Consider the following 144,179-nt stretch of genomic DNA (forward strand, 5'->3'; position numbering starts at 1 on the left):
AAGGCAGTTAGGCCAGGCTCACACAGGCTTATTCCGATTGCGGAATCTGGGATCAGTGTCCGTGACAAAACATGGGCATTAAAAAGCATGTAAATTCACTTTTTCGCTCACAGATATGAGCGGATGTGCAGCGGATCCGCGGGAATGCAAAAGATTTAAATAAAAGAATCCGTACTTTGCATGTCCGATGGTGAGCCGTGAGGACCATATGCACAGTACAGCGAACCCGGAAGTGGAGGGATCCATGCGGACGCCACTGGCAGGAAAATGCAGGTAAGCATGGCTCACTGGCCGCAGGCAGTGCTAGATTCTGTCCTGGTTTCCCTGCGTGGAATCTGCACGTGCCATGGACACGAGGCCATAAAGTATTATTTCTTCTCACATTCTAGGGATTAATATTAGAGATGAGCGAACGCGTTCGTCCGAGCTTGATATTCGTGCGAATATTAGGGTGTTCGGGATGTTCGTTATTCGTGACGAACACCATGCGGTGTTCTGGTTACTTTCACTTCCTTCCCTGAGACGTTAGCGCGCTTTTCTGGCCAATTGAAAGACAGGGAAGGCATTACAACTTCCCCCTGCAACGTTTAAGCCCTATACCACCCCCCTGCTGTGAGTGGCTGGCGAGATCAGGTGTTCGCCTAATATAAAAGTCGGCCCCTCCCGCGGCTCGCCTCAGATGCGGTGTGAGTTAGATGAGGGACAGTGCTGTTTATACCGGAGCTGCTGTAGGGAAAGAATTGGTAGTTAGTGTAGGCTTCAAGACCCCCCAAAGGTCCTTATTAGGGCCACTGATAGCTGTGTGTTGGCTGCTGTTAGCAGTGGGATTTTTTTTTCTTTCTCAAAATCGCCTCTGCAGACCGTTGCACCTGGCATTAGGGACAGAAGTGCTGCATAGGCAGGGAGAGTGTTAGGAGTGAGTGTAGCCTTCAAGAACCTCAACGGTCCTTTCTAGGGCCATATTTATCCGTGTGCAGTACTGTCCAGGCTGCTGTTGGCTGTGCTGCATTTTTTTTGGGCTTCTCAAAATCGCCTCTGCAGAGCATTGCACCCTCCATTGATACTGCAGGGAAAGAATTGTATAGGCAGGGCCACAACACAGTTATTATTCATAGAATATACGCAGTGCTGCCTGTTGGTGGGAAAAAACTGAAAAGAAATCTATTTGTCCAGCCTGTGTCCGTCCTTACGCCTGTGGAGACGTGTGAGCTGCGTGAAAAACATTGCTAAATCATACGCAGCCAGCTACGCTTTACTGCTGGGTTCGCCATTTGCTTTCCTTAATTGGGGAAAAAAATACCTGCTCTCCAAGAGTTATAATAACTCTGCTACCCTCACGTTCTGTGACACATAAGCAGGGACACAGCGCAGTTATTAAACTTCGCAGGTTCATTGAATATACGCAGTGCTGCCTGTTGGTGGGAAAAAACTGAAAACAAATCTATTTGTCCAGCCTGTGTCCGTCCTTACGCCTGTGGAGACGTGTGAGCTGCGTGAAAAACATTGCTAAATCATACGCAGCCAGCTACGCTTTACTGCTGGGTTCGCCATTTGCTTTCCTTAATTGGGAAAAAAAATACCTGCTCTCCAAGAGTTATAATAACTCTGCTACCCTCACGTTCTGTGACACATAAGCAGGGACACAGCGCAGTTATTAAACTTCGCAGGTTCATTGAATATACGCAGTGCTGCCTGTTGGTGGGAAAAAACTGAAAAGAAATCTATTTGTCCAGCCTGTGTCCGTCCTTACGCCTGTGTAGACGTGTGAGCTGCGTGAAAAACATTGCTAAATCATACGCAGCCAGCTACGCTTTACTGCTGGGTTCGCCATTTGCTTTCCTTAATTGGGGAAAAAAATACCTGCTCTCCAAGAGTTATAATAACTCTGCTACCCTCACGTTCTGTGACACATAAGCAGGGACACAGCGCAGTTATTAAACTTCGCAGGTTCATTGAATATACGCAGTGCTGCCTGTTGGTGGGAAAAAACTGAAAACAAATCTATTTGTCCAGCCTCTGTCCGTCCTAACGCCTGTGTAGACGTGTGAGCTGCGTGAAAAACATTGCTAAATCATACGCAGCCAGCTACGCTTTACTGCTGGGTTCGCCATTTGCTTTCCTTAATTGGGAAAAAAAATACCTGCTCTCCAAGAGTTATAATAACTCTGCTACCCTCACGTTCTGTGACACATAAGCAGGGACACAGCGCAGTTATTAAACTTCGCAGGTTCATTGAATATACGCAGTGCTGCCTGTTGGTGGGAAAAAACTGAAAAGAAATCTATTTGTCCAGCCTGTGTCCGTCCTTACGCCTGTGTAGACGTGTGAGCTGCGTGAAAAACATTGCTAAATCATACGCAGCCAGCTACGCTTTACTGCTGGGTTCGCCATTTGCTTTCCTTAATTGGGGAAAAAAATACCTGCTCTCCAAGAGTTATAATAACTCTGCTACCCTCACGTTCTGTGACACATAAGCAGGGACACAGCGCAGTTATTAAACTTCGCAGGTTCATTGAATATACGCAGTGCTGCCTGTTGGTGGGAAAAAACTGAAAACAAATCTATTTGTCCAGCCTGTGTCCGTCCTTACGCCTGTGTAGACGTGTGAGCTGCGTGAAAAACATTGCTAAATCATACGCAGCCAGCTACGCTTTACTGCTGGGTTCGCCATTTGCTTTCCTTAATTGGGAAAAAAAATACCTGCTCTCCAAGAGTTATAATAACTCTGCTACCCTCACGTTCTGTGACACATAAGCAGGGACACAGCGCAGTTATTAAACTTCGCAGGTTCATTGAATATACGCAGTGCTGCCTGTTGGTGGGAAAAAACTGAAAAGAAATCTATTTGTCCAGCCTGTGTCCGTCCTTACGCCTGTGTAGACGTGTGAGCTGCGTGAAAAACATTGCTAAATCATACGCAGCCAGCTACGCTTTACTGCTGGGTTCGCCATTTGCTTTCCTTAATTGGGGAAAAAAATACCTGCTCTCCAAGAGTTATAATAACTCTGCTACCCTCACGTTCTGTGACACATAAGCAGGGACACAGCGCAGTTATTAAACTTCGCAGGTTCATTGAATATACGCAGTGCTGCCTGTTGGTGGGAAAAAACTGAAAACAAATCTATTTGTCCAGCCTGTGTCCGTCCTTACGCCTGTGGAGACGTGTGAGCTGCGTGAAAAACATTGCTAAATCATACGCAGCCAGCTACGCTTTACTGCTGGGTTCGCCATTTGCTTTCCTTAATTGGGAAAAAAAATACCTGCTCTCCAAGAGTTATAATAACTCTGCTACCCTCACGTTCTGTGACACATAAGCAGGGACACAGCGCAGTTATTAAACTTCGCAGGTTCATTGAATATACGCAGTGCTGCCTGTTGGTGGGAAAAAACTGAAAAGAAATCTATTTGTCCAGCCTGTGTCCGTCCTTACGCCTGTGTAGACGTGTGAGCTGCGTGAAAAACATTGCTAAATCATACGCAGCCAGCTACGCTTTACTGCTGGGTTCGCCATTTGCTTTCCTTAATTGGGGAAAAAAATACCTGCTCTCCAAGAGTTATAATAACTCTGCTACCCTCACGTTCTGTGACACATAAGCAGGGACACAGCGCAGTTATTAAACTTCGCAGGTTCATTGAATATACGCAGTGCTGCCTGTTGGTGGGAAAAAACTGAAAACAAATCTATTTGTCCAGCCTGTGTCCGTCCTTACGCCTGTGTAGACGTGTGAGCTGCGTGAAAAACATTGCTAAATCATACGCAGCCAGCTACGCTTTACTGCTGGGTTCGCCATTTGCTTTCCTTAATTGGGAAAAAAAATACCTGCTCTCCAAGAGTTATAATAACTCTGCTACCCTCACGTTCTGTGACACATAAGCAGGGACACAGCGCAGTTATTAAACTTCGCAGGTTCATTGAATATACGCAGTGCTGCCTGTTGGTGGGAAAAAACTGAAAAGAAATCTATTTGTCCAGCCTGTGTCCGTCCTTACGCCTGTGTAGACGTGTGAGCTGCGTGAAAAACATTGCTAAATCATACGCAGCCAGCTACGCTTTACTGCTGGGTTCGCCATTTGCTTTCCTTAATTGGGAAAAAAAAATACCTGCTCTCCAAGAGTTATAATAACTCTGCTACCCTCACGTTCTGTGACACATAAGCAGGGACACAGCACAGTTATTAAACTTAGATAATTCATTCACTAGAGGCAGTGGGGCCTTTCGTTTTCCAAAAAGGGCAAAAATTATATTTGGCCTGCAGTCTTGCGCCAATTTATTTCCTGCCTGGGAAATCTAATCACTGGTAATACAGCATGCTGAGGGGTAGGGGTAAGCCTAGAGGACGTGGACGTGGACGTGGCCGAGGACGCGGAGGGCCAAGTGAGGGTGTGGGCACAGGCCAAGCTCCTGATCCAGGTGTGTCGCAGCTGTCTGCTGCGCGATTAGGAGAGAGGCACGTTTCTGGCGTCCCCACATTCATCGCCCAATTAATGGGTCCACGCGGGAGACGGTTATTAGAAAATGAGCAGTGTGAGCAGGTCCTGTCCTGGATGGCAGAAAGTGCTTCGAGCAACCTATCGTCTACCCGCAGTTCTGCGCCGTCCACTGCTGCCAATCCGAATCCTCTGTCTGCTGCTCCTCCTTCCTCCCAGCCTCCTCAGTCCACTACAATGACACCTGCTCAGGAGCGGGAACACTCCCAGGAACTGTTCTCGGGCCCCTGCTTAGATTGGGCAGCAGCGGTTCCTCTCCCACCAGAGGAGTTTATCGTCACTGATGCCCAACCATTCGAAAGTTCCCGGGGTCCGGGGGAAGAGGCTGGGGACTTCCGCCAACTGTCTCAACAACTTTCTGTGGGTGAGGAGGACGATGACGATCAGACACAGTTGTCTTGCAGTGAGGTAGTAGTAAGGGCAGTAAGTCCCAGGGAGCAGCGCACAGAGGATTCGGAGGAAGAGCAGCAGGACGATGAGGTGACTGACCCCACCTGGTGTGCAACGCTTACTCAGGAGGACAGGTCTTCAGAGGGGGAGTCAAGGGCATCAGCAGGGCAGGTTGCAAGAGGCAGTGCGGTGGCCAGGGGTAGAGGCAGGGCCAGACCGAATAATCCACCAAGTGTTTCCCAAAGCGCCCCCTCGCGCCATGCCACCCTGCGTAGGCCGAGGTGCTCTAAGGTCTGGCAGTTTTTCACAGAGACGCCTGACGACCGACGAACAGTGGTGTGCAACCTTTGTCGCGCAAAGCTCAGCCGGGGAGCCAACACCAACAGCCTCACCACCACCACCATGCGCAGACATATGATGGCCAAGCACCCCGCAAGGTGGGACAAAGGCCGTTCACCGTCTCCGGTTTGCACCCCTGCCTCTCCCCCTGTGCCCCAACCTGCCACTGAGATGCAACCCCCCTCTCAGGACACAGGCACTACCGCCTCATGGCCTGCACCCACACCCTCATCTCCGCTGTCCTCGGCCCCATCCAGCAGTGTAGTTCAGCGCACCGTTCAGCCGTCGCTTGCGCAAGTGTTCGAGCGCAAGCGCAAGTACGCCGCCACGCACCCGCACGCTCAAACGTTAACCGTCCGCATCGCAAAATTCATCAGCCTTGAGATGCTGCCGTATAGGGTTGTGGAAACGGAGTCCTTCAAAAGTATCATGGAGGCGGCGGCCCCGCGCTACTCAGTTCCCAGTCGCCACTACTTTTCCCGATGTGCCGTCCCAGCCCTGCACGACCACGTCTCCCGCAACATTGTGCGCGCCCTCACCAACGCGGTTACTGCCACGGTCCACTTAACTACGGACACGTGGACAAGCACAGGCGGGCAGGGCCACTACATCTCCCTGACGGCACATTGGGTGAATTTAGTGGAGGCTGGGACAGAGTCAGAGCCTGGGACCGCTCACGTCCTACCCACCCCCAGAATTGCGGGCCCCAGCTCGGTGCTGGTATCTGCGGAGGTGTATGCTTCCTCCACTAAAGCACCCTCCTCCTCCTCCTCCTCCTCTGTCTCACAATCAAGATGTGTTAGCAGCAGCATGTCGCCAGCAGTCGGTGTCGCGCGGTGTGGCAGCACAGCGGTGGGCAAGCGTCAGCAGGCCGTGCTGAAACTACTCAGCTTAGGCGATAAGAGGCACACGGCCCACGAACTGCTGCAGGGTCTGACACAGCAGACCGACCGCTGGCTTGCGCCGCTGAGCCTCCAACCGGGCATGGTCGTGTGTGACAACGGCCGTAACCTGGTGGCGGCTCTGCAGCTTGGCAGCCTCACGCACGTGCCATGCCTGGCCCACGTCTTTAATTTGGTGGTTCAGCGGTTTCTGAAAAGCTACCCACGCTTGTCAGACCTGCTCGTAAAGGCGCGCCGGCTCTGCGCACATTTCCGCAAGTCCCACACGGACGCTGCCACCCTGCGCACCCTGCAACATCACTTTAAGCTGCCAGTGCACCGACTGCTGTGCGACGTGCCCACACGGTGGAACTCTACGCTCCACATGTTGGCCAGGCTCTATGAACAACGGAGAGCTATAGTCGAATACCAACTCCAACATGGGCGGCGCAGTGGGAGTCAGCCTCCTCAATTCCTTTCAGAAGAGTGGGCCTGGTTGGCAGACATCTGCCATGTCCTTGGTAATTTTGAGGAGTCTACCCAGGTGGTGAGCGGCGATGCTACAATCATTAGCGTCACCATTCCTCTGCTATGCATCTTGAGAAATTCCCTGCAAACCATAAAGGCAGCTGCTTTGCGCTCGGAAACGGGGGCGGGGGAAGACAGTATGCCGCTGGATAGTCAGGGCACCCTCCTGTCTATTTCTCAGCGCGTACAGGAGGAGGAGGAGGAGCATGAGGAGGAGGGGGAAGAGACAGCTTGGCCCGCTGCTGACGGTACACCGGCTGATTGCCTGTCATCCTTTCAGCGTGTATGGCCTGAGGAGGAGGAGGAGGAGGAGGATCCTGAAAGTGATCTTCCTAGTGAAGACAGCCATGTGTTGCGTACAGGTACCCTGGCACACATGGCTGACTTCATGTTAGGATGCCTTTCTCGTGACCCTCGCGTTGCACGCATTCTGGCCACTACGGATTACTGGGTGTACACACTGCTCGATCCACGGTATAAGGAGAACCTGCCCACTCTCATTCCCGAAGAGGAAAGGGGTTCGAGAGTGTTGCTATACCACAGGACCCTTGCGGACAAGCTGATGGTAAAATTCCCAGCCGACAGCGCTAGTGGCAGAAGGCGCAGTTCCGAGGGCCATGTTGCAGGGGATGTGCGTAGATCGAGCAGCATGTACATCCCAGGCAGTGCAACAGTCTTTAAGGGCCTGGCCAGCTTTATGGCTCCCCACCAAGACTGTGTCACCGCTCCCCAGTCACGGCTGAGTCGGCGGGAGCACTGCAAAAGGATGGTGAGGGAGTACGTAGCGGATCGCACGACCATCCTTGGTGACGCCTCTGCCCCCTACAACTACTGGGTGTCGAAGCTGGACACGTGGCCTGAACTAGCCCTGTATGCCCTTGAGGTGCTTGCTTGTCCTGCGGCTAGCGTGTTGTCGGAGAGGGTGTTTAGTGCGGCTGGGGGAATCATCACAGATAAGCGTAGCCGCTTGTCAACCGACAGTGCCGACAGGCTAACACTCATCAAGATGAACAAAGGCTGGATTTCGCCAGACTTCTGTTCTCCACCAGCGGACAGCAGCGATACGTAAGCAATACGTAGGCTGCACCCGCGGATGGAAGCTACGTTCTCTCTCACCATCCAAAACGGGGACATTTCTGCTTCATCAATCTGTGTCTAATATTCCTCCTCCTCCTCCTCCTGCTCCTCCTCCTGAAACCTCACGTAATCACGCTGAACGGGCAATTTTTCTTAGGGCCACAAGGCTCACTCAAATAATTTTTCTGAACAATTTTTATAAGTTTCAATGCGCTTAAAAGCATTGGAACTTTAACTTGAACCAATTTTTCGTTACACTGGGCTGCCTCCAGGCCTAGTTACCACTTAAGCCACATTAACCAAAGCGATTAATGGGTTTCACCTGCCCTCTTGGCTGGCCATGGCCAATTTTTGGGATGTACATTAGTACTGTTGATACAGCAATTTTTGTGGGCCCTCGCCTACAGTGTAATCAAATTAATTTTTAGCCCACCTGCATTACAGCTGACGTTACCTCAGCTGTGTTGGGCAATGCAATGGGATATTTTTGTGTACCGCCGGTGGGTTCCAGGGAGCCACCCATGCTGTAGGTGCACACTGAGTTTTTAATACTTCTGTACACTTCTAAAGAACCCGTCTGACTGGGGCATGCAGTGTGGGCCGAAGCCCACCTGTATTACGCACGACATTACTACCTCAGCTGTGTTGGGCAATGCAATGGGATATTTCTATGTACCGCCGGTGGCTTCCTGGCACCCACCCAGGCAGTGGGTCCACAGGGAGTTAAACCTACATGTGTCCACTTGTAAAGAACCCCAGTCTGACTGGGGCATGCAGTGTGGGCCGAAGCCCACCTGCATTACGCACGACATTACTACCTCAGCTGTGTTGGGCAATGCAATGGGATATTTTTGTGTACCGCCGGTGGGTTCCAGGGAGCCACCCATGCTGTAGGTGCACACTGAGTTTTTAATACTTCTGTACACTTCTAAAGAACCCGTCTGACTGGGGCATGCAGTGTGGGCCGAAGCCCACCTGTATTACGCACGACATTACTACCTCAGCTGTGTTGGGCAATGCAATGGGATATTTCTATGTACCGCCGGTGGCTTCCTGGCACCCACCCAGGCAGTGGGTCCACAGGGAGTTAAACCTACATGTGTCCACTTGTAAAGAACCCCAGTCTGACTGGGGCATGCAGTGTGGGCCGAAGCCCACCTGCATTACGCACGACATTACTACCTCAGCTGTGTTGGGCAATGCAATGGGATATTTTTGTGTACCGCCGGTGGGTTCCAGGGAGCCACCCATGCTGTAGGTGCACACTGAGTTTTTAATACTTCTGTACACTTCTAAAGAACCCGTCTGACTGGGGCATGCAGTGTGGGCCGAAGCCCACCTGTATTACGCACGACATTACTACCTCAGCTGTGTTGGGCAATGCAATGGGATATTTCTATGTACCGCCGGTGGCTTCCTGGCACCCACCCAGGCAGTGGGTCCACAGGGAGTTAAACCTACATGTGTCCACTTGTAAAGAACCCCAGTCTGACTGGGGCATGCAGTGTGGGCCGAAGCCCACCTGCATTACGCACGACATTACTACCTCAGCTGTGTTGGGCAATGCAATGGGATATTTTTGTGTACCGCCGGTGGGTTCCAGGGAGCCACCCATGCTGTAGGTGCACACTGAGTTTTTAATACTTCTGTACACTTCTAAAGAACCCGTCTGACTGGGGCATGCAGTGTGGGCCGAAGCCCACCTGTATTACGCACGACATTACTACCTCAGCTGTGTTGGGCAATGCAATGGGATATTTCTATGTACCGCCGGTGGCTTCCTGGCACCCACCCAGGCAGTGGGTCCACAGGGAGTTAAACCTACATGTGTCCACTTGTAAAGAACCCCAGTCTGACTGGGGCATGCAGTGTGGGCCGAAGCCCACCTGCATTAACCCTTTCCAGTCCACTGTGTGACCTGTGAAGACATTAGGGTTTAAGGCTGTACAGCTCCGTTGTTGGTAGACGTCCGTCGGGGTTCTCTTACTGTATATTGCCAGCCTCTCTGCTGTCGGAGCCTATCCTACGTGTCAGCTCATGCAGTACTGGCTTTAGCCAGCATATAGCGCCGTTGTATAACAGCAGAAAAAGAGTAAGCCCCCTAGGAAAACCATATACAAATTGGATTGGAAAGGGTTAAGCACAACATTACTACCTCAGCTGTGTTGGGCAATGCAATGGGATATTTCTATGTACCGCCGGTGGCTTCCTGGCACCCACCCATGCTGTAGGTGCACACGGAGTTTTTACTACATCTGTACACTTATAAAGAACCCCAGTCAGACTGGGGCATGCAGTGTGGGCCGAAGCCCACCTGCATTAAGCACGACATTACTACCTCAGCTGTGTTGGGCAATGCAATGGGATATTTCTGTGTACCGCCAGTGGGTTCCAGGGAGCCACCCATGCTGTGGGTCGACAGGGACTTCACAATAGGGAGTTGTACCTGCCTGTGTCTATGAATTAAAAAGCCCGGTCTGACTGGGGCATGCAGACACCTTGACAGAATGAATAGTGTGTGGCACATAGGTTCCCCATTGCTATGCCCACGTGTGCAGCTCCTGATGGCGGTGGCACAGGATTCTATTTCTCATTGCTTCTGTACAGCATTGTGGGCTATCGCTCCGCCACTTTTAAAGAGGGTCGCTGCCTAGCCGTGCCAACCTCTGCAGTGTGTGCCTGCGGTCCCTCGTCATGGCAGACGCAATTCTAAATAGACATGAGCGTGGTGTGGCATGAGGGCAGCTGAAGGCTGCGCAGGGACACTTTGGTGTGCGCTGTGGGGGGGAGGGGGGGCGGTTGGGCAGCATGTAACCCAGGAGAAGTGTCAGTGGAGTGTCATGCAGGCAGTGATTGTGCTTTGTTGGAGGTAGTGTGGTGCTTAGCAAAGGTATGCCATGCTAATGAGGGCTTTTCAGAAGTAAAAGTTGTTGGGAGGGGGGGGGCCCACTCTTGCCGGTATTGTGGCTTAATAGTGGGACCTGGGAACTTGAGATGCAGCCCAACATGTAGCCCCTCGCCTGCCCTATCCGTCACTGTGTCATTCCCATCACTTTCCTGAATTGCCCAGATTTTCACACATGAAAACCTTAGCGAGCATCGGCGAAATACAAAAATGTTCTGGTCGCCCATTGACTTCAATGGGGTTCGTTGTTCGAAACGAACCCTCGAGCATCACGGGAAGTTCGTTACGAATAACGAACACCCGAACATTTTGGTGTTCGCTCATCTCTAATTAATATTAATAATCCAACAACCCTTTCTATTATACAGCAGTAAGTGTAATGCTGGGCTCACATGAGCGTGTGGTAAAACACTGAATATATATAAGGCAGCATTTACCGCTGTGTGGCAGCGATTTTTGACTGCCCATGATAGCATATCTCATGTCTGACCTAACAAACACATTTAACTTTCACTTTCGCATCACCTGACCAGCGGGACTAGACAGTGCGGGGGCTGACACCGCCATAAATTCTGAAGTGAGGGAGATTTACTTACCTACTAAAATCAGCTGCCCTGTGTGAACATAGCCTTAGGGCTCAGTCACACGGGCGCATCGGCACCCGTACACCGGCGCCGATGCGCCCGTGTGACTGACAGCTAGAAGACGGCCGTACCTGAAGACGGACGTCTCTCTCCAGCGCTGATCATAGAACACATGACCAGCAATGCAGCCGGTCACATGTTCTTCCTCCTGGCACTGCAGAGAGACGGCCGTCTTCAGGTACGTATGTCTGCTGGTGTCAGTCACACAGGCGCATCGGCGCCGGTGTACGGGTGCTGAAGCGCCCATGTGACTGAGCCCTTAGACAGATTTAATACATGAAACACATATGGGCACATTCATGAAACTTTTTCCACCAGTTTCTGGAATAAAAAAGTTGCTAATTTGTGCACAAAAATGTGTGACTGTTCTCCTTTCTGCTTCGGCCCCACCACTCTTTAGGTAGGTGTTTGTCAGCATGGCACATTTTGATTTGGCAATCTTTGTCCATTCTTCCTTTACAAAAACGCTCCGAATCTGGCAGATTTTGAGGGCAACTCGTGTATACCGCCCCCTCCTGGTCAATCCACAAATTTTAAATGGGATTCAAGTGTGGGTTCGGGCTGCGCCATTCCAAAACTGTGATCTTCTTCTGGTAAAGCCATTCTTTCGTTGATTTGGAGGTATACTTTGTGTCAGAGGCATAACTTTGTGTCAGAAGCTCCTTGGCCCCAATGCAAAATTTTTAACAGGGCCCCACAAATATAATGTTTTATTCATAGTACTGGGCTCCCTATAAGGAGAAGAGAGGCCTTATGGGCTCCTAAGGTTCCCGGGCTCAGTTTCAACTGCATCCCCCATAGTTACGCCATGGCTTTGCGTCATTATCAGGCTGAAAGATTAAATTCCTCTTCATCTTCAGCTTTTTAGCTGAGGCCTGCAGATTTTGTGTCAAAATGAACTGATATTTGGAACGGTCCCTAATTCCCTCCACCTTGACCAAAGCACCAGTTCCAGCAGCAGAGAAACAGCCCCAAAGCATAATGCTGCCTCCACTAGCTTTTACTGTATGTATGGTGATTTTTGGTGATGTGCAGTGTTGGCTTTGCGCCAAACACACCTTTTGGAATTATGGCCCAAAAGTTCATCCTTGGTGTCAGCAGACTATAACACGTTCTCCCACATACTTTTGACAGACTTGATGCAAGTTTTGGAAAAACATCCTCGAGCTTGGATGTTTTTTTCTTTGTTAGAAAAGGCTTCCATCTTGCCACCCTCCCCCACAGCCCAGACATATGAAGAATACAGGAGATGGTTGTCACATGCACTACACAACCAGTACTTATCAGAAATTCCTGCAGCTCCTTTAATGTTGCTGTGGGACTCTTGGCTGCATCCCGGACCAATTTTCATCTGGTCTTTTCATTAATTTCTGAGGGATGTCCAGTTTTTAGTAATATAACAAATCAACTACAAAAGCTGAACTTTATATGGGGTAAATCAGAATCACTTTACATAACGGCAGCGAAGTACTGACTACTATTTAACATGAGATTAAATGTGAGTGGCTAATTCTGAACACAACCACATCCCCAAATATAAGAGGCTGTTCACACTTATGCAACCACATTATTTTAGTTTTACTATTTTTATTTTTTCACCCTAAAAAAGTTTCAGTTTATTTTTCAATGTACCCTGTTTCCATGAAAATAAGACATACCCTGAAAATAAGACATAGCATGATTTTCCAGAATTTTTGAGGATGCAAAATGATTTTTCAGTCTTTTTGAGGATGCTTGAAATATAAGCCCTACTCCAAAATTAAGCCCTGCTAACAGTTAATTACAAAAGTCAATTTAAATAGTGTCCAGGCAGCTATACATGTAAAAAAAAGTTAAACCCTTTTGAACAAAAATTAATATAAGACACTGTCTTATTTTCAGGGAAACAGTAATTGTACAGATAATGGGCCACATTGAAGGCTGAAATAAATCTGAAATGATCCATCTGTGTCTGATTTTTTACATCCACATTTCCTAATCGATTACAAAAACTTTCCACCTACTTCACAGATGTACGTGAGTTTCTGTGTCAGCCACAAAGTGAAGTAACTTTTGCTACGTTTGATGCAAGTTCAATGTGTAAGAATGAATTAAGTGGATGGTGCAATTGTCACCTCTGAGTAAATGAAGCACTGACACATGAAGTTGCACTGGTTCCCATCTTTATATGGAAATTACCAATGCAAAGTCCTTAGCAAGCTATGTCATGAGAATGAGCAACTCTATTTCTTAAAGGGTGGAGCAAGAAAACAAAATAGGAGCTGGGAGTGACTGCGGGCAGGTAAACTTTCTGCTCTTGTGTATTCAGGAATCACTTGTGTGGTTGAAACATTTACAAATTCTTGCTGTTGTGACATGGAGCTCAGTGAGAAAACCCGAGATGGAACTATTGGTCAAACTAACTTTGCTTTTCAGGTAAGGTTAATATTGGTAATATTTCATATGTAGAAAGTGAGTTACTGCCCATTCTTGCATTGAGCTATAGTACATAAATATATGCAACCTATAAAACTAGTGTGACTGTTGCTTTGCACCATTTGTATGAGGCTGTGCTTTAGTATACAAGTGTACTGAGCAAGCGAGAAACAGGTGCAGTCAGCAACACAATAACAAATATAATGATACAATAGACCTGTATATATTGCCAAACAGTCCATGTTATGACTTGTTCATTTAGATACTTTTTGCCAAATAGCATTGCGTACTGAGGAAGGAGATGTCTAAAAAAGAGAGATTCTTCATTCTCCAGCGTCTGGGAGGAAAAGGGAGAAAGTGACTTAGCAGGAATAGGTCACATCAGTCTTGACATTTTAATTAAATATTCATTAATGACAGATAAAATGTTTTAGTGTCCAAAATGATCACATTCTGCATTATTTAACATATTGAAAATGTTTTCTGATGAAAAGGAAACTGATTTCCTATATAAAATCCCATTGAAAACTGTGATATTTGATAATGCATTTGATGCTTTATGTTTCTTTAATAGCAAAAATATAAAGGACATAGCAAACTGCTAACATTTTGGAACTATGTCTAGTGGTGTAGCTATAGGGAGCATAGAGGTTGCAGTTGAACCTATGGCCTTATTCACATGACCATATATACGCAGCTATTGTAGCTGCATCCAACATTGTATTCCAATTAGAGATGAGCGAACCTACTCGGCCACGCCCCTTTTTCGCCCGAGCGCCGCGATTTTCGAGTACTTCCGTACTCGGGCGAACAGATTCAGGGGGCGCCGTGGGTCAGTGGGGGGTTGCAGCAGGGAGTGGGGGGGAGAGGGAGAGAGAGAGGGCTCCCCCCTGTTCCCCGCCGCTCCCTCATCTCTAATTCCAATGTATTCATTCCGATAAGCGCCTGGAAAAATGGCACATCGGTGACCAATTTTATATGCAGCGTCAATAGATAAGTCTTGCCCTATATTTTAACGAGATATACTGGAAGCTCCCATAGACGCCTATGGGAGCTTAAAAAATGGAGGGTGAGAGAGTTTAGCTGTGTCCAATGCTGGGAAAAGAAGACAGCTGACTCTATTTAATCATTAGCAATCATTCCGAAGATTTCTGCCGATTGAGGGATTTCCATACTGCAGCGTATTTTTTCACCAATACGCTGCAGCTACCCATGTGACTGGACAAGAAAACGCTAATTAAGATCGGAACTTGATTGCAGCTATTCTTCTTTTATGTGATTTTTAGCCGTGATCAGCCGAGCATAAAAACGCATACGGTGGTGTGAAAGAGGCCTTAGCGTTTTTGTATGTCAGGACCTAAATGTCCCAGCCAATGATAGATGGTAAGGTTCATTAAGCTTTTCACTAGACCCAATAGCTTCAAGCTACAATTGGTGTTAATCTAGTGTTTCTGTGCTATACTGGTAAGACACTCACTGACTAAAAGAGCTGAGAGTATGCACATAAAGCAGAGTTTTAGGGCTTAAACAGATGAGTGTGATACGCCGGGGTTTTTCGCACAGGGAAATAACACAGAGAATAGAACCCATTGATTTCAATGTGTTAATTCTCATTGGGTTTTTTTGTACCCATTGTTTCTCGGGTGCAAAGAATAGGACCTGCCCTATCCTGTGCATGTTTGTGCACTAAAGAGCATCACAGAAGGGGAAATAAAAAATTAAAAACGATCACAGAAAATGGCCGTTACTTACTGACTGAGGAGTGCATATAGATGCATCCTCCTCTCACCATGCAGGTAGCTGACTACCAAATGGAGGAGCCAATAACACCTGTGCGGGACACCGATATAAGAACCACTTACACTGCCTCCTGATAATGAGGGGGGTGGATGCTTGGTGTATACTCCCATACATAGTGGATACAAGGTGCCAGACCATTCTGATATATGTAGTTCACCATGCAGACAAGCAACCTATTAATGACGCCATGATAATTCGGCGGGTTGCCCTGCATATCCATCAGTGAACCACATTGGTACTGCCACCCTGGATCCCCCTGGAGTCTTAATGCCACACTGCATGTGAATGATAGGTAATAAATGCAAGGCATTGGTTGGATGTTGGCCAAGATACATGAGCCCACTAACCACTTCACGGTTCCTTGCATTGTAGTGGGTCCCTACACTGATATAAATGCATCACAGAAGGGGAAATCAAGAATTAAAAACAATCACAGAAAATGGCCTTACTTACTGAGTGAGGAGTGCATATAGATGCATCCTCCTCTCACCATGTAGGTAGCTGACTACCAAATGGAGGAGCCAATAACACCTGTGCAGGACACCGAGAGAGGAGGATGCATCTATATGCTCTCCTCAGTCAGTAAGTAAAGGCCATTTTCTGTGATTGTGCACTAAAGAGCCCCAGAGAGGTTTATGGGAAGAGTGCAAACATCCATATCAGTCCGCGTGGGTATGCACTAAACGCAGCGTATACCGTGATCACCCGCACCGTGTTAGGCTAATTAGTCTTTAAAACAATCATTAAACGAATGGTGCCTGCACAAGTATGCTCCATATTTGCATAGTCACAAGCTCTAAATACACTCACTGTCTGCGCAAAATAATTCCTTATTGCGTATCCCGTTTGTCTGTTTAAGCCGTTACAATGAATGTGTCCATATAGCATTTGGGACACATAGTTTCTTTTTTTTTTGCACTTGAAAGTTTTTGCTGTTTCCCATGCGTTTCTTGTTCTGGCATTAGTATCAATGGGACTATCTGGATCATGTGCCCTACACATATGTGACTGTCCGCCTAAACAGCTGCATAAGCCTGCCATTGCCAGTGAAAAAATAGTATTATCTTTTGTAAAAGTTAATACCACATAGTGTAGGTATTTTTTATATACCATTGTCTTGGAGCATAATCTGGAACACTTTTCAATACAGTTGCGACAAAGGAATGATGACATAGACCGGCCAAGCACAAAGTTTCGACATACCTTTGGCTAAACATTGTCTATGGACACATTATTCGTAATTGTTGGACGAATTTCCTAGTGAAACATAAAGCCCAGTAGTTGTGGGAGCTACGCTTTAAATTTACTTTGCTGCTTTCCTAGTAAATTTTATTTCTAGACAGCATTTATCATCATATCATAAGAGTAATGCCAATATAATATTCGCAGTATACTTCTGCTGTGGCTCTTTTAAATATAGATTCATCACAGAGGGAACTAATTTATAAAAGCCCTAATCACAGAAGGTCCCTAAAACAATAATTCTTTATTAATATGCGTTAAAAAATATTGGGCACAAGACAGTCTCCAAATAATGGGGACAAAACATAAACAAAAAACAGACAATGGACGAGACACATGTGCTCATAGACGTCAGTGTTATAGGAGTATAAGATCAGAGGGCCGCCAGTAACTCAGGTTGAGTCCAATATGAATCTGAGGTATTTGAGTTTTATAGTTAGAGGTCAGTATGATATATTACACCAACTTGCTCAATTTCCCTTTAATTTAGTTGGCACTCTGGCTCGACACTTTCTAATCTTATACGAAAGTAGCCTAAATAGATGAGGCGATATATTAGGCCCTAGTGAATTAAGATGATCTCCGCTAGTAGAGATTCAAGGTTCTAATTCATTCAGAGTTCATAGTTCGTACAAGGTTCAATGCATTTCAGTCGGACCAACAACTTTTCAAGAACCGGGTGGTCAGATGTAAAAGATCGTGCATAGGTCTATCCGTATTCAACAGACATATGACCTATAACAATAAGATAGTTAGTTGTGGTCTGAATTGGTGCCTATCATATCTTAGTGTTGGTAAACAATGAATGTAGAACCTTGAGATTGTTTCCCCCCCCCCCCCCCCCCCCGAGGTATAATATAGGGTGATGCTCATTTGTTACACTTGGCGCTCCCCATATGGCAGATAGCAGTGTCATAGGGAAACAATTCGTCCAAGGTAAGAATAATGTAGCTCACCTCTAGCTGGCCTGATGTTGGTCTAAGTGGCTTGATGATGCCACCCAATAGACGTTAGAATAGTGACACAGTTGTCAGGCTCTCCCAGCTAGGATCTCAGTGCTTAAGAAAGGGAGCAATACCCCTAAAGCTCAATCTGCAGCTGCAGACAGTTCAAATTGCTTGCTACCAAAGCTAACTAAAGCCTGGGTCAAACAATCATGACCATGCAAATAGACTATCCAGACTTAGCAGCAGCGCTGAGGAGAGAGCAATTCACTTTTTACACTAATTGTAGAGAAAAGTGATATAGTTTGCTACTATAGCTAACTAAAGACTGGGTCAAACAATCATGACCATATAGCTAAGCTGTCTAAACTGAGCATCAGAACTGAGAAAGAGAACAATTCACATGTTAGGCTAATTGTGGATAAAGATAGAGAGTGATATAGCCTCCTGCCCTGATGGTGGGTAGGTGGCTGTCTTACCTTATAATATACATACCCCACTGCTGCATATTCTGATACCAGGATATCAGTAGCTCAATTTTGGAATGTCAATTCCATCCCCTTCATTTCTGATATAATCAAAACCGTGAACAGTAACAGCTGGTTTGCGTATATTCATGCTTGTGCTTCTAACAAAAAGGGGAAATTTATGAAAGACTGGGAAATCTGGACCCAAAGCAACTTCTGTTACATGCCAAACTCCTGCCTACTTCCATTTTTCTAAATATGCAAGTTTATATAGGGGTTAATAACTAGAGATGAGCGAACCTACTCGGCCACACCCCTTTTTCGCCCGAGCGCCGCGATTTTCGAGTACTTCCGTACTCAGGCGAAAAGATTCGGGGGGTGCCGTGGGTGAGTGGGGGGTTGCAGCTGGGAGTGGGGGGAGAGGGAGAGAGAGAGGGCTCCCCCCTGTTCCCCGCAGCTACCCCCCGCTCCGCCACGCCTCCCCCCACCCCCCGGCGCCCCCCGAATCTTTTCACCCGAGTACGGAAGTACTCGAAAATCGCGGTGCTCGATCAAGTAATTACTCGAAATGAGTAGGTTCGCTCATCTCTATTAATAACCTGATCCACAAGATTTTTCAGTTTTTTTTCCTTTTCTTTTTTCCTTTTTTTTACTTACATTTATTTTTTACTCTGTTCAAGTTATACAATTTACATGTTTTGTTTAAAAAAAAAACTATACAACGACTACCACATCAATGATTCAGTAATGTTTAATCTCCCATTTTGCAAAGCCTTCAAAAACTTTTCAATAAAAATTGAATGTTCAAAAAGAAAAAATATTCACAGAATAATACATTTTCATTATTATCCAAATATATAAAGTTTATCATAGTGTTTTCATTTTGGTCTTTGTATACTTGTGTACCCACAAATACATCATCATAGCTGCAGGGGGCAGTATACTATTATGATTGTTCCCAGTATTAGTGTTGAACTAACTTGGGGTCGCATATTACCAATTTCTGTAACAGCTCAGCCGAATTGAGCAATTCCAGCAACCTGATTGGTTCTGATTCACAATTCCAGCAAACTGATTGGTTGTTTGGGTTGGCTGATTCAACCTGATTGGTTGATTGTGTTGGCTGATTCAACCTGATTGGTTGTTTGGGTTGGCTGATTCAACCTGATTGGTTGTTAGGGCTGAGCTGTTACAGAAATTGTTAATATGCCTTGGGGTCCTTTTACACAGAGCAACAAGATCGGCGCTTGTCTATCTGGGATTTACATGGGTCATTTCAGATGCTATTGAGGGATGAACGATTGTAAATATGATCGTTCATCCTCATTTGACGCATGTCATTGGTCGGCTGCACATCTTTCCGTTTATGCAAGGAGATTACAGTTTACAAGTGACTATTTTTTATGCACACTTAAACAAGCCAACCATCCAATGAATGATCAATGGCTCATTTACCGGTTGATCATTTCCACCTTTAATTGTCCGATGATTGGACAATAGAACATTTGTGTGAACCTTCTTCCTGCATATGAAAAACACTATGCAAGCTAAAATGCAGCAATAATGAAAGCTAATGGAAATCTATGGTTACAGTAAACTTTGGTGTCACTTGTATTTAGAGAATAGGTCCTTGTACAGATTTTGCAAACTAACTTGACAAGGGATTAAACATCACACCTATCACACCATCCAGCCATCTTTAACTTGACTTTTTAAATTGCTTTTGTTATATTAACCCTTTCCAATCCACATGTCTGACGTGTAAAGACATTCTGATTGAATGCTGTACAGCTCTGATGCAGGAAGACGTCCGGCAGGGTATTCTTACTGTAGATTACTGGCCGCTCTGTTGTTGGGGGCCTCTCCAACATATCCCATACTGCAGCACTGGCTATAGCCAGCAGATGGCGCTATTATATAATGGAACAAAGAGAAGCCCCCTAGAAAAAACCCTGAATCCAAAATTGGATTGCAAAGGGTTAAAGGCGTTTTTCCAACACTAAAAATTTCATAACAGATCGGTAGCTTGTGAAGTGGCCTGGCACATTGACGTGAATGGGAGCTGTGCCTGCAATACCATGCCAGGCTGCTGCGCAATACATGAAGTTGTGTGTTCCCAGCTCTGTACACTAAAGTAGCAGACAAGCAAACAGCTGACTGGTGAGGGTCATAAACAGCCAACCCCTGCCAATCAGCCATTGATAATAATAAGAATCTTTAGTTGTATAGCGCCAACTTATTCCGCAATGTTTATATTGATGACCTATGCTGAGGATAGGTCATCAGTTAATTTGAGGTGGAAACCCATTTAAAGTTACTTTTAGATGAGCTGATATTGATTGCGATTCCCGTGAGCGGTTTTTTAATCGCAGCATGTTCAGAATTGCATATAGGCCATGGGTACCCGCGCCATCGCCTAGTGACGGCACGGGGAAAATAAACATTTTTAAAAAAACTGTACTGTGCATGACTGACGGCGTGCAGCCGCAGTCATCCGCAATACAGGAGAAAGCAGGTACACAGGGTCGCTGGCCACGGTCAGAGCCAGATTCCACTGCGGGCTCCTGCATGCGGAATCCGACCCCTCCGTGTGAGACCGACCTTAGTGGCATAAGAACAGGACAGAATACTCAGTTACTTCAGAGATCCAAAACATGTGACTTAGTCTTGATACTGGAATCCCCTTTTTAGATCCTCTTCACATTTACTGCATGGAGGGAGTACAATTTGTAGGTTTATTGACCCAGGGCTTAAAACTCTTCAAAAAATAGGATAAGGGCACCTGGACTACAGTAAGGATGAAAGGCCTTAAGGGTGAGGCCACATTTATCTGGAAGCAGGGCTTTTGTTTGGTGTCTTTACTATTCCCACAGTTCTTGGTGTTACATTTCCCCTACTATACCAAAGCTAAAGGCGAGGAATTTCCACTTCATGGTTTTTCCTACAATGTGTACCTTCCTAGAAGGGTCTGGAGAGGTTGCTTCTCACCGTCTAGGAGACTGGTCTCTTGTAGAGATGAGCGAACGTGCTCGGCCCCGCCCCTTTTTTGCCCGAGTACCGCGATTTTCGAGTACTTCCGTACTCGGGCGAAAAAATTCGGGGGGCGCCGAGGCGGCGCGGGGGGTTGCGGCGGGGAGTGGGGGGGAGAGGGAGAGAGAGAGGGCTCCCCCCTGTTCCCCGCTGCTACCCCCCGCACCGCCGCGCCTCTCCCCGCCCCCCGGCGCCCCCCGAATCTTTACGCGCGAGTACAGAAGTACTCGAAAATGGCAGTACTCGGGTGCGTAAGTACTCATTACGAGTACGTTCGCTCATCTCTAGTCTCTTGTAGTACATCCAAAGGCACAGACATTATTAAGATTTTAGCATTTTGAAACGTAAAAAATAAAGAACTTTAGAAAAATAATATTTTAAAGTATAGCAAAACTGTAAAAATTATTGTTAGATTTTTTCCAAATTGTGTAAAATTTTACTGTTTATAGTTAAGAGATCTTTAAAGGAAAGAGGTGTAAAATGGCAGACATAGGGCTAGAAATACTGCTTACTCTAGAAATAGCTGTAAGAATAGCTCTGTTTACAAAGGACTTGTGCATACAAGTAGTTGTACCAGTTACTACAGCTCGTCCCATTCAAATGAGCTGAACACCCTTCACTGTGCTCAGAGGTGTAACTAGAAGCTCCCGGGCCCCAATGCAAAACCTGTAACAGGACCCCCAACTATAATGCTTTATTCATAGTACTGGGCTCCCTATATGGAGAAGAGAGGCCTTATGGGTCCCCTAAGGCTCCTGGGCCTGGGTGCAACCGCATCCCCTGCATTCCCTATAGTTTTGCCAGTGATTGTGCTGATAGATGAAGGTTCCAGAGTTCAAATCTCATTAATGAAATATTGATCCAATCTAGAACAGAACACAAAAATTAAACACATGGATACATAAATCATTGTGCTCATCATATTACCCAATATCCATTATTTCTGCATATCAAAAAAACACCTAAAATCTTTGTTAGCGCTAGCACAGCTATGTAAGTCTATATAAGTGTTCTCCAATTCTTTCTTTGTTAATGCTCCCAATTATGCTGTAATCCATACCGACCCTCATGTACAATCAATTCAGCCATTGATATACAGTAATTTCTGTTTCCTGGCCTCTGCCGCTGACTTTCGAGTTCTTCCCCATGGAAAATAACAAAGATGTTAAATGTCCAGTTTCTTGGCTGTTGCTTAACATTCATTGTAGTTGAGCTTAAGAGGATCAAATAACAGCTTTTGCTAATCAATTAATGGTTCTTTGTGCGAAAAATCACACTTAAACTAGGTGTGATCACTATGACCATGCTCTACCATTAGGTCCAACAATATGGTCATTAGCTGTCATGCTTCATTGATGTCAGCATCTTTATGTGCAGTGAACGAATAATAAATGTTCCAAGATGTTCTTGCAGGCTTCAGCAGAAGAAAAAAAATCACATTTTGACAGGGCAGACTGAAAGTCGCCTTGATCATTGACTGACAGGGCATATGCATTGAGGGCCATGCGAAACTCTGCCTTTGCTAGGGTATTAAAATAAAGCGGTGAATTAAATCTTTGCCCTGGGTGAAGAAAAATCTAGCTATAAATCTGGTCTGGACAACCAGGTAATAATAGTCAAAGCTCTCCTTAGCAACCACCCAAGTTATAACGCACTTGATCCAGGATAAGGGCTCTCTCACACGAGCATATATCGGCCCTCCGTTTTCACGGTCAGCCGATATACGCTACGATCTGATGCATTGGATTCCAATGCATCAGATCACATGGCCGTATTCCCGCGCTCAATATAGGGCCCAAAAGATAGTCCAGGAACTATCTTTCGGGCTGGAATACGTCGGACGCTGCATGGGCTCCTATGGATGCTAATGACAGCAGCCGGAGAAGGGAGTTGGGAAGGAGTTTAGCAGTGTGACTGCTAAACTCCCTCTCCCTTCTCTCCTCCCCTCCGGGTGATTGCAAAGGGAGTGGGCAGGAGGTGGGTGGAGCTAAGCACTGACCCACCTCCTCCCATGGAGCTTAGCTCCGACCCATTCTGCCACCTTTCGATTGCAAACAGCCAAAGGGGAGGAGAGAGGAGGTGAGCCGGTGAGGGGGAGGGAAGGGGCAACGGCATGGCAGCCTTGGCGTATATGCGCCGGGGCCCATGTCATCTGAATGGGCGCATCAACATTAGATTTGTGCTCCCGTTCCTGAGTTTCTACTCCTCATATCGTAGCGTATATCGGCCAGCCGTGAATACGGCAGCCGATATACGCTCGTGTGAAAGAGCCCTAACATAGTGATTTGAGTATTATCTCATTATCTGTTTTTTGTTCCGTGTTTTTCTTCTGATTCAGGGGCCACAGATTTTGCAAAGTGGATGACCGAACAGAGAGCCTAACCTAAAATTACAAAGACAATTATGAAGTGTTATTCCGATAAATCATAGGCCAATGATTACTTAACCCCTTCCCCCATCACCTCACTCCAAGGGAAATATTTAGCTACTGATAGAAGATTATTCACGTGTTTATCTGTAGATAATTTGTGACTGGCTCAATATAAACACAGCATAAGAAGACAGCTCAGCAACTGGGATCAATAATGAAAGTTTAAAGCCGTTGTTGGGTTAATTAGTGGCTAAATAGAAACACAAAGTTTGACATTCCAGATTCCTCATCCCAGTTCATGAAGAGTAACACCAGAAGTCGCAGTGTGTCCTCTGTTAATAAATCACTTAGGAAGTATTCATCATTAATACATCTAATTATCTAATTACCAAATTAATTTAGGAATGGTTTGCCCATATTATAATTTCTAGAGTTTTAATGTTTAGAGCATATATAGGGATCTTTACATTATAGTGGATTTACTGCATGACACAGAAGTGTACAATACTTTTCTATAAGGCTAATGGCTTGGTTTTTGACCTTGTATGAAGTAAACTCTTCCACTAGTGAATTATGAAGTGCAAGAACAGGACAGTTACATAATGACCATGGGGCTTAAATATGTTTCACATGCTGGTAATCAAACAATTGCATGTCTGTGAAATAACATAAATATACCTGGTAAATTGCTTTAGGCATTCTTGACTTTTCAGCATACTAACACGACTCACCTGAAGCGTTTGTTGCCCACAATGGGAAATATAATATGCAGCAGTAACAACTAGGGTAGTGCAGAATTTAATTTGTTTGCTTGCCCAAATTACGCGCATGTACTGTAGTATAATATATAGTGCTTTCTTGGGTCTGGCCACATTTCGTCTTGTAGGGAGTCCAAGCACTGACTTTATGACTGAGACTTCAAAGAATCCAAAGCTCTCAGACATTTGAATAGGAAGATGAGCTTCTTTAGTTCAGCCAATCACGGACATGCATTGTAAAGATATACCTTTTTTTTATTAAAGATATAATGCCCAAAGTTCTGGGAGGGACTCTATCTTGGCCTAATTTGTAAAAGGTGCAGCAGTGCAGCTTTGACAGTGGCCACTGGGGACCTAATTATAGACATATCATATGATCTGTGTAAGGCCTCGTTCAGACGAGCGCTGTTTTAGTGAAGTATAGGCGCCCAAAAAAGATAGTGGCTATACTGCACCGAAGATCGCGTGAACGGGTGATTTCAAGCTATTTTAATGAGCTGTGAAATTGCCTGTTCACACGATCAGAGGTGCGTGGTGTGTGTTTTCCAGCTCCCATACCCTATGGGAGTATATGGAACACGCACCAAAAATAGGTCAGGTCCTATCTTTTCTCGCACCATGGACCTTAGATGCAAGCTTTGCAGTCGCATGTCCTACCTTTGTTAGGTGCGAGTATTTAGCGAATCTAAAATTTCTTCATGTGAACGCTTCTATAGGAAACCATTGTTTCTAATAGACGCAATCTTCTCACGCGCCTCTAATGTGCTAAAACAGCGCTTGTCTGAACGAGGCCCAACAGAGAGGAGGTTTCTCTGCTTTGGAGCTGGCCAATTAGGCTAATTATGCTCCATGCCTCTAAAATAAATTGCTTCATGTGAACGCTTTTATAGGAAACCATAGTTTCTAACAGATGCAATCTTCTCACGCATCTCTAATGCGCTAAAACAGCGCTTGTCTGAACGAGGCCCAACAGCGAGGAGGTTTCTCTGCTTTGGAGCTCCACCTAAATGAGCGCTTAGGGTAGTTTTACAGGCTTAAGCAGCTCCCACCTAATACTCCTGTGCTTTAACACAGGAATGTTAACCCCTTCCCTCCCCAGGATGTACCGGTACGTCCTGGGAGCCTGGTACTTCCCGCAACAGGACGTACCGGTACGTCCTGGGGATAGCGCGAGATCACATATGATCCCGCGCTATCCCGCAGCTAGAGCCGGCTGTCAGATGTGCCCCCCGTTGTTAACTCCTTCCCTGCCGTGATCTAAGTAGATCGTGGCAGGGAAAGAGTTCACAGAGGGAACGCGCTCCCTCTGTGTCTCCGGACGGCTCTCGCGATGTCATCGCGAGAGCCCGGCCTGTCAACAGGCTGTATTGCCAATGCCTATGATCGCTGTATAAGCGATAAGGCATGGCAGAGCTGTAGCTCTGCCATGCCTTATGACAGCGATCATAGGCATAGTGCTGCAAGTTCCTCAGAGGGACTCAAATAGTGTAAAAAAAAGAAAAGAAAAGAAAAATGTAAAAAAAAACCTTTTTTTATGCTTTTTCTAATATTAGCATAAAAAAGGTTAAAAAAATTAAAACCCCACATATTGGGTATTGACGCGTCCGTAACGACGTGTACAAAAAGTTGAACATGCTTTTTATTTTGTACGGCAAAAAGCGTAACAAAAAACGCTAAAAAACAGAGGCAAAATGCTAATTTTTAGCATTTTGCCTCCCAAAAAATGCAATAAAAGTGATCAAAAAAGCCATACATTCCCCAAAATGGAACCAACAAAAACTACAGCTCGTCTCGCAAAAAATAAGCCCTTATAGAGCTCCGTACATAGAAAAATAAAAAAGTTACAGGACTTTGAATGCAGCTATAGACGGAAAAAAAAGATTTCCAAAAAAAAGGGTTTTTATTGCAAAAAAGTGTAAAAACCTAAAAAAATATAAGAATTTTGGTATCGTTGTAACCGTACTGACCCGCAGAAAAAAATTAGTGTGTCATTTATGCTGCATGATTAACGCTGTAAAAAAAAAATCTAAAAATCTATGGCAGAATTGATGTGTTTTCTCTCCCTGTTATCATAAAAAAAATAATAAAAGTTTTACGATATAGTCTATGTACCCAAAAGTGGCACCGATAAAAAACTACAGCTCATCACGCAAAAAACAAGTCCTTATAAGGCTGCGTCGATGGAAAAATAAAAAAGTTATGGCTTTTGAAAAATGGAGATGGAAAAATACCAAAATCGCTTGGTCCTCAACGCCAAAATAGGCCGTGTCATTAAGGGCTTAATAGGTTACAACAAGTAGTTGATTGTTACTCACTTGCCCTGTTGGGTCCCATGTTTTGGGTAACTATCAATCCATGTAAAAGTATCCTTAAAGAAACGGTTGACCTATTCAAATCTGGCTTCAGTCTGAGAAGAATGCTAGTCTGAGGAAACCAGAACGTCAAGAGGGTGGTAATAAGTTCATGTAGGGTTTTTAGGGGCCAAGTGGTAGATCTGCACCTTCATCAGCTAGGGAAACTAAAAATGGCCTAGGAATCGGATTTATATGGGATGAATCTACTGCATTGATGTAATGTTATTGCACTGTGTCTTGTTCTGTTACAAAGTGGCAAGTGGATAAAGCTGGCTGAAGAAAAATTTTGATCTAGAAGTTAATTACTTTGTATGCCAACCGTCTTATGCAGAAGGATAGCGATCCCAGCAAGATGACATCCCCAAATGTCACAAAAGGCATAGGGGGAGTTCACAAGTCCATGGTATGATTTCTGATTTGTGAGGAGTTGTGACATTTGGGTGATGGATTTCGAATGGAATCTATTTTTGAGCTCGAATTGTTGAGGGATATGCATTTAGGAAAAATTCTTTAAAAATGTTTGATGGAACATAAACTTTACTGCTTCTGTTGTATCACTTGTTAGAAAGTGTCACTGTGTACCAAAGCAAAAGTTTAACAGCATGTTTCTAATGTTACATTTAAAGCTTCCTCATAGTATGGAGTGCATTATGAAAATCTATAGTGTCTTTTACAGCGGATCTGTCAGGTTAAAGGGATTGTCCACTTCTAGCTGTTTTGCTGCAGGAAACAAACAGATCCATCCATTGGACAGTGGCCCAGGTTGGTGCCGAGTGCTAAGGCAGCAGAAATGCAGTCCTAGACTCTTGCTCATGACCTGAAGGTTTCAAGTTCAATCCCTGCAGGTTCAGGCAGCCGGCTGAGGCAAGGTTGATTCGCCTTCCATCCTACCGAGGACGGTAAAATGAGTATCCAGCTTGGTGGGGGATAATAAATGAAAAAAATACTTGAATGTGCTGCAGAATACGTTGGCGCTATACAGAGTCCCATTCACTTCAGCAGAACTCAGCCCTGCAGTACCAACCTCAACCACTGCACAATGGATGAAGCTGTCTTCTTCCTGCAGCTAAACAGTTAGAAGTGGGACAAATCCCTTAACTTCCACACAACAGTCACTATTTCGAGGGGCAGGTGGAGATGAGAGAGCTGGAAAGAGCACTCTCCTCATTAATACTGGACTCATAAATTATGGGGGAGATTTATAAAGCTAAATGCACCATAATTGCGACTCAATTTTTTTACACAAGAACTGGCCTGTATGCCTTGCACCACATTTACATATTATGTGCCTCACTCGACATGGATCCTGGTTTAAAAGTGACAACATGCAGCAAAACTGCCTGGCCTAAGTTTAATCTGTCTAAATATTAGCCAGGTTTAGGAAACACTGGTTTACACACTAACATCCAGTGCCCCATGCCAGGCACATTCCCTTCTCAATGATGTCTTTCCTAACACGTCTGCCAGATCTAAGATGGAGATGTGCCAGGTGCCAGGCATATACTATGTAGATCAACCGGATTCAGTTATGCTAATTGTGACATAATAATGGCAGTGGTCATAGCTGAACAAAAATAGCAATTTCAAAAATCAGTAGTTATTAGTCGCTATTTTCAAGTTACTTGATGCATTTCTATAGCAAGACATTTGTATGTGATTGTGTTCAGTAAAAGCCGTATGGCAATGACAATACAGCAGGATTGCTACAACATGAACTTACAAATTATCCACTTGTGCGTCCCCAAGTCTGACTTAAGACAATGCCATGGACAACCCTTGCCGAAGCTATAATTGCAGCCGTATTCATTGTCACCAAACTTTTCCAGAAATATCTATAACTTTTGAAATTAGTATAATAATGAAAGACGAAAGACAACATGTGGACAGTGGACTTTATGCTTACTGGAGGTTTGTGATTGTGACGGCAGAGGTTATATATTTCATTGTCTGACAGAATACATAAATGATGGCTATATATATATATATATATATATATATATATACACACACACACATGTAGGTACCACAAATATTCATGTTCCTTCACAATTTCAGTTGCAATCCCATCCTGATTAGCCAGGAACCACGTGTCGATCCCAACGGCATTAAGGTGAATGCCATTCCTTCTCCAAAACCTTTTTTCACCGGATTCCAGTTTAAAATGCCGAACGGCAAGTTTCCCATTTCTGGTCATGAACTTTGATACCGTTCACCTTTATCCTTTCTTTGTTCAACCTTTTGACAGATCTTGTCCCCCTCTACACGTTCATTGGAACAATTTCTGAACATATGGTCACTAGTACCCTAGGATATAGGACCTACAACCTCAATAAATTGAATGTGATATCTCTAATAAGCTCACAAAATAGTTAAACTTCCATTTACAACAGCAAGTAATCCAAGCACATCTGGCACCTTATCCAAACTTGCACAACAGTGGGGGTCTGGCAACACTTTGTTTTATGTCATGCCTCTGAACCCTATCCAACAAATTACTGTTTCATCGCTGCTGAAAGTCCTCCCCATCCTGAAACAAGTCTATGTTTTCACATCTGAACCCCCCACCCACTGTTATCAAGTCATTAACTAATTCCCCTAACTGGAACACCCCAAAGAATGACACTACAAATGCTAAATCGAAAACCTTAACTGTCCAAACAACAAACCAAAATCCACCTGCTTCCCCAACAGCTGAAGCAATTGAAATGTTGGCGGTCTCTGATGCTATACCTCCCAGCCCTGCCTGCAACCTTTTAGCATCTGTACCACCAAGAAAAAATTTGTGACACCAGCCATTCCTCTCAATTTAAGCCCAAAAGCCAAACCCACAACAAATCTATTAATCCTGGAAACTGACCACCCCTTTAAACTGTAGTGGCCCAGCACATCATCCTGGTCCCCTCCATAAATGTCATACATGTTTGTCATATGTAGATGCACTGTTCAAAGCTTGTCTTGTCATATCCAGTGTGTGTATTGCACAGTTTCAGCACTTGAGAGGTTAACCCTAATAAAATCATTACCTGCATTTAAATGTAAGATGAGTGAAGGCATAAATAGAATTGCTTCAAAGCAGGAAAGGAGATCCATCTTGTCTACACAGAGCAACATGGAAGCACCTTCAGCTTCCATGTAGGTGAAGATGGAGGAAGAGGAGCAATTTCCCATAGCGGATGAAAGTTGGATATGAATGGAGTGAGACCCAAGAGCTTAGAGTGAGAGCAAATTCTAATAATTCTGTATAGAGGAACCCATCATACAGGTACCAATTCACACTATAAGCTTTTCCTGTGTGGCCGACCAAAGTTAGGCTCACCGTACAGAGGTACATTACTGAGCTACACCCATGCGCCTGCTGTGCGGGGTGTTTATTGTGTAAGCCTTCCTTTGAATAATTGTCTGCCGGAGTGTGTGTGGAGTGACCCCCACACCCATTCTTACTCTGGAGTGCTCCCCATCCCGGACTGGTGCCGTACAGATAATATGGACTATAGGACCGGTGTTCATGTTGTGTATCCCCCCTACCTCTGAGCTCTAGCCTTCTGTTACTAAAAGAAAATTGTACCTGCATTGTCTGAATACCTGTGTTGTAAAAGTTATCCTTAAGTAAAAGTTATACCGGGCCCTAACCATTCCTGGGGACCCAAGGTACTATACACAAGTCTCTGTGTTCTTTTCTTCACCGCATAGCATACTGGTGTGTTGGAACGGTGACGTTATGAGCGATAGCTACTACTACCCCCATCAACCCATTTATTGGCATTCCCTATCCTAGGCGTGTCGAAGGTGGCCTGCAATCCTGTTCTGGCCTTGGCTACGTGATGTCCCTCAGGGACCAGAGTCTGTTAAGTGCCGCCGTGACAAGCCAACACTTATCCCTCCCAGCTCTGCACAGTAGTCAAGTGTCCGGGGTCATCCCTCTGGGGTGTTGCAATACAACAAAACCCCACCAGCAAAAATACAATTGCATGATTGCAAGCCCACTGCAAATGCTTCTTTACGGGTCTGTTTTTCCCACTTTAAATTCACTGATGCAAGAGTAGCTCGACTAGAAAATGCGTGACCACAGAGAGTGTCCTTCATCGTTGGAAAAAGACAAAAATCATTAGGTGCAAGGTCAGCTGAGCAGGGAGTATGAGGAACCACTTCAAAGTTGTTGTCATGGAGAAACCCCTGAATAAGGCAGGAGCATTGCCTTAATAGAAGACCATATGTGAAGCCTTTTCTGGCTATTTTTCTTGCAATGCAGGAAGGAACTTTTTCATCAAACATCTTCATAGGATGCAGCCATCACCATAGTACCCTTTGGAACGCACTGAGTGAAGATTATGCCTTCGCTGTCCCAAAACATGGTCACCATCATTTCCTCAGCACTGACGGTAACCCGGAATGTCTTTGGTGGCGATAAGTCAGTGAACTTCCATTATGCCAATTGCCGTTTAGTTTTAGGATTAAAAAATGGTATCCACATCTCATCAATTGCGACAAATGACGGAATGAAGGCACTATTCATGGTGTCATGACGTGTTACAATTGCCTGACACATTACAATGTGCACAGCCTTATAACTGTCAGTCAGCATTCGCGATACCCACCTGGTGGAAATTTTCTGCATCTTTAAGTTTTCATGCAGGATGATGTGCATGGATCCTATAAAAATGTAGACTTTGCAGGCAATCTCTTCCACAGTCAATTGGCTGTCTTCCATAACCACTTGCTTCACTTGCGCAATCATGTTGTCAGACCAGCTGGTGCATGGCCGAGGTTCCTTTGGTTCATTCTCAGATGGCATTTGGCATTCATTGAACTGTCACACCCACAAGTGCACATTTTTCAGGTCCATGTCACCTTCACCACTTGTCTCACTCAACTACAGATGAATGTCGATGGGCGTCCTTTTACACAAGTGAGGAAAGCGGATGATTAAATGCTGTTATTTGAACATGAACGTCAGCATTTTAAGTATTGAAAACTCTCCTAACTCCAGCCATCGTCATGTGGGTTCTGTGAACTGGGTGATGTTGCCATCTGTCTCACTCATCCCCAAAGAATGCCTGCGTCTTTTAAAATGTTTTCCTTGTTTCTATCTGCTCCTATTCCTAAGAAAAAAAATTAGGAAACTTTGAACTTGAATGCACCTTATACTATTACCGATGAAGAATAGTTACCGGCACGGGCCTTCAGACAACAACACAACACAAGTATAGGCACCTACATATAATACACAGAACAGCTTATAATACAAAAATACAACTTTATTGGCATCGATTTCCATAAACCCATTAAGGGCGAAGTCAGATGAGCATTTTTTTTCTGCGTGGTTATGTGTGCAACAAAAAGCTTATCTATTAGAACCATTGATTTCCTATGTAGTGTTCACATGTCCATTTTTTAAAAGATAGGACATGCGCATAAAGATTTCCCACAGGGAGTCCCCTCATCACTAATTACTGTGACAGGACTGTCACAGTGTTCAGTGATGATGGGACTACCCACGGGGATGAAGAAATCCCTCCACAGCGATGTTCTCTCATTGCTTTTAATGGAGCCAGCGCTGCAGCCACCCTATTGAAATTAATGGGATGCAGGCAACCCCACAGTGATTTTCGGGAAGGTCTTGAAATAAAAGCCTTTCCCTGAAAATCATCCCTAGCTGCTGTAAAAAATAAAAAAATATATATACATCAGCTCTCTGCCGCTGTCAGGGCTCTGTGCATCTTCTTGCTGGCTCCCCGACACTGTTGTGAAGCTCTTTCTCCTGTCCGGCGATTTAAATATCCCCACCTCCTGAAAGAGCTTGGTCTGATTGGCTGAGTGCTCAGCCAATCACAGGCAGTGCTCAGCTATTCATTGAATGACAGCTGAGTGCTGCCTGTGATTGGTCACAGCGCTCAGCAAACCAGACGCAGCGCTCAGCCATTCATTGAATTCAACCAGAGTATTACTGCATCAATAAATGTTGTATGCCTAGCTACCCCTTCATAAGAATGTATAATAATATACTGATATCATACTTTATATATAATAGAAATCATGTAAGGGGACAGTGGATAAAGTCAAGGTATATAGAAATAGTGGGAAAAAAGCAAATAATACATCACATACAATAATATATTTATACTACACAAATTATAAGTACAAAGCCTCACAATGGTGTGCCCCAACAGGAGTTTCACTTAGATGCATTCACTAATGAGTGGTCTCATATATTTGTATCTGATAGCAAAAATTATGATATACCAGCATTGATATATATTCTTTATGGTTTAGAGTAACATTTACATATAAATAGTGAGCTAGACTAAAGTTTGAGCAGAATAATCTCAGAAGGAGGAAATGAAAGTGTAAATACACTAGTATGTTTTATTTTTTATCATTATATATATATTTGTTCTAGTGTCTGAAGCTGGATAGTGACACCTTTAGTACACAGTTTAGTATACAGTTATACATGGCAACGTTGGTTCGGAGAAAGACCAAAGCGTAGTCAATCCTTAGCAGGAAACGGTACATAAGTAATCATAGCAGCTGTAGTAGAGGATGGCAGCTGAGCAATAATAACTGGAGGTGGCACTAAGGGGGCACTCTGAATCCTATGTGAAGACAACTATAGTCCCACCAAAAAATGGCAGTCCCATACATCAACCGATATAACAGACCCAAAAATAAATGACCAAGACAGGACTGCCGGAATGTATCATTAAAAATTGTTTATTGAGAATTACAAATATAATAAAAGCATTTAAAAAACAGAACATAAAGGAAATGCAGCATCAATACAATGGAAATACATCATCTTAGGTCACACATATAAGACGTTCCCAAAGAGAATCATGCACATATAAACATACAATAGGCGCAAGCAATCTCAATGTCATGCATAAAGTAAAGTGTTACCAATAGAGATGAGCGAGCGTACTCGTTAAGGCAAATTACTCGAGCGAGTATCGCCATTTTCGAGTACCTGCCCGCTCGTCCGAAAACATTCGGGGGCTGGCGGGGGTGAGCGGTGAGTTGCGGGAGTGAGCAGGGGGGAGCGTGGGGGGGGAGAGAGAGAGAGATCTCTACCCCGTCCCCCCTTCCTCCCCCGCTCTCCCACGCCACCCCCCGCCGGCCCCTGAATCTTTTCGGGCAAGCAGGCATATACTCAAAATGCCCATACTCGCTCGAGTAATTTCCCTTAACGAGTACACTCACTCATCTCTAGTTACCATGTGACCAAGAATATGAAAATCCCTGCGCCCGATGTGCAGCTTTTCGCCCTTAGCTTCTTCCCCTGGGCGAAACATGCATGTCGGGGCGCAGGGATTTTCAGATCCTCAGTGACATGGTAACACTTTACTATATGCATGACATTGATTAAGAGGGGACTGACAACTTATAGGGGCACTAAAGAGATTCTAGTAAGTTAAGGGGCACTAAGCAACAATAATGACTTGTGAGGGCCCTAAGGATTCACTAATGGGACATGATTAACTAATGGGTCACTAAGTAACTTGTGGGGGCACTAAGGACGCGTGATTAACTTGTGAGGACAATTTCAAATCTATCTGTTCAGTCGTGTCTGACTCTTGGATACTCTGTAGGCCGGTCCTCTCCATGCTTCTCTATTCTCTACGGCTGCTTTCAATTGCCTGATGTGCATTCCTGTGTCCTTCTTGCTGGTGTTTAGCCAACATGTCTTTTGTTTTCTCTCTTTTCCTTTATTACTGACCATTCCAAGTAGCATCTCTTCTTCCAACGAATTCCCCTCATCCCATGTCCAAAGTAAGTCAGTCTCTGTCTCATGATCTTGTCTTCCAGGGACACCTCTGGGTTGATACAGTCCAGGACAGCTTTGTTGGTGACCATAACTGTCTAGGGGATTCATAGACGTTTTCTCCAACATCACAGCTCAAAAGCATCATTTTTTCTTCTGTCTGCTATCCTCAATGTCCATGTCTTCCAGCCATATGTTGCAATCAGGAAGACAATGGCTGTGATTAACCTTCGTTTGATGGTGACTAAGACATCCTTGCACTTCTATATTGGGTCCATGCTCACCTTAGTCATGCGACCCAGTGCTAATCGACTCTTTATTTCACATGTCGCGCTGCTACTATGATCTATGAGGGACCCAAGGAATACAAAAATATTAAACAATTTGTTGACCTTTATGTGCAGTTCCTTGTTGGCTTTGTCTTCTTGATCAGGTAAATTCCCATCTCACTTTCTTCTTTTAGCTTCAGGATCGGCGTCTTCAGATGCTATGCTGTCTCTGCTACCAGGGTCGTATCGTCTGTGTATCTAGTGATGGTTCTTTCACTTATTTTCAACCCAATATCCTGATCATTTAAGTCTAGCTGCCTCAGGATCACTTCCGCATAAAAATTGAAAAGAAAAGAAGAGAGGATACATCCTTGTCTTGTGCCCTTTTTGATCTTAAACTATTCTGTATCCCCATACCTGGTTCTCCCTGTGGTTTCTTGATTGCGGTATAGGGACCTGATCAACATGATCAGGTGTGCTGGTACTCCTACCTCCCTCAGTGCTTTCCAAAGCTTATCATGCTCAGCATAGTAGAAAGCCTTGGCGTAAAGGTACAGCTTCTTCTGATACTCTCTTGCCTTTTCCACGATACGCCTCAGGTTTGCAATGTGGTCACAGGTCCCTCTACCCTTGTGGAATCCAGCTTGAACATCAGGAAGTTCTTGGTCAAGGATATTTCCCAAGCACTTTTGGATGACTTTCAGAAGCACCTTGCTGGCGTGGAGAATCAGAGCAATTGTCATAAAGTTTCCACAATCCTTGACATCACTCTTTTTTAGCAGGGGAGTGAAAATTGATCTTTTTCAGTCCTTTGGCCATGTGCAGGTCCTCCAGATTGTCTGGCATAGCACTACAAGTGCAGCTCTTGGGACTGGTTTGAGCAGCTCTGCAGGGATTCCATTGATGCCAGGCCTCCATGTTCCTCTGGGTGGTCACTGCTGGCACCAGCGTACAACATTTCTGTATATTGTTTCCATCTCTTCTTGATGTCCTGCTGGTTGCTGATTTCCTTCCTGCCATGGTCCTTGATGGCTGAGTGGATAAAAGCTTCTTCACCTGTTTCACAGTGGCAAAAATAATTGTCTGGTGTGACCCTTGCTATAAACTAATTCAAGGCTCATGCATCGGACATTCAGGAAGTTGTTATTGTCTTTCCTAGCTTCTCTTTGGAATTTGGCATTGAGTCACTGGCGTAGTGCAAGACCACAAAATTTCTGTTCTTCCAGACTTTGTTGCGCAGAACACCAGTGAACACTGATAACTATCTGATCTTTAAATCATAGAATGGTAGAGTTGGAAGGGACCTCCTGGGTCACCGGGTCCAACCACCTGCTCAACTTTATTTTTAAAGTTAGTCATACGGTTAAATAAAGCATCGCTAAAAAGCAATGTGATATCATATACCCCAGTGGGGCGTCACAGGAGAAATAGCACTATTTCTGGCCATTATATGCTTGTATCCTGCATTTTCCACCCTCTGCAAGGGGTACTTCAGATTCTCAATCCTCTCCACCTGTCTTGTCAGTCATTAGACAGCACTTTAGAATGATTTCTCGGTACAAAAATGCAATTTTAGAAAAATAATGTAAATAGCAGTGTTGCTAGTTACTACACTAGCTATTATATAAGCATAATTTCTTTAAAAAGTTAGTGACTATTTAAGGCACACACGTCAAGCACAAAGCCCGTGGGCTAAATCTGGCCTGCTGCCTCATTCTATATGGCCAGCTGGCTGTGCATTAAACCAAACAGCACTTCTGCTCATCCAGTCTGCACAGCGATCTGGAGGCAGCAGTGCAGTCTGTGACCGTTGACCTCTCTTCTCGGCATTTACGTGCACCAACCTGTACTCAGTGCAAGCACCGAGGTGAGAGGTCAGTGGTCATAAGTTTAGAATCGGCTGCCGCCGATGGACCGGAGCTCCAGGCTGGGTGAGTGGAAAACTGGTAGGGATGCTGCCCAGCCAGAGGCCAATAGGGGGTTGTTATTACTACTGGGTCTACTATGGGGGTCACTGTTACTACTGGAGCCACTACAGGGGTCACTGTTACTACTGGAGCCACTATGGGGGAATCTGCTACTACTGCAGCTCCAAAGGGTGGTCATTATGACTACTGGGGCCACTATGGGGTTCAGTGTTACCACTGCGACCACTATGGGAGTCACTATTCAGGCTCGTTCACATGGGCATAGTGCATTTCAGTCGTGCAAATTCGTTGCATATTTGTACAACCAAAAATTGCTTACACCCGCATGCTTTTATGTGTGCAAATACACTGTGCATTTGCGCATGCAAAAAAAACCACAAACAGGCCCATTGCACATGTACTATGCTACGCAAATACGCTCATGTGAAAAAACCCTTGCTTTACAATTACAATCAGCCCATTAAAGGCAATAATGAGGAAGATGTGACCCTCGGTGAAAATGAGTTCAACACCCCGGATTTAAAGGGTTTGGAGCCCCCTTTGTCACCCCATCAATCCTATCCCTTGTATGCAGTTGCAAGGTCCTGATGGGTGCCATAGCAGCTTGAGGCTAAATAATGGCCTCCAGGACACCTGCAGAGGCCAAGTAGAGGTAGAGCGTCGTGCTGAGGCGTGCGCAATTGTGCATATGGTCATTTGAATAAGCCCCTCAGTAGACAGAGATGTCATTTGCTAATTCCTATACTGAAACAGGAAGTTATATATCTGAATTATGTTTGTCTTTTCAGTAGTTTCAGTGGTAATTAAACTCCCTGCTTGCTTCATAAACTGTCTGAACCAACTTGTAGGATTGGTTTCAGCAGCCTAAATTATAACTTGAGTTTATAGCTGTTTGGCTTCAATTCAGTAAGGAAGATTAATTAGAATGAAATTAGTATGAATAACTAGAGCTGACGATTTCCTTCTCACTAATTATACAAGATGAATCACATACTTGTCACAAAATTGTTCTTGTGAACTAAAGTTTGGTCCAGTTTTCCCCATCTCCCTCCAAGACTAATCCCTATAGACCATTGATGAAGGGTTATAGATCAAGTAGCGGGAAAGAGGCTCGGCGCTTGCGAATCAGCCCTGTACGCATCGAGCCCCTTTCCTCGCTGCTTGAGCGTGTGCTCCCAGCATTACTGAAGAAAAGCATTGCATTGCTTCTAAATGTGTTGTGTTTTTTAAGCTAGTCTTATCAAATAAAAACTGCAATTTTTTTAATGATCAAAACCTGAGTTTCTGTATGTCCATTTAAGGGTTGCACCTTACTCACTGTTTTTTTTTTGTTTTTATTACTTCATTTACTACATGTAACCCATGTTGTATGGATACTGGGTTGGCTGCACCCAACATTCCATGCATATGCCTCTCTTACTGCTTCACCATCAGGATACCTAATTAGAACAAGGACATTCTCACCTATTACTACACTTGATCCTCACTGGAGTAGCTCCACTCCTTTTTTCTACACCATATCTATTGAGTATGTGGACAGGCGCACGTAGAAACACCCCAGATAACCTCACCGGGGGCCTCTGGAGGAAAGAGTAGACTCTGAGCCTTAACCCCTTTAATAGATGGATCATTCATTTAAAATCCCCTTGGACAAACTGCTCAAACACTTATACCATAGAAATTGGTTTACAATAATTAAAACGTAGTCTACCAAAAAAGTGGGGAAGATTAACTAATACTGTCTAAACAATTAGCAACAGCAAACTTAGTCTTAAAATGTGCCAGATTTACTTCAGTGGTTCATCTGCAGTTTTTAGGCAGAAAAGTTGAGGATCTTCAGCACAAGTTTCATGTATAAAATCAAACTTTTATTTCAGCTGATCTTAAAAACAAGGATTACAGGAGCATATAGTGAAAAAATGCCTACATATTTCAGCCCAGACACCCGAGGTTGTTACTTGTCATGACCACGATTACTGGTGGGGGAATTACCGATGAATTGTGACATAAAGACGAGCTACAGGAGAAAAAGGAGCTAGCCCGATATCTGACAGGGATCTAGGAGTTAAAGTGACCTTCAAAGCCTAGACAAACAAAGGTGACCATCTCTGACTACCTGATGCACACTGTGTATTCGTATTTATCATTAGTCTAAGGGCAGTTTCCAAGATCCGTATGCTCAACTATACTCGCCGCTATGGAGCATAGTTGCGCATGAACGGCTTTTTCTTTTTCCTTCTTGGGCTTTTCAAACTCTGCGGCGGCATAGCACAGGAGTTTGAAAAAAACTGTGGGAAGATAGGTCCTGCCCTATGTTTCCTGTACATAGTATAACTGCGTGCGGGAAAGATAGGGCAAGTTCTATCTTTTCTTGCCCGTACTATCAACAGGAGAGAATAACGCTAGTGAAAACAAAACCATTGAAATCAATGGTTTGGTTTTGTCCCATCATGTGGCCATGATTATCACGGCTGCATAACGGGACTACAACATGTCCATGTGTTTAAGCCGTAAGACATTACACTTGCCTTGATTGACCAGTGATGTCCACATGAGCAGTACTGACCACTCAGAGCAGAATGTAGTGTCTAAGATCAGTGTTTCGCAACTCCAGTACTCCTTGACCCCCAACAGGTCATGTTTTTAGGATATCCGATAGTAAGAACACCTATGGCAATGTCTGAGGCACCGACAATAATTACATCACCTGTGCGATGTTGGGGGGTCCCTGAGGACTGGAGATGATAAACTATGTCTTAGGGCTCCCACACACTTGCGTTTGCGTTTTTTAGTAACACAATTGTCAATGGGACTTTCTCATGTTAAAAAGGCAACACAACGCACCAAAAACGCAAGTTGTCCCATTAACAATCGCGTTACCAAAAAATGAAAATGCAAGTGTGTGGGAGCCCTTAGACTATTAATGCATACCATGCACAGTGTGCATCAGGTAGTCAGCGAGCCGGAGCTGCCATCTTTGTTTGACCAGGCCCAGAAGGTTGCTTTAACAGTAGCATGTTACTGACATATGTATGGACAATTGCTGTGTGTATGGGGACCATTAGTTTGAGATTTGTGGAGATTAAATTGATGTAGAGTTTATGATCATTACTCCTTGTGCTGACGGGTCACTTCATAGGCATCCGTAATAAGCTATAACAGGAGCTGAAGTGTATTTTTTTCTTTTAGCAAAGTAACTTTTGTTTCCCGCTTGGTTGTTGTTATCACATAGTAATTTAGTTTCTTGTCCGGTCATTTATTATTTCTTAATAAATGTTTGTCCTAGTCTTACATTAAATTACTACAGTCTCATATAAACACAGAAATGTACATGGGTTAACCGTAAGTGATGACAAGATACATTGCAAGAATCAACTAGTAATTGGGTTTATAGGCTAGAGTGTATTAGTCCACTTAACGAATCAGACTTGTTACATTTACACAGGCGATTCTCCCATACACTTCCTGTGTCTTGTAAGACGCACGGGAAAATAACCTATTATTTCCAATGGGTTCATTTACATGTGCATTAATTCTCTCGCAGTGAGAGAAAAAAAATGCAGCATGTCCTATTTTTTGGCAATATTATCCATTATTCCCTATGGACCTTTAAAAAGAATCGCATCGCACTCACATTGAACTCACTTGCCATGGAAGGTACATGTGAACGCGATGCGACTTTGCTATTTTTACTATTGGAACAACATGAGATTTTGACGTTCGATGCCTTTTTCTCGCATCACACTGGCATAAAAATTGCAGCTTTGCAAATGCGATATAAGTCCAAGTTTCTTGGACCAATATCGCACTTAACCGCAAATGGCTTATGTAAAGACACCCGTATGGTGCTGGTAGATGAGCATTAGAGGCAGCCTGGCAATTAGAGGTAAATAGAGAGCATTCCCCACAGCCTGGACATAACACCCTTTTGCCTCTCATCAGTATTTGTAAGCCAACACCAGGAATGGAGCCTACAAAAGGAAAAAGCATTAGGGCTCCTTCAGACGAGCACATGAGTAAAGTATAAAGTCTTTTCTTCTTTTACTTCACGCTATTGCGTGTGGGGGGAAAAAGCGAAAAGATAGGGCAAGGCCTATTTTATCTTGCGCGTAGTAATATTGCGCGAAAATCACACTAGGGAAAATAAAACCATTGAAATCAATGGCTTCGTTTCATCACGTTTTGCAGGCAGGATTTTCACACCTGCAAAAGGTTACCCAATCACGGTCATCTGCTTTAGCCCTTCTTCAGAAATGGCCGGAAAAAATACAAGGATGTATTCCTGCCCTGTACTCCCAGGAAACAAGGGATGCCGAGTTCAGAATAAGGGGCTGCGTCCAGGGGCGTAGCTAAAGGCTCATGGGCTTGGGTGTAAAAGTTTATCTAGGAGCCCTCAACTTCTCTTAACCCCTTAACACAGAGGCGTAACTTGAAACTCCTGGGCCCCAATGCAAAACCTGTAACATGGCCCCCAACTATAATGCTTTATTCATAGTATTAGGCTTTCTATATGGAGAAGAGAGGCCTTATGGGCCCTCTAAGTCTCCTGGGCCCGGGTGCAACTGCATCCTCTGCAGCCCCTATAGTTACCCCAGTGGCTGCATCTCCAAAACGTGTTATTTGTGCACACTATCAATTAATTAATAAAGAAGAAATTGGGATAATCCCTTTGCTTTCATGCGCTTTACATTACAAGGGTTTCGCCGCGGTCCATCATTTTCTCAGTTTTACAATTAGGCATTTGTCAGTGATTTAGGCTTTCCGAATAATTCATGTGTATGTTTCCATTTTATAGACTGATGAATCTTCTCATAGAGATGAACCGTACATCAATGATCTCCAGAACAGGAAACATATTAATGGAGACTCTGTAATTATTAGCCAGGTAAGAAAATGGTGAAGGCCTCTTTCAGAGAAGGTCAAAAACTAATATTTTTTGCTCAATCTATATATATAAAATTGAATGTATGTCTGTGTGCGTGCGTGCGTGCGTGTCTGTCTGTTTGTCCTTTATGCGCTACTACACCATTCATCCGATCGCCATGAAACTTTGGGAAGTTGTTAAGTACACTCCTGGGAAGATTATAGGCATAGTACAAATATCCTACGATAAATGGCGCGCGTGCGAGCGTCGTTGAAAGTTACGCCCCCCCCCACGTAGATCGTTCGATTTCCATCACTGCCACTAATTCTCTCACTTCCCAATGTCGTAGAAACATGAAATTTGGCACGAGTATTGATTATGTCATAAATACGAAAAGCTAATGGGTCCCAACTCGATTATTCAATTCTAAGCGCCAAAGAATTAGCGTCCAAATTTTACGTACGGAATCTAATTTTCTCGCTTCCCAATGTCATAGAAACTTGAAATTTGGCACGAGCATTGATTATGTCATAAATAGGAAAAGTTCATAGGTCCCAACTCGATTATTCAATTCTATGTGCCAAAGAATTAGCGTCCAAATTTTACGTACGGAAACTAATTTTCTCACTTCCCAATGTCATAGAAACGTGAAATTTGGCACGGGCATTGAATATGTCATAAATAGGAAACGCTAATGGGTCCCAACTCGATTATTCAATTCTATGCGCCAAAGAATTAGCGTCCAAATTTTACGTACGGAATCGAATTCTCTCGCTTCCCAATGTAATAGAAACGTGAAATTTGGCAGGAGCATTGATTATGTCATAAATAGGAAAAGCTAATGGGTCCCAACTCCATTATTCAATTCTATGCGCCAAAGAATTAGCGTCCAAATTTTACGTACGGAATCTAATTTTCTCGCATCCCAATGTCATAGAAACTTAAAATTTGGCACGAGCATTGATTATGTCATAAATAGGAAAAGCTAATGGGTCCCAACTCCATTATTTAATTCTATGCGCAAAAGAATAAGCGTCCAAATTTTACGTACGAAATGTAATTTTCTCACTTTCCGGTGTCATACAAACGTGAAATTTGGCACGAGCATTGATTATGTCATGAATAGGAAAAGTTAATGGGTCCCAACTCGATTATTCAATTCTATGCGCAAAAGAATTAGCGTCCAAATTTTACGTACGGAATCGAATTCTCTCGCTTCCCAATGTAATAGAAACGTGAAATTTGGCACGAGCATTGATTATGTCATAAATAAGAAAAGATAATGGGTCCCAACTCCATTATTCAATTCTATGCGCCAAAGAATTAGGATCCAAATTTTATGTACGGAATCTAATTTTCTCGCTTCCCAATGTCATAGAAACTTGAAATTTGGCAGGAGCATTAATTATGTCATAAATAGGAAACGCTAATGGGTCCAAACTCAATTATTCAATTCTATGCGCAAAAGAATTAGCGTCCAAATTTTACGTACGGAAAGTAATTTTCTCACATAGAAACTTGAAATTTGGCACGAGCATTGATTATGTCATAAATAGGAAAAGCTAATGGGTCCAAACTCGATTATTCAATTCTATGCGCAAAAGAATTAGCGTCCAACTTTTACGTACGGAAAGTAATTTTCTCACATAGAAACTTGAAATTTGGCACGGGCATTAAATATGTCATACATAGAAAACGCTAATGGGTCCCAACTCGATTATTCAATTCTATGCGCAAAAGAATTAGCGTCCAAATTTTACTTACGGAATCTAATTTTCTCACATAGAAACCTTTAAATTTGGCACGGGCACTGAATATGTCATAAATAGAAAACGCTAATGGGTCCCAACTCCATTATTCAATTCTATACGCCAAAGAATTAGCGTCCAAATTTTACTTACGGAATGTAATTTTCTCACATAGAAACATGAAATTTGGCACGGGCATTCATTATGTTATAAATAGGAAAAGCTAATGGGTCCCAAGTCGATTATTCAATTCTATGCGCAAAAGAATTAGCGTCCAAATTTTACGTACGGAATGTCATTTTCTCACATAGAAACTTGAAATTTGGCACGGGCATTGATTATGCCATAAATAGGAAAAGGTAATGGGTCCCAACTCCGTTATTCAATTCTAAGCGCAAAACAATTAGCGTCCAAATTTTACGTACGGAATCTAATTCTCTATGGCTGAGGCAGAATAAAAGTTGCGCTGTGATTGGTTGTTATTTCTCTTACTGCTGAGGTAACATGAAAGCTGCGCTGTGATTGGTTGTTATCTAGATATATAAAAACGAATGAATGTATGTCTGTCTGTCTTCGCAGCAACGCGCGACGGGCAAGCTAGTATATAATAATACCAATGAAAGCAACTACAGATGAAATACTGCTGGAATACGGATGCATTTGTATTTTAATCACTCTGCATTCATTTCAATGGCCTGCATTACATCCATAATACAGATGAAACCAGTAGATGCTACGTTTTCCAATACGTGTATATTTTACATGCCCGTGTAAATAGATTCTTAGATCTTATTAACTCCTTTAATATAGTTCTGAAGTACACTTGTCTGACTGTATACTGCATGGTTAACAAGATTTTAAAAAAGTCCCAAAAAAACAATGGCGGAATGACTTTTTTTTCCATTAACCCTCCTAAAAAAATTAGTTAATTACTGAGTAAGGGCCCCGTTCACATGGGCAACACGGCATCGCTGCGAGAAAATTGCAGTGATATCACATCGCTGGTCCGTGTGATTTCGCTGCGGTTTCTCGCGGTGATACTGAGACTTTGTAGCGCTACAAAGTCGCATGACTTTGTAGCACCACATGCAAGGATTTTTCGGGGGGGTGGGGGGCTTAAATATAAGCCCTTCCATAAAAATAAGCTGTAGCTGAAGAAGAAAAAAAATACATATACATCACCTTAGAAGCACTGTCAGGCCGGCCGTGTCTTCTCCCCGGGTCCCGGCACTGATCATCTTCTTCTCTTCTGCCCGAGGATTGAAAAATCCCCGCCTCTTGGAAGCACTGGCTGTAATTGGCTGACAGCCAATCAGGGCCAGTACTCGATGAATGGCTGTGACTGGTTCATTGAGCGCTGGCTGTGATTGGCTAAGCGATTTTTTAATCCCCAGCCAGAAGAGAATAGGAAGATCAGGGACTGGGGAGAAGATGCGGCCGGGCTGACAGCGCTTCTTAGGTGATATATGTGTATTAATTTTATTTTTCCCTGCAGCTAGCGCTTACATTAGGGCTTTGACAATAGGATTTCCTACTGTCAAAGTTGCATCGCACAGAATGAAAACCGTGATTTCGTGCGATGCGATGCAACAGAGAGGAAGGCTCCATAGAGAAACATGGGCTACAAAACCTCACAAGTCGCGTGCATATCGCCGGACCCGCAAGGTTTTTGTGTCGGGTTGTTGCATGCTACAAAACATCACACGTGTGAAGTAACCCGTAGGAAAGCATGGGCTTCACATAGAGGCAATTTGTAGCATTGTAGCAACGCGACAAAATCGCTCGACCTTGTCGCCCGTGTGAAGGAGGCCTTATAGGCACACAAAAATGGAACTACTAAAAAATACAATTTGCCCTACCAAAAAACGAGCCCTTATACCGCTGTGTAGAGAGGAAAAAAAAGTTTGGGCTCTCGAAAGGGAAAAAGAAATGTTGCATCCTGAGGGCCAAATTAGTCCTTGGATCAGTTACATTGTGTTCCCTTTTGTTGCGGCCATTTTATTGATAAGAGATATATAGTTTGGGGTTTTCTGGGATGGGGCTGTAGTTTGTGCCACTAGTTGCATCTCCTTGTATACATTGAATTATTTTGTGTTTTTGCTTAGAGACGTCTCTGTAGAGTTATGTTCGGAGCAGCTCGATATTTATGTTTGTACTCATTTTTGGTTTCACAAATCTTTTTCTATTTCAGCTTGACAATGAGACATCATTTACTAAATCTGATAAAGGAGCCTCAAGTCATAAAAGGTATCTTGGCCTCCCTATTTGGCAATATTCAACACACATTTTGTTAGTGCTGTTTCCTATAGGACAATTTTGAAAACACTGCAAAAACTTTGATTGTTTATGTAAGGCTGGGTTCACACAGGGTGGATTCCCGTCGGAAATCTCGCGGTTTGGCCGCAGCAAAAACCGCGAGATTTCTCCCGGGAGAACTAACGCGAAAAAAGCCGCTCGCTTTTCCATTGCGGCCGACGCTCCATAGAGGAGAGCGCGGCCGCGACAAAAGTAAACAAAAAAGAAAAGTAAATAGACATTTTTGAAACCGCAGCTGCGTCGGCCGCAGCCGCGGTTTCAGCCGGACTTACCGCAGCGGATTGGCCGTCCCGTGTGGATAAGATTTCTGAGAAATCTCGTCCACATGGCTGGCTAATCCCGAGATTAGCGGCAGCGGGCGGATTTGCCACGGCTGTATGAACCCATCCTAAGTGTCTACATAAAGTGTAGCGCAAAGGTCAGAAAAGTCACAGTTTTGGCACTTGTGCCAAAATTGCTATTTTTTCCTGCCAGAATTCTGACACAAGTAAATTGTTAAATATGGCCCAAATTTTTTAACATAGAATTCTGACTTGGGCTCCTCTGTAATACAGGACTTGTGGTCAAGCAAAAGACCCTACTGGCAAGTGACTGACTTCAAAGTCAGCTACCAATGGGGTTATCTTCTGCTGGACCATTACTGTGTCATATCCTAGGCCCATCGGAGGGGCCATTTGTCCATGGACGGGGTAAAGTACAGTACTAAACTTGAACTTTACCACTGAAGCACAATCACCAATTGATTAACATTTGAGCTAAGAGAAACAGTTATCACATTGGATCGAAGTTTACTATATGCTGTTTTACATACATGTCCAACTCTATTACATAGCTGATTTTAGAAAGTCTTTTCTAATATCCCATGTAAAATATTGTTCATAATGAAATCCATCCCATAATTATAAAATGTTTTTGTATTTGCACTTATTATAAAAGGTTTCTATCTCCAGATGTTCCAGGACTAATAGTGCCGCTTACTGTTTCTATGGAAGAGCCTTTCTATGTCTGGTCCTCCTCTGTAAATGTTCCAAAGTGGTCGCACCTACTCAGTCTTGCTTCTATGCAAAGGAACAGAGAGAGAGAAGTGAGACTGAACAGGTGGAACAATTACTGAGGTAGATACAGAAGGGGACGCTATTCTAGCACTAGTTCTGGAATATCTGGGAATAGAAACATTGGGGCCTATTTTCTATGCATTGGACGCCGGAATGCTGGTATCCAAAAGTTGTATTTTTGACGCACTCACCAAAACTGCATTTTGGTTTTTTTTATGTTGCTCTTTGCCTCTTTTTCAAAAAGTCAACTCCCCAGCTGTAGGGGGTGTGGCCTTCTGTAGCCCTTCACATTTGCTGTAATCTACACCAGCAAAAACTTCTAGCAAAAACCTTCCAGCCTGAAAGTGGTGTGGGTTTTCATCTGGTGCACGGAAGTGCTGGCCGATAAGAGAAAAGCATAAGAGGCTTACAGCCCTTAATATATTTGTCTCTCGTAGTCAGGTGCATAGTTTACTTAGACTAAGTAAATAGGCCCCATTTTAAAAAAAAAAGTATAAATATAGTGTACCAAGAATGTCATTTTTTTTGTCATCTCAATTATATTATGCATCATTTCTTATCTCATTATATCTTTTCTGCCACAGATACTTTGAAGAGAAATATGATACTATATGTAGCTTCTTCAATAAACATAAGGGCATCATTAAACATGTGATCTGCGCCATTTTGGTGGCAGGTAAGATTGAATTACCATAGCACTAGATAATTTATAAGCTCCTTTCATTAAAAAAAATCAAAAAACAACAAACTGACATAAATAAAGAAAGAATTGCTGAAGGCTAGGCTCATGCTATAGGTCAGAAATCGGCAAGTTCATCTAGTAAAGTTTTTTTGAGGTTTTTATTACAAATATCAGGTTATTTAATGTTGGTTCTCTAATAAGCAATATATTAAAAGAACACGAATAAGAGGGCTTCCTATATAGCATATTAACCCTTTCCAATCAACTGTCTGACGTCTTTCTACATTCTGATTGAAGCTTGTACAGCTCCAATGTCAGAAGACGTTCGACAGGGTATTCTTACCGTCTATTGCCAGACACTCCGCTGTCGGAGCCTCTCTGGCGCACACACACTGGCTTTAGCACCATTGTATAACAGCAAAAAGAGAAAGCCTTTTAGGAAACTCTGAATCCAAAATTGGATTGGAAAGGGTTAATTGTATTTACATATAAATATATATATATATTTGGTTAGATTGATGGTAGATACAAGTTCTATATTGTGTATACATTTTGTATATTTGATAAATTAATTTACAAAGTACAAAGGGGTCTATTTATTATGCCCTGGACGCCAGAATTCTGGTATATAAACGTTGCAATTTTGGCACTTATTCCAAATTTTTGACTTTTCTGGCATCTACACCAGGCCCCACAATTTTTTCAAAAAGTGGGCTAGGCCGCACACTAGTTTCTGGGGTAGGTTATACCAACAACCTACTCCAGCTCATAGCTGACATAGACTTTCATCTAATGCATGGAAGATGACTGACACCTCTTAATATTTTTGTCGCTCGTGTTTGCACACGTAGTTTTCTTACTGCAGATCAGTTTGTGAAACTCCGGTCCAAGTAGATAAACCCAAGACCTCATAGATATTCACTGGGTATATCCCTTAAAATATAACTTTTATTAATCAATAAATATAAAATGATTGGGCCTCACAAAAAAACAGACAAACTGGAACTAACAAACACAGAGCAAGAATTTTAAACCCTGGAAAAGGACCAGAGAAAATATATGCAATTGACACCTGAGAACAGCAGCTCCTGTCATTTCCCTCCTGTCTACCATCAAGACAGGAGCTGCTGTTCTCACTCTTTTCTTCCAACTTTTTGCTCTGTCTCCTACCGGATTAGGGTTTACCTTTTTGTTAGAAGCTTTCTCCACATATCGTGGGGTTGCTGGTTTTCTGTGGATATTGTTCCCAGTTTGTCATTTCTATCCCAAAACTCCCCTTTTTTAGGGGTTTAATCAATTTTTGGGTTATTTGGGACGCGTTATCTTCTATTTTAGTGTCCCGTTTTAATCTGGTTAGGTTTATCTAGAGGAGCGAATTCCTCCTTTTCTCATCTAGGAGGACTTAACTACTTAGGGAAGTTCAGGGTTTCATATTCATTGCCTGATAACAGCATTATTTTCAGTGTATGGCACCTTTGTATCATAGATTAGAGAAACGTTATAACTACCAAGGACAATTTCATGTTTGATGACACCATCATAGATTACGGTTCCTGATGAGTCTGTGTATGACAGAAACGCGTTGAACCAGTACGAACCATTTCTGCATTAATAATTCTCTCAGAAGGTTTTTCTGAATCTCGTCCTGAATGGTCATTGAAGCTATATTCTGCATGAGAACGCATCAGTACCTGAATGGTGGTTCTCTGGTTATTTCTAGCAGAATTTGATTCTTCATTGATTGATAACCTGTGGTTGATAATCTATCAGCCACTTGTGTATTTTTTCTCGGGGGGCATCAGCAGAAGCTTTGCTTGTGGTTTGTCCATTCTAAACGAAACTATATACAGTTCTTTTTTCATCACGGACAAGGACCTATCATAGGCTGCTGCTGGTGTCCTACTGTTTCAGCATCTTTAGCCCGGTGCTATTATCCAGATAGGGCAGTTACCTGGTCAAGAACCAGATTTTATCTCTTATTTAAGAGGGTTTGTGTACTAAGAAGACATAGGCCTGGTGGCCTCTTGTCATTTCACCTCTAATAATTTTGATCCTTGTTGATGAGACACAATAGGAGCCCGAATGTACGTCACCATTGGAGGTGTTCCGTAAACCACTTACCTTGATGGAACGATCATCCTCCTTTCATCTTTTTGTGAAGGACGCATCCTAATATGGTCCTCTAATCTTTATTGGGTGACATCCATCCCCAATGGTGACTGAAAAAGAGTGCATTAGAGTGTCTCACGTTGCAGGATACTTCTGCATTGTAATAGAGGTGTCAATTGCATGTATTTTCTCTGGTCCTTTTCCAGGGTTTAAAATTCTTGCTCTGTGTTTGTTAGTTCCAGTTTGTCTGTTTTTTGTGAGGCCCAATCATTTTATATTTATTGATTAATAAAAGTTATATTTTAAGGGATATACCCAGTGAATATTTTGAGAAAGCCTTTCTTCTATATCCCTCTGCCTCTGTGAATTACAAGACCTCATAGATCCACCAGTAGCTTATTCAAATAGGCCCTGAGGAAGTACAAATCTAAAAAGTATTCTTTAGGGGTCAGTCAGACGAGCGTGTTTTAGCGCATTAATAGGCGTGCTAAAAAAAATATCAGCGGACGCATGTGTTAAACATGCATGACCGAAGCTAAAAATCACACATAATAGTGCGTCCCCATTGAAAGCAATAGTAGAAGATCGCTATCCATCCATGCTGTCACATCCAGGGGTTTCACCTTGATGTCAATGGGGCATTGAAAACATAGGGAGAAGATCACACTCCTCTGCACTGCTGTGACAGCTGTGGCAGGAGATTCCTTCATCCTTGTGGGGAGTCCCCTTATCACTGAACACTGTGACAGAGAGGAAGGCTCCGCTTTTTAAAGTGCTGTCCTATCTTTTGCTGGTGCGATTATTTAGCGCTTGTAAAAACAGACACGTGAACGCTTTTATTGGAAATCATTGATTCTAATAAAGGCACTTTTTTAGCGCACCTAATTATGCGCTAGAAAAATCGCTCGTCTGACTGAGCCCTTAAAATGCAAGCCACAATGCTAGTCAATTCATTGGTGGGAATTTATCATCGGGGAATTTTTGTTGATAATTTTCTGGAAACTTTTCTTTCTTTCTCCAATTTAAAATGCAACAGACTTATCAGATGTTGCATGGTGCTGATACATTTTCCACATCTTTAGATGGAACATACCAGGGTGATTAATACTTTCTGTCTGGTCCCTCAAAAGCAAGTTTCTAAAGTATTTGGCACACTATTGATTCGTAATACCACAGGATATACCAAAATCGCTGCATGTCCCTAGGCTGTACACTAGAAGTTTCCGAACTGACACCCCATTCTCTGACATCACTTCCTGCTCTGACTTTGCATGCGCTCTGGATGTAAATCATAGTTCTCTATTTCCTCTTAGCTGCTTCTCCATTCATTTGGAACAGAAAGCATAAAAAAGCAGCTAAAATGGCGCAAAGAACTTGCCAGAATGATGTGCAGAGAGCTTGTAGAGCGAGCAAAACAGGAAGTCGGTACTGTGGTATCTTGCCTCCACCACAGTTATGGGTGAAGTCATGAGCTGGGCTGGGAGCTAGAAGAAACGCCCACACCTCCAGATTGGCTGCCAGAGACACACCTACAAAGAAATATGTTCCTCGTTCTCCTCCGGGCCCCCCTGGAGGACCTAGTCCCAAGCAGTTTCCCGATGCTATCCGGCAACTATGTTTCTCCGGCCTCCTGATGGACTTGTCTGTCTGAGGTGTCTGGAGAGCTTCTCAACCATTGATATGCTGGGAACCCGACCACACGGCTGGCACTGTGGACAAGTGTCATCCCCGCTGTGGCTGACGTTCCCCCTGCTGATACATGCTGGGCACCTGGGAGATCTGACAGCCGTCGGGGGACGTGAACAGAAACAGTGTACGGCAGCTTTCAGAAGCGGAGGTCTACGACAGCACACATTACACCGTATAGGGCAATCCGTGAGTGTGAGTGACAGCGCAGGAGTCAGGAAAGGGACAAAGGAGAGCGTCTGAGTGTCACTTCCCCCACCCCCCATCTATGCCTTTTTCTCCCATCCCTGCTTTGGTGCAGTTGGTCTTCCGCTGTAATTCTCCTCCCTGGCCTCGCCGGCCTTCAATATGTGAAGCCAGCGAGGAAATGACAGTGCAGAAGGGGGTAAGGGAACAAGCGAGAGCAGCGGCAGAGGGGTCAGTGACACGAGGCGGGAGGGGAGATAATGGCCACCCAATCTCCGCCCCGACCAATCAAATTGTGGGCGTTTGTTGGGGGCGTGCATCTTGTCTCCACCCATTCTTCTGGTGGAGACAAGATACAACAGTACCCAGGAAGTCTGTGAGACAAAGCTTCAGCCAATAGCAGCAGAGCTCTTATTGATGTTAAAAAGGGGTGGTATATTAGTTCATGATCACTTCCATACTTAAGTATCTTTCACTTTATAAATGGCAACATATTGTCTTTTAGGTTTCTTGGCGATGGTAATCGCAGCCTGTGTGCTGAACTTCAAAAGGGCACTGGCTCTCTTTGTTCTCACGCTGCTGGTTATCTTTTTTGTCTGCTGGGATCTATTTATGGACAGATATGAAGGCAAAATTGTTAAATTTTTTTCTCCTGTTGGTTCCTTCTTCAAAAAACAATGGTTTTGGATGAAATGGTAAGTTCTATACAATACTTCAATATGTTTTTTTATATGCACTCCTCCATTTTCATCTCTAGTGACCAGCCCCTCTACATGTTTCTCTAGACATTTGGAGAAATCATATAAACACGTACAGAAACATTAAAAGCTACATGAAGTTTGATTTGCATTTAGTAAAAGTACTATATACTTCAGAATTTAATATTTTACTATGCCAGCTTCACAGTGGAGGCAGGGAATTTGCTGCTCCAAACAAGATCCTAAGAAATGAATTGGCATAAAATAATATGCAAATTGGGAGAGACCTGTCAATCTAGCCGAGTGAAACCAATGGGAAGTTGCCCAGATGACTTTTCATCCTAGTTCAGGCTCATTTTTAAACACTTTTCTCAGAAATGCTGCAGGTGGCCTGTTGTTTTCCCATGCTGCCTGTGAAACAGGAGACCATACAAACTCCATGCAGATGTTATCCTTGGTCAGATTTGGACCTAGGACTCCAACACTACAAAACAACAGTGCTAACCAACGAGCCTCCATGCTTCTTCCTTTTTTCTTCTCTGGACAAGAATAAGAAGGAGAAAAAATACAAGGAAAACATACAAACTCCATGAAGATATTTTCCTTGGTCAGATTTGAATCTAGGAGACCAGCACTGAGCCACATTGGAGGATAACTACCACCATCTTTTAGTATGTTTGGCTGAGACAAACTGCAAGAAGTTGGGGTTTGCATCGAACAGAATTTTTAGCAATGTTTGACCTGAAACAAAGTTGAACCGTTTTGGTTTGCTTAACACTAACATTGGTCTATAGTGAGTTCTGCTCTTTAGATCACAACTAGTTATTAGCATTATTTATAGTACCAGTGTTTCTGGTGGCCACTTATAATATAATATAGTGAATTACATCATCACATGTAACTCACCGAAGGACCTGTGAGGATGGATGGAGTTAGTCAAAATATTGAAGGACCTATGATGATGTCACCATCATGTGATCAGGAGCGGAGCTCAGAGCTCCAGTGATTCAGCTGCTCGCTGAGGTGAAATCCTGGCAGGAATGAAGGTCCTGTGATGACGTCACTGTCATGTGATCAGGGGCGGAGCATGTAACTCACTCACTCACTCAGTCACTCACGGACAAGTGGTCGTTAGTACTTTGATATGTTGCAAATCACATGGGAACTTGGCTCCACTTGAAGATAATTTGATGCCATAGTGAGTGTTCAAGGTAAACCAATTAGGTCTTCTGTCAGAACAATGGATCAGACTTATCAACGAAAATACATCGCCATGATCGCCATAATTCTACCTCACCACACTCTGACATTTTTCAGTGCCAGAAAACAGAGGAATTTTCAAACATCTTCACCCACTTTTCTATTCAGGTACAACATGGTGTAGTTCCATACCTACCCCAGTAAACATCTTGGATAATATGGCGTACACTACCGGTAACTGCCGATACATATACTGAAGTATTGCAGAATGCCATTATTCATAAATGTGCCTGTTTATCTTCTCATTCCAAAATGTTTTGTATATTCCACCTTGCAAGACATACCAGTATCTACAGGTGGAGCTTCAATGCTACACTAAGTTTAAAATTGATATAGTGTAGATTTTCTTCCATTAAATTGTATTATAATGTGTTTTCCCCACAGGGTGCTTTGGATAAGTCTTACTGCAGCTGTGATATTATGGCTTATTTTTGACACAGCAAAAATGGGATCCAATCAGCTCATTTCTTTTGGTGGCCTTGTTATGTATGTTCTCCTGATGTTCATCTTTTCTAAACATCCCACTAAGGTACATAGCTCAGATTTACCCATTAAACTAGTTTTAAGTTATTATTTAATGTGTAGTGCCTGGGGAGGTGTGGAAGAGTCTGTCTATAAGCTGGCAAATCACTTCAGCCACAAGGAAGCTTTGCGTCTTATTAAATGATGTATATATACAGTACTATGCAACATTTTTCCACACCTGCCTAAATCTTTTGTAAAGTATACTTTAAAAAATAGAAGTATTAATAGTTGATTTTTGTCAATTAACAAAATGCAAAGTCAAAGAACAAAACATAAATCTAACTCAAATCAATATTTGGTGTGACCACACTTTGCCTTCAAGACAGCGTTCGTTCTTCTAGGAACACTTTCACAAAGTCAGGAATTTTGTAGAATTATAGTCAAATGTAGGATTAACCAATTGTACAAAACAGGTGATAGTGATCATCATTTGCACATTGAACTGCCGTCATCATTAACTGAAACAGAAACAGCTGTATAGGAGGCTTTAAACTGGGTAAGGAACAGCCAAACTCTGTTAGAAAGATGAGGTTGTGGAAGACAGTTTTATGTCACAGGTCATACACCATGGCAAAACTGAGGAGAGCAACAAGACACAAGGAAGTTATACTGCATCAGCGAGGTTTCTCCTAGACAAGGATTTCAAAGCAGACTGGAGTTTCAAGATGTGCTGTTCAAGCTCTATTGAAGAAGCACAAACAAATGGCCAACACTGAGGACTGTAGATGCAGTAGTCTGCCAAGGAAATTGTGAAAATGTGTAAAAATGTGAAGATATCCGGCAGTGCAGTCAGCTCAGAGCTGACAGAAACCAGTGGGACCCAGGTACATACATCTACTGTTTAGAGAAGTCTGTCCAGAAGTGGTCTTCATGATCTTCATGAAAAATTGCAGCCAAAAAGCCATTCCTTCGACATGTAAAGAAAGCCAAACAACTAAACTATGCACAAAAACATAGAAACTGGGAGCAGAAAAATGGCAGCAAATATTCTGGACTGGTGAGTCAAATATTGAAATATAGGGCTGTAAAACAAGGCAGGTTGTTCACTGAAGGGCTGGAGAACGGTACAATAATGAGTCTCTGCAGGCAACAGGGAAGCATGGTGGAGGTAAAAGCCCTTCCTCACATGCTGATTATCACTCAAAATTTGCTGAAAAGCCATCTTTTGAGCGATAATCGTAGTGCGTAAATGTGTCCGTCTTTCACTTTTTCTGTTGAACGATAATTTTATGTTCCGCATAAGAGCTGATAGCAGGGACTTCACACTGTGTTCTCCGCCGGGAGCGCTGATAACATCGTCTCAGCTGTCAGCCCAGCGGCAGAACAAAGGGAATGTATTCAGAGAACAGACCACTCGCTGTTCTCTGAATATAGTTCCCAGGGGCTCACACACATTAATAAGCTACTAATTGGCATTAGTACCAATTACTGGTTTATGCAAAATGATCGCTCAAAAGCCATCAGCTTTGTGTGTAATAAGGCCTTTACTTGCAAGTTTGAGGCTTCATTTAAGCAAATGGAGTTGGGGATTTGGTCAGGATTAATGGTGTTCTCAGTGCTGCGGAATACAGGCAGATACTTATCCATCCTGTAATACCATCAGATTGGTTCCAAATTTGTTCTTCAGCAGGACAACAAGCACAAACATACTGTTAATATCATTTAGAATTATGTTCAGCATAAAGAAGAGCAAGGAGTCCTGGAAGTGATGGCATGGCCCCCACAGATCCCTGATCCCAACATCAAGTCTGTCTGGGATAACATGAAGAGACAGAAGGATTTTAGCAATCCGACATTCAAAGATATCTTCAAGATATCTGGAGAAACCTTCCTACTAAGTGCCTTCAAAAACTGTGTGCAAATTTACTTAGAAGAATTTATATTGTTTTCAAGACAAGGGGTGGTCACATCAAATATTGATCTTATTTCGACTCCTCTTTTAGTTATTCGGTGTGCGTTTTATTAATTTCCAAAAATAAACATTACCTTTTCTACTTTTGAAAGCATTCATAGGGCCCTTTTACACAGGATGACCTAGGAGGTGCCTGACAGGTCACCCGGGTGATGACTGTACTGTTACAGAGGAATAATCATCGCTAGTAAGTGTAGGCTGAGCAGGCCAGGGATCGTTCCAGCCGGCCAGCCCGACTCCATTCACTACTGATGATTATTCCTGTGTAAAAGCACAGGAATGGTCGTCCCATGTAAAAGGGCCTTAAGAATACTTTCAAAAATAGAAGTGTTATTGTTTATATTTGTAAATTAACAAAATGCAATGTGAATGAACAAAAGAGGAGTCTAAATCAATTTTTGGTGTAACCATCCTTTCTGCATGCAGAAAATGAATGACAAACGAGAAGTAAATGAATTCTCATTCGTTGCTCAGTCAGGGCATGCATTAAAACTGAGTGATTTATTGGCCCGTGTAAAAGGGCTCATACTTTGCAGCACTTTTTCCCCATACCTGCCTAAAACTTTTGCACAGTACTGTATATATATGGTGGCTTAGATATTAGGTGGGATCTTTGTCTCTCATATGATAAATGGAATACATGGCGAGTGGGAAGTCATGAATTAGAATAGGTGATATTAGAACGTATTAGGAGAGAGAAGAAATATTCTGTTTGTAACTTTTGTTTTGAAGGTTCACTGGCGACAAGTATTTTGGGGTATTGGACTACAGTTCCTCCTAGGATTATTTATCCTACGAACGAAGCCAGGATTTGATGCATTTGACTGGCTTGGGCTACAAGTCCAGGTAATATTTTTATGACTGTAAATGTATTATTTGAAATGGTCAGTTCAAAATAGATCATCAATAGAGATGAGCGAGCGTACTCGCTAAGGGTAAATACTTGAGCGAGTATTGCCTTTTGTGAGTACCTGCCCGCTCGTCTCAAAAGATTCGGGTGCTGGCGGGGGAGAGCGGTTAGTTGCGGGAGTGAGCAGGGAGGAGCGGGTGGTGAGAGAGAGAGATCTCCCCCCCCCCGTTCCTCCCCGCTCTCCCCCGCCGGCACCCGAATCTTTTGAGACGAGCGGGCAGGTACTCACAAAAGGCAATACTCACTCGAGTATTTGCCCTTAGCGAGTACACTCGCTCATCTCTAATCATCAACATTTATATAACTGATCTATTCCAATGCAAAGTCTGTTATGGAATAGTAATCTTTATTTATATAGCACTAACATATTCACGGTACTTTACAGACCAGAGGGTATATGAACAGACAAAATCAGACTGTACATAAAGAATAAAGCTAATTTGAACAACAGTAATGATGACCCTGCTCACAAGAGCTTACAATCTATGAGGAAATAGGGGTGACACAAGAGGTAAAGGTGCTTGTACTGTTAAATGGTCCAGCCATCTACATAGTGTAATACACACAAAGCTTCATCAGCCGGTAAACAGCCAGTATCTGTGTATGTACAGATATGACGTACCCTTGAGTTATATGGATTGTGGGGGATACTGGTGGATGAAGAAGAATGTAGAAGAGGGTTCAATAGAGAAGACTTAGATTAAGAAATGTGACAGACCTCCCCAAAGAGGTATAATTTTAGGGTACGCTTAAAAAAAAATTGGATATCGGTGATTATCCTAATTGTCTGGTGTAGCGCATTCCAGCAAACTGGTGCAGCTCAAGAAAAGTCTTGGAGGCGGGAGGATTGCATTATGGAGGATGTTGGTCTGAGATCATTAACAGAATAGAGAGAGGATAGAATAGTAGACAGAGATGGTAAAGGGGCAGTGCAGCACTGAGGAGAGCTTTATGGATGAAAGTGATAAATTGTAATTTTATTCTCTCTACACAGCCTACCTACACTGCACCATGTGTAAAACTTTCTGCTGTCTGCTACTAGGCTATAGCTGAAACCTATGCTAGATATAACAAACTGAAAGTTTAACGGCACTGTCATAAATTACCTGGAAAGTTTGTTTAGGAGATGTTTCAATTGCTATAACAGGTGACAGTGTGGTCAGCAATACAGGAAATACTTGACAACTGAGTTGAAAGTGTAAAAACATACACAGATATCATCTGAGGCCAGACTTGCCTTTTCTGCCAGGAATCTGGGAGAAAAACCAACAATTTGGGATAGTTAAGCAGTTATTTTCTTAACACTTTAATATGTCTTGCCCTGCTTATTCATTTATGTGTGTCCGATTCCAGTATTAGGTGTTGACATGTCAATTAGGCTCTATTTGTTGCTTTTTCAATTAATGGAACTGCAAGGTTATTAAAGGGCTTATCTGAAGAGATATATTAACCCCAATCCAGTCCATGTCCAGCATTGCTGGCAACTCCACTTCTGTCCTAGTTCTGACCCCCAATTGCATGATATGGACCTCTTGTTGTCAGTGACATCAATACAGGGGGATGGCTATCTGGTTTATTTTAATAAGCCAGCCCTTTTCTTTGGCTCTGCATTGGCCATGACAGACAAGAGGGCTGGTTTAGTCATTGTAATGAGCCAGTCAGTCACCCTCCTGCAAAGTCACCACTGGCAACGAGAAGTTCAAACCACGTGCCCCATGAACAAACTAGACCGAAAGAGAAGGAGCCAATACTACTGGACTGACACTAGATTTGGCTAAGTATATCTCTTCGGATAACCTCTTTGGGGTTTAACTGTCATAATTTGACAAATTAAGTCATAAAACGATTAACATAATTATTAAAACTTCGCTGTTATAGTCTTATAATATTCCACCAACCACCAGAATTAGTTTTGCATATACAGTAATCACTTCTGAACCCTACATGTGCTGTAATGTAATGGGGCTCATTGGTATCCTATCCTAAAGGTTGGTGACATGGCGACTAGTCCTACCCATATGCCAAGTGCATTCTCAGTTCATATGATTTAGTCTGAATCTATTCCGTCATGTGAGAGTCTTAAGAAGTATCATTCTATTCACTGTGAGCGTCTACTCATTGCATAACCATAGGAAATCCTGAAGACAATTCCTGTTGCTTCAGAGACATCAGTTGCATTTCTGAGAAAATAGTAAGTCTTAGGTCATTCCAGTAACTGAAACCGAACGCCTAGGATATGCTTTAGCCACCCTCATATTCCTGGCAGGGAAAAGACTGCCTTCAATCCTGTGCAACACATTCTAACATCATTTTCCAGTTCTACCTGTTTGCTAACATTTTCACAAGACGAGAAAATAAAACACACTTAGTTGCCCTTAATTAAAGTAAGGCGACGAGTAGGTGTGATTAATCATTAAGTATTTCCAAACTTTATCTGAAGGTACTTTATGATTTGTTTCCTTCTTTTTACCCAGTTTTTGAATTAACTTTATAAATGTTAATCGACAAAACGCTGAGAACACGTAAACCAGAGGTGGAGCTACAGGGTGTGTAGAGTCAGAAGTTACACCCAAGTGCTACAGCCTGGAGCTCCAAAAGGCTTTCCTGCCACATAAGAAGAGATTAGTATTAGAAATGGCCCTATTCACGTTCTGTACATTCTAGTATGTGAAACTACAACTCACAGCATAGCCTTACCATTACTCAGGTTATACAGGGAGCTGCAGCTTCACATGCTATAAACTTCGTGCTGCTTAGGAGGTATTTTGTGCGACACTATGGTACCTTGTGCTGTGTGACGGATGGCACAGGGGTAGAACACCGGGTTGGTGTATTCAGACATATGCCACCAGCATGACTAGGATTCTAGAGTAGGATACTCTAAAGTAGCAATTCAGAGAATACCAGTTATTAAATGTATATTCATCTGTTTTGTTTCAGACGTTCCTGGAATATGCCAACACTGGCTCAGAGTTTGTGTTTGGGAAAAATTATGCTGATCATTTTTTCGCTTTTAAGGTAAGCCCTAAAGTGTTCAAACATAAGTTTTTATACAATCTATATATATATAAAGGTAAAAGCCCTCACTGACTCACTCACTGACTTGCCACTAATTCTCTAACTTCCCCATGTTGTACAAACATGAAATTTGGGAGGAGAATTCTTTACGTCCTAAATAAGAAAAGTAAAAGTGTCACAAATCAATTTTTCAATGCGGAGTGCAAAAGTATTGGCACCCCGATGTAATATACCAAATCTAATTCTCCAACTTCCCGATGTCGTACAAGAGTGAAATTTGGCACGAGCATTCTTTAGGTTCTAAATAAGAAAAGTAACGGAGTCACAACTCAATTATTCAATGCTAATTGCAAAAGTACGTGCACCCCAATGCATTGTAACTTCCTTGTGTCGTACAAACATGAAATTTAGCACAAGCATTCTTTAGGTCCTAAGTAGGAAAAGTAAAGGAGTCACAACTCAATTATTTAATGCAAATTGTAAAAGTAAGTGCACCCCTTTTTAATGTAACTTCCTGATGTTGTACAAGCGTGAAATTTGGCACGAGCATTCTTTAGGTCCTAAATATGATAAGTAAGGTACTAAGTAGGAAAACTAAAGGGGTCAAAACTCGATTATTCAATGCTAATTTAAAAAGCAAGTGCAGCCCTATGTTATAAAGTGGGGGTGGCACATTCTGCAGAGGGACATCGGTACATGCAGCCTGAGGAGAATTTAATGCTCCTCTATGTGTATACATATTTTATTTCTCGGTTCCTCTAAATCAACCATGACCTCATAAAATTTTCCCTGCGAACAACACGTAAACACCTGTATGAAATTAACTCAACTGAGGCCAGTATATCAGCTAGTAGTTAATATGGCTAGCATCATATTGATGTACTGTATACATAGGCCTGCTGTCATTTTAACAAAATCAGTAAGACCATGTTAAAGCACGGTGAGATAATCATGTCAATTTTGATGCAAATTTTGGAATGGATTTCACTAATTTCAAGAAATTCACAGCATGTGGCAGATCTGAGAATCCTCTGCATACTGTCAATTTTGCAAGATGTGAACCAAGTTTCATTAAACTCCACTCAGTTGTATTGTTAGGGTATGCAACCACAGGCCACAGGCCAAAAACGCTGCTGATTTTACATAGCAGAAAAAAAAATCCACAAGGAATAAGTTGAAAATCCACAGCTGCAAAAAAACAATGGTGCATTTTTTGGTATATTTCATGGCATAAATGCTGAAGCTTAACTGCAGATTTCACCTTTGCCAAGGGTGAAATCCACAGTGAGACTCCACAGCATAAAATGAGAAGCTGTGGATTTCTGTGTGTATTTTGAGTTGACTTTTTCGCAACATCTGGATTAGATTTCTTTATATCTCAACAAATTTGCAGCCACTCTAAATCCTGTGGATCTTCTGTGCAGAATATAAATCTATAGAGGACCCCCTTGTGAGAACATATGCGTAGGAAGTTTTGGTTAAGGTTTATGTTCAGATTCTGGACCAAAATATTCCTGGTCATCACTGCTGTGTTGGAAGCCAAGCTGAGGGCTCAGTCACATGGGCGTTTTTTTGCATGATTTCTTGTGCGCATAACTGATGCACTCAAAAAATCGTGTGACTGAATTCATGAATGGGTTAGTTAGTGCTACCTCTGATTGGCTGAGAGTTGTGACCAATCAGAGGCAGCTCTCAGCTGTCATTCAATGGGTGAGAGCTGCCTCTGATTGGTCACAGTGCTCAGCTAATCAGAGGCAGCCCATTCAGCAGGTTGGGATTTTAAATCCTCGCCTGCTGAATACTACTGAAAGCAGTTCAGGAGAGGAGCCGGCTGGACGCGGCTGAGCCCCGGCAGCTGCAGAGAGGTGAGTATAGTTTTGTTGTTTTTTTTTTTTACACTTTTTTAGGATGGTTTTCAGGGAAGAACTTATATTTGAAGCCCTTCCCCGAAAATTAATACAGCGCTTGTTGGCAGCCCATTGCTTTCAATGGAGCCAGCTGTATTGCCGGCTCAATTGAATTCAATAGGAGAACATCGGCAGAGGAGAACGATCTTTAGTATATGTTCTTAATGGGGCCGGCGTTGCTGCCGCCGACCCCATTGAGCGCACATACACAGAACACAACAATTTGCCGCAGAACGCAGTTACATGCGTTCTGCGAATCGTTGTGTCCTATAATTTTCGCCGCATGCGTTTGTGCGCATGAAAAAGTCGCACATGTGACCGCTCCCATTGCAAAGCATTGGGTCTATATAGATGCGGATCGCAAACGCAGCTGTAAATCGTGCAAAAAAAACGCCCGTGTGACTGAGCCCTGAGGCTACAGCACTAGGGAATACGGAGGGCACCAAAGAGCATGCATTTATACCCTTTTTGTCTAGATTAAAAGTAAGTGGAACTTGGTGGGTAAGAGTTCAAGGCTTGCCAATTCAAAAATAAGCTGTTGAGTCTTGAGGTCTCTAGTGGCTCTCTGCTAGTGTAAGTTCTACACATGTTGTATTGTTTGTCACTGACCCTTTTTTCAACATGATGAAAACTATGGCAGTTGCTCCCCATGGCATACCAGCCTTCAAAGAGAATTCTATATGTCATAGAGAAATGTCAGTAGACAACGCTGGTCTGTGAACTGGGATCCCCACCAGTGCTCTGATGGATTGCTGAACTTAGTCACCCAAAGTCTTTTCACAATGGTCAAACATGTTACTAACCATCATACCCATAGAAAACCAATGGCATATCCATGGAAGTGCTGTGTCAAAGATTCCAGGTTGAAGAAATGTTGAAGTTCCCTTTTCCTCTTGTGTGTTGCAGCTTTTACCTATTGTGATATTCTTCAGCACCGTCATGTCAATGCTTTACTACATTGGTCTCATGCAATGGCTAATTAAGAAGGTAAATATTTCTTTCTTGCTCAGTATTTTTGGAGTCTTTTTTCCACATACTATGCTATGCAAACAAACAGTACAGTAGATTAAATAGTCCTAATGTCGACGTAAGCCAAATATACATACAGCATCCATAACAGTAATACAATAAAACATTCATTATTTTAATGTTGCATGTGGTTTAGCATTAAAGCAATTAATAATTATGGTACTAGTATCACTGAAAACGCAAACTCACAACATTTTTGGACAACACCATCTTTTTTCTTCCCACTTTCAAAAAATCCTAACTTTTTAATTTTTCTGTTGACAGAGGGCTTATGATCATGTTTTTGCCGCGTATTACATGTGCATTGCACAGAAGCATTATACATGGTGAACAGGGGCACAGCTAAAGGCTCACGGGCCCGGGTGCAAAAGTTTATCTTGGGCCCCCCCAACTTCTCTTAACCCCTTTACGCTGAGGTGTAACTTGGAGCTCATGGACGCCAATGCAAAACCTGTTACAGGGCCCCCCTCCATAATGCTTTATTCATAGTACTAGACTCCCTATATAGAGAAGAGAGGCCTTATAGGCGCCCTAAGGCTCCTGAGCCTGGGTGTAACTGCATCCCCTATAGTTAGCCAGTGGTGGTGGTGAATGGAGTCAATGAAAGTCAATGTACTTTCATTGATCCATGCACATGCGTGTGTAGGCACCGCATATCGATATACACGAGAAATAGATTGCAGCATGCTCTATTTCTCTGCGTACCATGCAGCATAAGCCCTATATATTAGTATAGACAGTGTATGAAACGCTGGCTATACGCAATACATTGCGTATGGGCGGCGGTTTCATACGCATCCCTGCTCTGTTAAAAAATAAATAAAATCAAAAATAGTCACACTGTGCATGACCGAGTGATACGAGTGATACGTGGCCATGTGCAGCGCAGTCACAGCCATATGCAGTCACTGCCGTTGTATCAGACATTGGAAGACCAGCAGTGTCTTGTTGATACGTTCATGGACATCAGCCCATAGTCATTTGAGGGGGGGGGGGGTTGTGGGATGAATTGTATTTTTTAATGGTACCATTTAAAGTATTATACAATGTACTGAAGAGCTTTTAAAAAAGTTTTAAGTAGAGTTCAATGGAGAAAAACACAATTACAAATTTTTTTCTTGGGGGGGATTATTTTTACAGCATAAAGTGCTAAAAATTACATTTTAGCTCTATTCTGTGGGTCAGTACAATTACAGTGATACCAAATTTATATAGTTTTTTTTTTTTTTGCTCTTTATAAAAAAAAATGACTTTCTGTTATATCCCAACACAATAACTTTTTTAGTTTTCTGTCTGATATCGACAACTACTAACGTCTTTAGAGATAACATAATGCTACATATTGCATTAAAATTCTGTTAGGATTTTTTTAAAAGGCCATGAATAACCACTATTGAAGCGAGCATAAATGTTTTTGGGACTCCCTGTATTAAACGTTATGTTTTATGTGGTTTCATTTTCAGTGATACTCATTGTATTTGACGTGGACCTTTTCATATTTGTATATGTTTTGTATAGCAGCGAAAACAATTACTACATTGTAACTTTTTCCAAAGGTCGGTTGGTTGATGCAAATTTCCATGGGAACGTCTCCTACTGAATCCTTGGTTGCTGCTGGAAACATATTTGTGGGCCAGGTATGGAACTCATACTTATTTTTCAATTACAATATACGATATATTCCATGCGAGGATATTGGTAAAAGCTTGATGATCTTCCCCCAGTCTTTAGCAACACTGCACTGCTGATCTGGGATCACTCAGTATATGCAGCCAGCCATGCCAATTGCTAACCATGATCCCCAATAATGCACTGTGGAAAGGTGTGACAAAGTTGTTTGAGGGCGTGTTATTTGCAATATGAATTGTATGTTTTAACGGTACCATTTAAAGTACCATATAATGTTTAGCTCAATCCGTTTATTTAATGCTGCGAACCATAGGACATCGCATAAGTCCTGGCATAGGAAAAAATCCATGAAAACCTTCTCAACAGCGTGCTAAAAAAAAGCCAAAAAAACTCACAAACTACAAGCTATACTTGCACAAAAATTGGGACTTTTTTGGGCTTCTGGCACACAGCTCTAAATAACATTCCCTCTTTTCTATGGCTCTCACTTCATCATGTAATGAGAACGCAGAATAGTAATCCCAGAATGAGCGTTGTTAACCCCCTCATTTTTTGCTATGAGATGAGAATAAGCAACTCCATCATTAAGTAGCACACCACTTTCTTAATATAAATGGCATAAAAATTATATCATTGGTAAGATATCTTCATAGGTTGTGCTTCCCCCTCCTGATCTATAACATGTACTGCAGGACAGGAAAGCATGCAAAAACTTGTAGCACAGCGATGAGGCTTGTGGTCACATAATGTATCATGCGACATCGGCATCCATATTCTCCCCTCCCATTTAATGCTACAGCCTGTGACAATTATATTTACAAAACAACCAACCCCTTCAATAAATGTCTATACCTGACCTCCTAACTGGAACACTATTATAAATATTGGGGTTGCTCCAAGGTTGTCATCGATTCGATCTGTCAGATTTCTTTCTGTTCCTTCCTGCATGCGGAATCTGACCCAGTCATGTGCAGCCAGCCTTAGCAAAAGCATTTGTTTACATGTAAACCTGAGATCATTTAACTTCCATATGAATTGTAAATTTTAGAGTAATTTGATGACTATTGCTGAGTTGGGGGAACCTAAAGGCCCTTTTACACGCACAGATAATCACTGCATTTCTCTTAGCTAAGGTAAACTCAGTAGCAGCGTGGGCGTGTTTAGGGCAAGCGATTATCTGCCCAGTGGGATTCCATTATTCTCTCCTAGCCTCTGTTTGCCTTTTATAATGAACTCATTGTACATGCAAGATAAACAAATCCATCTTGGAGTCTTTTGAAAGATCAAGCGAAATGCATTTAAATGAAGGAATTCTCTCAGTCTATCAGCAGCTTCAACGATAGATTTTCTGCAGACTGAAATCCATCGTTAAAAGAAAAGTGCACGACTGCCCACAGTTACACGTAATGATAATTGCCTACTTTCAGCCATTTGAATTAATTTTAAGCAATAATTGTTGCGTGTAAAAGGGCCTTAACCCATCTGTCATATGATAATCGATATATTATTCTCTATATATCTTTTACTCAATAAAGAGCTTCAGGGGAGGGAGCGAATCTTGAAACATCACTTGTCTGGCTCACGCTGTATTCTTCTCCAATGCATCATACATACAATTTGGTATATATGATTGATAAGGCCTCATTTAGACGAACGTGTATTTTGCATGCGCTTAATGCACACTTCTAAAAGAACCAATAGATTCCTATAGAAGCGTTCATATGAGCGGAATTTGAAGCACAAAACAGCGCGCACCTAAAAAAGAAAAGACATAGGTGCGCGTTTTGCAGGAGTTTCCATTGACTCCTATGGGAGCAGGAGTTAATGGAAACTCCTGCGCACGGAACAGATTCCCCGCTGCTTACAGCCGGACATTTAAAGGGCCAGAAGCACCTTTTAAATGTCTCGCTGTTAACCTCTTAGTCCCCACGGGGATGACGGGACTCCCCAAGGGTTCCGTTAACCCTCGCGGGGAGTCACCTCATCACTGAACACCGTGACAGCACTGTCACGGTGTTCAGTGATGAGGGGACTGTAGCAGGAATGAAAGTGGCAGAGGAGTGCGATGTCATCACACTGCTTTCAATGGGGCTGACGCTGCTGCCACCCATTGAAAGCAATGGAATAAACACAACTCCTGCAGCAATGATTTTTTTGGGAGGGCTTGAAAAATCAGAGACAGCGCTCAGCCATTAAATGACAACTGAGTGCTGCCTCTGATTGGTGACAGCACTCAGCCAATCAGAGGCAGCGGTTTCTGGAGGCGGGGATTTTTCAATCCCCAGCCACCAGAATACAGAAGAAGACTGTTGGGGATAGGGAGAAGAGCCACACAGCGCTTCTAGGTGAATTAACTTTTTTTTTCTACAGCTAGGGATGACTTTTGGGGTAGATATTATATTTCAAGCCGCTTTTCCCACCTTCCCTACCACCCTTCATTCCTTCATTGAAAGCAATGGGATAGCATTGGGGTCTTCTGCCACAGCTGTGGCAGGGGATTTTTTTGTCCCTGCTGCAGTCCCCTCATCACTGAACACTGTGACAGTGCTGTCACAGTGTTCAGTGATGAGAAGACCTTCGTGGAGCAGCTGCTCCAGTGAACGGGCAAAGTTTCATGTGCAAACTTTGCGTGTCCACGAGCTTTCCGCATAGGCACACAAAAAAACACGCTATCCTGAATGAGGCCTAAGGCTATGAAAGCCTTTGAGTATCACCTAAATAAAGTGATTACTCCAACAGTACTTTGTAACTATTTATGTCAAGTACATTTTAAATTATTAACAATCTGTGTTTTCATTTGTAGACTGAATCCCCCCTTCTAATAAAACCCTACCTGGAATACCTGACAAAATCGGAGATACATGCAGTGATGACTGCTGGTTTTGCTACAATTGCAGGAAGTGTCCTTGGAGCATACATTTCATTTGGAGTAAGTAAAAATATTTGCGGTGTCATTAACAAGGCACGGGTTTGATCTGCAATAATAATCTGTTTTGGACAAAAACTGCAACCCACTAGATGGTAATCGTATTGCGACACCTTTTTTTAGTTCATAAATAGCTATTAGTGTTGCTCCTTGTGATCAGCAGGGTGATAAAATTGGGCGGATTCTACTAAATCAGATTGCATCGTCCCGATTTTTGGGAAAAATTGACAAAATATTAGCTCTATGCTTGGAGCCAAGTTTGTTGACTTAGCTCTACTGCCCTGCAGTGCTTGAATTCTGGGTTTGAATCTGACCTTGATGAGATTCTGAACCTGGGACTCCACAACGGCAAGGCAGCAGTGCTAACCATTGGGCCACCGTTGCCACTGTTCTTCAAGGAGGCCAAATTTGAGAACCTGATGTTTACTCCTATTGGTTTTAATGGAAGTTGGAATTGGGAGTCTCGATTCACATTTATTTTTTAAAATTCTGTCAATCAGTCCTGATCCGATTATTTCAATAATTATTATAATCACTCAACACTAATAGCTATAATCTGGGTAACTTTGTAAATACATTACATGACTTATTTTGTACTGATCCCACATTACCTTCATTCAAAAACCTTTCAGCTGTCATTGAAAACTGTCAGCAAAAATGTTGTCAGGTATGTCTAACAGCTCTTAACATGCTTGAATACTGGAATATATACACATCACAGGAAGGGGTAATTTTCCCATATACAGTATATGCATCAAAGTGGTCATGCAGAAGAACTTTGTTTGCACAATCACCCACAGGAGAACAACAGTGATCGAGAAATCAGTGCTCTCAGCTGTTTAACCCCTCAATGCAATGTGACATATATTTGTGATTACAGCCACATTCCTGCACCAATGGCCAAGATCAACACTTTAACCACCATTCCTAACATTGCAATCACTGGCACTAATAGTTATATCAACAGCCTGGAAACCATCAAAAGCTCCCAGGGCTATCTACTGTTAAATCCTGTTAGTACATTCCTTAAAGCATCCCTCTGATCCCAGGATGAAATTCTGGATGGGTATGTGGCTGTTCTATTGGTCTTCTGTGCTAATATCCTGCAGATCCACCTGTTCTGGGTACTGGTTTCACTTGTCCAAGATGGTCACCACAATCTTCTGACTACCTAATCCACATTGTGCATCAGTAGTGTGTTAGCCTACCAGTGTACTACACCTGCTGTCTTATTCACCAGCCCTGCTCACCTGATCAGCTGTGGCCAATCAGAGAGCAATGGAAAATGCCTTGGACTACCAATGTACAGTGTGCATTAGACAGTAAGAAGGTTGCGACGGCCATCTTGGATGAGCGAAAACAGGGCTTGGAATCATCAGATCTGGAAGATATTGGTAGAGGAGACCAAAGACAGGTAATATGAGGGGAATAAACTGTTGCCAGACTTTTCTGACGATGGCTTATCTCCAATGGGAACAAAGGATTGGGCATGTAATGATAATAGCTGTCCTAAAGATGATTCTACTTTGTGAATTGAGTAAAGAGAATTCCTCATTTGTTTCGACTTTCATGTACTTTTATTTGTACAATAAGCTAAGGGCCAATCTAGAGATATGTGGGATGAGGACAGCAATGCTAGTCAGGGTAGCCATGTTCTTTTCCTTAAAAATGGGTACAAGAATGAAGTCTAAATGTTATGGCATAGTCTTTGACATAGGACCCATCTATAAAAAAATATCAGGTAATGGATTTGTCTTGTTTGTAGGTGTCTTCGTCCCACTTGCTAACTGCGTCTGTCATGTCTGCTCCAGCTGCACTAGCTATAGCCAAGTTATTCTGGCCAGAAACTGAACAGGTGAAAATTCAAGGGAAGGACGGGCTTAAACTGGATAAAGGGTAAGAGGTATATAAACTGTTACTTTACAATTCTACATAGCTATTGACAAGACAGGGGCAAAAGTAGTAAAGGCAACTTTCAGATGACTGTTCAGAATTAGCTGTCATGCGTGCACATGAGAAATGACACTATTTCTGGCCATTATATGACTTGTATATGGAATTTATCACTAGTTTCTCTGTAGGCTCTAATGTCAGTTCTCTCTAAGCGGGTGGGCAGAGACTGCTGCTATGCTGTTTCCCACACAACACATATAGAGAAAACAGCAAATTCTGCTCTCTAACTTTCTGTAGCACACATAAAAATAACAACGTCCTGTACGACATTATACGGCAGTACTGAGCAATGTAAATGTGATTACAGTAGCTGTGGGAAAGTAAATAACTCACCATCTATGTGAGTCTCCATAGACTCCCTCACGGCAACATGAGACAACACCCCCTTCACTTCCTGTGTTCCATCTCAGTTATCCCTGTTAAGGCCCTTTTACACGGAATGATTATCATTAGAGATGAGCGAACCTACTCGGCCACGCCCATTTTTCGCCCGAGCGCCGCGATTTTCGAGTACTTCCGTATGCGGGCGAAAAGATTCGGAGGGCGCCGTGGGGGGTTGCAGCGGGGAGTGGGGGGGGGGAGAGGGAGAGAGAGAGGGCTCCCCCCTGTTCCCCGCTGCTACCCCCGCTCCGCCACGCCTCCCCCCGGCGCCCCCCAAATCTTTTCACCCGAGTACGGGAGTACTCGAAAATCACGGTGCTCGATCGAGTAATTACTCGAAACGAGTATACTGGCTCATCTCTAATTATCATTCAAAACATTGTTGAAATGAGTGAAAATTAACAATAATTGTTCAATGTAAACGCAGCCAACGATCGAATGACGAATGATAAATAATTTGCTTTTCGTTTGTCGTTTATTTTAAGTAGACATAAAAACCATCGTTGGCTCGTTCACTAATCATTCGGTTTAAATACCGATCGTTAAGTCGTTCTCACTTATACATGAGTGTGAACACGAATGTGATCGACTGAACGATTTCTCATTTGAACGAGCCCACGATGTATCTGCCGGTATACACAGGCTGCAAGAGAGATCCCCGACATCGTTGGCTTGTTGAAACGAGAAATTGTTTTGTGTAAACAGATACGGGCTTCATTTGAAGGCAGGCAGTGAACAGCAAATAAGAAGGAAGTAGTAATACATCTAGTAGCCAGCATTTAAAGGGATTTTTGAGCACAAAAAAGTAAAGGTTCCATAATGGGACTGAAGAATATGTCAATAATTTGCTTCAGGGGCGTAACTAAAGGCTCAGGGGCCCTGATGCAAAACGTGAGCTGGGGCCCCCCATCTATCTGTATCTGTACCCATACCTAAACCATGCTGCACAGAGACATAACTTGAAGCTTCTGGGCCCCAATGCAAAACCTGTAACAGGGCCCCCAACTATAATGCTTTATTCATAGTACTGGGCTCCCTATATGGAGAAGAGGTGCAACCGCATCCCCTGCACCCTCTATAGTTACGCCCCTGATTTGCTTACCATAAGCAATGCCGTGAAAAGAAAAATGTTCTAAACATAATTGCAAAGGTTGTTCACTTATGGGGAAAATTCCTCAAAGCAAATAAACTGGGAAGTATTCTTATTTTCAATTGTTTTAACTCATGATGTTGAAGAGCTTTGGTGAACTTATGGCGATTACATTGTAATTGTCCACAACTAAATTTTGAAAGGCATTATGTACCTAGAGTCCCCCATTATGGTGTTACCTAAAACACATGGTATCAACCAGCTTACAAGCCACTTCCTAAATCGAATGCATTTAGGTTATATTTCAGTATTGCACTGATTATCTCACATACACATGTATTTATCCGTAACATCTGATATATATATATATATATATATATTAACTCTGCATTATTCTGCTTGTTTCAATTCAGGGATGCAAAAAATATTCTAGAAGCTGCAAGTCAAGGAGCTTCTGCCGCCATTCCTCTGGTGGCGAACATCGCTGTGAACTTGATGGCTTTTCTCTCACTGTTAGCATTCTTCAATGCCGTTCTCTCATGGCTGGGAAATATGTTTGATTATCCACAGTTAAGCTTTGAGGTATACATCAGTTTTAAAGATCAATATATACATTTTTGTAGAGAGTAATGTCTGATTTTATCTGCCCCGATTCCCCATTAGATATGAAAGTCTATCTAGTATTTGCAAAACTACCTATTATTTAATGTAGACTTAAACTGAAATGTTGTGTATAGCAATCAGGTCTGTCATCAACTATAAGCACTGTAAGGGAGCTATTGTTCTTAAAGTTTAGGTGGTGGGGAGTCCAGGGAGCCTTTTTTCATACTTACCTGGTCTCCCATTATTGCTGTGTCCACCAGCAAACTCAGCGCATGCACACCAGCTTTGCTCTTTTCAGAAGACTGCGCACGCGCACTCCCATTAATCTCCATAGGAGTGTGCGCACAGCCTTCTTAAAAAGAGTCAAGCTGGTGTGTACACGTGGCTTTGGCAGGGACACCCGTGTGAGTAGGAAAAGGGACTCCCCGTCACCGAAACTATAAGCACCACAGCTTAGTTCATGGCAGGTTTCCTTTAAAGCCTCGAGTCATAATGTACAATCTGTGATGGGGCCCATCTACAATGTACCATTTAACATAGGACACATAGCATGTAAGGCCAAAAAAAACCAGATGCCTGTTCCTATTGCAAATAGTGGCGTGGGGCGGAGAGGGGGCGGGAGCTCAGTTCCTGCTCCTGGCTCTTCCATCCCCCGCCCCCCTGCAGACAAGGACACCGTATATTGGCTCGGCGTGAAAACCGAGCCAATATACGGTCGTCTGAATAAGCCCTTAGCGAGTACGCTTGCTCATCTCTACTGACCAAGTATTGCAGTTTATTCTCCAGAATTACACTAGACAATTGCGCAGCGAGATCCGAATTATACTACAGTAATAAATATGGGCATACTTCAAATAATCCTCACCTTTTTTTTGCACAGATAATATGTTCTTATGTCTTCATGCCATTCTCCTTCATGATGGGTGTAGACTTCGAAGACAGCTTCATAGTTGGAAAACTTATAGGATACAAGACATTTTTTAATGAGTTTGTTGCATACGAATATCTTGCTGGGATGATTAAAAAGAGGAAGGAAAATGGGCCACTGTTTATAAGTGGAGTAAAGCAATATATGTCAGTAAGTATGACATTTACTAACATGTCGCCTCCTGCTGTTCATTTTATAGTACAGATTCTATGCAGAAAATGAAGGTCTTCAAAATATCTACATATTCCTAGTACCTAAACCCTTCTCTGTCTGTCCTTTCACTTGCAAGCACATTACAGTCCCATTGTGGTACATTTCAACACGTGCCATGTAATACCAGAATTCTCTAGCAGCAACTGTTACTGGAGGAATAGAACATCACCAAATGGGTCCTCATTAAGGTTTCCAAATGAGACAATGATTTACAGGTATTGCATTTGATTAGAAAAATAAAAAAAACAGCTCTAAAAACAGCTCTGACCCTTCAAGCAAATGCAGCTAATCTGCAACACCTTCATGTTCACGTCAACCCTCAATCAGCAGAAGCCTTCTAGAAAAAGAAGTCAAAAGCATTTTACCCATTTGCAATCCAATTTTGGATTCAGGGTTTCCTAGGGGACTTTCTCATTCTGCCATTATACAATGGCGCCATTGGCTAGCTAAAGTCAGTACTGCAGTATGTGACATGTCGGAGAGGCCCCTGACAACAGAGCGGCCAGTAATATACAGTAAGAATACCCCACTGGATGTCTTCTGACATCGAAGCTGAACAGCCTGCAATCAGAATGTCTACAGACGTCAGATAGTGGATTGGAAAGGGTTAGATTACTCGTCGAGGTTTCATATTTTTGATTATGGTTGTCTTCTATTTTAGGTCCGGTCTGAAACTATTGCAACATATGCTTTGTGCGGCTTTGCAAATTTTGGCTCATTGGGAATTACTATTGGTGGACTATGTAAGTTAATAGATTTTTTCTATATTTAGGGCGTATACATGTAAGGCATCAAGTGGCTAACTTCTGCCTCGCAAGACCTCATTCACAATGTCAAGTAGCCCTGAAATCCCATACAGACATGATGAGTCAGAGGTTCTTCCCTTATCATTTCCAAACATTACTTAATGCTTAGTGCGTAATGTCCACTTTAGACCGTCTGAATATGGTAGAGCTGGATTACGCATGTCAGAGCCCGCATTGGGATCAAACATTGACAGCAGCAGCATCCGCACATACCTGTCATTTCTGTTCTTCATCTGCACTGCGGATGGACCCGGCGGCTCACCGTCAGACATGCACAGTACAGATTTTTTCTTAAAATTTTTTTTTCCTGAGCTGTTGCTAGGCAATGACGTGGAATTTGCAACCTGTCTGCAATGTTAATTGCGGATGGGCTGCGGGTCGGATGGCTTACATTGACTTAGATGGAAGCCGTCTGTGCGTAATCCACGCAAAAATGGAGCATGCTGCGAATTTTGCTCTGCTCGCGGAAACCACAATTTGGTTTTTGGAAGTGTGCATGTAATGGACAGTGTTTGCTGCGGATCCATGATGCGGACGCCTACCATTCATGTGCAGGCAGCCTTAGTAATATTGAAAGGTTCCAGATGACATAATAACACAGATACTAAATCCCTTTGCTAAATACATTGCAAAACACTAACCAATAGCTGTTTTAGGCCCCATTCACATATTCATTTAGAGCCTCCAGTGCAGATCTAGTACAAAATCCCAGACAAAATAGTGTAGCATGTTGCACTATTTTTCCTGGAAAAATGACGTTTGGAATACCGGAAGACAGACAGACCCTTGTAGTGTTCCAGTTGCTAGCTTGAAGCCGCTGGTGTAGTAGCCGTGCAGGTTCAGAGAGTAGTTAGGGGAAAGCCAGAGGTCGCTATCAGGTGGTCTCAGGTTCGCAGTACAAATGTAGGAGGAGGGTATCATTGGCGGGAGGAAAGCTAGAGGTCGATATCAGTGTGTGTCAGCAATTGTATCGATAAGAGCAGTAGTAGCAGAAGCTAGGCTAAAGGCAGTAAGCACAATAATCACACACTGGTGCAGTGGCAGAGTCAGACTTTTATAATGAGCATGATTAGAAGCAAGGCGGGGCAAGGAAGGGAGGCAGGAACTAGATTTAACAGGAGCATGGAGAAGGCTAGGTTCAGCAGGGGCATTTGTCCTTCAAGCTAGATCGCTCATTGGGGAGAGACACTGTCCGGAGCACAGGAGGTTCTGTGTTCGAATCCTGACAGCCCCCTTATAATCAATGAGTAGTTTTAGTGCTGTTCAGCTCCGGAATGTGTATTTTCTTTGTTTGGCTCCAAGGACAGAGCCAAACAACGGAAACAGACCAGAACTACAGGATGCAGATGTGACCTTACATTTCAATATTGAAAGTCTGTATGATAACACTGTACTAAACGTATAGATCTGAAATGGGTAACCTAGCTGTAACCATGTGACCTTAGTCTTATAGGTCCCTTATAGCCCTAAAATTGTGGAGTTGGAAGAACTCTGTTTTATAAATGGCGAGGGCTTTACTACAACTTTTTGTACCATGACTTTCCATTTTCATTAGATACAATCAAATGGACTTGTGTAGACAGTAGCTGTAACTCAATAGTTCAAGATGGAAATTCACAAAAAGTCGCTGTGGAGCCCTAAAATAAGCCACAGGTATCTGAATTCCTCCACATGCTCTATAGGCCTGAGAGGTTTGTGCTGACTCTTCAATGAGAAAGCCATAACCGATTCTCAATCTTTAGGGCAGCAAGGGGTTAACTATAAGCTTTTGTTTTTAAAAAAAAAAGGGATCCTCCTTCGTTAATTTTCAGTAAATAAATCCACCTTAAGCTGATGACCAACGCTTGGCAGCACTCATGTCCTGAGGATTGGGGGAAAATCACACAAATTCTAGTGATTACAGACAGTGGGGGATAGATGTATGGCTGGATTTACACTTCAGTTTTTAACTAGTTATGCGCCACTTTGATAATCGTGTTTTAAATAGTTTTTCTGTCTTGCCTTTTACAGCCTCGATAGCACCAAGCAGGAAAGGTGACATTGCAGCCGGTGCCATTAGAGCTATGATCGCTGGGACGGTAGCATGCTTCATGACTGCCTGTATTGCAGGTATCATAGTGATAACAACAAATGTATTTCACTTAACTTTACAAACTCATCACTTAAAGGGGTGTTCTGGCTGAAAAGTTCTGACATTTTTTAATATATCTTTTGTATTTGGAACTCACATTTGCAGCTCTGATTAAAGTTATAGTATGTGTATCAGATCTGTCTTCTAATGAGCCGAACACATATGTGCTCATCACATGGCCAGGACAGATTTGTATCCACTAGATAGTAACAAGGAAAGTTCTTACTCAATGACTGCAAGCAGAGATCTTGAAAACCAACTAAAATAAAAACTATATTGGAAAATGATATAGCTTTATAATACAAACAATTAAATGTATTTGCTGAAACCAGGTGACCAATTTAATACATTTATGACATTAGCAGATGCACAGTGAAAAAAGAATACTGATGATGGAATGTAATAATAAAATAATGAGGTTAAGAAGATGTTTCAAACCTCACATGCAAAGTAGACATTTTTATTAATATAACCAAATATGGTAGGACAGAATGGGACCATTAAGGCATAAATAAGTTATTTTCATGGGACAACCCCTTTAAGTAATGTCTTTACATGTTAAATACTGTTATTTGAGATCATGTTCATTGCAATATCTGTTTCTAATTCTATGTGAAATCATGTGTCTATTCTTCCATTCTATTCACAGGCATATTATCTCCACCACTTGTGCAAAGCATATGCAGTGATGTGTTACATGGCTACTTCCTTAATTCCACAAACCTGCCTGCTAAAACCCCGGAGATTACTGACTGCTGCTTGACCCTCTATACATGGTAACTATGTATTGGCACTAGAGATGAGCGAGTATACTCACTAAGGCACATTACTCGAGCGAGTAGTGCCATAGCCGAGTATCTCCCCACTCGTCTCTAAAGATTCGGGGGCCGGCGGGGAGTGGCGGGGGAGAGCGGGGAGGAACGGAGGGAAGATCTCTCTCTCCCTCTCTCCCCCCTGCTCCCCGCCGCAACTCACCTGTCACCCGCGCCGGCCCCCGAATCTTTAGAGACGAGCGGGAGGATACTCGGCTAAGGCACTACTCGCTCGAGTAATGTGCCTTAGTGAGTATACTCGCTCATCTCTAATTGGCACTTATTAATATGTCACCAAATTCATTCTGTCCGAAATATGAACCTTGAAAATCTATTTGAGCTCAGAGTCACAATGGCAGAGCTCCACCAGCCTCTTCCCACCGGCATTGCCTAAACTTGACTGGTCCTTCCCTATACATAAACACGGAGCGAGCTGTCAGTCTAGCTGATCCAGGTGTGGATAGGCTGATGGAGCTCTGCCATTGTGACTCTGAGCTCCGTTCTAAGTGGATTTTTAAAGTATGTTTTTTCTGAAAAGTCGAAACACTTTGGAATAAAAAGTACTCTCTTTGATCAAAAAAGTCAAGCACCTAGAAGGAGTTGTTGGAATCAAACAAAACTTTATATATGTGTGATTATAACCATGATATAAGTCAGTGATTACAATATCATAGCGAAAAGATATTTATTGGGGTAAATTGTACAATTTAAAGATGGCTCTAGTACCCTGTTGGGCCACCTCTAGCCTGGAAGAGGCATACAGGCTCCATATAATTTCCTGCTATACATTTGTTGCAGCTGGGTCTCTAGATCCTGCTCTCTTGAAGCTGGTCCCATAATTGCACAATCAGCTATAAATCTGCCAACTGGGCAGGCCGAGGAAGTGTGGCAACCTGGTGAGGGCATTCCTAGGAAACCCTTGCTGTGTGTGGCCGAGCATTATCCTACGGAAAAATGCCTGTGGAAAGAATGCCCCACCATGAGAGGCAATACATGTGGCCACAGGATTTCCAACACATATCGCTGAGCTGTTAGTGTCCCTTGTACCACTACTATGGGTGACTGACTGTCGTATGAGATGGTCCTCCAGATTAGCACACCAGCAGTTGGGGCAGTGTGTTGCTGGACAAATCGATCATCATAAGAACTCCATGCTGGAACATGATCGTAGTTAGTTCCCAAGCAGAACCTGAAATCATCACTACGAATTATACAGTTCCAGTCTGTTGCAGTCCAAGTTTCTTGTTCATGACACTACTGCAAATGAAGGCAACGATGTTGCGGTGTCAATGGCTGGATGCATAATGTGTAGAGATGAGCGAGCGTACTCGGAAAAGCACTACTCGCTCGAGTAATTTGCTTTATCCGAGTATCGCTGTGCTCGTCCCTGAAGATTCTGGTGCCGCTGCGGCTGACAGGTGAGTCGCAGCGGGGAGCAAGGGAGAGCGGGTGGGGGAGAGAGGGAGAGAAAGATCTTACCTCCGTTCCTCCCCGCTCTCCCCTGCAGCTCCCCGCTCCGTGCCGGCACCCGAATCTTCAGGGACGAGCACAGCGATACTCGGATAAAGCAAATTACTCGAGCAAGTAGTGCTTTTCCGAGTACGCTCGCTCATCCCTAATAATGTGCATAGTGACACCAAATTTCCTTCTGATAAGCACTTGGAAATGGTGTGGGCACAGACAGAGTTCTGTAATGAATGTGCCACCTATGTCTGGATGATGGACCACAAAACCGTTGGATCTGCTCGTGTTTGTCTGGGCCGTCCAGGGCTTTTTCACCATCACACAACCACTGCTCCCAACAGCTTGGTCGAAACAATCCAGATGGTGGGCACTTCGTCAAAACGACCGTTCTGTCCAATGATGGGCCTTTCAAAGTCTGTTAACTAGGCAAAATTAGGTTTATTTGCTATTCAACATGACACTTTTCTGGTGCAAATTACACCAGGAAACCACCTTACATGTTTTGCGCCACATTCGCTATGTATTTTCAGACACTTTGGGACAGCTTTTCCGACTTGTCCAAAAAGGGGAATGGACTAAACTGCACCAAAAAATGTTGGCGCAATTTTTAGCATAAACTCAGCCAACTAATAGGTGGTCTAAACTTAGACTAGATTGTCTTAAAATTCAACAGATTTATCATTCAGCAAAACTACTGTGATTAAACTGGCACATTTTAAGACTGTCTAGTCTAGGTTTGCACTGTCTAACCTTGAACAGTATTAGTAAATAAGTCACAATGTCTTGTATTGCAGTCAATAGTCTCTCAACAAAAGGTACACTAGCTAGTTCACAGCCTGTCACACTGATTGCAGTGATATGTCTGCTGTATGGATCTGTGCAGTAGTTTGGGAGAAACTTGCATTTTATCAGTAAAAGCACATGCATAGAGGTAAGTAGTCCTGAATATTCATGGGCTACAGACTAGCTACAGCCACCCTATCCTCAAGGCATTGATTGACTTCTATCTGCCTATTGTGGTGCATAAAGCAAGAGCTGCCAATTACTGGCTGTAGGGTAGTGGTGGGTGTGGCTAGGCTACAGCTCATGAATATAAAGGACTACTTCTAGGTCTGGCTGCTACTAATAAAATGCAAGTTGCTCCAAAATTACTGCACAGATCCACAAAGTAGACGTATCACTGTAATCAGTGGGACAGACACTACATTGTAGTGCTCCCAGTGAGGGCCGCAGAAACACAGTGACAAATTCCCTTTAAAAGAATTTTTAGTTTGATGAATATGACATAAATAATAATGATTTTTATGTACAAACTATACATTTTCACAAACAAATGGTTAGAAAAGAGCCTGCAAATATCCTTTATCATCAAGAAGAGTATCAGGAACATCTGTGATGTTTTGTCTATTTTTCTTGCAGGGTTGTTGCTGAAAGTCCAACAAATGTTACCATTGGAGGCAATTATAGCATGAACACATTATCTGGATGCTGTCGGCTAATTGACTCACCATCCTTCAATTGCACTTGGTTTACTCCAGCAATTTAGACTTTTGAATTCACTGTATGATTAAAGTTGTTTTTTTTTAAAAAGTATCAAAGCTTATTCCACATTCGAACACCATTTCAAGGTTTACAAATAGAATGAATCTACATAAAACGTTGGGAATGTTTGTAAATGCATTGCATTAATTATCTTTTACTGTTCCTGGGTTACGCTGCTGTCACACCTGCGTTAGGGTCAGTTCAGGGTTTCCGTCTTTCTGCTCCGTTTTTGGAGGAGAAAAACTGAAAGAAATCGGGAAAAAAATGGATCTGTTTTTTTTCCCACTGATTTTAATGGGATTTCAAAAAAACTGAAAGATTTTTAGTTTGTTTCCATTTTTTGGACCGGAAAATGGCGTAGTCGGCGGTTATTTTCAGTCATGCAGGAAATGTTAGAAAATAACTAAATAAGCCATTTTCATCCATGTAATCCTCGCTGGTCTGGCGCTGCCGCTCCGGTCCTCCCTGCTGCAGATGTGATGTGCTGTACTCCACTGAGGCAGTGATTAGCTTCAGCTGTCACATTGTATACTGCAGTCATATGAACAGGACCGATGCAGCAGCGCTAGGCTGTGCGGCATTGAACTGGTGCGTATAATTTATTTGGTTGTTTTTTAGAACTTTTCCTCCATGACTCAATTTTTGCTGTATCTCAATTAACCCCTTTACACTAATTGAGTTCTATTTACATGACATTAAATGTTGCATTTGTAATTGCCCCTTGCGTTTTATGTTCTTATAGTTTCAGAAAAAATGTGATGGGGTTGTTTCATCTCAGTGTGTTATGGCTGCCCTGAAAAACTCATGGCTTTTCTCAACCACCTCGCCAGGTCTTGCAGAAACAGCCGAGGTGGCATCCTTATGCTACTTTCATAACTCCTACCGGAGTAAATGGATGTTACAGAAGCAGCGTAGAACAACGTGCTGCACTGCTCCCATAATATGAGAGCTACAGAAATGGAGAGCGAGCTGTCCGATGTTTTTTCCTGACTCTCATTCACTTCAGTGGGAGTTAGGAAAGTAACGTAAGTATGCCACCTCAGCCATTACCGTAAGACTGAGCGAGGTGATGAGGAAACAGTCACGGATTTCTCATCTCATCCATGGAAGCCAGAGATGGAAATATCCATTTAAGAGCTCATTCACACTAGCGATTTTCATGCCTGTGTGCTGTCCATATTTGTATATGACTGCACACGGACAGCCCACTGATGAATTATAGTCAGTGGGGTTTTACAGACATGCATTTTTTACATGGACTATAAAAAAAATCGTAGCATGTCCTATTTTTGTCCAACTTCTTGGAAAATAGTCATGCATTCAAGTCAGTTTGTGTGCGCACACTGAGGACAATATGCGTGGGGCCACAGAGGGGGGCACTAATACTGATGATGAAGTCGAGGCCGACTTTCGGTCACTTTAATTGTTCATTAGAGATGAGCGAGCGTACTCGGAAAAGCACTACTCGCTCGAGTAATTTGCTTTATCCGAGTATCGCTGTGCTCGTCCCTGAAGATTCGGGTGCCGGCACGGAGCGGGGAGCTGCAGGGGAGAGCGGGGAGGAACGGAGGGGAGATCTTTCTCTCCCTCTCTCCCGCCCGCTCTCCCCTGCTCCCCGCTGCGACTCACCTGTCAGCCGCAGCGGCACCCGAATCTTCAGGGACGAGCACAGCGATACTCGGATAAAGCAAATTACTCGAGCGAGTAGTGCTTTTCCGAGTACGCTCGCTCATCTCTATTGTTCATCATTCTCCTTGCTTTCCTATCCTTGTCCAGCTGTGATCCATGAAGTATTTTGGCAAAAATAGTGGAGAAGTTTGCCATTGCTTTCTCCACCCCTCTCCATTTATCTGGGCTTGGGACTGGCGTGTAGCTAGCTACACGGCTGGGTTCACTGGTATGATTAAGGGATATTGAGAGGGACATTAGGAGTAGGAGCAGGATGGGGAGAGGGCACAAAAATGAGTCATGGCTGGAAAAATTAGTCATGTTGGTTTCGGCACAGAGAAAAGGAAACTAAAAATGTACGAGTCCAATCAGAGAAGACATCACTTGTGGTCACTGGAGGTAATTGCATGGTAATCACTATCACTGCGTAGAGCTCTGGCAATTATATGCTGACTGCATTATTTAGAGGTATACTAGAGCTAATTTCCTTCTATGACAGAATCACCGACTGGGTTGATCAGGGAAATGTGGTGGATATAGCTTATCTTAACCTTAGTAAAGCATTTGACAAAGTATCTCATACAATACTTATTGAAAAAATGACCAAATATGGGATTGACAAGGCAACTGTTAGGGGGATTCAGAACTGGCTGAGTGATCGTACTCAGAGTGGTCATATATGGCTGCACATCCAAGTGGAAAAATGTATGAAGTGGGGTACCACAAGGATTTGTCCTAGGCCCAGTGTTGTTCAACATTTTTATAAATGATCTGGAGGAGGGAATTGATGGGAAACTGATCAAATTTGCTGATGACACAAAGCTAAGAGGGATAGCTAACACTAGGGAAGAGAGAGGATTAAAAAAGATCTAGAAAAGCTTGCACAGTGGGCGGCCACTAACAGAATGGTATTTAACAAGCAGAAATGCAAAGTCCTATATCTGGGCAAGAAAAATTAAGAAAGCACATACAGAATGGGAGGAATTGGGCTAAGCAGCAGCACATGTGAAAAAGACTTGGGCATACTAATAGATCATAGACTGAACATGACTCAACAATGTGATGCAACAGCCAAAAAGGCAAACACAATTCTGGGATGTATTAAGAGAAGCATAGAGTCTAGATCACGTGAGGTAATTATCCCCCTCTACTCTTCCTTAGTCAGACCTCATCTGGAATACTGTGTCTAGTTCTGGGTACCCCACTTTAAAAAATACATAGACAAACTGGAGCAAGTTCAGAGAAGAGTTACCAAGATGATGAGCGGTCTGCAAATCATGTCCTATGAGGAAGGATTAAAGGATCTGGGAATGTTTAGCTTGCCAAAAGAAGGCTAAGAGAATCAGCCCTTTTCTCATTTGCACAAAGAAAGAGTAGAAGCAATGGGATGAAACTGAAAGGGAGGAGATACAGATTAGATATTACAAAAAACTTTCTGACAGTGAGGGTGATCAATGAGTGGAACAGGTTAACACGGGAGGTGGTGAGTTCTCCTTCAATGGAAGTCTTCACACAAAGGCTGGACAAATATCCGTCTGGGATGATTTAGTAAATCCTGCACTGAGCACCGATGATCCTTCCAACTCTACCATTGTATGTATGTATGATCCCCTGTATATAAGCCTGCTGTGTCATAAGAGTTGTCTTATAAAATATATGTATACATTTTGGGGGGGAGGAAAATGATAAGCCAATTCTGAGTTTGCTTTGGGGCCCCATGAGTGCCATGTATGCCCTTGTTGTTATTCCCGCCATCCGCAGTGTGTATCCCCACCATGATATCAGTGGACCCATACACATTAAGGCCTTAGTCAGACGGGCGATTTTTCGCGCGATTTGCGGATCGCATGACAGATGCGCATCCGCAAATCGCGTGACCGGTGCGCGCAAGTCGCCCGCAAATCGCCCGAAAATCTGCTCCTAGCCGCGTTTCATTAGAAACGGGCCGGAGCTGTCCAGCGCATTGCATTCAATGGAGACGGCAATACAGCCGTCTCCATTGAAAGCAATGCGCTGCGGGCGAGCCCGGGATGAATTGTCGGTAAGGGCTTAAATATATAAGCCCTTCCCTGCAATCCATCCTAAAATGTGTTAAAATAAAAAAAATTGTATACTCACCTTCTCCCGGCAGCCGGAGCTCCGCGTGGCAGTCCTGCAGTGGGTGTGAAGGGGGTGTGAGTCAGACCTGCCCCCTGATTGGCTCAGCGCTGAGCCAATCAGAGGCATCCCTCACTCACACCCATTCATGAATTCATGAATGGATGTGAGTCAGACCTGCCCCTGATTGGCTCAGCGCTGAGAGGCAGCAGTCACTCACCCATTCATGAATTCATGAATGGGTGTGTGAGTGTTTTCAGCCTCTGATTGGTCAGGGCTGTGACCAATCAGAGGCAGATCATTGCCAAGCTGAATAGTGCCAAGAAGCAGTTCAGGAGAACTGACAGCGGCCGCGGCTGGACTCCGGCTGCAGCGGAAAGGTGAGTATACAATTTTTTTTTTTTAACACATTTTAGAATGAATTGCAGGGAAGGGTTTATATATTTAACCCCTTTCCGACAATTCACCCCGCGCACGCCGGCAGCCCATTGCTTTCAATGGAGCGGCTGTATTGCCGCTCCATTGAATTCAATGGGCAAACATCGTTCTTCTCTGTTACAGCTGTTACAGCTGTGGCAGAGAAGAATGATTTGTCTACTATATGTTCTCAATGGGGTCGGCGCTGCTGCCGCCGGCCCCATTGAGCGCATATAGAGAAGAGAACAGGAATCACAGATCGCAGATAGGTGCGATCTGCGATTTTTTGTTCTATAATTTATCGGACGAGCGCATAAAAAGCGCTCATGTGTCCGATACCATTGCAAAGCAATGGTTTTATAAAATCGCCGGACGCATGCGCATGCGCAAATCGCGCGAAAAATTGCCCGTCTGACTAAGGCCTCAGAGTCCCACAGCTACCAGAATAGAATGTAGAAGCAGCCCAGCCCAGGGTGCACCTAGCTTCAGCTCACCATGGCAAGCAAGATGGAGGGAGGCATGGTGAGGGGATGAGGGACAAAGACATGCTTAGACTGAGCTTTGTCCTTTCTTCGCACCCTGGTCAAGAAGGTGAGTGAGGATCCAGAGAAGGGGAAGCACAACACATGGAAGGTATAAGAGGCACTATTACTGTGAGAGGATTACTATGGGGCACTATTACTATGAGGGGTCACTAAGAGGCACCCTTACTATAAGGGCGCACAAAGGGCATGGCTTAACGTAAATAGGGTGTGGCCCGTGAGCTTTCATTAGTTTAAAGTTTTTCAGTTGCTGAAGATTGCATCTTTACCTCTTGTACCTTCTTTACCCCCTTCGTGGGGACGTGAAATGTTGATGTGTTACTTTATTACTTGAGTGACTTCAATAACGTACATTGGTACTAAAAAAAACTTAGTGTGTGCCGCAGGACTTATCCCTATTTTCATTGTTCAAAAGTTGGGAGATCTGGCTAAGGTAGGCTAGCTGATTTTAAAGAGGTTGCTCCCATTGCAACACTTATCAGGTTCTCCATTGGTCCTTGTACTGCATGGTCCCTATCAACATTGACTTTTGACCACTGGCTGTAGAGGGACAAGGAAGTGTATAGTATGGTGGACAACCCACTAATGATCAGAATAGGAGCATCAGGAGATCAATAAGGTAAGAAAGACCTGGGAAGTGACACAACGGAAGTGGCAGAGGATCAGTTTGTGAATATTACTTCTTCTATTATATCAATGCATTCTGAGTAGTTTTCACTAAAGTCAGTGGCCAGCCAACATATTTAACTTGCTCTAATCAAGCCATACTAACTAACCAACACTGAATTAAATAAATAGCAGGTCAGTATTACACAAAGTTACTAAATATATATATACCGAGAACATGTTGTACAGAAGGTGCATTGCTGGAAAGATTAGTAATAGATGCCTTTATAGCGGTCATGTATGAAAAATTGCGCAAATCAGAACAATAGTATTAGCAGCTGCATTGGAATGTAATATATTTATTATACAGTGGTTACACTTCTTGTCTGTCAAATATATTGCTACAAATATTTGACTTGTAGCATTTGAGAATGGAAATACATATAACTCCTTTGAGTTGACTGTTGGATATATGCCCATAAATGCTTTGTACATACAGGAAACTTGTAACACTGGATTATTAGAGAGGGTGGAGAAATACATGTTATTGTAACCAGTGGCAGATTAAGGGGACCAAAGGCCCAGGGCAATTCGCACAACTTGGGCCTCCCATGTAGGCAGCAAATCCACAGTGTGTGTGAAAATACCCTAATAGCCCCAATATGATTGCTCCTAGGGGTATCTTCATATGTAGCAGATTTGCTGCCGATTTTGAGTTAGATCTGCATTAGAATTCAGCTCTTCAATTCAAAGGGTAGAATCTGCTATGGATCCGCATCATACTCTTCACCAACAGTACTGATTCTGATACAGTTTTAGTGCAGAACCACACCGAAATCTGCTATGTGTGAATGCACCCTGAAGGTACGTTCACATGGTGGATTCTGCTGCAGACTTTTCTGCTGAATCTGCCTGGAGAAACACAACAGCAATCCTTGGCTACCCCGCCACGAATACGCATGCGGTTTTAGGCCTCCTTCCCACGAACGGATTTACGCTGCGTAAATTCGCGGCAAAAATCCGCTGCGTGGCCCCCTGCTATTAGGTTCTATTGAACCTAATAGCACAATGCTCACGGTGCGGAATGCCACCGCGGAATTACGCACCGCGATTTCTCCCGTCCTCACCCGCAGCATGCTCTATTTGCTGCGGGTGAGGACGGGCTGTACGTGCTGACGGCTTCCATTGCAGTCAATGGAAGCCGTCCGTTCACGCTATCTCCCGCTGTAACCAGCGGGAGATAGCGTGAAAAAACGCTTCCCCACCTACCGCCGCAGCGTCATTTGACGCGGCCGGCGCGTCACGTGACACTGCCGGCCGCGTCACGTGACGCGGTGGGCGTGTCACACGACGCGACGGCGGTGGGCGGGGAAGCGTTTTCACGCTATCTCCCGCAGGTAAGTATAGGGGCTCTGGGGGGCGCCGTGACGGGCTTCACTGCGTAATATTACGCGGCGGAGCCCGTCACGCTCGTGGGAAGGAGGCCTAAGTCCTGTTAATGGGCGAAAAATAAACCACACACCATCACTGTAATAATTGTGGCCCCTATAATTACTTCCATACTGTCACTCAACAAGCCACTAGACCAAGACCAATACTACCAATAACACTATATGAGGACCAAATGATACCGCCACACCATGATCACATATTGCCACCACATAGTGGTGATTAATACCTCCATACTGTTACTGAATAAAGATCACTACAAAGATCAAGATTACCAATAATAAAACTACATGAGGGCCAAATAATATGCATAGACTGTTCCCACATAATGCTACCATACTGTTACTGAAAAAAACACTATACAATAACCAATATTACCCCAAACACACACAAGCACTTTACAGAATGTATAAATGATTACAGTACCGTTATATCCAGTGATCATAGGTGATATCTCCCCCAACTGGAGTAACTCACTTTCCTTTTTCCTTCATCTGGCCCAGGCCATCATGATAATAACATAGAATGCCCATCCAGTTCAGCCTGTTTCTGCCCTCCCTTGTTGATCCAGAGGAAGGCAAAAAAAACACAATAAGGGCGAGCACCCACTGGCGTTTGCGTTGGTAGTGCGTGAAAAACGCAGCGTTTTCGCATCTACGCGTTTGCGTTTTTCGCGCGTTTTTCGCTGCGTTTTTTTAACGCAAAACGCGGAGAATGTCTCATCCTAAAACGTTGCATAGCGTTTCTATACCAACACACCCTACAGCACCTGTGAAGAATGCCCGCCTTTCCACAGTCTTCATTACTGTTGTCTGCAAAAACGCCACGCGACGCGCGCGAATTGCGTTGCGTTGCGTTTTTTCCGGGAGCATTGAAAACCATGTGAGAAGTTAGATTAAAAAAAGGAGCCAGAGTGAAAGGACAGCAGCGAGGCGATTTTGCGGGGCGGGGCGATTTTAAAAACGCCAGTGGACATGAGCACACTTTATCTCTATGCCTGTGCAGGAAAAACGCAAAACGCAGGTAAAAAAACGCCAGTGGGTGCTCGCCCTAAGGCAGAAGCCAATTTACCCCACCCTGGGGGGGAAGGTTCCTTCCCTACTTCATAATGGCAGTCACAGTAATCCCTGGATCAACACTCTTCAGAGAAGGTTCCCTCCTGATTTCCAAGTCCAGCAGGCAGAAGATCCCCTATCAACAACCTTTCTGACTATTTAATATCTATATTCTGTAATGTCATAGTGCTGTAAAAAAAAAAAAAAAAGGTCTAGTCCACTCTTAAACTCCTCTATGGATTTTGCCATCACCACTTCCTCCGGCAGAGAGTTCCACAGTCTCACTGCTCTTACAGTAAAGAACCCTCTTCTGTGTTGGTGATTAAAACTTCTTTCTTCTAGACGTAGAGGATGTCCTCTTGTTACCGTTGCAGTCCTGGGTATAAACAGATCCCGGGAGAGATCCTTGTATTGTCCCCTAATGTATTTATACATGGTTATTTGGTCGCCCCTTAGCCATCTTTTTTCCAGGATAAATAATCTCAATTTAGTATTCTAATTCTTCCATTCCATTTCATGATGACTTCTCACTAGAGATGAGCGAGCGTACTCGGAAAAGCACTACTCGCTCGGGTAATTTGCTTTATCCGAGTATCGCTGTGCTCGTCCCTGAAGATTCGGGTGCCGGCACAGAGCGGGGAGCTGCAGGGGAGAGCGGGGAGGAACGGAGGGGAGATCTTTCTCTCCCTCTCTCCCGCCCGCTCTCCCCTGCTCCCCGCTGCGACTCACCTGTCAGCCGCAGCGGCACCCGAATCTTCAGGGACGAGCACAGCGATACTCAGATAAAGCACATTACTCGAGCGAGTAGTGCTTTTCCGAGTACGCTCGCTCATCTCTACTTCTCACATCAAAATTTGACACACAGACATCTTGAACTCCACAATTTTCCAGGGACCTAGCTATGGTTTACAAACTTTGACATAATCTCCCTATGCATAGTGCCCCCAGATAGTAGTAATGCCACCTGAAGGGACCCACACAGAAATAGTATTCCCTTTTTGTGCTCCCTGTAGGCCCCACATAGGAAGTGCCGCTTTTAATGCCACACATACAGTAAAAGTGACCCCACTCAATAATAATTTTTCCTTATGCCCTCTTTCAGTAATAAATCCCCAAATAGGCCCCCACTCAGTAGTATTGCTGCACATAGCCTCCCACTTAGTAATAATCTCCCTCACAGGCTCCACTGCAGGAGCAGCACAGCAGGTGATTTTTTTATATTTCACCAAAAATGTCCTCCCCTCCACAAGCCCCGGGACCGACGCATATGAATAGGAGTAATTTGGGAGGCCGTGGGCAGATGTCCTATCATAATTTGCCATTGATTATGACATATCATTAAATAGTATTACCTTTTTTCCCAGGCAGCAAATGCAATACTTGTGCTCAGCCATTTGGTGGCAGCAGTGCTCTTTTCTCATTATCTAGAGGCCTGAACTCTGAAACAGTAAGAGTAGTAGTCAAATGTTAAACATGTAGATCTAGAGGGTACAATTTATATTAATTATTAACAAACGAAGTAAATGGCATAACAAATAACAGTATCCTCTTTTGTTACATTGTCCTAGTATTTCTGTTTTTATCCTAGAAACAAGAAAACAAAAGGCAAAGGAATAAGCTACAGAAGAGTGCGCCGCCGAGGAGTAACAGTTTCAGGGGAAGAGATTTGGCCCAAACCATAAAATGCAGGGCGTTGTACGTCACGGCCGGCGGGGTAGTAGCGTACGAGTGTAAGGAACGGAGATGAACATGTGAGTTAGAGCGGTGCGGGAGCTGCACCAGAGCCACGGAGGCAGTCCTATGATTCTGGAGCAGAGTGCGAACCCCCAGTTACAACAGAGCCAACATGAGTCCCCAGGGGTTCAGCAGTCAAGCAGCTCAGCAGAGGCAAAAAAAGGGCACCTGGTGTACAGTGCCACTAAATGCAAGTGAAGGTCAAGACTGCAACTCCCAAAGAGCACCATGGTGGATTGTAAAGATACTGTTTATAATGTTTCTAAGTTTAAAGCTAGCCACTTTTGCATTACAGAGTGTTAAGAGAAATCACAGCACATTTCGGTTCCTGCTCCTATTAGCACTTTGAGTGCCATGTGACTTTAAAGTGGGTGACAGTATGTTTCCAAAGGGGCACCATCACACAAAAATAGATGACTTTCTTTTAGCACAAAATATTTTGTCATGTATATATAATAATTTGGATAAAAGCAATAAAATATAGATAAAATTTTGGGCCCTGCATCGAGCACAGTCTAAAAGCACTGGACACTCAATATGCTATGGAAGAGATTGTTGTAGAGGCTGTTTAAAGCCCCATTTACACGCAATGATTATTGCTTAAAAGCTATCGTTTGAACGATAATCATTGTGTGTAAATGCTCCCATCTTTCACTCTTCGGCTGAACGATGATTTTTAGGTGAGCATAAAATCCATCGTCCACCCGGAGAGCTGATAGCAGGGACCACACACTGTGTTGTCCATGGGGAGCGCTGATTACATTGTATTCAGCTTGCAGCCCTGCAGCAGGACAAAGGAGCTGAATGCAGAGAACAGGTCACCAGCTGTTCTCTGCATACAACTCCGGAGGCTCATTTACATGCAAATGAAGGTAATAAGCTTCTAATAGGCATTAGTGCCCATAAGCAGCTTATGCAAAATGATCGCTTAAACTGTCATTCTCCCTATCTTTTGAACGAATTTTGAGCCATCATCTTTGCATACAAATAGGCCTTAATGCACGTTTGTGAGTTATATTGCGGGTACCACAGTCACTGTTATAAAAAGCTATCCTTAAACAAAGAAAGTTCTCAGGAACACACTGTTGCATGATGGGAGCTCTATCTGGGTGCACCTTGTGCCAGAAAATAGTTTGCAAATGGACATATCAATCTGGGGCAGAGAACTAAGCATGAAGGGAGTGGAGGTGGTAGTAAAGAGTGTGAAGGACTCTAATATTCTGGTCATTCTTGGGATGAACATTTTGTGAGAACTAGATGGACTCATGGCAAGGTAATTAGGGCCAAAGTCCTGTCCTAAGCCAATGACCACTGCAATTGGCCCTGCAAAGTACTTTCAAGCAGTGCTGGATCAAAATGCTCCTAGATTTATCAAGAAGGGCAGATTGTGTAAAGGTATCCTACTGAAGACCCCTAGAGGTATCCGTGGGCTACAACAGGTTGCCACCCTTGCCTATCGGCACTGGCGAGGATTTAAAAGAAGCCACTGTTTTGATAGAGCCAGTGCTGCAATGAGAAGAGATAGCTTAAACCCTTTGTAACATACAGGCCAGGCAGGACCTACTAAGAATGGACTCAATACTGAATGTCACAAAACAAGACGTTATCGTGAACTAATTGTGGATGTGTTTCCTTTTTTCTGCTTTATTGGGGGTAAAAAGCTAAAAAAATGATTTTTTAAAAATTTATAGTCATTTTTTTAAATTAGTATATTTTGTTTTGGATGTTTTGATATATAGGTATATATACTTATACCTATTTGATATATAGGTAGCACGGGCCCTTTTATAGCACACACTGAAGTGACGAGATTTTTCCCCAATGTTCGGGCTGGAGGCGGGTCTAGCACACTTGTCCCTAGCATGGGGCCATTCTTCTCAGCAGACATACACTAGCCATGTCACCACTGACCTCACCAGGAAGCAGAGATTCCTCCTAGCAGCATATCCCAGGGCTTCTTCAATCAGCGCTGAGAAGCACTCACATCACAGTGCCTCAGTGCGCCCCTGTTCTCCCACTCTCTGGCCATGGCACTGGCAGTGGAGGGGACTCTTCAGCAGTGATGCCAATGCTGCAGTCTGGTGCCAGCAAAGGCCTTTCTTCCTCTCTGTCCCTGTATCCCTCATGGCTAGGTCCCGAGTCAGAAGGGGACAGAGCTTAACACTGTGGTCAGAGTGACAGCTGGGGTGATGGAGAAGCAGACATGTTCCTCCACCCCCTTACAGGCGCACCCTAAATAAAGGCCAGTAGGAAAAAAAAGCGGATTAACTTAGGTGTACTTGTTTCAAAGTTTGACTGTTTCTCATCTGCATCACAGAGATCTTCTCCACAGTCAGGAACTGGGGTCGGCAGGTCCCTGTCGGTTCTCTAGACTTCACTAAGGGCTAATGCCCATGGACAGATTTATGCCTTGTTCCCCATGGCTTAAATTCGCGGCGGAATAATGCAGCTATTAGGTTCTATTGAACCTAATAGCTCAGTCCTCACATGCAGGATTCTGGCGCAGATTTGTGCTGTGCCACGGTAAAAAAAAATTGCGGCATGTTCTATTTTACTGTGTTTTTCCATGGTGGGGGTCTCCATTAATATAGTAATAATGGAGACCGTGAAAAACGCAGGTAAAAAAATTGTGTTTTTCCACGATCGTTAGCGGGAACTTTTTTGTTTATCCCCGCGGGATTACTACAGCATAAAATCGTGGGCGTATGCCGCTCCGTCCATGGGCATGAGTCCTAAGACTTTTCTCCTTCACCTTCTTGCAGCATTAGTCTTACTATGTTACTATGTACAGTCAAAAGTGAGCGACTGCTGTTTATTCTGATTGTTACGTTATTCAGCTTTCTGCATGCAGAAACTAAATGACTAAATAACTCTCGTTTAGTGGGAACGTCTGAATTTGAACAATTATGAGCGAGTTGTCTCATGTAAATGGCCCTAAAGACAGCCACCATCCCTACATTATAAACAGAGATGTGAATCAGCAGTAAAAACAGTGACATCTAGTGGCTGCAAACAGCACTGCAGGCATATAGCTTTATTATACAACATTAACATTCTACACACCTCGCCACGTTTTGCAACATCATACTGCATTTAAATGATTTGTACACAAATCATGATAAAACCTCTTTAGGCTGGGTTCACACGGGGTGGATTTACCGCGGGAATTCCATCAGAAATTTCGATGCGGCAAATGTGCCTGCGGCCGCTAATCCCGGTATTGGCCTGCTACGTGGACGAGATTTCTCAGAAATCTCATCCACATGGGACAGCAAATCCGCTGCAGCAACGCTGGCAGAAGCCAGCGCTGCGGCGCGGATTCGCCGGCCGCAGCATGTTCATTTTTTTCTTCTTCCACTGTGGCTGCGCTCTCCTCTATGGGAGCCCGGATGCAGCAGAAGAGCGAGCGGCCAGGCCGCTTCAAAACCCAATTGCCGTGGGCTTTGAAGCAGCTCTTCTCCCGGCGGAAATCTGGCGTTTTTTCGTTGAGGCCAAACCGCGAGATTTCCGCCGAGAATCCGCCCCGTGTGAACCCAGCCTTAATGTCAAGACTGACTCTGTTTTTAGCAAGTTAATAAACTGTGTAACTTGTATCCAAGCATGTTTATACAATATTTTTTTGAAAAGGGTAGAGTCAGGCTAATAGTGATCTATCCATCAGCCGTTACGGTCATGAAGCCTTGCTAACCACAACAGTCATCATACATTGCTGGTAGGTTAACTGAGTGGGAGAAACTTACTAAGGAAAACCAGCCAGAATTTTGAAGCAAATTAAGGCTAGAGAAGACAACATGGCACGCCCCAAATGTAATCTGCATTTTAGACACTTTTGTAGCATTATTAGGAAAAAACTTAAAATACATCAATGCAAGAGACATGAGGCTTTTGGGGAGAAAATTAGTGTATGTTGGCCATGGGGTGACTTAAAGGAGTTTTCTCACAACCGAAAATTGCTTCACAACACTCTGTCCTTTCTGGTTGCTGCTGATCAGTACAACGGGGTGTGAAGCGTGATGCAGATTTCATGATACATTGGAGCCAACCGAGTATCCAAAAATAGGGAACATTTATTAAAGAACACAAACATGGAACTATTACCTGTATGAGCAGAAATAAGCAACTGGTCTTTCACTTTACAGAGGCTTATGCCGTTTGCACTAACTCAGTTCCTTTGTTAACCCCTTAGTGACCACCCCATAGACTTTTTACGTCCAGCTTTTCTGGGCTTTAATCCCCAGGGCTGTAAAAACACGCTGCCTCTGGGGATTAAAACTCTGCAGGCTGTGGATGTGACAACTCCATGCTGTCGGTTAGTGGAGGTAGCCGACAACCTTAAGCTGTCAGGGAGGGCCACGGGAAGCCCACCACCCCGTCATGTGATTGCAAAGTAAAATAAAGTTAAGATTTAGCTTCCCTTACGGATCGGATCCATAAGGGGAGTTGAGGACACTCATCCCCATCCTCTGCGATGTCCCACGGTGCTCTGTTCCTCCAGGACCCGACGTCACTACGTCACATGCACGCACAGAGGGCCGCGAGGCCTTGGAAATGTAAAAACTCCCGGCTAGAATGAATAGCCAAGAGCAGGAATCTGTCACTCGGAACCAATAGGAATCCAATGGATAACAGCGATTATGAAAAAGTAGGAAAAAAGTGCAAAAAAAAAAAAGCAAAAAAATTTGTTTCATCTCTCCTCATGGAAATTACGTATCTAAGGCCCCCGGATTTATCCACGGACCTTACCCCGGCTTCTGCGCATATGCGTCCATTGCCGAAATGGCGGACGCATGCTCAAAAGCCACTGATTGCCGGGGTATTTAAAATCTCCCTGCTCCTGACTACCAAACATAGCCAAAAGCCTAGAGATTTCATAGGGTGCCGCGATAAGCAGTTCTTGGTCACGTGATCGCCGTTATCCAATGGATAATGGCAATCACATAAAAGTTTTAAAAAAGCCAGTTGAAGTTTGGTACTCCGTTTGATTTGGCCCCGTTGTGCATATGAATAGAAGATTAGGGCCACAATGGGTATGTCTCTGAACACGGGACAAACAGGGGTATCCATTTTGAGGTGGAAGTCTTCATTCATATGTACGCTGTACAAAAAAACCTATTTTTAAAATGACACAATTGCTAAAAAAAAGAAAATTGTAATTTTTCCTCCTGCATTGTGTAGATTCTTTCAAAAACTGTGGGGTCAAAATATGCAACACTCAAGGGCTCTACAAGTGGGCAATGGGGCCTAAATCACCTTCAAGCAAAATCTCCCCACCAGCTGCTCCATTCGGTTTTAGCCCCGTTGTGTATACGGACAGAAAATTAGGGCCACAATGGGTATGTTTCTGAACAGAGGACAAACCCTGGGGGATCCATTTTGGCGTGCAAATCCTCGTTTTCATGTAAACTATAGAACAAAAAATCTGTCTTTAAAAAGACATTTGCAAAAATATGAAGTTTTATTTTTTCTCCTCTAAATTGCATTAACTCCTGAAAATAAACTGTGGGGTCAAAATACTCCTGACCCCCCTCAATGAATACATTAAGGGGTGTCGTTTTTAAAATGGGGTCATTTATGGGAGTATCTATCATTCTGACACCTATGAGCCTTTGCAATCTTGGCTTGGTGCAGGAAAACAAAATATTCCTCAAAATGTTAATAATTAATGTTGAATTTGTACGTCTCCTAAATGGTCAAAAAAACAAATGTGCGCCCAGAATAAAGTAAACAGATGGAAATATATATCTTATCAAAAATTTGTACAGTACGTTTGGACATATTTGAGATATTGCAATTGCAAATCTTAAAAAATGTCAATTTTTCAAACGTTTCCCAATTTTGGCACTTTACTAAATATACACAAATTCTATCATTCTATTTTTTCCACCTAAATGAAGTACAACATGTGGCAAAAAACAATGTCAGAATCACTTGGATATGCAAAACCTTTACAGAGTTATTCTATGTTAAAGTGATGCATGTCAGATTTCCAAAATTTGGCCTGGTCATTAAGGCGCAAACAGGCTTGGCACTAAGGGGTTAGTATTCACACAAACAGTAAAAGTTCAATGGTGTATGAGAAACAGTCTTAATGTTACTTTGCAAATGTTTCTTTGATAACACAGAAAGGTTGCAATATACAGTGCTTCTGAGAAAGAGTAACACTTCCCTGCTAACAGTATAATAAACAGCACTCAGCATGCATATTCCTAAAGTACAGCATTTGGCCTCAGTCCATGACCTGGGAGTGATATAGGTTTAGGTAATAGTTCCTGCAGCGTTGACCTATATACACATACTCTTTACTTAGATGGAGGTTGACCTCACTTACTGTTATTTGCTTGCACCGATGGACTCTGTAAATGATCTCCTAAAACTCTATCCAGTACCACACTGTCTTCCTCGGTTCACCACTCACAGCTGCTGTCTCTCCTGAAGCCTCCTAGCAGTGTGGTCCCACAGTTTACTCTGGCCAGTGTCCAAAGCCCATCTCTCTCTCTGCGACCAAGCTCCCTCCTCTCTTGGAGCTATCTCCTGCTACCTACCTCTCAGCAGAGACCAGACTCTGCAGATCTCAATGTCCCTGCTCTCTCCACAGTTTACACTTCCTGGTGTGCTGGTTCACTGCCTGTGATGCAAATAGCATCACCTCCTTATATCTTGCAGAGCCCCGGTGACTTTTTAGGACCTGTGTCATACCCCATGATGTTCCAGACCAATCAAATCACCTCTTATACAGAACAATAGTACAGCTGAAATTACAAATACTTATGACTAAATGTCAGGCTCCTCCAATGAACATTTCTGAACATTGTATAAATGATAAAACAACAAAGTAAGGAAGCAGGAGTTTTTCTCTTTTTTTTTCTTTATACCCACCTATCCCTTGTAGACCAGGACATGTGACTGCTGCAGCCAATCACTGGCCACAGCAGTGATCTTTAATAGCCAGTGATTGGCTTCAGCAGTAACATGTCCTGGTCAGAAGCAACCAGAAAGGACAGGGTGGTTGTGAAGCAATTAAAGGGTGCATGCAGAAGACTGTATATCGGCGTCTCTCTCTGCAGGGGGAGGAGGCTGGAAGAGTCGGGAGCAGTGTACTGAGCTCCCGCCTCCTCTCTTCTTCTTCTCCACCCCCCTGTGCTATTTTCAATGAGGAAAGGCGGGATGGGGACGAAAGTTAATTCCCCGGATCTTAGCCCCACCCCCTGTTCCGCCTCCTCTCATTGCAAATAGTGCAGAGGGGTGGAGAGGGGGTGGAGAGGAGGCAGAGAGGGGGCGGGAGCTCAGAGAACTGCTCCTGGCTCTTCCAGCCTCCTCCCCCCGCAGAGAGAGACGCCATATATTGGCTGGGTGTGAAAACCCAGCCGATATACGGCCGTCTGAATGCGCCCTTAAGTTGTGGAAAAGCCCCTTCAAGCATGAGAATAGGATTTGATATGCATAGCATGTTACAACAAATTCATCATACCTTTTTTTAAAATCCCCCTATTGTGTTTGAGCAATATTAATCACTTGCACATTTCTGTGCAAGCCCTGCACTTTAATGGTTTAAACTAGGCATCACAAGCGGAGACTTGGTTTTTGGCTAATTCTATTTTGACCTAAGAATTTAAAAAAAGTAAACAAAAGTTACACTTTAAGCATGCATTCCAAGGAATTACATGTGTACTTTATGGTACTTGTCAACACTTGGTACCTGTTTATATGATGTAACAAGTTATTCCAATGCATAAAGTTTCTGTACTTCCTTAAAAATGTAGCTTTTATTTCGTAATTAGAGAAGAGCGAGCATGCTCGTTCCAGCAGTAGCATACCCGATGGTGCTCATTACTCGAGCGAGCACCACGCGGCACTCGAGAAAATTATGGCCCCTCCCCGCTTTACCACTTTCTGCTGTGATGTGCCCACCCTGTGCACGTCTACAGCAGTGTCTGGCTGGGAGAGAGAGAAAAAATAATGCTCAGCATCCGGTGGGTCCTTTGAAAAATGCTTGAGTCCCCCATTGACTTCAATTGGGTTCATTACTCGAACAGAGCTCTCGAGCATTACAAAAAGCTCGGGTCGAGTAATGAGCACCTGAGCATTTTTGTGCTCGCTCATCTCTATTCGTAACCCATAGAGTTTCCATGATGTATATACAACAGCGCCTCGTGTTTCTGTCGTTACCACTCTTAATCATGGCATCCTAACTATGAAAATCTGAAACATTAACAACAATCTCCACCAATCAGAAAGCGGAAAAACAATCATGTGACATTACTGCTATATTAGAATCCACCATAAACTATTTCTCATTCTGCATTATTGACGTATTGATATATATATATATATATATATATATATATATCAGTTTTGTAATTTAATCCAAATGCATATTACGACCCAAATGTAAAAATCCAAAAGACTTTGCGGCGCATAAGCTGATTTCGCTCATCTCCTCCGGTCATGGCATGAATGACCCTTTAAATGCCATAGTATTTGAACAAGGTCAGATTGCAATGGTGTACATACAAAAAGTGTTTTGCTGCTCGAATATGTTCTGAAATTTTGGGATTTACTTTCTTGTTGTACATTTGACATCTCGCAAATTACATACAACACATTCAATCAGATACAAGACGTATTCACAACTCATGGATGTTTGAATTCCATGAGAACATGAACTATCATAATTTGTACATGTATCCGTGGAGTGCGTGTATATTTACTTGTCTTGCATCTACTCTGTCCACACCTATAATTACCTTTAGGGCTTATTCACACGACCGTATAGCGGCTTGGTTTTCACGCCGGCCGATATACGGCGTCTTTCTCTGCAGGGGGAGGAGGCTGGAAGAGTCTGGAGCAGTGCACTGAGCTCCCGCCCCCTCTCCGCCAACTCTCCACCCCCTCTGGTATTCACCATAGTTGTGAAAATGGAATGCCGTTAAAGCAATTAGCACTGGGTCTTCCTTGCACTTTTGTCAATTGAACCGGCTGAATTGCATTAACCCTTTCCAATCCACTGTCTAACGTCTGAAGACATTCTATTTGAAGGCTGTGCAGCTCTGATGTCAAAAGACGTCTGGCAGGGTATTCTTACTATATATTACTGGCCGCTCTGTTGTTGGGGGCCTCTCCAGCATGTCTGATACCACATTATTGGCTCTAGCCAGCAGATGGCGCCATTGTATAACAGCAGAAAGAGAAAGTCCCCTAGGAAACCCTGAATCCAAAATTGGATTGCAAAGCGTTAAGAAGAATGGCTGCGCTGACGTCTTTCTATTTGATATGATGTAACAAGCTGCAGATGTAGATTGTCCATAGATCCACGGGTAGAAGAAAACCCTGGGATGAGAACTGAAAGTTCAAAAGTTAATGTGCAGTATATTTTCTCAAGTGTTTGTCAATAGAGGAGAACATTCACTTATAGAACGGTCATTAGTAGAAAATGGAAGTGCAAGCCAAATGTCAATATTGTATCAATAAGTGCAAGCGAAAGTCAAAAAGCAGCGCAAGAACAGAGAGCCTGTTAATTACAGTCCAACCACCGCCTCTAGAACAGCGGTAGTTAACCACCATTAGCCGAATGAACGAGTGATAAAGTGTCCGCGGATAATATTACAGCATTACTTTGCGTCATTACAGCACTTGAATGCGGGAGCAGACGAGATTTAATCTTTGGAGGGAATAGACCAACATTTAAGCTCTTTAAACCACTAAAGCCTTTTGCAATTTTGTCTACTGTGTAGTAGGCAGTGTTACATCAGATAATATATCCATTAGTATATGATTGGCCCGTGTCCTCAGCAATAGGTGCATTTATCTAATTAAGACAAGTCCCGTAGATGAAGCTGCACACATAGAAACATGCTACTCAATGTCCTGGCTTTATTTGGAAACACTCTTAATCTTCCAACATCTGTCATTATATAGGAAAACAAACATATTATGGGACCTTTCACGTGGGACGGAATAGGCTGCATGACGCACGGCAAGCCGCGGTAAATTCCGCACAAAGTTTGCAGGCTACGGGAGGTGCGCAATACACTGTGCAAAAACAACATATCAAGAGCTCATTGGGCTAAATAGCTTTTTTCAATCATGGCGGGAGAGAGTCGCACGCACATATCAAGATGTCTTGGATGTGCAAAAGCATACAGTGCTATGAGCAGACGCATGCGCAAATCAACCTCACTGCGCAAATACATTGCGCTGAGGCGAGCATATTTGCGCATATGTTTGTCTGAAGAAGCTCTTTCAGTGTATTTCTTGCGTATTTACACATCGATTTCTAATGTTGCAGAAAAGTCGCATTGAAAAGAATGGGCTCTATTCATTGCGTATTTCACACGTAGTATGATGCATATTTACACTCGTGTGAAAGAGCCCTAACGCCTCCCTCACACAGGCGTTGCGGTAAGCGCCGCAATTTTAATTTTACTTTTGTTTTCAGCCCCATCATTGGTGAGGAGTAGAGTTGAGCGAGAGAGAGAGAGAGGAAAAAGCTCGGCACCCGGCGTCCCACATACATAAATGCTCAAGTCTCCCATTGTAGTCAATGGGGTTCGTTACTCGAGTAGAGCTCTCGAATTTTCCGAAAAGCCTGACTTGAATAACGCGGACTCGAGCATTTGGGTGCCCGCTCATCTCTAGTGAGGAGCGCTATACGCCCCAAAATAGAGCAAACACCACTCGAAAATTGTGGTACTGAAAAGCGCTGCGATCGAGCGACTGTCTGAGCAGTCCCATTGAAAACAATGGAGGCGTTATACCTCAATTAGCGCGGCATAGTACAAGCGTTTGAAAAAAGTAGTGGAAAGATACGTCCTGCCCTATCTTTCCCATACGTAGTATTAACTATGTGCAGGAAAGATAGGGCAAGTCGTATCTTTTCTTGGGCGTTGTATTCATGCCCAAAGAAAGAGCTAGTGAAAACAAAACCATTGAAATGTTTTGTTCTGTTATGTGTCTGGGATAATCATGGCTGCATAACGGGACAAAACAGGTCCATGTGTTTAAGCCCGTAAGCCTCATGTCCATGGGCAAAATTGAATCGCAGATGATCCGCAGTTCAATATGCCCATAGACATTCATTGGGCATCCGCAGGTAATTAAATACCTGCGGATGTCTTTTTATATCGGCGTGCAGATCGCACGCATGGGATAAAGGTTGTGGCATATTCCATTCTCTGTGGATTCCCTCACGGACAACTTCCATTGAAGTCAATGGAAGCCGTCCGATCCGCGGCATGGCCATGGATGATACAGTGGCCGTGCCGTGGATCCGCAGGAAAGCAGATTACAAGAAAAAAAAAATATGTTGCCGTCACATCTGGACGCATCAAGAAAAAAGATCCGGCTGCGACGGAGGAGACCCGTGGCGTGTCTGGACAAGTGAGAAAATGTCATTTTTGGCCTCATGGTGGCGGGCATGGCTGGAAACCGCTGCGGGATTCTGCATTGGGAACCTATGGAAGGCTGAGTCAACCTTGAGCGGCTACCTAAACCATGAACTCACAACTTGCATTCTGCTGCCTTAACACTCGGCGCCACACGTTGTAGTGGATATAGTTTTGAATGGGACATATTGTTGTACATGGCTGATTTCTTAGTGCTTGCTTACTGCATGGATGTGTGAGTAAACATACTATACGTTGATGAAGCCTTATAATAATTCCAAGAAAACACTGTTGGAAAAAATGTTGCATTATATGATGTTCCTCTATAACAGTGTTGGCGAACCTATGGCACGCGTGCCGGGGAGGGCACGCGGAGTCCTTTCTGCCGGCACGCGTGCTGTTCGCTGATATCACCCGGCCGTCGGCACTGCAGAGAGAGCTTCCTGCCCAGTCAAACGTAAGGCAGGGCAGCGCTGACGGCAGAGTGAACTTGATTGCCGGCACGCGCGGTCTTCTAGCAGCTCCTCGTACCCCCCCCGCCCCTCCACACATCAGGCCAATGGGAGCGCTTCCTTACTCCCCTGTCACTCCTATAGCGGGAGATTTAAATAAAGCCCAGACGGCAGCGGAGGTGAAGGAGATGCCGGCACGCGCAGGCTGTTGTCTGCTCCTCATATCCCCGCCCCTCCGCACAGCAGCCCAATGGGAGCGCTTTCTACCTCCCATGTCAGAAGTAGTGCGGGGATTTCCAATGCAGAGCCGACAACAGCCTTCGCTCAGTGACTGCCTGTGGTGAGAGAAGCAGAGCAGAGCTTCAGCAGTAAAGAAGAGGTTTAAAAGAAGATCCTTGCTGCCTGGGTTAAAGTAAGAAGCGAACAGCAGTTACTGCAAAGATAACTGCTAAACACTTCAGTTCACCGCTACACACATAAACACGGGCGTTTTGGCATTGCGGTGTCCGCCTCCGGATTCCGCAATGCAAATACTGCACATAGACATGCTGTTGGAAATCAGTTTTCCATGTCGCCGAGCGAAAATCAATTGCGACTTTTCGCTCGCGGATGGAAAATCGCAGCATGTTGTATTTTGGCCGCCTGCAGACGGGCGGGTCGGATCCGGCAGCGAGAATTCTCGCCGCGGGATCTGACCCGAGCACCTGCAGGGACCAGTGCGTACGCACCCGCGCCCCGCAGCTCCGGCTGTTTGATGTGCTGGCTTGCTGGGCAGACCGGATCCGGCAGCGGGTGAGTGACATTTCTGCGAGCCCTGCACAGAAATAGAGCGTGCCGCAATTTGTTTGCTGCGCGATATTTCTCTCGGCCAAACCGCGGCCGTCTGCATAGGATTGCGTTTGTTAACGCAATCCTATGCAGGCTTCCAGCAGCGGAAATTCCGCGGGAAATCCCACCGCGGAATTTCCGCTCATGTGCAGGCGGCCTTTGGCAGAACGCACACAGGTGGATTTGCATTGTGGAGTCCACAGCGGGCGTCCACCTCCGAACTCCACAGCAAATACCGCCCCATAGCATGCTGGGGAAATACGTGGTTTCACTTCCATGAGCAGAAATTGATTGCGATTTTCCGCTCGCGGAAGAGAAATCACAGCATGCAGCGATTCTGTGAGGGCTACGCACGGATGGCTTCCATTGAAGTCAATGGAAGCAGCTTGTCCTGCGGCCATTCCGCAGTCATAATTACAGAATGGCCGCAGGACCTGCGTCAGCGCGGCATAATCTGTACTGCGCATGCATGCTGGCTGGTAGAGCCGCAATACAGATTATGAAGAACCCGGATAGGTACGCGGGGATCACTGGCGAGGCACAGGGTTGATTCCGCTGCGGGATCTGACCCGGCTATGTGCAGGTGGCTCAAAGTTCACGTTTAACCCTGTAATGACGTGGACTCGTTTTTTTTCCCCATTTTCGTTTTTTCCTTTTCCCTTTTAAAAATCATAACTCCTTTATTTATCCATCGACGTTGCTGTATGAGGGCTTGTTTTTTGCGGGACGAGTTGGTCAGTACGATTACAATGATACCAAACTTGTATAGTTTTTTTTGCTGTACTACTTTTATTTTTTTGTAAAGACATCTAATTTTGTAAAATTATTTTCTGCCGCCATCATCTGCGCACAATAACTTTTTAATTTTTCCATCAACGTAGTTGTGCGAGGGCTCATTTCTTGCGAGATGTCCAGTAGTTTATTTTAGTATCATTTCGGAATACATATGACTTTTTGATCGCTTTTTATTGCATTTTTTTCTGGGAGACAGGGTGACTGAAAGTGCATTTCTGGCGTTCTTTTTTTTAAATTTTTTCGGATGACGGTCACCATGTGGGGTAAATAATGTGCTACTTTGATGGACGCGCATCCAAAAAGCAGTTAAAATCTGCACGCTGTCTATTTTGAAGCGGCCCTGTCCTTTTTAGAACGACGGAGGTAAAATCATACGTCGTGATAAGCCCCGCCCCCTGACATGTTGGCACTTTGCGATAAATATGTGGGTTTTAGGTCGCAGTTTGGGCACTCGGACTCCAAAAGGTTCGCCATCACTGCTCTATAACATCACCTGTTAGATTCCCCGTGGACTTCAGTAATGTTACGCAACAGTTAGACAAAGAAGAACTTTTCTTTGTAGAATTATTCGGATTCTACTTCTGCAACTCCCACACAGCGCAAAGTGCTGCAGATCTCCAGAAACACTCAACAGTGGAAGGGATTTTCTAGATTTAATAAAGTGATAGAGATAGACTTAAAGGGGTTGTCCAGCTGAAGACTATTGATGGCCTATTTGCAGGATCGGCCATTAATAGTAGATCAGTGGGTATCTGCCATCCCAGACCCCTATCAGCTCTTTGCTGAACCCATGTGTTTGTGCACTGAGCTCATCTCTGCAAGAACCAAACAACTCTTTCCACTGCAATGGCCAGGGTTGGTATTAAAAACAAAGTTCCCATTGAAGTGAATGGGAACTTTGCCTATGATAAAAAGTCAGGCCAGTGCAGTGGGAATGGAGCTGTCTACTTCCAGCAGAAATCAACCCAGTGCACCAGCAAACTGGTCCGGTTAACAGCTGATCAGTGGGTGTCCAGGCAGCAGACCTGGACAGTCTACTTATAATGCCCTATCTTAGGGATAAGCCATTGATAGCTTACAACTGGACAACCCCTTTAAAAGACAAAAATAACAAACTTTTCCATATCCATTTCCTTACTGTTTTCCAATTGTCACAGTTCACGATAGATCCTCTGTTCGCAATGGTGCAACATGCAATGACAATACGATTTCTGAATGGTCAGGTGCTCTCCAAACTGACATCATCAAGGCGGTAAATGGCTGCCATGGTCAAGTGGCATGTCATCGTTATGGATGACCTGTCACAATGTACCTAATTTGAACATCACATGGAAAAGAATCTATCATCCATGACTAATAAATAGAGATGAGTGAGCATACTCGCTAAGGACAATTGCTCGATCGAGCATTGTCCTTAGCGAGTACCTGCCCGCTCAGGAGGAAAGGTTCGGCTGCCGCCGCAGGTGAGAGGTGAGTTGCGGCAGTGAGCAGCGGGGAGTGGGGGGGGGAGAGGGAGAGAGATATCTCCCCTCCATTCCTCCCCGCTCTCCCCCACCGCTCCCCGCCTGTCGCCGGGAGCCGAATCTTTTCTTCCGAGCAGGCAGGTACTCGCTAAGGACAATGCTCGGTCGAGTAATTGTCCTTAGCGAGTATGCTCACTCATCTCTACTAATGAACTATAATAAACCTTCACTTGATCTCAGTATGTGTACTATAATAATAAAAATTTCCAAAGTGACTTCTATTCAATAAATGCCATTCCCAACAAAGCAGGATTTTCTGTAGTGTGACTTTGGACTCTTTGAATTTGGGAGTACAAACGTATATGAATTTTTGACACAACAGAGGGTTAAATTGCTCAAGAGAATTCATGTGTGAATGGGAAGTATGAAACATCTATAGCACAGATAACACTCTGGCCTACTGACCCCCTAACACTAATTCAGGGCCCATAAAACCCTCACATCTTTATCAGTGGACTATTTAAGTATGTTTTTATATCTCTACTCGTTCTGTTGTGGCATTCTTTTAAGTGCAAATTAATCCCATCCATGTCTGTGCCTTGTCATAAGTATGTGTGTATATATATATATGCATACCTCTTCGGATCTATTACATTATGCCTGAGGAAGAATCCTGAGAGGTTCGTAAGCTCGCTATAGCATCATGTATTTTTGTTAGTCAATAAAAGGTATCATATCTACAAGATTACTTGGTTTCTCTTGCTGGAAACAATCACATTTTGGACCCTTTGGTATAAACCAAAGTGAATATTTTGTAGGCATTTAGTGATTTTGGGTATACCATGTTGCTACCGGTAATGATGCAGCAGACATCATGAGAAGGACGTAAGCACTCTTGCCTCACTTTCTTCTGGAAAATGACTGTCACTTTGGAAATCAGCCCTTCTATTATATATTGAGGTTGAAGGCGCAGTTATTAGCTGTACCTGTCGTTCTTCAGGTCCAAAGCTTTAATTGTATATTTCACTATTTTTCTGCCTTGTTCAGGTGAGTGTAGAAAGGTCGATCTTCGTTTCTGAAAATATCTTCTGTCCATTGAAATAATGTATAATTATTTTTTTCAGCAGGCGCAGTAAATGTGTAATCTAGCAGCATTCTACAAGGTAATTTTACCTGCCGTAAAAGGAAGTAAGGTTAAAATTAACGACGCCATGCGATCACTGCCGAACAGCAGGTATGTCACTGTTGTCATGGAAACTATTTTTACATTATACAGTTCAACAGACACTTTTCTTGATTATATTTTTTTCTACAGGTTAGCTATCATGCCCGGTTACATTAGGAGCTATGTATCTTTAAAAAAAAAAATATATATGCAAATTCACAAACTTGGAATCGGCTCTTCTGCTTTATGGTTGATACGGCAGTATGCTTAAAAACTTTAGTAAAGGTAAATGTTAATTTCTAAAATTTTTCTGGATATTCAAGCATTTCCCCCAAATAGCAGATTTTGGATCAAAAAGAATCAAATAGTGCAAAAATGCCATGTGTGGGGCAGAGTGTTAAGGCAGCAGTATGCAGTCCAAAGCTCTCACTCACAATCTGAAGGTTGTGACTTCAATCCCCGCTTGGTTCAGGTAGCCGGCTCAAGTTTGACTCAGCCTTCTATTCTTACGAGGTCAATAAAATGAGTACCCAGCTTGGTGGGGGGTAATAAATAAATAAATCCCCTGAAAGTGCTGCAGAATGCAGAATACATTGGCGCTATACCCTTTTGTCTTGCACGGCCCTGCACAAGCGCTATCCACATTTAATGCTACATCACAGCACCAATCTATACTCTGCTCTTAAAGGGGATGCAATTGTCATTCTTGGTGGTAAACAATGTATTTGGAAAGTTTTTAGACCATTTCACTTTTTTTTACATTTTGTTATGTTTTAGTCTTGTACAAAAAGTTTTCCCCCCATCATTCTGCACTCAATACACCATAATGACAAAGTGAAAACAGAATGTAAGAAATTTTTGTAAATGAAAAATGTAGATTTTATGGTACGACACTTGAATTTTAGTTCTGGGGGCCTCCCATTTCTCTTGATGATCTTTGAATTGTTTCTGCACCTTGATTGGAGTCCCCTGTGGTAAATTCAGTGGATTGGACATCATTTTAAAAGACATCTCCCTTGTCTATATAAGCTGACAATACATATCAGAGCCATGAGGAGGAAAGGACTGCCTGTAGAGCTCAGAGACAGGATTGTGTGGAGGCACAGGTCTGGTGAAGCTACAAAAACATTTCTGCTGCACTGATAGTTCCCAAGAGCACAGAGCCTCTATATGGAAGACGTTTGGAACAACGAGGACTCTACCTAGAGTGGGAAGTTATTATAGTCTGCCCTATAGTTCCTAGCAACATCATATGGCCTTGTGTTCCTTCACTTAACACCTTAATGCCACAGGATGTAAGGTTACATCATGGCAGCGTGGAACTTAACGTGACAGGACGTAACTGTACATCATGTGAATGGTGCGGGTTCAGAAGTGAGCCCGCGTCATCCCACAGCGGGAGCCGTCTGTTACTGATAGCCATCCTCCCAATGCAACAGCGGGGGTACACGAGGACAGAGACGCCCACTGTTAACCCCCTACATGCCACAATCTATTATCACGGGATGCCATTGCCTATAATCTCTATTACAAGCAATAAGGCATTGCAGTAAAGAAGTCCTGTAATGCCTTATCATAGCTGCTATAGTTCAGATCCACTTCAGGGACATAAAGAGTATAGGAAAACCAAAACAAATTGTGTAAAAAGAAAAAACAAGGCAAAAATTAAACAAAAAAAAAGTTTTTGCTCATTTTCGCCTACTTGTATTAAAAAAAAGAAACTACTCCCCCCCCCACATATTTAGTATCATCATTTCCATAATATCCAGTACTATAATTTAAGCACACTATTATTTTTGCGCAGAAAAAAAACAAACATTTAAAAAGTAGGTAAAATACTTATTTTGTTTATGTTACCTCCCAAAAAGTGCAATAAAAGTCATCAAAAAAGCCATATGTACCCCAAAATGGTACAATTAAAAACTACAGCTTGTGATGCAAAAAACAACCCCTTACAGAGCTCCGTCCATGGAAAAGTAAAAAAGCTATGGGACTTTGAATGCAGCGATGTAAAAATAATTATAATTTCCCCCAAAAATGGGTTTATTGTGCAAAAATGATAATATTTTTGGTATCGTTGTAATCATACTGACCCGCAGAAAAAATGTATTGTGTCATTTAGGGTTTATTTACGAGTGTATATCAGCCGGCGTTTTTACTAAAAACAAGCCCTCATATGGGCGTGTCAACATAAAATTAAAAAGTTATGGCTTTTGAAAAGTGGAGATGAAAATCCCCCAAAAATTGTTATATTATCAACGCCAACATAGGCCGTGTCCTTAAGGGTGTCTTCACACTTGCAATCGCGATATTGCTGCTTTTTTTTTAACACGAATGTCAATAGGACTTTCTAATGTTAAAAACTAGAGATGAGCTAGCATATTCGCTAAGGCAAACTACTCGAGCGAGTAGTGCCTTATACGAGTACCTGCCCGCTCATCTCAAAAGATTTGGGTGCCGGCGGGGGAGAGCGGTGAGTTGTGGGAGTGAGCAGGGAGGAGAGGGGGGAGAGAGTGAGAGAGAGATTTCCCTCCCGTTCCTCCCCGCTCTCCCCCGCTGCTCCCCGCCCCCCGCCGGCACCCGAATCTTTTGAGACGAGCGGGCAGGTACTCGCATAAGGCACTACTCGCCCGAGTAGTTTGCCTTAGCGAGTACGCTCCCTCATCAATTTTTGTGCAATGTGTTTTTGACATTAGAAAGTTCTATCGGCATTCGGAATTCCGCAGCGATGATCCGTCCGCAGGCATTCGGGCATAATCACAGCTTTCTGTTCAGCATGATGATTGTTCGTTGATTTCACATCACCCTGATTGGTCCCCTCTGGATTTAGAGGTGACATTAAATATGGCTTCACACGGGCGTATCCGCGAAAGGAAAAGTTATGTGTTATGTGTAGAACGCATTGATTTCAATGGGTTTGTTCACATTTGCATATTTTTTTAGGGAAAAAAAAAAAAAACAGCATGCTCTATGGGGATGCGTAAATGCATATGCAATACGCTAGGAAATTCGTGATACACTGCGTAATTGCGCAGGAAAAGAACAGGATCTTGAGTTCATTAAACGAATTAGCCATTTCAACGGCTGGGAGCATCGGTGTGTATTTTTTTGCGCGTGCAAATGTGAAAACCAACAAAACATGATGCGCACACCAAAAAAAGCAACATTCATTCGGCAAATACGCGGCGCTCAAGTGCACGCAAATACGCTCATATGAAGCCAGCCTTGCAGCTAACAATTGGAGTGCCAAATTAGAGCGACTGGATGATATTGCCTGGATTTGCCTTTTTATCGGATAGCATATCAGAGGCATATTCATCATATTCTCCGTGAGACGTATGACACAGTAATTCACCAGATACGTGGACTAAATTGCCTGCGCTTTTGTTTCGCATCACTACATTTTCGTCAAATACCCTTTTCCGACTCTGCAGAGTTACAGACTGTTAATACGGCCGTCATTGTAGCGCGATGATAATTCCATAAATCTGCTTACCATTCTGGGATTCTGTACCATAATTTTAGAAATCACTACAGTCAATCAAGTGCTGTAAAGTAACAGAGGTTTCCATGGTATTCGGAGGAGCCGGCAGCAACACGCAGTTTAGGAGAACAAAATTAGGAAGAAAAAAAAAAAGATTGTCGAAAACATGCAGGAAAACCTATTACTGAAAAGTGGCGGTCACAAACAGACAGAGCAGTCGATGAAGAATTGTAGCCCTCTGTATCACTATTTCTTGAGCCCTATGTATGCAGTAGTGTCATTAGCATGTGGAAATAGAAACCTTGAAATGAAAAAAAAATGGCGCAGGAGGAGCTAAGTAGGGCGGCTTCTCACTGGTGTATTTGCACGCATTTTTGCATGCGCTGAATTGGAGCGCACAATACGCAGAGGATAGAAGCCGTTGATTTCAGTGGGTTCGTTCACATTTCCTTTTTTGTGCATGCGGAAAGAAACACAGCATGCGCTACTTTTATGCACCTTCGCCCACCAAAGGTCCCCATTAGAGATGAGCGAGCATACTCGCTAAGGGCAATTACTCGATCAAGCATTGTCCTTAGCGAGTACCTGCCCGCTCTGAAGAAAAGGTTCGGTAGGGGGGAGCGGGGGGGAGAGAGGGAGAGAGAGATCTCCCCTCCGTTCCTCCCTGCTCTCCCCCGACGCTCCCCGCCCGCCGCCGGCAGCCGAACCTTTTCTTCTGAGCGTGCAGGTACTCGCTAAGGGCAATGCTCGATCAATTAATTGCCCTTAGCGAGTATGCTCGCTCATCTCTAGTCCCCATAGAAGACAATAAGGGATCCACAAATGTGCACGCAGGACGCTGTGTAATCTCGCCGAAAAAAGATTACATCTGGAACTCGTAAGGCTAAATAGCCATTTGAATCAGGGAGTGGTTGTGTCACGTGTGCCTTGCATGTGGAAAAAGTACAGTAAAATATGCCAAAAGGTATATCAAAAAAGTTTTATTCACAGTGCAAATATGCTGTACTGAGTCGCGCACAATTGTGCATACGCTCATGTGAAGTCACCCCTAGGGCTTACTCACACGTCCATATATCGGCCGCGTTTTCACGCCCGGCCGATATATGGTGTCCCTTTCTGCAGGGGGAGGAGGCGGGCCGGGCCGGGAGCAGTGCTCTGAGCTCCTACCTCCTCTCCACCCTTCGCCACTATTTGCAATGGGAGGGGGCGGGACAGGTGAAACTTAGCTCCCCCCCATTGTAAACAGTGGGAGGGGCGGGAGCTCACTGCACTGCTCTCAGCCTGGCCCGCCTCCTCTTCTGGCAGAAAGGGTCACCGTATATCGGCTGGGCGTGAAAGTCCAGCCGACATACGGACGTGTGAAGTAGCCCTTAGTGTTACAAGCTCAATTTTTTTTTTTTTTTGCAAAAGCAAAAATCAAGGGCAGTTCAAATTTTTTCACAGACACATTAGTAAGGGTACGTTCATATGTAGCAGATACACTGTGGATTTTCCAGAGCGGGATTGGCTGCAGAAACCCCACAGCATATTACACTAGCAGCAAAGGGAATGACATTTCTCAAAATCCCATTCTCATGCTTCTGAAAATATCTGCAGTGTACATTTAAAAGAGTTTCCAGTTGTAAACTATTGGTGGAGGTTCGCCACCAGGGAGTCTTGCTGATCAAGGACTAGTGTGTTCATACACCAAGCTGATTTCTGCATGAAGCAGACAGCTCCATTCTCTCTGCAGTGGCCAGGTTTGGTATTACAGGCTAAGTTCACATTCACTTCAAATCCTGCAATACTAAGCTTGGCACTGCAGTGGGAACGGAGCTGTCTGCTTCCTACAGAATTAGCTCAGTGCATGAGCACACTGGCCCAGTTGGGGATCCCGGTCGGCAGACCTCCACAGATCTACTAATGATTATAGGCCAACAGTAGTTTACAACTGGACATGTAGTGTCCCAGGATAATATCCTGGTCCCCTCCATAATTGTCATACATGTCTATCTTATATGGATGCTCTCTGCAAAGCTGTCATGTCAATTTTCAGTATGTATGTTGCAGAGCTGCGGCGTCTGAAGGGTTAACTCCCATAAAATCATTGCCTGTCAGCTCTGCTGCTGAATGTATCTATCCTACTGTGTCATGTGGTACAAGGGAGGTTATAAATGTGAGTGTCTGAGAGCAGGAGTGGTTGTTGATGATCTTCCATATACCCATGCTGTTGGAGGACCCACAGTGATGCAGGGAAGTACCTTCAGCTTTTCTGCATTGAAAACGGAGAAGAAGGAGAGGCTCCCTATGAGGAGCTGAGGTTCTTCCCTCTTCCCTGATCCGTTGGAGAAACCGCAGGGGCGCAGGGAGACATCTCCGGTTTCCCGCGTTTAATATGGAGGAGAAGGAGAGACATCCCTACCACCTGTTAAACGCATGAGAGAACGAGTGAGTCACTAAATCCCCGAGGGTGAGAGCAATCCCCCAAGTAATTCTGTAAATCCCAGTTCACTAAAACAGGTACCTGTTCACACTACAGGCATTATTTTTGTTGTGTGGCCGTTCACCATTAGGATCACCGCACAGAGGTACGTAATTGTGACAACCACGCGGAAGATGTGCAGGGTGCATGTAGGCTAAGCCTTTCTTCAGTAATTGCCTGCCAGAGTGTATGTGGAGAGGCCCCTACTTTTTACCTCCTCCGGAGTATACTCAATTTCCAGGACCGGTAACATATAGATACCGTGGACTATAGGGACATATTGTTCCTGTGTTTCCTCCAAACATCTAAGCTTCTGCCTGTCGTGAATGATACCTGTAATTGTTTATTCAAGTTTATCTAAGTAAAGTTTACCGTGTCTCAACTGTTCCTGAGGTCTTGAGGTACAACACACAAGACTCTGTGTTTATTACTCCGCCGTATAGAATAATGGTGTGGGAACGATGGCGTCACGACGTGATACATACTTCTACAGACATTCCCCCTCGTCTTACCACTTGGCTAAACCGTGACAGGGACTAGGCCTCCAGCCATACACACAGTAAGTGGAATTGTAGCACACACAAGTCCCAGTGTTCAAATGTATTACCCGGTATGTGTGTTGCAACCTTTGGCGTCTCTCTAACAGCTCGCCGCAGACAAACCTTTTAACTGCGGTGCGTATTTTAAATACGAATATTATTGCTCTCAGTAAGAGAAACAAAATAGTCTTGTAGATAGGATATCTTTTGATGGCTAACAAAATAAGTGTCAAGTATGCCAGAACATAAGCCAGGTATATACTGTAGAGCAGTACTCTATAACGGTTGGTCCATAGAGAAGGACTCGTGTCTAAGAAGTCCATATGCCCTAAAACTGCTTATTTTTTCTTTATGAGAAAAGCCTTAATCTTTCAAGGGAGTATAAACTGGCTGACATATTGCAGACTTTCAGATCTATATGCCTCTCTTGGTCTGTTGACCCAAACACTTTTCATCCTGAAGTTGCTAGCAGAAAATCTCTTATTTGGAACTGCTTCACATTTAGTAGTATTACAAAGCAAGAAGCATGAAGACTGCAGAAGTAAATTGCATCTACAATCATCTTTGCCATTTTTCTTTTAGTTTAAAATAGACTATAGTAAATTGTACTAATGGATTATGGTTGCACAGAGGAACCACAGACGACAGACCATGCTTGGTCACAGATTGAAGTCTTAAAGGGGCTATCTAACCTTTTAAAACTGATGGTCTCTGCTCAGGATAGTGGGTGGGAGTCCGTCACTCCAGATCAGCTGACTAAGGGGGACACAGTGCGGGAGTGAGCCCACAGCCTCCATGCTCAGAACACAGTTTTTATTTTCCAATAGTAGCAGTTAATGTACCATATAATGTACCGGTACTGAAAAACTTTTTAAAAAGTGGGGTGAAATGGATAAAAACACAGTTGTTCCATTTTTGAGACGGTCTACTTTTATGATTGAAGCAATACCAAATTTATATTGTTCTGTTTTGTTGCACTACTTTTAAAAAGCAAAATATATTTTTAAAAGAAAAAAATACTTTCTGTTGCAGTCTTTTGGCCCCCATAATTTGAGTTTTCCGTCAATGGGGTTTTGTGAAGGCTGTTTTTTATGGAAAGTAGATCTGTAGTTTCTCTTGGTAACAGCCAACTTTTTATTACATTTTTTCTTGGAAAAGGAGTGATCAAAAAAGTGCAATTCTGGCGTTGTGGGTTTTATTGCCCTGCCGGCATTCACCATGTGGGATTTGCGCAGGGTCACATCCTTCCTCTTATTTTCCCACCTGCCATAGACTTATATCCACTTTTGCTACGCAAGATGCAGGAAAATAGAGCAGGACCTATTGTTTAGCTTGTGTAAACATGCGTATGGGAAAAAGCCATTGAAATCAATGGATTCTATTCTCTGTGTTTAGTGTGTGCAGATTTAGCATGCGCAAATACCTGCGTAAGCATGGCCATGTTATTCTTAAAAATGAAAAAAGGGGTATTTAAACTTTTAATATTATTTATTTTTTGTAATAATTAAAAAACCTTCAGCTTACTTTCACTTTTTTAGTCACCGTAAGAGACTTGAACTTGCAGTTGTTTGATCACTTATATGACATACTGCAATACGTCAGTTTAGTTTAGTATAGTTTACTTTTACTGGCATCCTATTAAGCCCTGCCACAAACAAGGCTTTGTATGGAAAAATCCATGGCAGGTCTGGGGGCAGTGGTTTCTTTAGGCTTCATTCACATGAGAGTATATCGGCCCTGTGTTTCATGGCTGGCTGATATACGCGGCCCATTTGATGCATTGGTTTCCAATTCATCAGTTCAGGTAGGCGTTTTTACGGCAAAGATAGCGCATGCGGTGAGCATTCTGGCCAGTCGTTTTTACGCCGGTCTGAAAAAATTGTTCTGGACCTTTCTTTTCTGGCCAGAATACGGGGGGCGGAGCCATAGACTTCTATAGGAGCCTGTGAGAGCTGCCGAGATGGGAGGTGGGAGGGAGTTTAGCAGCGGCTGCTACACTCCCTCACCCTTCTCTCTCCCTCTCCGTCCCTTCCTGGCTGTCGGCAAAGGGAGGGGGCAGGACGGGGCAGGAGATTAGCACACTAGCTCCCGCCCGTACTGCCCCCTCCCAATTGCAGATAGCCGGCAAGGGGTGGAGAGGAGGAGGGAAGGGGGTGGGAGTTTATTAGAGCTAAACTCTCTCCCCCTGCCCGATGGTATCCCGGGTTCGGCTTACACTCGCTGGACTCGGGCCGTCTGAACGGGTGCATAAATGGAAGATGCAGCCATGACTTGGTCATGGCTGCCTCTCGCTCATGTAATCTTCGGCCACGCTGCGGCCATGACGCAGCTGGCCAAATATAGCAGCGCCCATTTGAAAGAGCCCTCAAGCTGTGTGCTGTGGAAAGAAAATAGTTAAATCAACATATTAAGTGGGGATTAACGAGCCTTAACGAACAACAGTTATACCTCTCTATAGACTTTAGAATTATTACCTCTATCAGATCTTCACATGCCCCAGGCTGTCATGGCAACTGAATAGCACCTTTAATCTTTTCGTGCTGACCGCAGCATCTAAAGAGTTAACAGCCAGTAATGGAAGTTGTCTCTGATCCCAGCCACTGCAGACAGCTGAAGCTGATTGCCTATGAAGCAGGCTGGACCACCAGCTTCATATAATACCTGTGCCCATCAGACATACTTATATGTTGGATGTCACCAAGGGGTTAATAGGCTAATACTGGCATAATACATTGTATTATAGAAGTATTACAATGCATTATATAATCAATGAAATTATCGCATGTTCAAGTCCCCTTGGTAGACTAAAAAAAGATTAATAAATGTAAATAAACATTTTATTAAACAGGGATGTTTAAACTTTTAATATTCATGTTTACATTTTTTATTTACATTTTATTAAACTTTTTTTAGTCTCTTATTTAGTTTAAAAAAATCTAAATATTTTAAAAAAACATAATTGGTATTGCTATTTCCATAAAAATCTAAACTACTAATATCCCATAATCTATCCTGCATGGTAAATGCCATAAAAAATCTACAATGCCAGAATCACTATTTTTAATCATCACTTTAAAAAAGTTATGGGTCTCAGATAGAGATGAGCGAGCATACTCGCTAAGGCAAACTATTAGAGCGAGTAGTGCCTTATGCGAGTACCTGCCCGCTCGTCTCTAAAGATTCGGGTCCCGGCAGGAGAGAGGAGGGAGGAACCGGGGGGAGATCCCTCTCCCCCCCCCCCCCCCCCCCCCCGCTCCCCCCTGCTCACTCCTACAACTCACCGCTCTCCCCCGCCGACACCCGAATCTTTAGAGATGAGCGGGCAGGTACTCGTATAAGGCACTACTTGCTCGAGTAGTTTGCCTTAGCAAGTATGCTCGCTCATCTCTAGTCTCAGAGTATGGGGGCACAAAGCAAATTTACTTTATTTTTTTTTTAAAAAGGCTTTTTTTATTGTGAAAAAGTAGTAAAGCATAACATAAACTATATAAATTTGGTGAGGAAATAGAAGTCATCCAGGCAGCATCCGTTTAAAAGATTGCTTCTTTATTCAGTGCATAACATCACAGGTGAGGCAAGCAGCAGCTACGTATTGACCCTATGCATGGGTCTTTCCAGCTTCAGAAAGACCCATGCATAGGGTCGATACGTAGCTTTTAAATGGATGCTGCCCGGATGACTTCTATTTCCTCATCTGTACTTTATGGTGGACCTTTGGAGTCAGGTCCCGGATCCAGGCTTTGCATAGAGACGCCTTGCACCAGTGGTGTTTTTCAACTTGGAGTGCTGCTGTTACTCTCTTTTCCTATATAAATTTGGTATCACGGTAATTATATAAACCCCCAGAATAAAGGAAACATATAATTTTTACCGCACAGTGGGTGTCATTTAAAGTAAACACAGAAAAAAACTACAGAGGTGTTGCAGTTATTTTCCTTTACATAAGTATTTTTTTAATGTTTTTCTATACGATACATTAAATGGTGCCATGGCCGTGTCAGCAAAATGATACAAAAGTTACAATGTTTTAAAAGTGAGGAGGGAAAAACAAGGTATTTAAGGGATTAAAAATTGCATTTTATGTTTACTTTTAACTGATACTAGTACTTATTAATTGCTCTTTGCACAGTTTTTAATTCACACAAGCGTATATCGGCCGCTCTTTCACACCTGTCCGATGTACGCTGCCCATCTGATGCATTGGTTTCCAATGTATCAGTTCAGATAGGCGTATTCCTGTAGTGTACAAGCGCCCTGCCGGCCAAGATAGCGCATAGAAGCGCATTTCTTCCGGGCACTTTTACGTCAGCCAGGAAAGATAGTTCAAGAACTATCTTCCTGGCCAGAATATGGCGGCGGCTTCCATAGACTCCTCTGGGAGCCTATGGTAGCTGCCAGAAATGGGAGGTAGGAGAGAGTTTAGCAGTGTGTCCGCTAAACTCCCACCTTCTTCCCTCCTCCTCTCCACCCCCTGCCGACTGTTTGCAATGAGAGGGGGTGGGACGGGTGAGAGCTAGTTGCTAAGCTCCCGCCACATCCCGCTCCCTCCTATTGCTGGCAGCCAACAAAGGGCGGAGAGGGGACAGGAGCTTAGCACACTAGCTCATGCCCTGTCCAATCCTCTTCTCTTCCTGAGAGCTGGCAAGGGGTGGAAAGGGGGAGGCAATTTAGCAGAGCTAAACCATCTCCCCCCACACAATGGCAATCCGGGCTCGGCGTATATGTGCCGAACCCAGGCCGTCAGAACGGGCGCACAAACGACAGATTTGTGTGCCCGTTCACACGATTTTTGGTCGTGCTGGGGCTGTGACATAGCTGAGCGAAAATCGCTACGCTTGTGTGAGCCCTGAACATGTACATGTCACAAGTAGTTTTTTGTGCTCCTTAATTACTTGCTTTCTTGCTCCGTGCTCCAAACATTAAAACAGTAATTAAAATAATACTTTGGTACTATGGCTCTTGGAAGGCAAGGGCAGAAACATAACAATGAAGAAAACGAAAACTGGCTGTGTCAGAAAGGGGTTAAAATCTGTAATGACTGCCAAACCTTTTTGCATGCTGTTTAGGTGGACAGCACTTATTTTAGAACAGTCTGTTTAGCCTTTAAGTACACGGTACATTGCTATTATTCAACTTTTTGACATTTATACACTGGACAAATACAGCATTGTTCAGCTGTGTGTACGGCTAATCTGATTCCGCTTTTTGGAGATTTACTGCATTATTAAAAGTCCTCACATACCAGCACAGCTTCCTTTACATGTTATACCTTGTTATAAGTATAGCTGTTATATATCTTATTTGTATTAATAATACAAAATAAAACTCCAAACATCATTTTAGTGGTTATTATTCATGTCCGAGTCTTATGGTGCAAATGTATTCATTGTACATACAGTGTTTAGCACGAAAATAAGACCCTGTCTGTGCAGAGGACTCCGATGCTATCCCATTGCTTTTAATGGGGCCGGTGCTGCTGCCACCTCATTGAAAGCAATTGGATGAAGGCAACCCCCGCAGCGATGATGTTTAGGAGGGCTGAGGGGCTTGAAATATATTTTCGGCATACGAAAATCATCCCTAACTGTAGAAAAAAAAAAGTTAACTCACCTAGAAGCGCTGTTCAGTTCTTCTCTCTGTACCTGGCTGTCTTCTTCTGTATTCTGGTGGCTGCGGATTGAAAAATCCCCGCCTCCAGAAAGCGCTGCCTCTGATTGGTTGAGCACTGTGACCAATCAGAGGCAGCACTCAGCTGTCTTTCAATGAATGGCTGAGCACTGCCTCTGATTGGTCACAGCGCTCAGCCAATCAGAGGCAGCGCTTTCTGGAAGTGGTGATTTTTCAATTCCCGGCCACCAGAATACAGAAGAAGACTGCCGGGGAACTGGAAAAAGGAGCCGGACAGCGCTTCTAGGTCAATAGCTTATTACATTCTACCTAATCTGGACTCGTGTACGAGAGGGTCAGAAGGAATAGCTGTTGACCAAGTCAGCTATCTGAAATGCATGGTCAGCTTAAAGGGGTTGTCCCGTGAAAGCAAGTGGGGTTATATACTTCTGTATGGCCATATTAATGCACTTTGTAATATACATCGTGCATTAAATATGAGCCATACAGAAGTTATTCACTTACCTGTTCCGTTGCTAGCGTCCCCGTCTCCATGGTGCCGTCTAATTTCAGCGTCTAATCTTCTGATTAGACGCGCTTGCGCAGAAGGGTCTTTTGCCATCTCTTCACTCCGGCACGAGCCGGCATTCTGGCTCCGCCCCCTTGTACGCGTCATCGCGTAGCTCTGCCCCCGTCACATGTGCCGATTCCAGCCTCCTGATTGGCTGGAATCGGCACATGTGACGGGGGCAGAGCTACGCGATGACGCGTACAAGGGGGCGGAGCCAGAACGCCGCTGCTACTGGAGCGCATGAAGGCCTCCTGGAAGCACGATGCACCGTGGGACGGGACAACACAGGCGCCATCTTAGCTGCTGAACTTTTTAAGTTATTATTTCATCTCAACAGTAAGTAGGAAGCGGTTTTTAAACGGTTTAAAGGGCTGCTTTATGCCGGGGGGTAATTGGGGGAATGTGCAGATTTAAAATTTTGTTTTGGCTCGGGACAACCCCTTTAAGGCTTCCTGTAGGCACTGAAATACTCATTCATAGAAGGGGTTCTAACTTATTAGAATTTTCCAGAACTGAAAAAAGAATTTTACAACTGAGGAATGCTGTGAAAGAAAGTAAAAAGTCATATTCACTTTCTTCATTGGCATCCTGGACCAGGCGGCGACCACAGGCAATTTTCTGCAGCTAACCTACATGCTTCAAAAAATCACTACTAATAGAACCAATGGTTTCCTATAGAAACCTTCAGATGAGTGATTTCTAGCACCGTAAAAAAAATGCAACAAAAAGATAGGACACCAGCAGCGGGATTCAGCAACTGAAATTCCCTGCTGCATGAAAAAATAGGTCCTGACCTATCTTTTGCAGGAAATCACACCTCCCAATCGTGTGAATGGGCAACTTTGCTACTAATAAAGCTTGGGACTTGATAGCAGGAAATTGTCCGTTCATACGATTCTCTACAGTGCTAGCTGTGATTTTTTTCATGCAGCTAACTGTTGCGTGATTTTGTAGCCTGCGTGAATGAGCCCTAAAGGCCCTTTTACATGCAACGATTATTGCTCAAAATTCATCCAAATGTCCGAAAATGAGCAATAATCATTACATTTAAACGCGGGCATCACGCACTTTCAACGATGGACTTCAGTTGGCTTAAAATCCATTGTTCACACCTCTGAAAAACTGAGCAAATACATACCATTTGAATGTATTTTGCTCATCTTTCAAAATACTAAATGATGTTCTCCCTGTGGTATGTTTACACTAGCCACGAGGAGAACAATGCAATATGCCGAAAGCCATGAGAGGAACAATGGAATGTGCCAGCAGCTGTCTGCACAGCTGTGAGTGAGTTTAAACACAAGCCGACTCAGCAAACAACTCCTAGAGGTCCTTTTACATGCAAATGAAGATGATAAAGTGTTAATGGCCATTAATCGCCATTAACACTTTATGCAAATAGATTGCTAACTTTTTCAATCTTTCATTCATTATCTTTGCGTGTAAAAGGGCCTTTACTCTTACAAATAAAGGCATCTGGAAATATGCTATGATGTCCATCATTTCGTGACCCAACAGAGGTGAAAGTCAATGGAAGGTTACTCGTACAATGGTTAATATGTAAAGCATCGATCACAATGGGGAACCACGGAGAACCGCTACAGATAAAACTTTATTTGTATGAAACACCAAGTAAGCAAACAATGGCTGATTGTTTTACCCAGGCTTCCTGTTTGCTTCAGCATGTATAGGCCTAAGAAGCCTCAGGTGGCTGCACTGACAAAGATAATAAGCTCTGTTGATTCTGCAAAATGGGGAATATAAAGCTGATGATTTATTCATGAAACGATCATACACAAAACAGCAGGAGCAGTTCGTCTAAAGTGCTGCTAACCATTCTGAGACAAATGTTGCGCATCAAGAAACTATATTTAACAATTGAGCAAATTATGGCTGTTAGAGAGAATAAAATATAAATAATTCTATGTGCCTAATGCAAGGCATCGGGGAGCTGCTGGCTCCGTCACCACATGTATGTGTCCTCGCACAGCTGTTAAATAACTGCTAAACAAATAATGCTAACATAATTCTAATGTGCCTGCACTGATCAGGAGATCTTTGATAAAGTCATTATACAATTTACATCATGTATTACGGCATAAGTAGTACTGCCATGTTTAACCAATTCATCTCCTGAGATTTGTGCCCATACGGGGCCAATCCAAAGTCCCAGGGTTTGCCGTAACCATGAGAATTCATGTTTAACTCAATGCTACACAAATCAGTCAGCTACACTGATGGCTTCAAAAACGGAGAAAAAGAATTGTGAATGGCAGAAAAAAATCCATTTCAGCTCACAAGGTGTTTACTCGGAGATCAGTTGCAAGATAGATCCAACAAAGGCTTTAAACATAAAACTTTCCGTCAAAATTAGACAAATCAGAATACAATCAACTTAGCTAAAAAAAAAATTATAAATCTAATTTTGCAAGAAGGTCCAACAATTTTTCCCCCAGTCATAATTTTACCTTTCTTTTTCTTTGTACAATTCTGCAGAATCCATGATGGACTTTCACGATGTCTATATGGCCTACTGGACTCAGGACCCAAGTGGGTCTGAAACACATAAGAAGAAGCGGTTACCTGTTCCTCTAATCACTAATATTGCTATTTAGATGTTTTTAATGAAAAGAATAAAGCATTTTTTACAGCGTCCAATTACTGGTTGTTCACTTTTTACTCTTGATTATGACCCCCATTATGGAAAAACAAGGGTCTTACAGAATGGATTTAATCTGACCTAACCCTTTCTTTCCCCAAAGGATAAGCAGTACCAGAGGAATCTGGCATCCTATGTAGAAGACCAGAACTGATAGCTCATCTAGCTGACCTATTTGCATAACCTGTGTCAGCTCTGTATATGGTCACCTTAATTACAGTAGTCAATTCTAAAGGCCCATTTACACCAGCAGATAATCCCTCAAAGATCACTCAAACCAGAGTTTGAGTGACAGCTTTGAGCAATCATTTTGCATAAAAATTAATTGGTATTTAAGTAGCTACTTAAATACCAATTAGGTATGCAAATGAAGCATTCACTGAACACAGCTAATAGCCCAAGGCTATTATCTGAGCTCAGATCCTTTGTTCTTCATGGGGAAACAATGCTATTAGCACTCCCGATGGAGGACTACTGATAAAAGTAAGGGACGATTTTTATGTTGGACTGAATTTAATGATCAGCCGAAAAGCAGACGATGGGCGCACATTTACACACACAGATGATCGCTAAAACGATCGCCGATGTTTTAGCGATCATTGGCTGGTGTAAATGGGCCTTAAGGTAGGTTAAAGATATGTATGGAAGATAAGGCAAAAAGAATGCGTGGGTCAAAGACATGGTCAAAGACAAATCAAGGCAGCTCACAAGATGATATGATAAAGTATACATTGATATGGATATTTATACTGTAATTGAAAAGTAAAGGTGCGTTTAGACGGAACGATTATCATTCAAAAAATCATTAAATTGAGCGAAAGTTTACGATAGTCGTCGCGTAAAAAAAAAAGCGGGGAGCAAGGTTTCAGTACCTCCAAATATGCAGTTATGCCCGCTCCCTAGGCACAATGGGACAGTACCTTGACTAGGTTTGAGGAGTTGTGTGTGGCAACTGATCCACCTAAAGCTGAAATCTCTATCTCATACCACATTTTGCTAGCAGAGGAGACAAAGGATGATAAAGTGGGGTTCAAATCGCGCTGGGAAAGGGAGTTGGAATATCAGAAGGAGATTTGGTGAAGGCTTTAACTTTAACACATAAATTATCTATTTCCAGCAAACTTCAGGAAACAAACTACAAATTGATCTCTCAATTGTATAGAATTCCAGCGAAATTAGCCAAGATATATCCACGGCAATCAGATAGATACTGGAGATGCCTAGTAGAAGAGGGTACTTTCCTTCACATATGGTGGTCATGCCCTTTGATCCATAGTCTATGGAGAGATGTTAACAAACTTTATAACGCGCTGACACATGCTGGGATCACTTTCTCCCCTGAATTGGCCCTTATGTAGATTTTCCCGGGTTCCATCTCAGGTGCAAGAAAAGGATTACTAAAATTCTTCATTCTGGCCATAAGACAGGTAATCCCGAGGATATGGAAATCAATAACACCCCCATCCAGAGTACTTTGGTTGGAAGCAGTGGACACGCTGAGGCAATTCGAAGAAACCTTAGCTACAAATGACAACAGATTTCAAAAGTATTATGAAACATGGGCGATATGGCTAATACTATGTTCTTCCAGTCGACTAGACTGGCTCCTTAGTGGGAAAATTCACCCTTGAATCAGTAAGAAACTAGCAGAAGATGATATAACTAGGGGCGGGCGTCCCGATCTGCCGAACACAGAGGGGTTTTTCTTTTTCTTTTCTCTTTCTTTCTCACTTTTCTTCATCTTTATCTGTATTTCCTGACCGCTTTTCGCTACTCCATATCCTGATATTTTATACCTGCAAGGGGAGGCTCTCCTTTTGAGGAAACCCTCAAACTCTGAGGGTTATGATGTTGGCTATAGCTTTATACACAGAAAAATCGATACTCATATAGTGAAAGTTATTTGGGGGTTTCTTTTGGCTGTAACTATGTGTAGGATATACGTATGTCAAAGCTGTTCTCATTGATTAATTGTACGACCAAGTAAAATGCGTTTGAACCATAAAAAGAAAGCCAAGAACCAAATGACCAATGGGAATTGTTCAAATCATGCCCCTTTTGTTCATGGTTCAGTTTCAGCAGGACTATAAATTATCATTGGCATTATTCACTTTTCATTGCATATAAACATTTCTTGCTCAATGTGTCACACAGGAATGAACAAGAAGTCAATGAGAAGTGAACGATTCTTAACAATGATCTACCTGTCCAAACAGGCTGAACGAGTGCGAACGAGTTAGTGGTGACATCACTCGCTCGTTCAAACGAGAATCGTCTTGTCTAAAGGGGGCATTAGAAACTGTTTACTTTAATATTGTTTCCATTCTGGTCCCCCTCTGTTGGTCTCCAGCCTTTCCCGGTGTTCCTGCAATTACTCCATTCACATTGTGATGACACATCAGGTGACCACTGTAGCCAATCACTGCTGAATGCAGCAGTGACCTCATTATGAAAGGAAGGTAACCATTGCAGTCAGCAGTTGGCTGAATCAGTAACCGGATAGGTTACCAAAAGGAAGCTTTGATTACAAATAAGACTGGTATTGGGGGACTAGAGTGGAATCGAGGGTTATTTTTCAATTTTGACTCATATGCAAAGATTTTTTGAAACTCTGGAAAAGTACTTTAAAGCACATAAAATATATTGAAAAGCAACTCCTATTAGCTATTGTGACAGGCAGTATGAGACACCGTAACTAACAAGTAAGGAGCATTTTGGCAAATTTGTGGGGCTCACTGTTGTTGTAGGACATTGTATATATCCAGCATATACATAAAAAACACATTGCTTGAGTGCCTAATTACCCCTTGAAGAATATTAATACCTTTAAAGATCAGCCTATCAGGACCGAGATTTGTTTTCATTAGTTGTTTTTGTGAAGCATCCCAAGAAACATAGCCTTGTTATCTTTACATAGAATACAAGCTTGTTCACATCAGCACTAAAGAGTTCCCTTTTTCTGTTCCATTATGGGTGCAAGAAAAGGACACCCACTACCAAACAGAACCGTCATATGACGAAATCAAACAACGTCAAACGGACCCCACTGACTCCCATGCAGTTACAAGCTCCGGCCACTACACAGGGGTCGGAGCAACGGCTTCTGCTCTGACCTCAGTGTATAACAGTACTTCTAGCGGCCAGGATCCCAAGCCAATCAACTCTTGGTGTATAGTATTTCAATAGTATTTCCCCTGGAAAAACCCTTTAAACTTTATCTATTGCTCATAATTAAACTTTTTGTTAGGGAACTTGAAACTGCAATTATTTGATCACTAGCATGATACTTTCGAATACTTTCCAACACATTTTTGTCTATCAGTATTCCACTGAAATGCAATTTATTAGGCCATTCCTCTTACATGGCCTCATGGTCTAATATCTATGGCAAACCTGGGGGTCATGGTAACCAATTGACGCCCCATGATCGCAATGAGAGGCACTAGAGGGTTAACAGAAGGATATACCCCCTTGCCCTTTGTCAAACTCTTTAGATGGTGTGGCTGCTATTTACTGAGGCGTCCATAGAGTTAATTGGATGGAAAAGGAGATCTCCAATCCCTGCTGTTGCAGCGAGATGTCAGCTATATATTACCGCCAGCACCTGCTGCTGATGACCCGTGGTAGAGCTCACGTGTCCATGTCATTCTCACTGCATGTTCCATTACTCCCCATTGAGGTAAACATACAGTAATTAAGGAGTAATAGTACAGGAAAGGGTTAATATGAGTATTGATCATTGTTCTTCATCTCTTACCTCTAATGATAAGTGAAAAGCACATTAGAATTGTAAAGCTGTAATTCTAGGGTCTGTTCTAGTTAAATGTTTGAAAGCCAGCCAGTCCCCGTTTCTAGTTGTGACACATCAATAGCAGCTTTCACTGTCATTTTATATAGAAGAAAGCGGCAATTAGGAGTTTGACAACATTTTTGGTTAAAACAAAAACTCTTTTTTAAAAAAATAAGTAAACAAAGTGTCGTTTCCTGGAATTCTTCACAATGACTAAATACAATGTTTGCTTTAATAGGAGGGGGGGGGGGGGAACCTGTTAGTGAATCAGGCATTCCGCTGAGAATGTAGCTGTGTGGTTTGGACCTAAATGTGTATATTAAGAACATGCCTCGAAGCAAAACAAAGCCCATAGCAGGAGAGAAAGCATTATGCAAATGTAATTTGTAACATTAATTTGGTCTTGTAAGTTTCATCCATTTGAGTATAAAAAAGGATTCGTGCCATGCATATTTTTATGTGTTTAACACATTTTAAATAAATATTTAGCAGCTGACAGAAGAAAACATGCCCTCCACATTACAAAGGCTACTCTAAAACAACCAGTTAGGCTTTAATGAATTGTTACCGTAGGGGGCTGGGATTTAACTCGACAGAAAATTGTCCTCATAATAGATTAATTAGATGTGCTATTTGCAAGTACCTTTGGTAGTGGTGTTAATAAAGACAAATTAGGGGTGGAAGTGCCACTCTGCACAAAGTTAATTCTAATAAAAAGGATAAAAGTGATTGGTAATGCCTAATAGAGCACTGCAAAATGTAACACATCAAATGCAGGCTCTAGGAAGTCACAGTTAAGGACGTTCAATGGGCTAGGATGGATTTTTGTTTGTTTTTTCTTTACTTACTATGTCTCAAAGTTCAAATGGAGCATGCTACCATGTGTTACACACAGCGTCTTACACAACATTATTCAGTCACAGGCGGATCGGCCATTAAGCCCAATGGGAAAATTCCTGGTGAGCCAGTTGGGTCCTGGGGCCGGTGAAGGGGGTGAAAATTCTTTAAATATCTATTTGGTGAAATGCATTGAAATAAAAAAAGAAATAAACATTGTGCTCACCTGTGTTGCTCCTCCCACTACCCGCCTCTTCAGTCCATGCCTGCACTGTTCATCCGCTGTCTTCGAGGTAGAGCAATCATGTGATCGCTGTACTTGTCATATCATTGCTCTACGTGAAGTCGGAGGATGAACAGTGCGGGCGTGGACTGCAGAGGCCAGGAGTGGAAGGAGCAACACAGGTGAGTATAATGCCCTTTAATGTATAATAGAGTATAATGTATTTTTTACTTCAATGCATGTCACCAAAACATTTACACTCACCTGCGTTACTCCTCCCACTGTCAGCTTCTGAAGGGCAGGAGGAGCAACATGGAGGAGTATAACTGTGTATACATATCACGTTATTACTAAAAAGTGGCATTTGAGGGGCACCGTTAGTGAGTGGGAGCCTATGAGGGGCACTAATTGATGGGTACCTATGAGCCTGTGAGGGGCACTGATACTTGATGAGGCCTATGAGGGGTGGTAATACTTAGTGGAGGCCTATAGGGGGCACTGATACTAGGTGGGGGCCTGTGAGAAGCATTAATACTGTGCAGGTGCTTGTAAGAGGCATTAATGCTGAGTAGGGGCCTGTGAGGTACATTATTAATGAGTGGGGTCTGTATGGGCATTAGTACTGAGCAGGGGGGCATTATTATTGAGTGGGGGCACTTTTACTGTGTGTGGGACACTAAAGTGGCCTTTACTCTGCGCAGCCTACAGGGAGCACAACAAGGGGATACTTTTACTGTGAGGGCCTCCACGGGTGACATTATTACTAGCCGGGGAACTATGGATAGGGAGATTATTTAGAGATTTGGAAAACAAAGCCAAGTCACTGGAAAATTGAGGTGTCCAAGATGTTTATGTGTAAAATTCTGCAGAGGCAGTTTGGCTGGAAGAAGTTGTCATGGCAGTCTAGATGGAGAAGAAAAGTGAAAGTGAGTAACTCCAGTAAGAGGACTTCACCTGTGATCACTGGATATAATGTTACTGTAATCGCTTATATAATCTTTAGATATAAAGCTGGTATCTACTGTATGATCAACGTATAGGGGGTAATAATAGTCTTTGCATAGTGTTTTCTTGCAGCAACACTTTGGTGGTATTATGTGTTCACAGTCTGCAGGTATTATTGGACCCTGATGTAGTGTTATTATTAATCTTTGGAGTGATCTTGGTCATAGTATAGTGGGTTTTGTACACTAGGTCTCTGACTGCCATGGTTACCCATCTGTATCCTGCCATTGCCTTTGTAGGGGGGTCGATGGGGACAGAGGCGCTCCCTCCCTCTGTTTAACCACCTAGATGCGATGGTCACTACTTACTACACATATAGGAAGTTAAACGGCAGGGATCAGAGTTTTCTCTGATCCTGGCCATTACAGCAAGATCTCAGCTGAGAGTCAACACAGGGATCTTGCGGTGATTATGGGGCAACTTTAATAATTTTTTTCCAGGGCCACTTTGGGTTCCCAATCCACCTCTGCCTTCGTTCAATTTTTAAAATCATATTTCTTTACTTTTCCACTGTTTTTTCTCACTATTGGCATAAACTTTATAAGGACACATTCACACAGTTTTGTTACATACCTGTAACATCGATCCATATTACTGACGTGTTGCAGATGACATTACCATCATATGTCAGTATTTCATCACTATTTGATCAGTATTTGCCTCCATGTTTTTTCATTTTCTAGTGGGCAAATATTGATCCATATTTACCCAATGAAAAGACTAGCAATGTGGAGGCAAATGTGGAAAAAATAGGTCATGCTGCGTTTTTTTTAAAACAACCATGAAAAAATATAACCATGTGAATAGTTACATAGATACGTACATTGGTCTGTATTACAGTCCACAAAACACGGACCAAATATGGAGCTAAAATACGCTTGTCTGAAAGTGGTCTTAGGCCAGATTCACACTAGCATATTGTAACACATTCATAATATGGATCAGTAATACAGACATATTACAGATGGCATTGCCACGTATGTTATGATTATTTGTTCTGTATTTGCCTCCATATTTTCTGTCATTGGTTTCATCTTCAAGAAAAATCTTCAAAATATTATCAATGAATGCAAATACAGAGGGAATTACAAAACAAATAATAAAGGAATCCAGGCACATCCATAATTTAATAACTTTCTGTAGACTATTACAAGCTTATTTTTCCTGAGAAACAGACAAAAGTGGCACACACTGCATTTTTAAAACATGGCCATGAAAAATACAACCATGTAAATACAGTAGATGCATAGAGTTACTTTAGCTCCTTATTAGCTAAACATGGACCAAATATGGACTGAAAATACGCTTGTGTGAAAGTGGCCTTACAATGAACTTTTAGCACCAAGTTTTTTACAGCTATTGTCAAGGATCAATACAGCTCTATAGTCATACAGTTCCACAACTATTGGATGACACAAGAATGATGTCACTTTTCATAGAATTATAGAATGGAATGGTTGGAAGGGACCTCCAGGGTCATCGGGTCCAACCCCCTGCTCAGTGCAGGATCACTAAATCATCCCAGACAGATGTCTGTAAGGTCTCTGTTTGAACACTTCCATTGAAGGAGAACTCACTACTTCCCACGGCAACCTGTTCCACTCATTGATCACCCTCACTGTCAGAAAGTTTTTTCTAATTTCTAATCTATGCCACCTCCCTTTCAGTTTCATCCCATTGCTTCTAGTCTTTCCTTGTATAGATGAGAATAGGGCTGATCTCTCTGCACTGTGACAGCCCTTCAGATATTTGTAGACCGCTATTAAGTCTCCTATCAGCCTTCTTTTTTGCAAGCTAAACATTTTCTGATCGTTTAAACCGTTCCTGTTAAGACATGGTTTACAGACCTCTCACCATCTTGGTAACTCTTCTCTGAACTTCCTCCAGTTTGTTTATGTCTTTTTTAAATTGGGATGCCCAGAACTGGACACAGTATTCCAGATGATATTTGCCTTTTTTGCTGCATCACACTGTTAACTCATGTTCAGTCTATGATCTTTTACAGTGTGCATTCTGGCCTTGTGATGTTGGGAGAGAATAGAGTGTCAATACTTTGTGTCATATACTTAAAGTAATCCTCCAGTCCTGGATAAGCAAAGATGGCTGTACCACTTCTCTGACTACCTGATTCCTGCTGCGCATTACTATACATTGGTAGTCACTGCATACTGTTACGGTATCCTACCCACTGGTATGCCAGCCTGGCTTGCCCTAGAACTTACTCGTAACCCCATGTCCCTGCCTACTTGCCTCCACTCCTGGCTAACCCCAGGCGGGCAACTGGGTGACGGTCCGTACTCTCACTAGGGACCGAGAGAGGACACTTTCGTACCAAGATGTAACAAGGTAGAATACCGACAGGATGGGCAGATGATACAACCAACAGAAAAATACAAGCAGACCAAGGCAGATGGGAGAACCTGGCAGATATGACAGAACAAGCTGACAACACTGGAGACCAACAGAGGCAGGATGCTAGCACGCTGAAGGAAACCAAATAACTGGCAGTGAATGCAGGTCACTGCCAGCCTTAAAAGCACAAGCCTCCGTTCAGGGGCAGAGAGAGGGAGACACTCACTCCCACAGCACCAATTTAAAAGTTGCTAATGCACAGGGCTGACTACAGGTGAGTGTGCGTACAGCACCGCCCGGACCTGCGAGCGCACGCACCGCGCTGTGCACCAACAGCACTACGCAGGCCAGCCACCCGCGCCCCTGGCTGCCGGACAACAAGCCGGGGGGACGCGCCCTGACCGCGGGACCCAGCGCCTGGGCAGGACCCGCGGCCGCTGCATGGTAACACATACTGTATAATGCTATAACAGTGCTCCTCACATGGGCAGTACATGGTAATCAAAGGAGGTGTAGTGTCTTAGACTAATGATGCATTCTAATGCATAATGTACACCAAGCAGTCAGAAAAGTGGTGCAGCCATATATGTTTTTCCAGACCCAAACGGTTGTTTTAAAGGAATGTATTACTTATATTGGTTTACTAATTAAAACCAGATAGTGATAAACATTCCATTTTCCTAATCTATCTTTTAATTTCTGATTGTATATTTTTATTTTACTGCCTGTACATGATTATGGGGGATGCTATTTTGCCTGAGCTACACTTTGCAGCATTTAGAGATATGCTTTACAGCTGACTCATGGGCCACAGACATAAATGAACAACAGAGTTCTATGGTAGATTGTTGTGGCCATGCTCTGAAACTTGTGCAGGGAGAAGGTAAGCTGTAACAATCACCTGCTTTGAATGGTGGATCCTGTGTTATCTATATATAGGTGGCATCTTTCATTGTAATCCTGTTTGGGGTGATAATGAGATGACTGCTGAAAAGTTTTCTCTACAAAACAGCGATTGTCAGACTATTATTAAACTTAGTAGACAGCATTAAAATCGCAGGATTTTATTTTAATTTTTTTGTAATATAGATTGTGACACCAAAGTTAGGAAAAAAATCACCAAAAATGTATAAAAATATGGTTTTGTTTTTTTTTTGGTTTTTTTTAAAGAAACGTTTATTGGGTATTCTCATAGAATATCCGACAGATATGCAAAGGAAGAGACATCAGCAGTATTTTGTGAATTTCAATAGTCGAAACGTTCGAACTCTTTCCGTCCTTTCTAGCTACATATACCCTTTTATTTGTTTATTACCCCTCCCCCCAAACAACAGAACCCTAGATTCCCAACCTGGGCAATCCTAATAACTAGAACATAAAAACAAAAGTTTTACCAAAGACACAACCATCATCACAGCAAGCAGTCAGTATCCCTGTGCATAATGAGGAATAGGAAAGGAGAGACCTCCCAATTTCCCCCTGGCCAAGAAATCAGTTAGATACGCCTGATGCAGTATTAGGGCAGTCAACCCACCAACCCCATATCCTAGCAAATTGGGCGGGGCAACCTTCGGCTGTATATGTCAATTTATATAGAGGGATGACTCCATTTACTTCATGCTGCCAAGCAGATTCTGTGCAAAAAACTTAACTTGGATTAACCTGTCCCTTGCACTGATCAAGGGCGGTCCTGAGCTGGTCAAAAGGCTGTCTCGGTTGTCAGAGTCTAGATCTGGTATGTCCAAGCCCCACTTTTCAAGAGCCCCATCTCCCAGTGAAGCAAGACCCCTTATCAGTGGTCTATAAAAACAGGAAAGTAGCTTCAGAGTGGTGGCCATCTGTGCCAGCTCTTCTAGTTGGGTCAGTGCGAGGGTTATGCCAAACTAGGCTCCGAGGGCATGACGGAGCTGGAGATATCTAAAGAAGGAGTTATTAGGAAGGCCCGATCATATCTGTACTTGTGAAATCGTACTAAGAACACCATTCTCATCCACATCCAAGAGGGTAGTTATCGCATGGCGTCTCCAAAAGATAATGTCTGTCATTTCCTGCAAGTGCGGGAGGTTAGGGTTTCTCCACGGGGAAGCATGAGGGGACCATTTTGCTGCCCTATCCTGTATCAAGTGGAGGGCTATACTCCAAACTTTAAGGGTCACCCACATAGGTGTAGGCAGGGTAATAATGTGCGAAGTCGGGCCCCTTAGCAATAAACCTCTGAAACTTTGTTGAGGACTTACTATTCTGTGCTCAAGCCCCACCACTGGGTTATAATCAGTAGAGGACAGCCACCACCCTGCGCATACTAGTTGACTGGCCAGGAAGTAGTAGTGGAAATGGGGAAGGGCCAGGGGGCCATAATAAGATATCGGTCATACAGATAAGATTGTTGATGCCTGTGAATATGGATGAATTTAAACTTATATTGCATAGACTATTATTACAGCAATTTATTGGACTGTATTTTTTATCATGTGGTTTACATTTTCCAGCATTTGTTTTATAACATGTAAAAATTTGGTTTTTCAGGTTAAAAAAAAAACAGTTTTGAAGATGCACAAACAAATCCTTCGTAATTGTTAATACTGATCTGCATTGGAAAACAATTTGCAACTGAATGTCAGTTATTTTAAAATGTTCTAAGAAACGAGCCTTTGTGTATTTGGGAATTGAATTTTGTAGCATTTTTACAGTATTTTTAGATTCACATGCAAATAAGGAGGGTAGTTATCAAAACAAAATGTAAAAAATAAACATCAATTTTAGTGCATAATATTTGCATTTAACCCATATTTGTCAAGACTGGAATAACAAAAAAGCTATAAAAGAAAATTTGTATTTGCCCTGTTTCCCTTATGTCATTCGCCACCATGTACCATGCCACATATACAGTACACAGACCAGCCATAAGTGAAGTATATAACACTGTAACTTGCTGCCCTTGGCTGGTACGGTTGTCACAAGATAATCAAACAATTTATGAATCTGATGTGTGAGAAGCAGGAAAATTTGTAAGTGTAAATTGTCAAGGTTAGACAACTGGCACAGAGCATCTCCAAAATGGCAGGTGTTATGGGGTATTCCTGGTGAATAGTGGTTCATACCTACCAAAAGTTGACCAAGTAAGGATAACCAATGAATCGGCAACAGGTTGTCCAAGGCTCATTGATGTGATGTGTAGATAGACAGATTAATAGAATAGATTAGACAGATAAATAAATAAATAAATAGATTAGATAAATAGATTACATATATTAGATAAATAGATCAGATAGATATTGGATAGATAGAAATGATAGATAGATAGATAGATAGATAGATAGATAGATAGATAGGATAGATATGAGATAGATAGATATGAGATAAATAGATATGAGATAGATAGATATGAGATAAATAGATATGAGATAAATTGATATGAGATAGATATAAGATAGAAAGATATGAGATAGATAGATATGAGATAGAAAGATAGATAGATATGAGATAGATAGATATGAGATAGATAGATATGAGATAGAAATATAGATAGATAGCTAGATAGATAAATAGGGTAAGTAGATTGGATATATTAGATCGGTAAACAGATCAGATAAACATGAGATAGATAGATATGAGATAAATAGATGGATAGATAGATATGAGAGATAGATAGATTAGATACATATCAGATAGACAGATATGAGATAGATAGATATGAGAGATAGATTCAATAAATAGATTAGATAGATAAATAAATAGACTAGATATATTAGATAGATAAATAGATCAGATAGATATGTGAGATAGATTCGATAGATAAATACATTCGATAGATAGATAGATAGATAGATAGATAGATAGATATGAGATAGATAGATAGATAGATAGATATGAGATAGATAGATAGATAGATAGATAGATGCCATGGATTACTCAGCGCTTACCATGGATGTATCCCACTCTCTCGATCCCTTATGTTTCACTTGCTTCGGCAATGCTAATGTGTGCTGCCAATAAAGTCTATTTAAATTTGATGGATGGATGGACTGATAGATCGAAAACAATTGCGTATGGTACTTTTGTCCTAGGCATGCATATACAGAGGGCACATTGTGATTACACTGCTAGTTACGTGGGATTTAATACGTTACCTTGAAGTTATAATTGAACAATTTTGTGTGATGTGCAGAAATATGAGTAGTGAAACTACAAGTGTATAACCTCTCCCTGTCCTGATTACTTTATTTGGATGTAGACATACAAGTGTACCCATCTGGTGCTCAATTTGGTATGTTCTAACCATAATAACAGTTCTAGGAAGACTCCGTTGTAAGCAACATGACATTCACTGAAGAATTATTTCTTGGAAAAGAGCAATAATGCTGCCTCTCAGAAACAAAAAGCAGGGATCAAATGTCGGTCAATAGTCCAGAAATTCATTTCACTTAAAAAACTCCTTCTTAAAAACTATCATATTGCTAACAATGAATCCATATAAGTGATTTCCTTGTTTATCATACAGAGTTGGATGCAATAAATACAGAAGCCGTGTTCCACCATCTTTATAATAAAAAGAAAACAGTCAGTGGTTAGAACTGAAAATAATGACGTCCTTCACAGATCATTTACAATCGATACCCAAGGAATTATTTTTTGCCACCAGAAACTGCAGGTACAATTGGTAGAGAAAACAGACAAGAATGCCTTAAACAATAAAACATTGTACAAAAGAAGTGCACATTGGTAGTTCAGAACAGCATGTCCAATCATGTAGAAACAACATTATCACCTAAACAACCTCAAAGGTTTAAACAAGTGAAGACTATCCCCAGGACAGGGTCATCAACAGCAGATCGGTGAGGTACCTCTGCCATTCAGTTGATGAGAAGGAACCAAGCACTATCGGAAGCGGCCAACACCATCCACTGTCTTCTGGTGTCACAGCTCCAGTCCTCTCAGCTCCTGGTACCACCAGCACTTCAGGGTCCATATTCCCGCAGTCCCAAGAGTGATGTACTACCCAGCTTGACTGGTAAAGGGGCTCACCCTGAAATTTGTATCTTCTGCTGGCTTTTAATTAATTTAATAAAGTAGAAGCTGGATATTTCATCCTACTGTCTTATGACTTTTATTGGCGAGTGGTGCCAAGATACCAGATTTTTGTTTCCACCATTGGTGGCTCCATCTGGCTGGCAGCACCTCCATCACTTATTTTCTATAACCTTCATGAAGGCTTTTGAATCCATTGGATAGGTCATCAATACCAGATTGGTGGAGGTCCACTGCTCAGGACCCCCATTGCGCATCTGTCTGAAGGGGCCATTGTGACTTCATCGCATACCAGGCACACTGCCATACTTTTCTTGGTGGCTGTGCCTGGTATAGTAACTTATTCCCATTCACATGAATGGAACATGACATTGTAAACCTGAGAAGAGTGCTCAGTGCTCAACCGAGCTTTGTTGGCTCTTCAATCAGCTGATCTTGGGGTTCTGAGGTGGCAAACCCTGGCTCTAATACTGATAATTTATCCTGAGGATAGGTCACCAACCAATATCTTCATTCCGGAAAACCCCTATAAAGGGGCTTCAAGGAACGTGGCCATACTTTCTTCTATTGTAATTTATACAATAGACCATCATGCCTTCATACCCAGTTGACTGACCTTGCTTTGGACTATAAGGCTGATGGATGCCTTTGGTAAGGTCTTCCAGATTACATAAAAGATGAACTTGCAGGTCAAAACTACTCATATAAATCTCCTCTTCATGCTGAAAGCTTACGAAAGAAAGTGATTTTGTTGTTTTCCTTGACTGGTTTTGCCATTAAGAAGCCCTCTGTGATTATGAGTTAGCCATGCAACTGGGCAAAGATGTATTGTATCCCGAGGACAACTTGGGTAATCCTGGGTTTTAGAGATCATTAGGAGTCCTCTCTGAGCTGAAAGAGATCTCTTGGAGTACCAAATCACCAGTAGGTAAAGAAATCACTCTCTAGACCTCTATGACTTCATCATTCTTTAGTCATTATCATCATCATCTAATATTACTGGGACTTCGCATGAAAATTCCTTGACCTCTCAAACAATAAAATCCCATCATCTTTTGTAGACAGGAATGATATAATATATTCTCAGCATATTGATTAGTAGTCCAAAATGTACAAATTACTGGTAAGTTGACCCCAATTTGCAGATCTTCAAACTGACAAATGTATTAAAATGGGGGAGGAAAAAAAGGGAGCGGAGCAAATCTATATACCGTGGTTTGGTTTGAGAACTTTGTTTTGTTTTTCTCCTCCCTTATTCTATATATGGGAGGGAGATTGATCGATTCTTGATGAGTCTGAGAGGGTGCAGCCAGTTCACGAAACATCATATCTTCCAAGGGGGACGTGCAAACAGAACACACAAATAATGGCTGTGTGTCCCCCCAGCTAAAATACTGAGGAAGGGGCGCAATGGCCCGAAACGTGTCTGTTATTATATGCTGGATTAATTCTTAATACGTCTCGTGCCTCTTTGAGTAAAAAGGGATTGCGCCTACCACCACATTTTTTTCCTACATTTATGTATTAAAATGTCCTGATTTTATCATTCTTCATGTTTAATATGTTAATATTATTGACTTGAATGCAGATCCCAACCATCACTTGAATGTTCAATGGGGCTCACAAGGCATAAAGGTTTGGGAACCTCAGGTTTAGAAACTCGGGTACCAGGATAAGACTACCTCACCATCTAACAACTACAGGTGAGGGACTGAAGAGGAGACACAGGAGGAATATTATCCCGTTATCCTGTCTGCGGCGGGTTTCCAGCTCTTGGCTGACACATCGCACTTCTGGTTAAATGGCAGCTGCAGTGAATAATAACACAGTAATTATCTAGTAAATCAATGCAGTTAACGAAAAGTCTTTCCTTAGTAAACATAAAAATGAAAATAACCTCATTTCATTACGCGATCACTTAATTAAGTAATTACATGTGTTTTACAAATAACACACAATGAGTAGCCAGCAATTTACTTTATCGTTAATTATGCAAAGAGACAATATTTTAATGAACTGATATCAGATAGTAAAACACGATGTATCATTTTAGAATTACACATTTCTAAGAAAAAAAAAGTTAAACGGGCTTGTTCCAAAATAGCAAGTTATCCCCTTTCCACAGGATAGGGGGTAGCTGGCAGATCGGTGGAGGTCTCACTGCTGAGATGCTCGTCAATCTTGAGAATTGGGGGTCCCCTACCCTCCTCATTGCGGAGTTACAGCAACCCCAGCAGTGAGGAGAAGACCGAACAGAGCACTAGTCGCGCAAGTGCACCATTCTCTTTCAATGGGACTGCAGAGATACCTGAGCAGTACCCTCTTGGGTATTGCAGTCAGCCCCATTGAAATGAATGTCTGTAATATGTGGATGCCATTTTCCCTCACCCCTAGGGGATACCCTGTCTTTTTCCACAGGAGCCGTTTTGTTTTACTGTGTAGCTTCATTTGTGGTGTCGTTGCAATAACTTATTAAAATCTTTGCGATTCAAGAAGCCATATTTAAAAGTTTTGTGCAACTTATTATTAGACTTGTTGATAGTAGTCCAAATTGTCAAGTAACTATATATATTTCTTAATTAATGTTTCTTTATGTTCCTAAGGCTGCATTCACATGAACGTATATGGGCTCGGTTTTCACGCCGAGCCGATATACGTCGTCCTCATGTGCAGGGGGGGAGGATGGAAGAGCCAGGAGCGGGAACTGAGCTCCCGCCCCCTCTCTGCCTCCTCTCCGCCCCTCTGCACTATTTTCAATGGGGAGAGGCAGAATGGGGCGGGGCTAATTCTCAGAACTTAGCCACGCCCCCCACCCCCTTTCATTGCAAATAGTGCAGAGGGGCGGAGAGGAGGCAGAGAGGGGGTGGGAGCTCAGTTCCTGCTCCTGGCTCTTTCATCCTCCCCCCCTGCACGAGGACGACGTATATTGGCTCGCCGTGAAAACCGAGCCGACATACGTTCGTGGGAATGCAGCCTAAAGTAAAGTAAAATCATGATATGTTTTTACTTTTCTTGAAAAATTTTTTTTTATTACCTCCATGTTAAATTCTGCTGCGAAATGTGCAGAAAAAGCTCCTTATACACTACTTTTCCCTAACATTAAAATCCGCTCCGCAAGCACCATTACACAACAGATATTTTCTACTCCGTGTAGATGAAAAATCGTTAAAACTTGTTTATTTAGCTGGGATTTCAAAATGCTGCGGATTGTACGACGGAAACTCTGCAGCGGACATACCGCAGCGTATAAGCCTGCATGTCAGATCTCACCAAGGAATTAGCGGTAGCACAAAGAAAATATGCATTCCTGGGCAATATAATGTGCGTTTGAAGAATAGCAGTTTTTCAATACAAATGAATTCTTTCATATCCCCAAATATTTGTTTTGGGAGATTTATCAAAACTAGTGGATAGGAAAAGTGGATCAGGTGCTCAAAGCAAACAATCACGTTGCAGCTGTAACTTAAAAATTGTTTTTTGAACAATGAGATGATTAGTTGCTGTAGGCAACAGCTCTACTTTCCCTGTACATAAGTATTGGTAAGTGTCCTCCACTGTATTTAGTACTGTTACTATGGGTCTGTCTGTAGGTTGTCCCTGTAGAGCATAAGGTATCCAAAATACATGTAAAATAAAATAAATCTTGTTAGTTGTATAGCGCCAACTTATTCTGCAGCACTTTCAGGTAATTTATTTATTACCCCCCACCAAGCTGGGTACTCATTTTACTGACCTCGGAAGGATGAGTCAACCTTGAGCCGGCTACCTGAACCATGCAGGGATTGATTTGATAGATTCAGACTGCCATATTAAAGATTGCAGCTGTTTGCTGGAGACCCCAGCATTGGGTTATTTTATGACCAAATTATGTTGGCAGACCCTTCTAACATGTAGGGGTTGTCTAAAGCAGTGGTCCCCAACCTTTTTGGCACCAGGGACCGGCTTCAAGCAAAACCATTTTTACAAGGCTCGGCAGGGTGGGACGGGACATGGGCGGGGCATTGGTTATATGGGGTGGGGTTAAAGGGGGTTGGAGTTTAGTGCATACTTATTTAATTATGGCATTTAGAATGTCCTGGCAGTACACACATAGGGCAGTATAATATATCCCCCTTCCCTCCCGCCTGGCAGCACACACATAGGGGAGTATATAATCTATCTCCCCCCCCCCCCCCGCAGCACACACATAGGGCAGCATATAATCTATCTCCCCACCAGCACACACATAGGGCAGCATATAATTTATCTCCCCCCTCCTCCCCAGCAGGATTACCTTGAAAACTGACCTAGGTCCTAGCAAGTGTACAGGCACGGCGGTTGCTGTTGCTTGCACAGAGGCGGCTCTTCCTCCTACCCGCGGGACGCTCTGTTGTTTGGCGCCACAGTCCTCAGCGCTTCAAGAAGGCGCCTTGTGAATGAGCTCTAATAGTTACCCTGATAGTGGCGCCAGTAAAAATAACGACCCCACAGTGGCCCAATTAGTAATATTAACCCCCATAGCAGCGTTATAATTATAAGCTCCCCCCTCAGTAATAATAAGCCCCCTCAGTAATAAGCCCCCACGTCAGTAATAATAATAAGCAGCCTACCCCCGGTAATAGGCAGCCCCCACCCCTCAGTAATAAGCAGCCCCCACCCCTCAGTAATAAGCAGCTCCTCGCCCCCAAAATAAGCAGCCCCCACCCCTCAGTAATAGGCAGCCCCCCACCGAAGTAAGCAGCCTCCCCCCCCGGTAATAAGCACCTCCCCCCCCAGTAATAACCAGCGCCTCCCCCCAGTAATAGGCACCCACCCAGTAATAGGCACCCCCCCTCCCAGTAATAGACAGCCCCCCCCCAGTAATGGACAGCCCTCCCCCGAGTAATACCCCCCCAGTAATAAGCAGCCCCCCCGAAATAAGCAGCCTCCCCCCAGTAATAGGCAGCTCTCCCCCCAGTAGTAGCCCCCCCAGTAATAAGCAGCCCCCCTGAAATAGGCAGCCACCCCCCAGTAATAGGCAGCCCCCCCCCCCCCATATACCTACCTGTTCCTAGCTGTCAGCGTCGCTCCCTCTCTGCTCACGCTGAGCCCGGGTCACACTGACATCAGTGTGCAGCCTGGTACGCTTCCTCCCTGAGTCCTCTCCTGTGGAACTAATGAGCAGGGGACTCGGGGAGGAGGATCCTGGTTGCACACTGACGTCAGTGTGCGCCGGGATCAGTGGCAACAGCGCGATTAACAGCGGGGAGCTGCGGCACTCCAGCTGGTAATCGCTTCAGTGGTGAGCGGCGTCGGCACGCCGTGGGCCACATAACATGAGGCAGCGGGCCAGATTCGTCCCGTGGGCCTCGTGTTTGCTACTTGTTTTGGAACAAAAGTTCCCGGTGGTGCCGCGGACCGTCAGTAAACACCAAACGGCCCAGCCCCGGTCCGTGGACCGGTGGTTGGGGACCCCTGGTCTAAAGTAAACTACACCCTTAGGCTAGTGGCACACGGCCATAACTGTGAGTTGTGCCTGAGGGACACGGGCACAACTCGCATCAGACAGCACATGGACAACCATCTGTGTGCCGTTCAATATACACAAACAATGTACATTCATAGACATTGCATGTCTGTGCAATACACAGAAATGGGACAGAAGAGCATGAGTTTTTCCATATGGGCCATGAGTCCATAGGTATAATGGGGTTGTGGGTTATTGGTGAAATTACACAGTCCATAAATACGGCCTAAATGTTGGAAATATTTTTTTTGGGTGTTGGCAATATGCCAGGTTCTCCAGGGGAAGTAGAACATTGTAAACTCAGTTTTTACATCAAATCAATGTTAGAATGATTTTTTTAGATTCATAGTCCTTTGAAGAATGATTTGGTATTGTAAATTGCACGGAGACGACCAACAGTAATAGTGCTGATTGCTTCTAGCAATCCCTTTTATAATTTTGCTTCCATTCAAATTAATTCCGCTTTGGCCAAATTATTCTTCTTTGACCTTGTTCTAACTTTAATTGGAATTCCATAGTCTTTGCTCTTGTGCATTTTCGTTGGGTCATGCAGTCCTTTTCCACGGGCAGAGGCTTTAGCTCACAATACCCAGACAATGAATAGGTAGATTTGTTAAATCTAAACAGCATCTCAGATGTCCTCTTTTGCATTGTAAAATGATATTATCTGAAAGGAGAAATACACTGGATGTTTGGCTGTAAATTATTCAGTTTTACAATTATTGAACACCTGGCACAGTGAAAATGAGATGGCTGCTTTCTTTTCATGCGTATTAACACTGATTGGCCACATAAGACACTAAAGAGCAAACCAATTTCTCCTTGTTAGAGGAAGAGGAGATGTTGTTTTGCTTAATTTGTATTATGTATGTTATTATTTAAGTGCTGAGTCGGCATTAATTATTTGCAAATAGATAGTTTGGTAACAAATGGTGACAATTAATTGGAAAAGGAAGGCTTATTGAGAATTTGTGTCAAAGAAAATTACAAAATTGTTTGTATGGACAGAAACAGAACTTCAGAGCCCAAAGTCTGTAACAGGGCTTCAACTAGCACAAGCTATATCCAGTACGGAGGTCATTTAATGAGGCAGAAGGGCTATTGGCCCCCTAAGGCCCGGCTGCAGCCTAAATCCCTCCCTGTAGTTATACCATGTGCTGGTAGTTATGATACATGTAGTTATAGCTTTACTCAACATTTGAGTTAAAGGTAAACCCAACTGCACTTTTTTAACCCCTTAAGGACCAGGCTGTTTGGTACCTTAAGAACCTGACACTTTTTAGGGATTTTTACTAGAGATGAGCGAGCATACTCGTCCGAGCTTGATGCTCGTTCGAGTATTAGGGTGCTTGAGATGCTCGTTACTCGAGACGAGCACCAAGCGGTACTCGTCTCGATTAAACGAGCACTGACCATTGAATTCAATGGAGCCAGCAATACAGCCGGCTCCATAGAAAGCAATGGGCTGCCGGCGATCGCGGGATAAATTGTCGGGAAGGGCTTAAATATATAAGCCCTTCCCTGCAATTCATCCAGAAATGTGTAAGAAAAAAATTTAAATATATACTCACCTTGTCCCGGCAGAACGATGTTAGCCCATTGAATTCAATGGAGCCGGCAATACAGCCGGCTCCATTGAAAGCAATGGGCTGCCGGCGATCGCGGGATGAATTGTCGGGAAGGGCTTAAATATATAAGCCTTTCCCTGCAATTCATCCAGAAATGTGTAAAAATAAAAAAATATATATACTCACCTTGTCCCGGCAGAACGATGTTAGCCCATTGAATTCAATGGAGCCGGCAATATAGCCAGCTCCATTGAAAGCAATGGGCTGCCGGCGATCGCAGGATGAATTGTCGGGAAGGGCTTAAATATATAAGCCCTTCCCTGCAATTCATCCAGAAATGTGTAAAAATAAAAAAAATATATATACTCACCTGGTCCCGGCAGACGGAGTTCAGCACGGCCGGTTGCAGTCCTCCTGAACTGCTCTAAACAGCTGTGAGTAGTATTCAGCAGTCGGAGATTTAAAATCACCGCCTGCTGAATGAGCTGCCTCTAATTGGTCACAGCCTGAACTCCGTCTGCCGGGACCAGGTGAGTATATATTTTTTTTATTTTTACACATTTCTGGATGAATTGCAGGGAAGGGCTTATATATTTAAGCCCTTCCCGACAATTCATCCCGCGATCGCCGGCAGCCCATTGCTTTCTATGGAGCCGGCTGTATTGCCGACTACATTGAATTCAATGGGCTAACATCGTTCTTCTTTGCCACAGCTATTACAGCTGTGGCAGAGGAGAACGATCATTACGCTGACAGTGCGGGGGGGGGGGGTCTCACTCTTGCCACTATTGTGGCTTAATAGGGAACCTGGGAACTTGAGATGCAGCCCAACATGTAGCCCCTCGCCTGCCCTATCCGTTTCTGTGTCGTTCCCATCACTTTCTTGAATTTCCCAGGTTTTCACAAATGAAAACCTTAGCGAGCATCGGTGATATACAAAAATGCTCGAGTCGCCCATTGACTTCAATGGGGTTCGTTACTCAAAACGAACTCTCGAGCATCACTGAAAGTTCGACTCGAGTAACGAGCACTCGAGCATTTTGGTGCTCGCTCATCTCTAATTTTTACCCTTGTGGTGGTTTTTTAACTGCCCTGGTTTTTTTTTACTTCAGCCAGCAAAATTATTTTTGCTGTGCTTTGTTTTTTGTCACACATAGGGCAATTTTTAATATCTTTTTTCACTGACTATTTTTTCCGTCTTATTAGGGCTAAAAAGCTATTAAAAAAAAGATTTTGTTTTTACATTTATAGTTGTTTATTTTTTAAATTAGTATAGTAACGATAAAATAATGTATGGCAATGGGTTCTTCATTTTGTTTCAGACGTCTTGATATATAATTTGTATAGTGTCGGATTACAGGGTTACAGTTTTTGTTGGCATCGGCTTTGGGTCATTTTCTTTTTTATGCATATATTTTTATTTTATTCTATAATTTTTCTTTACTTATTTTTGTAACTATTTTTTTTACCATCTATGTCTCCCACAACCTCTGGGGGTCAGTCACTCTTTCCTTTTTTTTTTTAATTTCCCACTTTCCCACTGTAGCTGGGGCATCCATAGGAGCTCCAGTTACAAGGGAAAACACCCCCCCTAGTATGACAGTCACTGGCACAACTGATAAGGGTCTGCTGAGACCCTGCAGATCTGCTATGACAGAGAGGCCACATAGCAGGGCTACAATTCCGCTTTCACTCTTTAGCACATCGCACTCATTGAATGATGCAGAAAAGCGGAACCCTGGGCGCAGATGTGAAACCACCCTAATAGAGATAAAGAAAGTGTTAACCTATAAAAGTCAGAAAAAGCTACTGTTTACTTTGAGGACAAGAACTTCTACCAGGATCCTGTGCACATAGTGTACTAGAAATATAACATGGAGGCCACCTTCATCTGGTGCCGAGAAAATCAGTTCATCCTGACACAGATAAAGGGCTGTACAGAACATGTAGTACCGTACTATTCTGTAGAGAAGCACTACTATGCAGCCAATCATTGCATACACTTCACTAAAATAGGGGGGAGGGGTTGTTTTTTTTTTTTTTTTAAACTCTTTATTAATTTATTTTCACAATAGAAATACAGTTAAACATTGTCAGAAGGCAGCACAAAGATCATGCTTCAAAGTTTTATAAACTCTGTCAACTGACATGAGCAGTAGCAAGTTATTGCTTAATCATTGTGAAATTTGAGTATAGATGAGCGAACGTGTTCTTCCGAGCTTGATATTCGTGCGAATATTAGGGTGTTCGGGATGTTCGTTATTCGTAACGAACACCATGCGGTGTTCTGGTTACTTTCACTTCCTTCCCTGAGATGTTAGCGCGCTTTTTTTGGCCAATTGAAAGACAGGGAAGGCATTACAACTTCCCCCTGTGACGTTCAAGCCCTATACCACCCCCCTGCTGTGAGTGGCTGGGAAGATCAGGTGTCACCCGAACATAAAAGTCGGCCCCTCCCGCGGTTCGGCTCAGATGCCGTGTGAGTTAGATGAGGGACAGTGCTGTTTGTACCGGAGCTGCTGTAGGGAAAGAATTGGTAGTTAGTGTAGGCTTCAAGACCCCCCAAAGGTCCTTATTAGGGCCACTGATAGCTGTGTGTTGGCTGCTGTTAGCAGTGCCATTTTTTTTTTTCTCAAAATCGGCTCTGCAGAGCGTTGCACCCGGCATTAGGGACAGAAGTGCTGCATAGGCACGTCTTTAATTTGGTGGTTCAGCGGTTTCTGAAAAGCTACCCACGCTTGTCAGACCTGCTCGTAAAGGCGCGCCGGCTCTGCGCACATTTTCGCAAGTCCCACACGGACGCTGCCACCCTGCGCACCCTGCAACATCACTTTAAGCTGCCAGTGCACCGACTGCTGTGCGACGTGCCCACACGGTGGAACTCTACGCTCCACATGTTGGCCAGGCTCTATGAACAACATAGAGCTATAGTCGAATACCAACTCCAACATGGGCGGCGCAGTGGGAGTCAGCCTCCTCAATTCCTTTCAGAAGAGTGGGCCTGGTTGGCAGACATCTGCCATGTCCTTGGTAATTTTGAGGAGTCTACCCAGGTGGTGAGCGGCGATGCTACAATCATTAGCGTCACCATTCCTCTGCTATGCATCTTGAGAAATTCCCTGCAAACCATAAAGGCAGCTGCTTTGCGCTCGGAAACGGGGGCGGGGGAAGACAGTATGCCGCTGGATAGTCAGGGCACCCTCCTGTCTATTTCTCAGCGCGTACAGGAGGAGGAGGAGGAGCATGAGGAGGATGAGGAGGAGGGGGAAGAGACAACTTGGGCCGCTGCTGACGGTACACCGGCTGATTGCCTGTCATCCTTTCAGCATGTATGGCCTGAGGAGGAGGAGGAGGAGGAGGAGGAGGAGGAGGATCCTGAAAGTGATCTTCCTAGTGAAGACAGCCATGTGTTGCGTACAGGTACCCTGGCACACATGGCTGACTTCATGTTAGGATGCCTTTCTCGTGACCCTCGCGTTGCACGCATTCTGGCCACGACGGATTACTGGGTGTACACACTGCTCGATCCACGGTATAAGGAGAACCTGCCCACTCTGATTCCCGAAGAGGAAAGGGGTTCGAGAGTGTTGCTATACCACAGGACCCTTGCGGACAAGCTGATGGTAAAATTCCCAGCCGACAGCGCTAGTGGCAGAAGGCGCAGTACCGAGGGCAAGGTAGCAGGGGATGTGCGTAGATCGAGCAGCATGTACATCCCAGGCAGTGCAACAGTCTTTAAGGGCCTGGCCAGCTTTATGGCTCCCCACCAAGACTGTGTCACCGCTCCCCAGTCACGGCTGAGTCGGCGGGAGCACTGTAAAAGGATGGTGAGGGAGTACGTAGCCGATCGCACGACCGTCCTCCGTGACGCCTCTGCCCCCTACAACTACTGGGTGTCGAAGCTGGACACGTGGCCTGAACTAGCGCTGTATGCCCTGGAGGTGCT

The 144,179-nt window shown here is 43.3% G+C and overlaps 1 protein-coding gene across 1 annotated transcript; it reads left to right on the forward strand.

Moving 5' to 3' along the window:
* Positions 1–13,515: 13,515 nt before the first annotated feature.
* SLC28A3 (solute carrier family 28 member 3) lies at positions 13,516–79,020 on the forward strand. The gene is made up of 18 exons (XM_066604108.1): positions 13,516–13,667; positions 41,385–41,474; positions 45,393–45,448; positions 47,157–47,248; positions 51,741–51,930; positions 53,578–53,722; positions 56,363–56,476; positions 59,481–59,558; positions 62,372–62,452; positions 64,051–64,131; positions 66,927–67,052; positions 68,815–68,945; positions 70,887–71,055; positions 71,957–72,154; positions 72,879–72,960; positions 75,034–75,132; positions 75,804–75,930; positions 78,850–79,020. The coding sequence occupies exons 1-18, from the start codon at positions 13,608–13,610 to the stop codon at positions 78,974–78,976; spliced, it is 2,046 nt and encodes a 681-aa protein (XP_066460205.1). The 5' UTR covers positions 13,516–13,607; the 3' UTR covers positions 78,977–79,020.
* The last annotated feature ends 65,159 nt before the right edge of the window (positions 79,021–144,179 follow it).

The sequence above is a fragment of the Eleutherodactylus coqui genome, chromosome 5 (genome assembly GCF_035609145.1).
Source record: "Eleutherodactylus coqui strain aEleCoq1 chromosome 5, aEleCoq1.hap1, whole genome shotgun sequence".
Classification (NCBI taxonomy): domain Eukaryota; kingdom Metazoa; phylum Chordata; class Amphibia; order Anura; family Eleutherodactylidae; genus Eleutherodactylus; species Eleutherodactylus coqui.

Coding starts and splice junctions, on each gene's coding strand:
- SLC28A3 (XM_066604108.1), top strand. CDS start 13,608: ATGGAGCTCAGTGAGAAAACCCGAGATGGAACTATTGGTCAAACTAAC. Junction 47,249..51,740: donor CTGCGCCATTTTGGTGGCAG/GTAAGATTGAAT, acceptor ATTGTCTTTTAG/GTTTCTTGGCGATGGTAATC. Junction 67,053..68,814: donor GAGCATACATTTCATTTGGA/GTAAGTAAAAAT, acceptor TCTTGTTTGTAG/GTGTCTTCGTCCCACTTGCT.